The 144179-nt window shown below is 38.2% G+C and overlaps 8 protein-coding genes, 1 non-coding gene and 4 pseudogenes across 17 annotated transcripts; 9 read left to right on the top strand and 4 right to left on the bottom strand.

Annotated features, from left to right (window-relative positions):
* Window positions 1-242: 242 nt before the first annotated feature.
* Window positions 243-3903, top strand: LOC121796402 (nudix hydrolase 14, chloroplastic-like). 3 transcript variants are annotated; one of them, XM_042195266.1, is made up of 7 exons: window positions 243-554; window positions 1475-1580; window positions 2259-2336; window positions 2690-2782; window positions 2881-2973; window positions 3197-3280; window positions 3400-3903. In XM_042195266.1, exons 1-7 carry the CDS (start codon window positions 295-297, stop codon window positions 3631-3633), a joined length of 948 nt encoding a protein of 315 aa, XP_042051200.1. In that variant the 5' UTR covers window positions 243-294; the 3' UTR covers window positions 3634-3903. The 3 variants fall into 3 exon arrangements, with proteins under 3 accessions (XP_042051200.1, XP_042051199.1, XP_042051201.1); XM_042195265.1 differs by having other exon boundaries at window positions 244-554; window positions 3197-3295; XM_042195267.1 differs by having other exon boundaries at window positions 414-567; window positions 3197-3295.
* Window positions 3871-19093, bottom strand: LOC121796403 (copper chaperone for superoxide dismutase, chloroplastic/cytosolic-like). Of its 2 annotated transcripts, XM_042195269.1 has the most exons (7): window positions 18861-19093; window positions 18745-18771; window positions 17927-17999; window positions 17696-17830; window positions 17282-17499; window positions 16898-17170; window positions 3871-3912 (listed from the first exon to the last, which is right to left on the bottom strand). In XM_042195269.1, exons 1-6 carry the CDS (start codon window positions 19074-19076, stop codon window positions 16907-16909), a joined length of 933 nt encoding a protein of 310 aa, XP_042051203.1. In that variant the 5' UTR covers window positions 19077-19093; the 3' UTR covers window positions 3871-3912; window positions 16898-16906. The 2 variants fall into 2 exon arrangements, with proteins under 2 accessions (XP_042051203.1, XP_042051202.1); XM_042195268.1 differs by lacking the exon at window positions 3871-3912 and having other exon boundaries at window positions 16790-17170.
* Window positions 14275-14394, bottom strand: LOC121797525. Its single transcript, XR_006049889.1, has one exon. It is a non-coding gene; the product is annotated as a U5 spliceosomal RNA (small nuclear RNA).
* A 3556-nt stretch (window positions 19094-22649) lies between the features above and the next one.
* LOC121797091 lies at window positions 22650-25324 on the top strand (annotated as a pseudogene).
* Window positions 25325-34418: 9094 nt separating this feature from the next.
* Window positions 34419-36908, top strand: LOC121793429 (subtilisin-like protease). The gene has a single exon (XM_042191435.1). It carries the CDS (start codon window positions 34443-34445, stop codon window positions 36621-36623), a length of 2181 nt encoding a protein of 726 aa, XP_042047369.1. The 5' UTR covers window positions 34419-34442; the 3' UTR covers window positions 36624-36908.
* A 3973-nt stretch (window positions 36909-40881) lies between these two features.
* Window positions 40882-41376, top strand: LOC121797092 (subtilisin-like protease 1). The gene has a single exon (XM_042195822.1). It carries the CDS (start codon window positions 40915-40917, stop codon window positions 41374-41376), a length of 462 nt encoding a protein of 153 aa, XP_042051756.1. The 5' UTR covers window positions 40882-40914.
* A 1518-nt stretch (window positions 41377-42894) lies between these two features.
* On the top strand, window positions 42895-44967 carry LOC121793736 (annotated as a pseudogene).
* Window positions 44968-45559: 592 nt separating this feature from the next.
* Window positions 45560-48726, top strand: LOC121797093 (annotated as a pseudogene).
* A 154-nt stretch (window positions 48727-48880) lies between these two features.
* Window positions 48881-54933, bottom strand: LOC121796405 (YTH domain-containing protein 1-like). Of its 5 annotated transcripts, none has more exons than XM_042195271.1 (9): window positions 54824-54933; window positions 52898-53013; window positions 51464-51693; window positions 51021-51272; window positions 50863-50939; window positions 50393-50747; window positions 49711-49767; window positions 49252-49313; window positions 48881-49174 (listed from the first exon to the last, which is right to left on the bottom strand). In XM_042195271.1, the coding sequence occupies exons 2-9, from the start codon at window positions 52986-52988 to the stop codon at window positions 49123-49125; spliced, it is 1176 nt and encodes a 391-aa protein (XP_042051205.1). In that variant the 5' UTR covers window positions 52989-53013; window positions 54824-54933; the 3' UTR covers window positions 48881-49122. The 5 variants fall into 5 exon arrangements, 3 of the variants coding, with proteins under 3 accessions (XP_042051205.1, XP_042051204.1, XP_042051206.1); XM_042195270.1 differs by having other exon boundaries at window positions 50393-50762; XR_006049744.1 differs by having other exon boundaries at window positions 49145-49174; window positions 49711-49810; window positions 50393-50762.
* A 1053-nt stretch (window positions 54934-55986) lies between these two features.
* Window positions 55987-57940, top strand: LOC121793421 (glyoxylate/hydroxypyruvate reductase HPR3-like). Its single transcript, XM_042191427.1, has 2 exons — window positions 55987-56635; window positions 57271-57940. The coding sequence occupies exons 1-2, from the start codon at window positions 56192-56194 to the stop codon at window positions 57802-57804; spliced, it is 978 nt and encodes a 325-aa protein (XP_042047361.1). The 5' UTR covers window positions 55987-56191; the 3' UTR covers window positions 57805-57940.
* Window positions 57941-58824: 884 nt separating this feature from the next.
* Window positions 58825-62724, top strand: LOC121796406 (PGR5-like protein 1A, chloroplastic). Of its 2 annotated transcripts, none has more exons than XM_042195275.1 (11): window positions 58825-59137; window positions 59891-60006; window positions 60176-60272; window positions 60372-60472; window positions 60702-60758; window positions 61132-61208; window positions 61350-61401; window positions 61856-61966; window positions 62048-62145; window positions 62222-62302; window positions 62382-62724. In XM_042195275.1, the coding sequence occupies exons 1-10, from the start codon at window positions 58945-58947 to the stop codon at window positions 62289-62291; spliced, it is 972 nt and encodes a 323-aa protein (XP_042051209.1). In that variant the 5' UTR covers window positions 58825-58944; the 3' UTR covers window positions 62292-62302; window positions 62382-62724. The 2 variants fall into 2 exon arrangements, with proteins under 2 accessions (XP_042051209.1, XP_042051208.1); XM_042195274.1 differs by having other exon boundaries at window positions 62222-62297.
* A 58451-nt stretch (window positions 62725-121175) lies between these two features.
* LOC121797094 lies at window positions 121176-121730 on the bottom strand. The gene has a single exon (XM_042195823.1). The coding sequence runs from the start codon at window positions 121728-121730 to the stop codon at window positions 121176-121178; it is 555 nt and encodes a 184-aa protein (XP_042051757.1).
* A 22352-nt stretch (window positions 121731-144082) lies between these two features.
* LOC121794024 overlaps window positions 144083-144179 on the top strand; it is a 1984-nt pseudogene continuing 1887 nt past the window's right edge.

The following is a 144179-nucleotide window of genomic DNA, read 5'->3' on the forward strand; positions in this document are numbered from 1 at the left end:
TTGATTATGAGTATTTAAGTTACCAGTATTTTACTTGTTAGGTGATGGAGAATGATTTAGACTGTTTTGTTACTTGCTAGTACTCCTAATTAGAGATTATTTTGTGCAGGTGTTTTATGTAAAAAATTGAGGATTAGGAGTTTGTTCCTTACCTTTATCTTTGTTTACTCCTTATTAGTTTGGATTAATATTAAGATAGAAGACATTACATGCGTGTGAGACTATTTTTGAGGGACATTAATTTTTATGTAAAGTAATCAAAGATGACTATTTTCCCCAAAAATTGGTACGAAAATGCGAGCACTTTTGCTTCTTCCCCAACCGCTTCTATTGGCAGTTTCCCGGCGCATCCACTCAGCTGCCATCGAACCCTTACGCACTGAGTCAGCTCATTTTCCAACTCGCCCTCTTCATAAAGCTACTCGAATTCTCGCTTCGAATATGACCACCGACTCGACCGCCTCCGAACTCACTCATGCGATCACCCTCACGCCTCAACTCGACCACACTGTCACCGTCGTAGCTGCCGCCGGTGTCTCCGACTCAGATTTCAGGCATATTTTCACTGTAATTCTAGTATCTCCAGCTCAATTTGTTGTGAACCTGTGATTTTGATTTATATCGGCAGATCTTAATTTACGTCTCAGCGTTGAGCTGTTACTGATTCGAATTATGCCATATCATGAATTCGTTATGAAGCCATTGTCAAATGATGAATATGCTATGTTGAAATAATAGGGAGAGTTTTCAAGTTCCAACCTTGATTATCTCTATGCATACTTGCACTTCGTATTGTAATCTTGTTAATAGATGGTGAAAATTCATAATAGCATTTGTAATTTGACATTGTTTAAATTTGTACTCTACCATCTCTTTATGATGTTCTTACTTTTCCCAGCAGAAAAGCAACGTCTATCAGTGTATGTTAATGAAAGGTTAGGATATGTCGAAGGGGGGAAATATGGCTGGGAATGTACCAGTAATATTTGTCTGAAAATTTTGCTTTTCTTTTTCAATGTTTCTAGCTAAATGTATGAAGTTGCAAAAAAGAATATGAGAACAGATACACACCTTTTTTTAGTTTCTTTGTAGGCCATAATCACATGCTCATTTCAATTCTGATTTCTAATAAAACATCCCCTTATGTAGGATAGTAAAAGGAAAGGTTGGAGGATCGAGTTGTCATTTGAAGTTAAAGGAACTCATATAGCTGATGATGTGTTTTATGGTTTATGTTTAGATGCTGAACTTTTGTTAGTTTATAGTACTCCATAAGCTAGCATCACTTGCACTTAGCAGCATTCTTTGCTGTCAGAATTGTTGAAGTACCACTTGATTTTGAAATTGCATTTTATTAATATCTTAGTATTTTTCCTCTTGTTCATGTTCTATAAAATGAGAATGAGGTGTGTAGAAATGCTGCATCAGTGCGTTACCTGGTTGTCTGATTTTAGTGAGTCTATATTTGTTGCAGGAATGCCATAGAATGTTCTTTATTCAAACAATGGTTGAAAAACATTCAAACAGAAAATGGACTGCTTTCTAATGGAGACATGTATTTAAGACAGGTCATCATTCAGGTTTGTAAAAGATCTAAATCCATCAGATTGAGGCTATTACTTTTCTTGGTGTATTAAGAATTTCCTAATTAATTATATCTAATACGTTTTGGAGCAATATGAAAAGATTCCAGTAGAACAACCTAACCTATATTCTAATTTAGGGTGGTGCTATCTGTAGAATAACCTTCACTTTCATCAGATGCAAACTGTGACAATTTTAGAGATATGCCAAAGTTCAGACTACAAGTCATGTACTCAAATCTTACTGCTGCAATTTATCAGAAAAGGTTCCACACATAAGTTTCTATACCGGCAAAGGAGGCATGTTTCAATTATACAATGTTTACAGTTTTCCTCTGTGATAACTGAAGTGTTAGATTCATATTGCTATATTAGACTGTCTCAAATACTTATAAATAAAAAATTCAGTTACTTGTCATCTATATTTTCTGATGTTTGCCGGGCTATATAAGCATATCACTGTTTATGTTGTATAATCTCATCGTGAAACCATAATTAATGTATTTGTGCTTGCACTGAACTGACAAGAGTTCAGAACCACATTCTTTTGTATTTTATGAGTAATCACACAAGGGCAATGATTAAATTATAACCATAGCTGGTATCACAAACTTTGTCATGTGAATGATATTTACATCCTTAAGTTATCCGAGTTCTTTTAATTGTTGATGACAGGGAATTGACATGTTTGGGAAGCGCGTTGGATTTTTGAAGTTCAAAGCCGATATAGTTCATAAACAATCAGGGAATAAGGTACCCCATGTCCCTGTAACAAGTTTTTCTTGACTAATGCTCCTTAGTGTTCAAATACTATATTGTTTTACCTTTACACTTCTTTCTTTACTTTTCACTTTTTTCCGTATGCGTTGAGTGAAGTTGGTAAATGGATTATTTGACGGAGAACAATTGATTGAACGATATCTTACTCATACCTCCTAGAAAAATGCTTCTCAGTAATCTAATCCCAGGATGGTGGGAAGTAGGAAGTTTGGGCAGAACGGGTGAAGCTGGAGATAATTTCTTCTAAAACTAAATATTTTTGTGTAGTGTAGAGTGATTCTCTATTTGTTAAGCTAATAGATAATCTATTGTACATAAATGGATAGGTTCCAGGAATAGTTTTTGCACGAGGACCAGCTGTTGCAGTGCTCATCCTTTTAGATTCAGATGGAGAGACATATGCAGTGCTGACTGAGCAGGTAGTTTAATTATTTTTGTTGTTCTAACTTCTAAGCAGTTAAACGTTACCATGAACTTATATCTCCTGTTCCTTGATCAACTTCTTCGAACATGTAAGGTTAGGGTTCCTGTTGGAAAGCTTATGTTGGAATTACCAGCTGGGATGTTGGATGATGACAAGGGTGATATAGTTGGAACAGCTGTTCGCGAGGTCTCTTTCTCTGCATCTTTTATGCTACTACTATTTATCTCATATAACCTAGCTTTTTCTGTTGCAACTGATTTTCACTTCACTTGCATATATAACTGAGGACTTGTCACAATATGTTAGTTCCAATTGTTTTCAAGAATAAGATTCTGCACTAGTTCATTGTCTTGTTTTCAAGAACAATAGGTGCGAATACCTGTCATACACTCATTTATCTTTCTGACAGGTTGAGGAGGAGACAGGGTTGCACTTAAACATCGATGATCTAGTTGATCTTACTGCCTTTTTAGATACTTCAACTGGAAACCAAGTATTCCCATCTCCAGTGAGGATATTTTATTTATTTTACTTCAGAAATACTCCCTTGTTACATTGTGATATTTTTATATTTCTCTCTTTTCTTTGTTAAACTGATGTTTCAAATACCAGGGCGGATGTGATGAAGGCATTGGTCTGTTTCTATACAGAGGAAGTGTGGACAAAGAGATTATAAGACAACTACAGGGGAAAGAAACAGGTCTTCGAGATCACGGAGAGCTGATCCAGGTGCGTGTAGTTCCCTATCGAGATCTGTGGCGTAAAACTGCTGATGCAAAAGTCCTGACAGCCATTGCCCTTTACGAAATGGCCAAGAGAGATGGTTTGATCCGCCACAGAGATTGAGCGAGCAGATGTTTCACATGGTTCGTAGATTTATATCTAGGCTAATGCCCAAGGTCGAAAAAAGCACACCATTTTCAATGATTGTGGCTCGAAGAACATAGGGAGATTACAAGATGTGAGTACTCAGCTCAGGATGAAATGTACCAAGAGTAAGAGGGAAGTTGATTGTGGTCCAGGAAAACATTTACGAATAATTGGTTGTTTCTGTTGCTAGTATTATAATGTATTACCAACATCATATATTTAAGACCAAGTTGATGCCTTGAGACATACTACAATATATGAACCTTAGCTGCAAACAAAATCTGCATTGGTTGCTTCCCAAATGGTTGTGCCATCACAAGTGCAAAGCTTTTTGTAGTTCTCACCAACTCCCGTACTTCTAGCAACCACTGCAGCTGCAATACCCTCATCTGATTTATCTTCACTTCCATACACCGCTATGGCTCGTCCAATAATGTCGGCCACTCTCAGTATCGTTGCTTGTGATAATCATGCCATCTACATATATGATGAGGCACGTTATTTTCCCTTCATGTCTTTTGATGAATAAGGTATGATCTAAATGACTCTGGTGGAACCCATTCTTAATACAAAAATGCAGAACCAAGCATACAAAGGTCATTTTTAAGTCATCATAAGCTTATTTTTACGTCATTATAGTAATGATGACATAAAATGGTCTTAACATGACCTCAAACCCGAATTTTATAATATGACCTAAAACTACTTTATAATGACCCTCCGTGTTTTTATTTAATTATTGACCATTAGATTACCAAATCTCATTGTCAGGATTTGGTCTGGATTTTGTATTGAAATCAATTTTTGTATTGATCATTTTTTCTTCCATATATACCATTTTCTTCAATTCTCCGTGTAAGAAGGCATTCGTGACATTGAACTGGTAAAGTGGCCAATTCCAATTAGAGGCTACTGACAGAAGAACTCGTATTGTGTTCATCTTCACGACTGGTGAAAAAGTCTCTGCATAATCCACACCATACGTCTGAGTATACCCCTTCGCCACCAGTCGTGCTTTATACCTTTCAATGGATCCATTTGGCCTCCTCTTGATTGTGAACACCTATCTACACCCCACTGGTCTTACACCTTCTGGTAACTTGCTCTTGTCCGACGTCTGATTCCGAGCTAGAGCATCCATTTCTTTCTGCATGGCTGCCCTCCACTGTTTGTGTTTTATAGCCTCCTCAGCTGAATATGGTATCTCTTCCTCTTCACAAAGTGCAGCTTCAAATGCACGCGTCATCTCAGACAAATGACTGACGGCACTGCTTGCTATCACATAGCGGGTGTTTTTGCCAATTTTTTCTGGGGAATACCTTTTCGAAGGAACTCCTCTTTTTGACCGAGGCGGTAACACGTACCGTCCAGTATCCCCATCAACGGACGTATCCTCATTTATGGGTTGTTCACACTCAACTCTGGTGGCTCATCTCCCCCTGTCTCGGTACTAGCAGTTACAGGCGAATCATCAATATCAGAGGCGGGGAGAATACTTACATTGGATATCAGGGGAGGATCTTGAGTCGGGACACTGAGATGGCCGGGCTGTTCCACTGAGACCTGCTCGGTGGTTCTGACAACCTTCTCGGATAGGTCTGCGGTGAGGTAGCTTGGTAATGGAAACGAACTTAGTCGGTCACGATTTCTACTCTCCCCTTCTCTCCTTTCATTGTCACTATCACTCTCCCCTTGACCACTAAGGTGGTGGGAAAAATATTCCGACTCCAAGAAGTTACAATTCAAAGTGACATGGATTCGTTTGGTTTTGGGGTCATAGCACCGGTACCCCTTTTGATTCACCCCATACCCTACAAAGATACATTTCATGGCACATGGGGAGAGTTTTGTTCGTTCATGTTTCGAGATATGGACAAAAACTGAGCTCCCGAAGATCCTAGGTCGGAGGGTCAAAGCTTGCGGAATTTGAGTTTGAGTTGAAAGAACTTCAAACGGGCTTTTAAATCCTAAGGTTCGTGTGGGCAAACGGTTCACTAGGTAGGCTGCAGTGGCTAGTGCTTCAGGCAGAAATGTTTTGGTGCATGGGACTCAAAAAGCATTGCTCTAGTCATTTCAAAGAGGATACGGTTTTTTCTTCTGGCCACACCGTTTTGTTCAGGGGTGTGAGGACATGTTGTTTGATGAACTACCCCATTATCACTACAGAAGGCTTTCATACTCGAATTGACGAATTCCCCCATTGTCAGATCGAAGAGTTTGGATATTTTTTTGGTACTGATTTTGCACAATTTTATAAATGTGTATAAAATGGGATACGACTTCAGATTTATGCTTCATAAAATAAACCCATACCATACGAGTGCAATCATCTACAAGAAGCAAAAATATCGAAACACTTGACCCCTAGTACTGGTGCAGGCCCCCATATATCAGAATGTACCACAGAAAACAAAGTCTCAACTCGTGTATTACTCAACTGGCAAGATTGTCTATGGCTTTTGGCCAAAGTACAGGTTTCATAATGCAAATTCTGGGAAAAATTGGGAAATAACAAATTTAAATAACTTGCAGAAGGGTGACCTAGGCGACGGGGCCTCGACTAAGCTTCTCGATTTCCAGACCCGTGAGTCAGCAATGCGGTTCCTTTTTGAGCTATCTCGTCGACATAGTACAACCCGTCCCTCTCAGTGCCATGTCCAATAATCTCCTTCGTCCTGTAATAAGCAAAAATTAGGCTGCATTAGCAAGGAGCAATTCAATTCCCGGGTGACATGGCTAATTGACAATAATTTATGCGACAAAGACGGAACATAAAGGCAGTTCGATAATTTTAACGTTGATGATATGTTTACTGTCCCAGCCCCTTCAACAGTTGACACATCTCCACTGGTTGTCTGAATGTATGCCTTTCTTGGTTTTGTATGATTGGTGATGTCCGAGGCATCGTAGGTCATTGTATCCGTTGCCCCACAATAAAAAATCCACATGTCATTTTTTTCCTCACAATTTGTGGATATTGCACATGCAGTCGATAAGTTACCTAGAATTTCAAAATGATTTTTACTAGAAATAGGGCTAACATTGCCCATTTCTTGACAAAATGGCGTCTGATTGGAATTTTCTGAACTATTGGGGTCAGTTTGCAATGCTTGCACAACTTTAGGGCCTGGTGGTAAAAAATGGGGTACAATATATGGTTTATAAAAATTGGAAGGACTTGAGTGCAAAATTGCCTCAAGCCCTAATTTACCTCCAATACAAGCCGCCGCCGGGGTAAATACATAACTCATACAAAATGTATCACCTTTATTTCATATTATACAAAAAGTTAAAAGTTGACATAAATCATACAAAAAGTTTCATTCGTGTTTGAGGTTAATACATTCCGTTATATATGTTTAAACGGTGATAACTTTTTACTTATATGATGTACAAACTATAAAACAATGATAAAATTTTTTGTACCAATATGAAACAGTCATAAAACTTTTTGTGCCAACATGAAACAATGACGAAACATTTTGTATTCCGCATAGACAAAGAGTTAATGCCGTTTAAACACATATAACGGAATGTACTAAACTGAAACACGAATGAAACTTTTTTGTATGATTTATGTCAACTATAAACTTTTTGTACTAATATGAAACAAATGTGATACATTTTGTATGAGTTATTCCTCTACTTGCCATATTTGCACTGGTTGTTCCTCCGTTCACCTCCTTAGTCGGGCGCCGGTCTCCGTTACTACCCCGGGTTGATGCGGCCTCAGTGTTGCCCCCACTGGTAGCGGGCGCTCCGTCTCCGGACACTGTAACGGCTGCGCGCCCACCGCCTCTCCCCGGTGCCGGTTGTCGTCCTCGATTCGAGCTCGGTGGCGGTGGCCGGTCGTACTTGGCTTCCCACCACTCCGAGAAACCCACCATCTCGGAGCAAGTCTCCTTGGTATGTTTTTTCCGGTCACACACCGAACACACCATCTTCGATCGGTCTTCATCCATTCGCTGATTCCAGCCATTGCCGCCGCCGCAGCTCCTTTGTGATTGAGGCGGTTGGGGTCGCACTGCCAGGGCGGCACCTACTCCATGCAGCGAGTTCTTTTCTTCGTTGTAGGCAGGTTGTAAGACGCTCATCCTTGCATCCTCCCTCCTTATTGTGGCATACGCTTCATCCAATGATGGAAACAGATCCATCTTGAGAATTTCCCTTTTTGTGTTTTCGTATTTGTCATCTAGGGCAGTGAGTAATTGATACACCCTATCTTCTTGTGTTCTTTCATCGTAGATCTCGACTTCTTCCTGATACTACATCGGATTTGGGGATTTTTGGTCGATGGCGAGCCATAGTTCCTGTAATTGAGTCCAGATCTATTCTAAAGTTTCTCCTTTCTGTTTCAGGTTACCCGCGCGGCGGCGGAGGTCGTAGACTTGTATCCTATCGCCGCCACTAGAGTAGGTCACCGCCAGACTTTTTCCACACATCCCTAGTTCTTGCGTGTTTGGATATTCGGCTTATGAGTTTTGGTTCAATGTTTTGAACCAACCACGTGAAGACACAGTGGTCCGCCTGTTGCCACCGTGCAAAGGTCGGATCTGTCTTCGATGGGGGGAAGGATGCCCGGTGATGTGGGAGATCATTCCCCTGCCGCTGATGGTTCTCTCTATGAATACAACCCACAACGAGTAATTCTCGTTGTTCAACTTGAGCCTGATATCCAACGGCCTAGTATCCACCACGATTTCTAGCGGTGGTAGTGGATTCTGGTTGGTGGTCACTATGGTGTTTGTCTTGGCAAAACTATTGCGCATGAAGTTTGCAAACATCCTTGCAAACTCATCTGTTTCAGCTTTGTTGGTGATTTGTTTGGCTTCATCAGATCCTGACATTCTTTTCTTTGCTGGTTTTCACAGGTTTTGGTTACAATTGGTCGAGAAAAGATATAGACGATGATGAGATTTCTCTGAGTCACAGAAATCCTGCTCTTGATTCCATGTCAAACAGTACAAGGATAAAAAACATGGAGAATATTACTCTACTATGTTGATTTTATTCATTGTACAAAACTCCTCTTTTATAGAGGCTCAATACATTTGTACAGAAGGAAGGTTCCCAATCTAGAGTAAATGGGATTAATCTATTCTATGACAATTATACTGCAAATCCTCTTAATTGATTCCTACAAATCCTCCCGGTTGATTTGATAGAATCTTCCATTCTAACAAATATTACTATTATGTTGTTATTATTATTAGCGAGCTTAGTTATTGATGTATAATACTATTTATTTATGCAATAGTATGATAGTTATTTAATAGTAGTAGTCGTTATTTTTGTAAATAATTTACATAATACACAGTGGGAAAATGTTATAGTATCTGAAATATACAATTATTTAAAATATTAATAGTGATATACGTAAATGAAATTAAATACACAGTCAGCTTCTCATTTCCCTCCAAAAAGGATAAAATTATCTTTTTACCATACTGACACTTTAGATTAGTAAGCTAAGATTAGCAAGCTAAGATAAGATATCACTAAAAGTCAAATATGTTTATTAAAATAAAATAATAAATATGAACAATCATATATATCAATTATAAATATAAATATGACTATTGGTAATAATAAATATGACTTTAATTGCTTAAAATCAAGTACGCTTTTTTTCTAAACAAAATAAGACATTTTAACACAACAACATACGAGTAATACCTTTTAATTAGCGAAAATTATTATACATGTGCTATTAAAAGTATAATTTTTGTAAATAAATATCTTATTTAATTTTAAAAAGAATATATACATATAATCGAAGTCTGTAAATTAAGTCATATTGTCTTATTTTATCGTTAGAAAATTTTAATTAATTTTTAAAATATAAAGTTTTATATGAATTGTGAAAGTCTTACTTATTCTAAATCATGAATTCAAATGATGGAGGCGTTTCATCGAACACTTTGCTGCAGACGGAAGATTTACATATCTATACATATATAAAAGTTGAGTTTTAGGACGTTTTGAATAATAATTTTGTGCAAGGGAGATAAATGCAAATAAGAAAAGCTGAGGCGTTACTTATGCCTATAGGAAGAAGTAGAGGGGCAAGCTTCATTTGTATCACTAAGCAATTTTTTTACGGCCGGCTAATCACACAAATAATGATATTATTAGGAGAGCCAATTAATTAAGAGCATTAAGTTGTGCGTTTTATAATCATTATGCCATTGATAATTGCCATTGATTATTTAAAAACGGCCGTCATATTAAATTGTGCTTATTATAATGATTATTGCCATTGATTATTTATAAGCCTAACAGACAATGAACAGACTCATAAGAATTTACATAGAAATAAGAATGATTAATTGAAATGAAGACTCTTATGCAAATCCCTATAAATACCAGCAATCAAATATTTCATTTCATTGCCTATTAGCAACATCAAAGCTTTGCATTGATTTATGTATTTCATCTCGAATTTTATTTTTGCAGTGTAATTACAAGTGAAATTTGATGTGCTTTTCCTTCGACCTTCGTAGCTTTTGTGTGCATAATGATTCTCTGGATTGTAAAAACTTCTTCTCTCTCTCTTAAATTTCGGTTTGCGTTATTAGAGATCGCATGCCAAATGTGAATGGGTTCGTGCAATTTTTTCTTGTTCTTCCTAAATTTGTTGTTGAAAAAATTTATGAGATTTTACTATATTCAGGTAGAAATTTAGATAATGGATAGAAAGCCAGAAAGAGAGTGACATACCTGATTTGAGTGGACGAGGAACAGAGGAGGACTCTGATGAGGACAACGAGCATCTTATATTAGATTAACTTTGTATTTAAATTGGCTTTATTTCTATAATGAACATTCAAAATTTTATTTTATTAAATTCTCAAATATGTGCAATGGTATTAACTTTTGCAATCGAGAATAGTTAGTGATATAAACTTTTCTACAACTAATTGTGAATTAATTTGTGACACAAACTCCTACAATAATTAAAAATCGGACATGCGAAAGTGGATCAGTCGTAGGATATAACTTTTTTTTTCTTTTTAGGGATAATATCAGTTTGATATAGAATTTTTTTATCGTTGAAAGCATATTAAAACTGGAATTCCGATAAATAAGACATAATCAAGAAAACTTTTGTTATAACTCTAAAATAGTTACTCACTTTTAGCCATTTATTCTATCTACCCTAAAGTTATAAAATCAAATAAAATTGGAGGTGAAATAGCTTCCTAAGGTTTTAAGAATCATTAAATCTGACTTTGTATTAAAATGATATCGATTTTTTATGTATTTAAATAAATTTTCCCTTTACATTATGTATTCCAGAATTTATATAAACTATTATACATGTTTATTAATACTAAATATAATTATAATTTTAAACCCATATAGTAATTACCCTAAAACTCGCCTTTTATATGAATAAGTTAGTTAAATTAGATTATTCGGCCATTTTATAAAAAAAACGCTTGGAATATTGATATCTAACCATATCATTTAATTAGGAGTATTTGAATTGTAGTTAATTTATTTCGAAATAATAACTATGGCTCTTATATGTGCAAATCATCCCAAAAGTCAAATAAAAAATTTGTGGTTGCCACATTAATTCTCGCAATTATATATTATGTGTTTAAATGGACAATACTCATCCATATAAATCTTTTCTCTTGAATTCTCAACACTCACAATGTCTGATGTTTATTTTTTAATAAATATACACTATAATCAAGATATGAAAAAAAGAAAAAGAACAAAACAATGCAGTTTTATAACTTTTGTCCATAATTGCATCGAGAGAAGACTTCTTTCCACAAGACAAATTATGTTGTTGTAAGCACCGACAAAGTTGATGAAGCTCCGAGAATCAAGCAATATAGTGGTCCTAAAATACACAAAAAAATGTCAAGAGTTTGATAGATGAGGGAGAATGCTTTTATTTAGGGCTGACAATTTTCGACACGACACGATAATCCGACACGAATCCGCACGAAATTATTGGGTTGGGGTCAAGTCTTATTGGATCCGTGTCCTTATCGGGTTGACCCATTAAGAACCCGATAATTTCGGGTTGGGTTCGGGTCGGATGCGGGTCGGATACGGGTAACCCATTAAGAAATATTATTTTTTTTATTATTATTTTTATTATTATTTTAGAAAATATATATTACTTTAATGTTTTAATTTCTTATAAATTAGGTTTAAATAGTATAAAACGAATTTTAATTGTGTAAATTAGGTTAAAAATTAAGGTTTAATCGTGTAATATTAGGTTTTAATCGTGTAATATCAGGTTCGGGTTGTTATCGTGTCGTGTCAACCCATATTATATCGTGTCGATAACGGGTTCGTGTCGGGTGCGGGTCGTGTTCGGATTTGAAGGTAGCAGGTCGGGTTCGTGTTCGGATTTACAGTTTCCTTAACAGGTCGGGTTTAGGTTAGGCCTTATTGGGTTGGGTCATTATCAGGTTGACCCGATAACGACCCAATCCGCACGACTTGCCAGCCCTACTTTTATTGGTGTGTAATCCATATACAACTTGATACTTTTTATAGGCACAAATAAGAATATAAAAAGGCATGAAATTAAATCTCTATAAATAATAAAAGAGGGAACATCATTTTTGGTTCACGAACTTTGCCAAAGTATCATTTTAGGTCTGTGAACTTTGAAAATATCATTTTAGGTCCGTGAACTTTGAGTTAGTATCATTTGAGGTGCTTTTTACTATTTCCAAGTTTTTTTTGATGAAAATACCCTTAATACCTTAAAGTGTATACATTTTTAATAAATTTATCATATACCCATAATTTTTTATAAATATCTTTACGATAAATTTTCTAAATATAATTTGACCTTCAATATTATCACTTAATTTTGTCTTCTTCAATTTTTTATATTAATTTGTTTTTAAATTGAATAAAGAAATTTTCTTTAATAATAAAAAATTGAATAAAGATCTTTTCTTGCATGTCACAAAATTAAATGATAATATTGAAGGTCTAATTATATTTAGAAAATTTGTCAAAAATATATTGTAAAGATATTTATAAAAAGATCTTTATTCAAATTTTTATTATTAAAGAAAGTTCTTTATTCAATTTTTAAAAAAAATAATATAAAAAATTGAAGAAGCAATTTTACTTGCATGTCACAAAATTAATTAATAATATTTAAGGTCAAATTATATTTAGAAAATTTGTCAAAAATATATTGTAAAGATATTTATAAAAAATATGAATATATGATAAATTTATTAAAAATATATACACTTTAAGGTATTGAGGGTATTTTCGTCCAAAAAAACTTGGAAATAGTAAAAAGTACCTCATATGATACTAACTCAAAGTTCACGGACCTAAAATGATATTTTCAAAGTTCACGGACCTAAAATGATACTTTGGCAAAGTTCGTGGACCAAAAATGATGTTCCCTCATAATAAAATTAAGGTAATGAATGTTATAAGAAGTGAAAAGCCAAAGCGCTCCCCATGATCACATTCCATTACTCACGCCATTTTGATGGAATGTGATGACAATAAGAGTAAAACTAAAATTGAGGAATATGGATTGTTAATGAGCTTACTATTTAGGGTATTAGTTACTGGTATTTTAGTTTTAAACATTTATGTAAATGAGTTATAATTATTTGACCTTTCCAATAATAAAAATAATTTTATTTATATATAAATTTTTAATTAAAATGACATTATTTTAAATTTGTTTAAAACTCTCCTTTTATATATGGAGTTATAATTATTTGACCTTTCAAATAATAAAAATAATAAAAATAATTTCAATTGATAGATAATTTTTAATTAAAACAACATTATTTTAAATTTTTCCAAAACTACCATTTTATATATGTATATATAGATATATTTTAAATATCCAACAATAATAATTATTTTATAAAATTATTTGAAAAATAAGAACATTTTTTTTAAAATTATTAAAATATACCAAAAGACTGAAAATCCCCAACTTTGTAGCATATGAAATGTAACATTAATTTAAGATATTGTTTATCAAAAGCTATAATTTAAGATTGCACTGGTGAGACACTTCCTATTAGAGCTTCATTTCATTGCAATATAGTGACCCTAAAACCTAAACCCTTAAGCCTAAAACCTAAACCCTCGACGTGACAGGCTGTGGTGGGGGAGTGGTTCGTGGTTCAGATGGCTCTCTCTTAAGGGCCTTTTGCACGCCCCTTGTAGCTGCGTCGACCTTCGAGGCGGAGCTTTTAGCTCTTCTTCATGGGTTGACGATGGCTATGGAGTTCTCATCACAGGTTTGGACCATGAATTTTACACAGGTTTTAAGTATGCTAATTAGGTCAGAAAACTGAATATTAAATTTAAAAATTGATTAGCATTCAAAGCTATAATGACAGATTTTTTTTCCTTATAATGTATGTAGGGTAATATTAATTGTGGAATTTAAATGTTGAATCACAAAAGATATTTAAATATTTTTATGATAATAGAAAATAATAAATTATTATGTATATTTCAATAAAATTAGAAGTTGGAAATATTTTTTTGTTTTTATGATAATTAGGCGAAAGAGTTAGTGAGAAAGTTTATGAAAATTAATACTAATACATATCTCCATATAATTGAGATAAAGGTAACGGTTTAGATCTTCTATAGTGAAAATACCCTCCAAAAAATGGTGTATACTACTTGGATTGCGACGAACACACGGTATTCTTTAGTAAAAGGCGAAAGAATAGCTCGCTATGTGTTCAACGCGCAGCTGCATAAGGTAACGGTTTAGATCCAGGGTTCAGTGTTTAGCTTTTAGGGTTTATGATTAATGGTTTAGGGTTCAAGTGTATCGAGTCATTCTAATTGATCTCAAATCTAGAAGCTAATAAGGTTTAGGGTTTAGTATTTATGGTTTAGAGTTCAGAGTTTAGTGTTTATGGTTTATGATTCAAATGTATCGATTGAGCGACTCTTATTGATCCAAAACTCTCTTTTATATGTGTATAGATTTTCACAAATAAAAAAAACAGAATGTCATCATGTTTTTTTAATTAAAATTGCACTTTCTTGATATGAGCATATAATCGGATTTATAGCCAAGATTCAGGTAAAAAAAACATTTACTATCAGTAAGGATTATCAAGTAGGCCAACCCAGTGTAAGATATCGAATACAAATCTAAAACCCCCAAAATAGAATAAGTGATCAACAAAGTAAAATTGAACTGGGGCGGAGGGAGAATTTTATTGATATTTGACTCATTTGTTGGTCATGATGAGTATATCTTAAAGTTAAGGGTTTAGAATTTAGGTTTCAAGGTTTGGGTTTTTAGTGTATAGGGTCACTATATTGCAATGAAATGAAGCTCGACTAGGAAGTGTCTCACCAGTGCAATCTTAAATTATTGCAACGTAAACTTACTCCTACAGTTATAATTCAACGGTTAATTCATATTTTCACAGGATTAAAATGATTTTTAATTTTAAGTCTGATATTTAAATGTCAAGATAGTTTATTAAAATGTCAACACAAATATGTGTTGAAATTTTAATATGATCGTATTGACATTTAAAAAAAATTAGCATTTAAACGCACTCTTGTGGCCATGTGGGGTTAATGTGATTGAAAAAATATAATCCAAAGTAAAAGGATGTCGAATATTCTTTTGTTTATCATTTCACAAATGTTATTTCGTATAATGAAATAAATATGAAGAAATTAAAATGTCTCGTGCATCGCACGGGCGTGATACTAGTTGCCCTAAAATTATAATCAAATCTCAGAAATCAAATCTTTTCTTTACAAAAATAAGGATATACATAAATTTGAAAAAAAAATCAAATGCCTAGGCTTTAGCAAGTTTTGAACCCACATCTATCCTTTGATATATGTAGAGATACATCATCTTATTGGAACTTGATCTGCATATATTATGACATAATTTTTAGTAGTATTAATCGGTTGGAGGTAGATCTACATATATTATGACGTTATTTTTGGACACAACTGTTATACTACTTGTTCAAATTGAGGGATGGTGCTATCTGAAGAAAAAACATGACTTCATCAGATGCTAACTGTAACAATTTTAGAGCTAGGCCGAAGTTTAGACTACAAGTCATGTGCTCAAATCTTACTGCTGCAATTTATCAGAAAAGGTTCCACACACAAGTTTCTAGAAGGAGGCATGTTAGAATTATACAATATTTACAGTTTTCCTCTGTAATAACGGAAGTGTTAGATTAATATTGCTTTTCAAAGGGAGCTTTATTAGACTTTCTCAAGTACTGTTAAATAAACAATTCAGTTTCTCATCGTGTTCATATTTTCTGATGTTTGCATATCACTGTTTATGATTGTATTGTATAATCTCATTGTGAAACCATAATTAATGCGTTTGTGCTTGCACTAAACTGACAGGAGTTCAGAACCACATTCTTTTGTATTTTTATGTGTAATCACACAAGGGCAATGATTAAATTATAACTATAGTTATGAGAATGATATTTACATCCTTCAGTTATCTGACAGGGAATAGACATGTTTGGGAAGCGCGTTGGATTTTTGTTTTTCTAACTTGTAGCTGTTAAAAGTTACCACGAACTTATATTCCTGTTCCTTGATCTGAACATGGAAGGTCAGGGTTCCGGTTGGAATTACCGGCTGGGATGTTGGATGATGACAAGGGTGATATAGTTGGAACAGCTGTTCGCGAGGTCTCTTTCTCTGCATCTTTTTATCTAATTATCCCATATAACCTAGCTTCTCCTGTTGCAATTGATATTCATTTCACTTGCATTTGATAAATGAGGACTTTTCACAATATGTTAGTTCCAGTTGTTTTCAAGAATCAGATTCTACACTAGTTCAACATCCTGTTGTCGGAAACAATAGGTGCCCATACCTGTCATACACTTATTTGATCTTTTCTGACAGGTTGAGGAGGAGACAGGGTTACACTTAAAACATCGATGATCTAGTTGATCTTACTGCCTTTTTAGATCCTTCAACTGGAAACCAAGTTTTCCCATCTACGGTGAGGGTATTTTACTTCAAAATACTCTATTGTTGTTACATTGTAATATATCTTGTGCATCTTTTATTATCTAATTTTATATATCTCTCTCTTTTCTTTGTTAAACTGATAATTCAAATGTACCAATACTAAGAGGGATAATTGGTTGTTTCTGTTGATATTATTGTAAGAGGGTGCACTCAGTAATGTACTTACAACGTCATCTATTTAAATACAAAAGTTGAGGCATAGTACAATATATGAAGCTTAAACTTTGCTGCTAACAAAATCTGCATTGGTTGCTTCCCAAATGGTTGTGCCATCACAAGTGCAAAGCTTTTTGTAGTTCTCACCAACTCCTGCACTTCTAGCAACCACTGCAGCTGCAATACCCTCATCTGATTTATCTTCACTTCCATACACTGCTATGGCTCGCCCAATAATGTCCGCCACTCTCAGCTTCTCCTTCACCCCAGAATAGAACGCCTCGCCTTTTTCATCGACTTCCAGTGTTCCCAGGTCACCCAGTGGCTGAAAGAGCATACTTTCAGGTTAAATTAAGGCCATGAAACCCAAAGTATTTGCAGAATGAGCAGACCTATGGTTAATCAACCTAATATTGACAAGGGAAATGATACCTACCTCTTTTTCATCCTTCGAGGGATTAAAGATTTTACCAGTGCTTGCAGCACTCTTTGTGAGATCACCAAATTGATTGATCGACCAACCGTGCTTTCCAGGGGGCAAACCGCTGAAGTTGGCTTCTATCCTAGCCAGTTCCATATTAACTTGGGTTATGCGAACAACACCATATATAGATGGTCCTTTAAATTCAGCAACAGCAGCCGATGCTAGAAAATCTGCACCATGAATCAAGTTTACAAGGTTCACTGATATTTCTATAATCCTTCCAACTCAGAAAAGTATTATCCCCCAGAATAGAGAACATCCAGATGAACCAGCACTCCAAAGAGCTGAAGCATGAACGTTATTGGAGACAGACTTCCACACCCATGTATCGAGAGAGAGGCAAAAAAAAAGCAGAACTTAGCTTACCATCAGGTAGACCTTGTCCAATTAATCTGGCCTTCCGTCCAGTCTGCTCCAATGCTTCAGCTAAAATCTTGACAGGTGAATTTCCAAGAACCCTTACAACCTGATTGGTTAAGTCCACATCTACTTTTTTAACACCTACAAGTCGAGCAATGAGCAAAAAATCATCCATAAACTGTAGAATGAAACTACGGTAACTGGCTATACCAGCAGCATTACTTATTAGGTCCTCACCGTCAACAGTCTCCAACTTATTCTTGACAGAATTTACACAGCCCTCACATGTCATATCCACCATAAATTCAGTCTGTCCAAACATGCTAGCAGTATGAGATATTGCAATACATGGTCAAAAATACCAATAGTAGCCAAATGGTTGATCAAACATACTTTCCATTCTTAAACTAATCAACCAAAATTATAATTGAGGCAAACTGAAAGGACAGAACCCTAATAGAAGAAAACAGTACGAAAGTAACAAATGATAAGTAAATGCAAAATGACCACTTTTTCACAATCTGAACGAGTTGAGGATGAGTCTAACACAAGGTGTGAAGATTCATGGGTGTATCTTCGACCCAGTTCTCGGTTATTTCTAATTTCGTGAGAATTTTTCTCTGTTTTCTTCATTAAGATTTATCGGCCGCAAAAACCATGGGAATGGACTATTTCCATAGTAGAATTGCAGTCTATAAAAGGCACTTGGAAGATTATATTTAGACCTACAAACAACTAAGAGGTAGGAACTGATCAAGAAGTCTGTGTCTTTTCAATTGGAGCTGGTTTGTTCAAATTAGAACTATCATATGTGTACAAGTTTCTTCCTATAACATTTTCAGCCCTCAAATTAGAACACTTTTTACTTAAGTCTGTATATTGTTGTTCACAAAATCCAAAATTGTTAACATCTCAATAAAAAGTTCATGGCTCTAAACTGAATTGCCAAAAAATACAACTTGAGCATATACAAATACATGGTTCAATCAAGCCACCATGGCAACAGCAACAGATTAATCATCACTTAGAAAATAAGATGATAAAGAAAAACTCACCAGCAACTCTGGCAATACGGCGCCGTTCTGCTCCAAGAAAACATCCAAAACAAAAAATCAAAATTTCCGAATCACAATTCAATCTCAAATCAGAAAAAGTAAAACGGAATCATCACCTGCGTCGATTGTTCCGAATCCATCTCGACAGAAACAGAAGATGGGTTCGCTACAGCTTTCAAAAGACCCGATTTGCGAGCTGCAGAGAGACTGAAAGATGGGATTTTGGAGAGCCTTGTGAAAGAGGTGGAAGATAAAGGAGACGATGCAACTGTAGAAATGGCTGGATTTGCAGTTCTTGTAGTTGTGGCGACTACTGAACTCAAAGATGCCATTTTTCCCTTTATGATAGCTGATGCTGCCTAAGAGCATCAGCAGTAGCGACGAGCTCCCCGCGGAATTCCCAAAAACAACTTCTGTCACGTTATACGGACTTCTCACTGCACTGCCAAGTCATACGGACTTCTAAATGCACAGTGACGGAATTTCCGCAGAATTCACGACGGACTTCCCACAATAAAAAAAAATTCACAAATTCACAAATTAAACAATTTTCGGAATTAAACAATTAACGGGATGTATTTATAGAATTAAAAAAACATTTAATTCAATAAACGTGAATTCCGCGCGAACGTCCGTGGGAGTCAACGCAATGGCGGACGTCCTCACGGAATTCCGCGGAATGCCACGGAACTGCGAATTCCTCAACAGGATTCCGTATCCGTGCATGCCACGCACAATAGCGGACGTCCGCCATGAAATTCATGCACGCCAGTGAGAATTCCGCCACTGCTGATGCTCTAATTCTTTATTGTCTAGCAGGTTCTACTTTATAACATTCTAGTGTTTCAACTTATAACATAACATGTGTCTAGAAGTATATAAACTTGCAATATTAGAGTTATTTTTTTTATTTTAGATATTTTATAATAGTATAATTTTGAATAAAGATTAGTACTCAGTCCATTTTAAGATAGCAGTCCATTTTATGATAGTAAGTTTGTATTTTTTTTTGTTTGTCTAAACTAGTTAGAGTCAGTTTTCTTTTATTTTTTAGTTACATCTCTTATTTTATTATTTTATTTACTTTAATCTTTAATAAATTAATTTCTTAAATTTCATATCTAAAAGAAAGGCCCAACTACCTTTGGACTTTGGACATAGAAAATTTTCTCACTCTTATTTTTCTCTCTCTTACTTTATTCTCTCTACTTTTTTCTATCTTTTTATTTAATACACAATTAGTAAAATAAGATAAAAATAAAAAAAATGATTGGAATATTATTAGTGAAGAAGGAGACAAAACTCATTAAAAAATATTTCTTTAAATAAAATTGATCGATGGGACATCTATAAATGTCAAATATGATTTATTTTTAAGTATACCATTTTGTATAGGTGATTGAAAACTATATTCAAATTTCATTCTTACTGTTTTTTAAAGTGCGAGCCACCAGATTTTATCAATTTTATTAGTTTTTCAAAAATTTACCCTTTTATATTTGCTTATTGTTATTTTAAGTTTATTTCTACTGCAATTGGTTGGTTCTACGTAAATAAATAAAAAGGCTAAAAATTAAAATCTACAATAACAACGGAGTATTGACGGATGCTATTAGTTAATATTAGTTTAATGGTACTGTTGATAGACACATCATTACTAGAAAATTCAGTAGTATTAACATCATCGTCTTTCAACTTATTTTTTTTAATTTTCCATGAGATCCTTTACTTATTGCAGTTTTCCTTTAAGTTCAAATTCAATTTACATTTAAAATTATTAATTAAACTTGATTTTAAACATCTTAATTCAAGTTTTTAATAATGTATAAATATATAATTAACGTTAAGTAACGACACATCAAATAGGGGTGCGTTAAAATGCTAACTTTTCTTAAATTGCTAACTTGCTAAGTCTGGTGTATTAAAAATGTCAACACGATCACATTAAAATGTCAATACATATTTGTGTTCACATTTAAATATCAATGTCTAACATAACGTATTAAAATATCAAATTAAGTTTATGTTGACATTTCGGTATCATTGTGTTGACGTTTTTAATACATTATATTGATAAGTTAACAAGTTAGTAACTTAAAAAATGTTAGCGGATTACATTCTTGGAGTTGATAAATTCAAAATTAGATAACCTGACTTCTTTCTCCCTTTTAAATTTGACGCTAGCAAGTTTACAACGTCGACCAAGTCACCAACTACTCACTAGACTATTTAATGTTAAATTAAATAAAATTTCCCATTGTGACACTGCTGATTAATCCATTGAATATGCTTTGTACTTTTTCATCACTCGACGAAATTTGGCCATTTCAAACAATAAGATTAGTAGTAATGTTAGGGGGCTCATGAAAATAACACGTTTCTACTTGATAGTTACAAAGAAGACTTTTCCCCCTAAATTACAAGGTTGTGACTAGATCTTATAATACGTGTGTATATATACCACCAGCACATAAATTTTCTCAGCAACACTTGAAAATGGCCTCATTCTCCAAAATCACTCAAATTTTCTCTTGATTTTACTCATTTTTCATTCAACAATTACACATGCAATGCAACTAACGAGATTGATGATTTAGAGACATACATCGTCCGTCCACGTAGATCCGTCCGACACAAGTCTCGAAGAACTAGAGAGCTGGTACCTTTCATTTCTCGGCAACTCTAACCCCTCAAGAAACGTACAAACACGTGATCAAAGGCTTCGCGGCGAGGCTAACCCCCGATGAAGTGGCAATCATCCAAAAATACGACGGATTCTTACACGCTAGGCCTCAAAGGCAGCTCCCCCTACACAAGACTGTTAAGGGTGTTGATCCTCAACGTGTATATTTCAGTCTCGATCAAGAAACGAAGCCGACGTTGTCGAGCGCCCAATGCGTTTGGGTCGGCGACTAGTCCGGCGAAGTGCCGGCTGAGCGCGAGAATCCCTCGTCGGCGGCCTAGGGGTTGTTTCTTGAAGAACAATTAATTGAGCCAAATATCGTTAATTTCATAGATTCATTGACTGAATATTATGGAAGACTCCACACATATTTATATGTGTGGATACAAAAAAGATATGCTAAGTCACAAAAAGGATATGCTAAATCCCTATAATATTTAAACAAAATAATAATAATAATAATAATAGAAGACTCGTATCAACTCCCACACGGTTAAAATCCACCTTGTCCTTAAGGTAGGAACCATGGAACCACGGGCAAAGTCGACGATAACAAAAGCATTGAAACGTCACCTCCTGGATCGAATGCGATTTGGAACAAGATCACCATCATTTCACTTATGACTCCCACCAACATTTCTACGCCGACCCTCTCCTCTTGCCTTCGTCTTCACAAAATCATCCTTAATGGCTGGGACTTGGAGGAGGCTCCGAATCATGCACCGGCTCCTGACGTCGGCATTATTCCTACGCCCCCAAACTGCTTGTCCTCCATGAACCGCTGCACAAGGACTTTTAACAGCTGGAACTCCGCAGCAGTGAGGTTGTAGGAACGCCTCTCGTCACCATCTCCTCTATCATCTTCATAATCATCATCAGAGTCCAAACACTTCTGCTGTGAACTATCCCCTTGCAAATCCGAATCGTCACTCATCTCCACAAAATGACATTCCATCTCTGTGAACTCATCATCATCAAAAGTGGCCTTATCATGATTATCATCTAATAGGGATGATTTTGATTCATCAACCTCATCAAGAAAACTACACATCCAGTTCAAGGAATTATTTTTTTTCCATTTTGTGATGAGCATCCAGTTCTTGATCAAGACTTGAAGAATGGTGGATAGGAATCAATTCGGTTTCATAACATAATTCTTCACCCCCCCTCCCTCTCTTCCCTTTGCCCCGAAAATCCTTATCCTCATCAATGGTTCCACTCAATGGATGCTGGCACGAGGGCGGGCGTTGGAACAGAGGCTGCTGCTCGGCAGCGGGCTGTTCAAGGCGGGCAACAGCCTGGTAGAGCTGAGTCGTCGGATGGCAGCAAGATGTTGATCGTGGCAGCAATGGACGTTCCTTATGCCAAGGTTGTCCATGTGAGTGTGTGGTACGCCGGTGACTATAAGGGTTCGAACTTTCCGTCTGACCGTAAGAATCCCGGGTAAAATAGGGCGGTCGTTGTGGCATCATCGAATGCAGCTGGTGGTAGGGTTGTCTCAAATAGCCAACATCGAAGTCCTCATCATATCCATCAGAGTCGGAGGCGCTCTCTTCATAGTCATCACAGTCCCAATCATTATTAGAGTAATAAGTGGATTCACTCGCTTCATAGATTAGGTTACTCATCGGCGCCCGAGTGTGCGGCTTGTCCCAACAGGACGGATGGTGAGCAGGTCTATCCAGCTGGTATGGAGGTTGTGACAGGTACCTGTTCGGCTTTTGGTGTTGTGGCTGCCGATACGTCGGCTGGGTATAACGCTGATACTGACGGTTCCAATTAGTGCCGCCGCCATTACGAAAACCGTAAAGTGGTTCTAGATCAGGCCGTTGTGGAGGCCGAAGCCCCTCAAGTCTTCGGTCAATTGCATCCATACGCGACTCCAATTTGTCCATCTTCGCCATAATGAATTCCTGTGGCGTCGAGCCTCTTAGCGGAGGCATCACTATATCCCGAATGTAATCGGTACTCGGTGGCATGCACGGCAGTAGTTGCGTGACATGATGACGTTGAATGGAGGCAGTGAAGCACGGCAGTAATCGGTGGTACTTTGTTTTTTGGTGAAGAAGGTATCTTCTTTTTTATATTGACAGAATATGGAGGAGATGCGGCGGTGATGGTGGTGCTACGGAGGGTGTGCGGAGTGATTCCGTCGGGCAGTGGTGTGGCTAGTTGCTGTGCGAGGGTGGATTCCCGTCGGGAAGCGACGTAGCTATGGTTCGATCGGTATTGTGGAGGGTGAGCTCGGGATGAAAGCACCAGTTGTTAAGGGTAGCCTTCCTTAACGTCAGAATTCCACACACACAAGAAACAGAGACCGTAGTCGTCGAGCGCCCAAGAGGTTTGGGTCGGCGAAGACTTCCGGTAGAGGGGGTGCTGGGCGCGAGAGAGGTTCTCGTCGGCAGCGATAGAGAATTAGGGTGCCGAGTTGGGCGGAATACTGATTTCATTAATTGGTTAAATGAATAAAATGATAACAACCTATCCCTATTTATAATACTAAAATACTAGCTTATGGAATAAGAAAACAATATATGAAAAGATAATATGAATCAAAAGATAATTAAATAAAAGATATGGAAGATATGGCATTAATGTCTCGTATCAACGGCGAAGCAATTATTCAGACCAACAATTTCTCACAGACGCCGTTGCCTCTGATTCACACCGGATTTTGCATTTCTGGGGCCTTAAAAGGAATCAACGCTCGAGGAAAAATCATTGCTTGTGATCGAACTGAGGGACCATTTTTAACCGTAATCAGAGAAGCTCGGGAGTTGAAGCTGTCATTATCATGAATGACGAAACCGAGGGAGACACCAAAAGGCTCGGAGCTATCGGTTTTCCGATGATACACCCAAGGATTGCGGATCAAAGCCTACATAAACACCAGCTCAGATCCCACAGCAACCTTGTCCTTTAAAAGGACGGTGATCGGAGACGCTCGCGCTCCGATCATCGCTTCTTTCTCCTCTCGCGGGCCGGGCGTGAACATCCTCGCTGCCTGGCCTGTTTCCATCGAAGGAAACACGAACAGATTCGTCTTCAGTTCAGGCACTTCAATGGCGTGCCCTTATCTCAGCGGGGTCGCGGCGCTGCTCAAAAGCGTGCACCCTGACTGGTCGCCAGCCGCGATCAAGTCGGCGATCATGACTACTGCGCGGGGGGTCCGATCGAGGACCAGACGTTGAAGCCGGCTGACGTGTATGCCACCGGTGCAGGGCATGTGATTCCTGTAAGAATAGGCCCGGGATTACATCCTTTATTTGTGTGGACTATCATACATAAATAGGGAAATTGGGATCATCACGCAAGAAATGGTGAACTGCTCTCAGATATATCCAGTATACCTGAGACGCAGCTTAATTATCATTCGTTTTCGGTTTTGTTCGGATCAGATGTACAGACGTACACGAGAACGGTGACGAACGTTGGTGAGGCGAATTCATCGTACGTTGTGAAGGTGTTTGCACCTTCTGGTATTGGTGTGGTTGTTGAACCGGGGAGACTTGTCTTCAATGAGCTGAGACAAAAGCTGACATATCAAGTAACCTTCACCAGAGATCTGAATGGAGACAAGTTTAATTTTACCCAAGGATTTCTTACGTGGAGTTCGACTAGTGAAAGAGCAAGTTTGTGTCAGGTGTCGCGTCAAGCAAAGGATGTATCCTACTGATCAGGATGGAAGTCCCAGCTAAGCCTGAACCTGGTATCAATAATTCCTCAACCCACTTCTACTGACTAGTATAGTGGACGTAAGGGTCGAATCCCACAGAAATGAAAGCGCTTAGGTAATTGTGGTGATATTCTGGAAGGTTTGGTTAGCTACCACGCTTTGGGTTGAGATTCTAACTAGACTAGAAATTAATGTGTTGCTCTACTGACTAGGAGGTGTGAGAGATGATTGATAAGCAGCTGTGTACGTGAGAGTAGGGGACATTATGTTTCAAAAATTATGTGGGAGATACGGGGTTACTATAAAAGGCTAAACGGAATATCAGAGAATAAGAGGTAGTTAGGTGACTAGGCTGACAGATCTGTAAGGTACCAGCTGAAAAGTAAAGAAAAGTAAAGGACCAAAGCAAAAAGTAACTAAAAAGTAAAAGTGGTCCCAAACTTGGATATGGACATTGTCTTCTCCAACAAGTATGAACAGAAATCAAACAACTCAGATTCCATGAACGAGAAATGCAGATTAACAACTTCACAAGAACAGATCTACGATTAAAACTCCAAATCTAAAGATTGACTATCGGAACTGAAATTAAGCTAACTGGGTGACATGCAAGGTGGCAGAAATCACGTAAACTAGGCTTTCACACTTAACTATTTCAGATCTAAAATCTAACAGCTATCTAAACTCATGAACTCAGATCTATCAATTCGGAAATGAAAACATGCTCGCAACACTTGAAAATACTGAAGCAGTTAGATCTAAGCTATCTAGGCAGAAAGAAACAGAATCAAACAGGAATCGATGCACATAAACGACTTTATATCATAAAAACGTTTGGATCACAACTAAGACTTCAAAGTAAGCAAGTATCGAAAATGCAACCGATCCAACGTAAGAAAACAAAGTGCGATTAACTAAGAAAGTAAGTAAAGATTGTTTTGCCACTCCGGGCGATGAAACTGTTAACACTACGAAACACGCTGACTGGAATGAGAGGATGGGGAACTCCGGTGAACTGATGAACTTCAGGTGACCATGGTTGTGGTGAGGAACGAGAATATGAAGGATAATGCTGAAGGATTGATCTACCGAAGAGAGATTTCTAACTAAGCGTAGGAGTTGATGAACTCGTTGATGATTGTTTCTCTCTCCAAGTGGCTTCCTTTTATAGGGAGGCCTCCCTTAATTTTTAGGGTAGACTCTCTTCATGAAATGACTCTTTTGCCCCTTGCTTGCGGCTGATTTTCCCAGCTATCCTTCTTCTCCATCTCGAGCCTTTTTGGCATGCATCCTGGTCAGTATGCACCCTACTGACGCCTTTTTCACCTGAATTATCCAAACATTCCCATACTGGGTAGAACACTTTCCCTGCACATTTTAGCAACTGTTTTGCAGATATATTCCAATTATGCACATTATACTGACCAGTAACCAAGGCCTAGAATACGACTTATCAACTAGCTACGAGGTAAGACGCCCGATTGTTGCAACGATGCTCGACTGGGAATATTGAGTTTATTCATGAATTCAGAGTTGTTGTGTTTGATGGTTGTGTGTCTAAGAGCATCTGCAACGGTGAGCACAAGCTCACCGTCCGTCTTTGCCGCTGGCCAGGACACGTTTATCCTCCGCTGCGCCTTGCCACTGGCACGGACGTGCTCTATGCATAGAGCACGTCCGTCCCAGCGAGCAGGGTAACGTAGCGTGTTTCTATTGGCCGTTGGCATTTTCTTTTTTTCCTTTTTTAAAAAAAATTGAAAATAATACCAAAAATTTAAAAAATATATTTTCGGATTCCCAAAAATATAGCCGTTTTATTACCGTTTTTTTGTAATTTTTTTGAATTTTTTTTAAAAAAAATTTAATCCCAAAACCATCTATAAATACACACATTCATCATCCATTTGGACGAAATTCGGTCACTTATGAATTTAATTATGTAATTTTTAATTTTTAGGATTTTAATTATTTAATTTTTATTTTTTAAGATTTTAATTATGTAATTTTTATTTTTTAGGATTTTAATTATATAATTTTTATTTTATTTGTAACTTGTAATATTATTTCAGTTTTTTTAATGAATTTTAATATTATGGAAATGTTTTTATTTAAATTGAATAATAGAATGGTGGGACCCTTGTGCTCGTCCTTGCGGAAGAGCACGGCTGTGGGTGTTGTGCTATTGCCTAAGAGCAGATAGAAAAAGTGGGGTCGGGCCCACAACCGTGCTCGTTGGCAAGAGCACGGTTGTGGGTGCTCTAAGCATCTGCAACGGTGAACACAAGCTCATCGTCCGTCCTTGCCGCTGGCAAGGACACGCTTGTCCGCCGCTGGGCTCTTGCCGCTGGCAAGCACGTCCGTGCCAGCGAGCAGGGCGACGTAGCGTGTTTGTATTAGCCGTTGGCATTTTCTTTGTTTCTTTTTTTAAAAAAAAATCAAAAATAATACCAAAAATAAATAAAAAAATATTTTCGGATTCCCAAAAATATAGCCGTTTTATTACCATTTTTTTAAATTTTTTTTGAAAATTTTTAAAAAAAATTAATCCCAAAACCATCTATAAATACACACATTCATCATTCATTTGGACGAAATTCGGTCACTTATGAATTTAATTATGTAATTTTTAATTTTTAAGATTTTAATTATGTGATTTTTATTTTATTTGTAATTTATAATATTATTTCGGTTTTTTATTGAATTTAATATTATGGAAATGTTTTTATTTAAATTGAATAATAGAATGGTGGGACCCTTGTGCTCGTCCTTGCAGAAGAGCACGGCTGTGGGTGTTGTGCTCTTGTCTAAGAGCATGCATGAAAAGTGGGGTCGGGCCCACAACCGTGCTCGTTGGCAAGAGCACGATTGTGGATGCTAATCCCATATGATATCAGTAAATAATATTCTAAGTTTTAAAGCTTTAAGAAAGTTTCAGACATCAAATATTTAGTTAGAATTATCGAATTCGGAGTATCATATCAAATTATAGTCATCAAAGAGAGAGCATTAAATTTACATATTTCACACAAAAAATTTACTTAGTATTCCAAAATAATACATTCCGTTAAGTCCCTACTAACACCGTTACTTCCAATTATATCATACATACAAAAAGTTTCATCAATGTTTCAAATTTGTACAAAAAAATTTAAATTAAAATTTTCCATTAATTATTTCGAACACAGTTATTTTTATTACTCACAAAAATGAAAAAAAACATAGAAAACAATTCACCACTCTTCACCATCAAATTAATGAATTGCATTTTATTGTCGAAGCTTTCTCATGTAATAATGGAGAATACAACTAAAAAGATATTGAATCTTTTTGTAAAAATTAAATATTGAATTATTGACTGTTTGAAGCTCAAATTAGTCCTTTTGTAAAGATGAAATATGGACTTATTTTATACCGTGTTCTATAAATAATACAAAAAAAATTAGAGTATATTGAGACAGAATTTTTTTAAACCACGATCAATTGCTCGAAGAATTGATATTAAATGTTATTTTTTTAGAGTGATTAATTGTATTAAATCTCTAATTATTCTTTTATTATGATGATAAGTTGGATAAATTATAAACTAACTAACGGTGTTTAACGGAATGTATTAATTTAAAACACTAATGTAACTTTTTGTATGAAATATGTAAACTTACTAAATTGAAACAAATGTAAAACATTTTGTATGAAATATGTAATTACCCCAAAACTAAGGTGCTTAGTAACAGGGGTAGGTCTGGGGACTTTACAAGTTTGATTTACTAATTCTGATAGACTCAGAAAGTATATTTTCCTCTAACTAAAAAAACTCAAAAAGTCGTAGTGATTAGAAAATTATAACCAATGTTGATGCTGCTGAACAATCCAAGGAATATGCTATGTAATTCCACCCTACTTCACAACGACATCAACGAAATTTCACCCTTTAAAACAACATGCATGATTAGTACTAAAATTATTATAATATGCGTGAAGGAAAGTCACATGCACCACGGCACGTATCTGATATCTATACTTGTGAGTGTGAGTTACAAAGTAGACTTTTCCCCTAATGATCCAAAAATTACAAGAAAATTCAAAATACAAGTACGTCACTCTAATCACATGTGTATATAAACAACCACAGACGTATATTTTTTTTTGTCATTGCAACACTTCAAGTGACATGCTTGAGAGTTGCAAAGAAGAAGTCCCCCCTAATGATCCAAACAATAACTACAAGAAAATAAAAATACAAGGATGTGATTAAAAGATAACTGAACTTCAAATTTGATCCCTGGAAAATTCGATTCCTGAATTGGAAAAAATATCGACAAAATATCATTTGAGATCGTTAATTTCAACTTTTACACCTAAACCTTAAAATGGGCATAAAAGACTTTCTTTTTCCTTTCCCTACTCTTATCATAACCTCCCTTTTCACTCGCACCTCTCTGCTCTTTTTTCATGTGATATTCCCTCCGTCAAATAATAAATATCAAACTTAGGTAATGATACGAGATATTAGGAGATGTTGTTAAGTAGAAAGAAAAAAATAGTATATTTATTTTAATGTGAGAGAAAACTTTTCCTAGAAAATGAAATGTGACATCTTTTGTGGGACAAATTAAAAAGGAAAGTGTGGAATTTATTACGAGACGGAGAGAGTACTATTTATATGATAGTTAAATTTTCATAATTTAGAAATATAAAAAATTGTATAATTCCTCCTTAGATAAATATCTTTTTACTAAAATATTGTGCAAGAGTGATTTGATACATATATAATACCATTATTTTATTCATTTGATAAAATATTGTATAATACATTCGATAAAATATTGATTTTTTGAAGAAAAATAAAATAATTTTGAGTTAATTAACATAATTTAAGGTTTATTGTTGTATTATTCAACCCAAAATAATATTATAAAAAATTAGTTATCATATTTAATTACTGTATCATCACATGAAAAAAAAGGAGAGAAGAGAGAAGATAAGTTGCGTGAGAAAGAAAATAAAGAAAAAATGAAAGAGAAAAACAAAAAAAAAGTCTTTTATCATCAAGGGTAAAAATGGAAATTTAGGATTTTAAATACTCTCTCCGTTCCATAATAGTGGAATCATTTTTCCATTTTAGTATGTTTCATAGTAATATGGTCATTTCTCTTTTTAGTAAAAGTCAACACATTTCTTCTCACTTACTTTACTCTCTTTTACTTTAGAGCATCCGCAATGGAGGATGTCCCGCCGGACGTCGGATCGGCGTACCGGACGTCCGCCATTAGGCGAGGGAGGGGCGGATGCGGACGTCGGATGCGGACGTCGCACATTCGCGGCTTTCCGGCGACGTCCGTCGTGACGTCCGCCATTGCGGTGCCACGGCGGATGTCCCGGCAGACGTCCCGATTTTTTATATTTTTTAAAACTCTATATATACGGCACGTTGCAAACTCTATATATACGATTTTTTAAAAAACTCTACCGTATGTATTATCGTCGTAAATGAAGGTCTAAAATAAAAACATATCATAATATGTACTTTGTTTGAATTGTTTTTTGGTTTGGGATGGTTTGTTTTAATTTATATATGTACGCTTTTTTTAAATAAAATCGTTACATTTTCCCCGTATTCGTGTCTAACTTTTAATTCCGTAAATTGCATATTTGTGAATTTATGAATTTTTATTATTGTGGATGTCCGTCGGGATGTCCTTGGGGATATCCGACATTGTGCAGTGGGATGTCCTTATGACGTGGCAGTGCAGTGGAGGTCCTTATGACGTGGCACTGCCACGGTGGTAGGATGTGTTTTTGGAAAGTCAGCCGGGTCATCCGCACCACTGTGGATGCTCTTATTCTTTCTTCCTCTCTGTACTTTTTTACTTTATTCTTTCTTCTTCTCTCTACTTTTTTACTTTATTCTTTCTTCTTCTCTCTACCTTTCTTATTTCCTACTAATTTATTATTCATTTACTTAATTCACTTAACACTTTTAGTTTTTTCTTAAATCGCATGTCGAAAAGAAACACATCTATTGCTGAGAGAGTAATATTTTTTTCAATTCAAGAACTTTAAAATATACAAAATGCATTTTCTAGAGATTAAATTTGAAGTTCACACTAACATATAATGTTATGATTTGGTCTAAGAATGCCACTCGTCTCTCCTTATTTCCCTGATAGTTAAAAAGAAAAGACTACCCCCTAGAGATCCAAAAATTCAGCATACAAGGATGTGATTAAAACATATCTAAAAAGTCACACGTCTTGCAATGAAGTCTTTTCCCCAAAAGATCCAAAATCTATAAGAAAAATCAAAATGAAGACTAGCTACCCCCTAGAGATCCAAAAATTACAAAAATTCAGTATACAAGGATGTGATTAACACATATCTAAACAATCACACGACTTGCAATGAAGTCTTTTCCCCAAAAGATCCAAAATTTATAAGAAAAATCAAAATACAAGGTCGTGCTTTGATCGCATTCTATGTATATATTCCAGCACATATACTATTTTTTCCATGCAACACATCAATCAAACATTAGTTGGAAAATGGCCTCATTAAATTTTCTTGATTTGACTCCTTTGATATAGCTAGTTTCAGAAATCAGATATGTGTCTATATACCCATATCAGTAATCAATATTCTAAGATCAGAGCCTTCATATAGTTTTAAACATAATATATTTATCAAGTTCGAATTATCAAATTCGGAGTATCAGATCATATTATAGTCATCAATGAAATAACATAACGTGCTTAGTGACCGGGATTTTCGTCAGGGGACTTTACAAGTTAGATTTACTAATTCTAAAAATCTCATAAAGTTTTTTTCGTTTTAACTCAAAAGTTCCTAGTCATGATTAGAAAATTACAAGTTTGTAACCAAAGTTGATGCTGCTGAACAATCCAACGAATATTCTTAATTAATTCCACCCTACTTCACAACCACATCCACACAGTTTCACCCAGGGTCGGACGCAGAAAATTGTTATAGTAGGGGTTATATATTCTAATTTTATATGAGATACTCCATCCGTCCCGCTTAAGATGACACGTTTTCCTTTTTAGTTTGTCACAACTAAGATGACACATTTCCTTTTTTGGAAACTTTCTTTCTCCAATTAATACATTCAACTACATTTTCTCACTCTTATTAAAATATTCATCTTTCTTTCTCTCTCTATTTCAATACATACACTTCTTTTCTCTCTGTAATTAAACACTTTAACCAATAACTCTTAAAATCCCGTACCGGCCAAAAAATGTGTCATCTTAACCGGGACGGAGGGAGTAATAATTTTCTTATATTTTTTGTTTTGATATGAGCTTTTGCACTCTATTTTACTTATATAACTAAAATAATAAAAAAAAATAGTTGGGGAAGGACTTAAGCCCCTCCTTAGTTACATTAGATGTGTGTCCACCCATGGTTTCACCCTATAGTTAAACAACTAGATTAGTAAAATACCCCCAACTAACATTACACCCCATGGGATGCACTATCCGTCTTATTTTTGCACTATTCATTTTATTATCTTCGCACTAATTTAAAACTATTAAGTAATTAAATAAAAATTAAATATATTTTGAAGTAAAGCAACTCATGTTGATTAAAACACTTGGATTTCTAATACAAAAAATAATCATACATAAACAACATATATACATATTATTTTCAAAATCATAATCAAATTATTTACGTAAAATTAATACCTTGAACATAATTTATTTCGATTTTGTAGTAGTATTATATTTGAATTTCGAGAAAAGAAATTTGAGTTAGACATATAATTTGTTTAAAAAATGAACCAATTATTTGATATTTGATTAAATCAAGCCACTTGATCCAAAAAATCGATCTCTCTTTCCACCCCCACCCCTCCTCTTCATCGTCAACAATGACTTCTAGCCTGCCGGTTGTGGAGGCGCCATGGCAGAAGAGTAGCGAAGCCAGAGTATGGCAACAAGTGGCTAAATATTTTTCATCTAAAGCTTTTACATGAACAAAATTCTTCTTATTTTTCTTTTCTCGATTTACAGAAATGTTATAATATACAGAGGTTTGATTAGCAACATTTTCGAGTATGCTATCTTTGTCCATATTAAATATATTTATACTTTAACTTCAAATTTTTAGATGGGTATTCAGATTATCTTAAAATACTTTTTTGTTTCTACTTTTTGCAATTATTATAAGAGTAAAAAAACCCTTTTCCTTTCCCAATTTTATAAAATACCTATAATGATATTTTTGTTGTTTTGCCTAAAATTCTTCATATAATATGGCTCAAGAAAAGTCTTGAGAATTACCAATTATAATTTTCTCCTAATGACTCAAAAATTTAAAAGAAAATTCAAAATACAAGCACGTGACTTTAATTACATAATACTCCCCTCCGTCCATAAAAATAGTCTCATTTGTGGATGACACAAGATTTAATGAGAAATTAGTAAAGTAAGAGAGAACGAGAAAAAAATTAGTAAGTAAGAGATACTACAATTAAAAAAACCCGTTAAGGACATTTTTTTACTGCAATTAAGGGCGCTAATATGCGTTTTTAAATATACCACCACGCTTCAAAAAACGTCCTTATTGTTGGTGTCCCAACTAAAATTAGATTACGCAATTAGAAGCGTTCTAAAAAAGCAACAGATTAAGTTAAGTTGTCCTTAATTTTGAAACGCTTTTTTTGCGTCCTAAATTGTTGCTATTTTCTCCATTTTTGTGTCCTTAAAATAGTACTCCTAGTAAGTTTAGTGCCGAGAAAAAGTGGGTAATTTATGAGAGATGAAAGAAACAGTAGGTAATGTGTGGAGAGGAACTTTTCATTTTCAGAAATGAGATTAATTTTTGTGGACATCTCAAAATGGCAAAATGAAAATAATTTTCGTAGATGGAGGGGGATGTGTATATACACATTTTTCCATGCAACACTTGGATATAGTATTAGACTGAAAATGGTCTCGTTCACCAAAATCGATCAAATTTTTCTTGATTTCACATGCACGTCTCTGATTGAAAGTTACTAAGAATAATTTTCCCATAATCATCCAAATACTAGAAAATGAAAATACAAGGATGTGATATATACTCCGTGTTATTATTTGGTCCAAAAATGCCAAACGTCTCTACATGAGTAGTTAGAAAGAGCTTTCCATCTAAAAATCAAAATACAAGGATGTGAATGTGATTAAAATATAATCTACATACACACGCGCGTCGTCTTTGCTCCTAAAGATCCAAAAATTATAAGAAAATTCAAAATACAAGGACGTGACTTCAACCACATAATATGTGTATATATACCAGGCAGCACATGTTTTTTCGTCTTGAAACATTAGATTGAAAATGGCCTCCTCATTCACCAAAATCAATCAAATTTTGTTGATTTCACTCCTTTTTCACTCAACAATTATCCATGCAACTGAAGAGATGGATAATTTAGAGACATACATCGTCCACGTAGATCCGTCTGACACTAGTCTGGAGGAACTAGAGAGTTGGTACCGTTCATTTCTTGGCAACTCGAACTCCTCAAGAATAGTACATGCGTACAAACACGTGATCAAAGGCTTTGCGGCGAGGCTATCGCCTGATGAAGTGGCAATCATCCAAAAATACGATGGATTCTTGCACGCTAGGCCTGAAAGGCAGCTCTCCCTGCACACCACCCACACTCCCAACTTCCTCGGACTGCACCGCGAGTCCGGCCTCTGGAAGGACTCCAACTACGGCGAAGGCGTCATCATCGGTGTCCTTGACAGCGGGATTTCCCCTGACCACCCGTCGTTCAGCGACGAGGGCATGCCGCCCCCACCAGCTAAATGGAAGGGCAAGTGCGAGTTTAACACCAGCGCCTGCAACAACAAGCTCATCGGCGCCAGGTACTTCGTGGTTGGACAGGGGACTCCGCTCGACATGAACGGACACGGAACTCATGTCGCAAGCACCGCCGCTGGGAGTTTCGTCGCCGGCGCCAACTCCTATGGGCAGGCTAATGGCACTGCTGTGGGAATAGCCCCGCGGGCTCACATAGCTGTCTACAAAGTGTGCACCCCTGGGGGTGATTGCTCTGAGAGCGACACCCTAGCGGCTATGGACGTCGCTATTGAAGATGGCGTCGATGTGCTTTCTCTCTCTATAGGATTTTTCTCGGTTAGGTTCACTTTTGATCCCGTTGCTCTCGGCGCTTACAGCGCTGTGAAGAAGGGCATCTTCGTGAGCGCTGCTGCCAATAACAAAGGACCTTCATACGGCACGGTGACAAACGAGGCGCCTTGGATTCTAACAGTCGGAGCAAGTACCACTGACAGAAAATTACGAGTTGTTGCATTTCTTGGGAATAAAGAGGAGATAGACGGCGAGGCCATTATTCAGCCAAACAATTTTTCGCAGACGCCGTTACCATTGATCTATACCGGATCTTGCATTTCTGAGACATTAAAAGAAATCAATGCTCGAGGAAAAATCGTTGCGTGTGATTTTAGAATTAGCGAGGCATCAGCTTTTTCATTGGAAGAAGTTCAGGCAGCCGGACTAATTATCATGAATGACGAAACCGAGGGAGACACCAAAAGGCTCAGCGCTATCGCTTTTCCGACGGCACTTGTAGGTTATAGCGAAGGTTTGCGGATCAAAGCCTACATAAACTCCACATCGGACCCCACCGCTGCGATGTCGTTCAAAGGAACCGTGATCGGAGACGATCGCGCTCCCATCGTCGCTTCTTTCTCCTCCAGAGGGCCGAGCCTGCAAAGCTGGGGAACCCTAAAACCGGACATTCTCGGCCCAGGAGTGAACATCCTCGCAGCCTCGCACGTTCCCATCGAAGGAAACACAAACAGCTTCGCCTTCATGCCAGGAACTTCGATGGCGTGCCCTCATCTCAGCGGGGTCGCTGCGCTGCTCAAAAGCGTGCACCCTGACTGGTCGCCGGCTGCAATCAAGTCCGCGATCATGACTACCGCTGACATCGTGAACCTCGCGGGGGGTCCGATAGAGGACCAGACGTTGAAGCCAGCCGACGTGTATGCCACCGGTGCGGGGCATGTGAATCCCTCCAGGGCTACTGATCCAGGGCTCGTCTATGACCTTGAGGCCTCAGATTACATCCCTTATCTGTGTGGACTAATGTACACAGATAAGGAAATCGGGATCATCACGCAAGAAAGGGTGAACTGCTCTCAGGTATCAAGTATACTTGAGACACAACTTAACTATCCTTCCTTTTCAGTTGTATTTGGGTTGGATGTCCAAACGTACACGAGAACAGTGACAAACATCGGTGAGGTGAATTCGTCATACGTTGTGAAGGTGTCTGCGCCTCGTGGTGTTGGTATTTCTGTTGAACCGGAGAGACTTGACTTCAGTGAGCTGGGACAGAAGCTGACCTACCAAGTAACCTTCACCAGAGATCTGAATGGAGACAAGTTTAATTTTACCCAAGGGTTTCTTGTGTGGAGTTCGACTATGTACCAGGTCAGAAGTCCGATTGTGGCAGTGATGCAGGACTGGAATTTTCGAGTTTGAGTTTATTCATGAATTAGGGTTTGTGTTATTTTAGGGTTTGTGTTGTGTGTGCATTCCTATGATAAATAAAGAATTAAGAGTTTTTGTATGCTAGCCTCTGTGTGTGTATTCCTATAATAAACAAAGAATTAAGAGTTGTTGTATTTGGGTGTTTGTGTGTCTATTTCTATCATAAGTAAAGTATTAAGAGCTGTTGTATTTTAGGGCTGCGTCACTGTGGTTTGTGGTCTGTGTGTATTCCTATGAATCTATGATGAATAAAAGAGCTCATATGCATTAGTACAACTTAATAGTTTAACATGTCTGAAATAAAGAATAGCCCTGGGAAATGCATGATAGGAAAGGGAATTAAAAAATAAAATCTGAATATTAAATAAAAAATATAATACAGTACTAATTATTTTGATTAACATAAAAAGTTAAATAAAAAGGAATAAATATCGCAAAATATACTTTTAATCACTTATCTAGTTTATCATTAACACACTAAAAGGCTAAACACTATTCCTTCTTATAAATCAGATAGCCAAAAAAACAACACAAGATACACACGACGAAGAAAGTAATAAGATTTATTATCAATTTTCACTTAAAACACCTAACACACTATCTAAAAGAAACGATCCAAATAGATGTGACAAGAGAGTAGTACTAGTTTCTAAATGGTCAACTCATTTCCCAGATAATTCCAAACCTCTAACCTTGAAATATCAAATTTCAACCAAGGTAATGCCAGCACACATACAATTGTCAACTTAAAAATAATCGACCTTTAGGTAATCCGGCGGAAAATGCAATCTCATTGTAAGATCAGCCTGCAACTCATCACTCATCTACAGCTATATGTTTATATCATTATACTATATATATTGTAGGGATCAGACTTATTCCGGATTCACTAATTACCGAGACCTCTTTGGTCTTTACAAGATAGCTCAGTCAAACTATTAACCACGCGACTGATTTTATACAAGTAAACTAGCTATTACAGAAGTTTACAACTAGCTAGTTCAGAGAAGTAATCTTGGACTTGAAAGCTCCAAGATCTCGTTGAAAGACCTGCACACTTAACACCTAAGTCAGAGACACAAGGTAAGATCCACACAGATCTAGTGCAAAAATATCAAAGAAATACAGAATAGAACTGGAAACACCAATAGATCAACAAGTATGGCTCAGACACCCGCCAATAGAGTAGATCTATTCAACTAGAACGAAGATCCAAGGGAGCACAAGAGGTTTCCCCAGTGAATCACCTCACACACCAGAAACCAGCCTCTAACCTCTCATCTACACCGGATCTACACTTCTCACCGAACAAAACTCACAAGAACACCCTCAAACAGAAACCCTAGTTTTCCAGAACTCATGCAAACAAAGCAGTTGCCTTCTCAAACACTCATACAAGATCTAACACTCTAAAACCATGAAAGATCACAGTGTGCAAGCTAAAGAAGTCCATTTATGGACTTAAGCAAGCTTCGAGGAGTTGGAATATTTGTTTTGACAGAACAATCAAATCGTTTGGTTTTGTCAGAAGCAAAGAGGACCCATGTGTTTATAGTAAACGCGAAAATGGTAACGTTGTCTTCCTTGTCATATATGTTGATGACATCTTGATTATGGGAAGTGATTGTTCCATGATGCAATCCGTGAAAGAGTGGTTGTCTAGTTCCTTTATAATGAAGGATCTAGGTGATGCTTCCTATATCCTTGGAATTAAGATCTATCGAGATAGACCAAATAGGATGTTAGGATTATCACAATCCACTTACATAGACAAGTTTCTAAGGCACTTCTCAATGGAGAATTCTAAGAAATGTTTTCTTCCTATGGGACATGGCATTGTATTGTCAAAGAAGGATTGTCCTTCTAATGACAAAGAAAGATACAATATGAAAAGGATCTCGTATGCTTCAGCTATAAGATCTATTATGTATTCCATGATCTCTACTAGGCCAGATGTGGCCTATGCGCTTAGCATGACAGACAGATTTCAGCAAAATCCCGATGAGGAACATTGGAAAATTGTTAAGACTATTCTTAAGTACCTTAGAAGGACTAAAAAATATTTCTTAGTCTATGGTGGACAACCAGAGTTATCAGTTACTGGGTACACTGATGCTAGTTTCTAAACAGACCATGACGACTATAAGTCTCAGTCTGGATGTGTATTTGTCCTCGATGGTGGAGCAGTGAGTTGGAATAGTTCCAAACAAGGTACAACTGCCGATTCCACCACCGAAGCCGAGTATATTGCTGCATCTGAAGCAGCCAAAGAAGTTGTTGCTTTGTTAGAGTTCGCTAAAGAACTGGGTGTCAGTCCGAGTGCCAATAGTGCAATACCTTTGTATTGTGACAACACTGGTGTTGTTGCGCAAGCAAAAGAACCCAGAGCTACGAACTGGAACAAACATATTCCCAGAAGATATCATCTGATCAGAGAAATAATTGAAAGAGGCGACATAAAATTAGAAAGAGTACCCACTGATGATAATTTGGCTGATCCTTTCACCAAACCGTTATGTATAGCAAAACACAACAAGCACTTTGAGAGCTTAGGTGTTAAGCATGTTGGTAGATGGCTTTGAATCAGTGGGAGTTACAGTTTTATAAGTCTTAGAAACATTTTGTGTTGAGACAATATTACTTGATCACATTATATGAAAATTTTATTTCCTATGAGTTTTGTGCACTTATTGGAATAATTATTTGAAATGTTTGTATTTATTCTAAATATTTGTTCCCTTGAATTATGACTGTCGTTAATGGTGTGAGACATTAATGATATAGTATAATTCTAAAATAGCCATAACCAATGATCATCAAGAATGAGATATTGATGATATGTTATATGTTAGCATGGAGTTTGCATCACATTCTTCGAGAATGTAGTTGTTCTCACAACTATGAGATATTAGATACTCGTGATGGACACATGGTATACTTTGGAGAGTATTGGTATACCATACTATTAAACTGTTTTGTTAAGTGTCTACAGTGTATTAGTACATGAAGTATGTAATAGTCCTTGGATCTGAGGTCATTACACATTTTGTTTGTTGAGTGGTGTGCTTTGATCTTGTCCAACGCTTTGCCTCCCAAAGGAGGATTGAGACACGGACTTGTTGGGTATATCATAAGATAAATAGAAATGGTAGTTGAGCCAAGAATGAGATTAATTCCTCGATTGGAATTTCAAGAGAACACTCAAATTCTCTATATTACTTGACCATTAAGTCATTGGCCAATGCAAGGATATATTCAATTAAAGTAATTGAATATGATCGAATGGGTCATTTAATAAAGATGAGATAAAGTGATTGAGCTATTTGGATGACACATGACAAATCTTAAGCTCAATCGGGTGGTTCGTGAATGAAAGGATATTACTATAAACTTTGTGTAAAGGCTTGTTTACCGAATTCACATAAACGTCCTTAATATATCGAGCTACGCTGCCAACGCAGTCTAGGAGTTTTGTGCAGACTTCGATTAGATCATCGTCGATAATGAGGGTCTAAAGGGTCACACTATATGTGTATTTTGATCCGCCCAAGGGTACAATGTTAGAGCTGTGTATTTTATCTAATGCTAGTCCAAGTGGGAGATTGAAAGATTAATGGGCTAGATTAGATTAATAGGAAATAATTATATTGGGCTTGGTCCAATGTTACAATTATTCTATTATATATATGCTCTATTGTAGAGAACAGAAAATACAGAAAACCTAATTCTGTAAGAGAGAAAAGTGGCGCTACGTTCACAAGAGATTTCCTAGCTTTCTCTATAGAACGATTGTACCGAGGAATTGTTCCTGCATCTGATCAGAATACACGTGGACCTCGATAGTAGTGGATTCAACTTGCATGATACAATCGTAGAAGAAAACAACGCAACAAGTAAGATTTAGTTCAGTCGTGTATTACGTGCTCAACTTGCAATATGATTATGAATCTAGATCTGTTATTCTTGTCTGCAATTTCCGCTGCGCTCATTAGATGAATACAAGAATTCCTTACATTCACCACTTCAGCCGACGCGCATCTCCTCCCCGCCGGATTGAAAACAAAAGCCTACATAAACTCGACAACCAGACCCACAGCGACGATCCTGTTTAAAGGGACAATAATTGGAGATTCATTAGCCCCCATGGCTGCATCCTTCTCCTCAAGAGGCCCCAGCACTATTACCCCGGGTATCCCGAAGCCAGACATTATCAGCCCGGGCCTTAACATCCGACACGAACACAAACACAAAGCTGACATTCAGCATCGACTCGGGCACGTCAATGGCGTGTCCTCATCCCAGCGGGATCGCGGTGCTACTAAAAAGCGCCCACCCTGATTGGTCCCCTGCCGCGATCAAATCCGCCATCATGACCACAGCCAGTCTTGTAAATCTCAGAGGCTCTGCTATCGTGGATGAAACTCTAACACCAGCGGACCTTTTTGCAACAGGAGTCGGGCATGCCAACCCGGCCAGGGCAAACGACATCTCATCCAATGACTACATCCCATATCTGTGCGGACTAGGCTACTCCGACCAACAGGTTAGCACCATTGCGCGCAAGTCCGAGCGCTGCATGTCGGGAATTGCTGAGGGGAACCTTAACTACCCGACCTTCGCAGTTGAGCTTGGATCGTCGTCCCAGAGTTTTACAAGGACTGCAACGAACGTTGGCGAGGCAGCGTCTTACTATACTGTGAAGATCGTAGCGCCCCAAGGCATGAGCGTCGTTTCACAAAATTGAACGAGAAGGCATCGTATGTTGTGACGTTTAGCCGCAGTGGCAACGTTACGAGATCGTTTTCACAAGGGTATTTGCAATGGGTTTCGGCCAAGAATGTTGTTAGGAGCGTCGTATCGGTGAAATTCACATAAGAGAGCCAAATGGATATACTCCACAACACTAAAAAAACGAGTCATCATGTCTTGTTAAATGCTTTCTTTTGCATTTCCAAACCTTTGAGATTCAAATTCTACTTTTTGTTAACTCTTAGACGTCTAATGCTATCAATGTGAATCTGTGAACCATGCCTTAATTTGTTGTCATCTTACTTCACTTCCCAAACATGTATTCTATTTAACGAACATGCACGTGCATACTTAAAGTTAGGCAGGGACATTTGTTAAACATGATGAATATTCTGAATTCATACCAGATTTACCACACATATGTACACATAAATTCAGTCACTTCATTACTCATACCACTTCACATACAATTCACCAAAAACAACAATAAATGGATACAAAGTCACCAATATCCGACAACAACTATATACTAACAAAAATAAACAATAACGATATCCAACAAAATTGTATCAAATTTATCTATAACGTTTTTTTTATAATTGTATCATTATTAATTCTATTCATATTTTTCCAGCCTATGAACCCACCAATTATGTATCAATCCTTTTCACTTGTATCAACTTGTATTGACAAAACATCGCTCCAATGGTGGAGTCGTGGGACTTGGATCCCCTGCTGTGGCAAAATGCACAGCAGGGGCTACTGTGCAGATCAAAGCCACTCATTTATGAATAAAAGAAAATAATCTAGCTTAATAAAAATTAATGGAGGGATATGATCTGCACAGCAGCCCCTGCTGTGCATTTTGCCACAGCACGGGATCCAATCTCGGAGTCGTGACACATCGTGTCAGAAGCATGATTTGTAAGTTGAAAAAACATGAGATATAATTGATTTTGTTTAGAAATAATTACCTAAAAATAATTAATTATATCGATCAAATAAAAAAATTGGAATATGATTTGTAAGTTGAAAAAACATGAGATATAATTGATTTTATTATTAAAGGTTGGAGGTAAAATCGATAAATTTCAAATTTAGGATGTGGAGTAAATGATAAAATCATTAATATATTATTAACTCTATGCAATTGAACGTGAATCCTCTCACAAGGGACAATGGTCCACGAAAACGCTAATTGAAAGAAAAGTCGAAAAGCAATACATGTGGAAATATTGTAACGACATTGACTTAGAAAAAATATAAGTCGTTGATTGATGCTATCAATTGATTGGTAGTAGTATTAATTTTGGTCCTATAGACATGTTGAAGTTGTACAACATCGCCTTCTATAAGAAGTAACGACGAATCCTAAATAAACACAACAAATTCTGAATTCCTGATTTATGCTTTTGTTTGACATGTCATTCCTATCTTCTACATTCATCTTTATTTGCATATTCTTCATCACTAGCCTGCCCAAATCTGCATCTCAGACGCCTAACAAAAGTAGTTTACAAACCTACATTGTTCATGTCGAGCCATCCAGGTGAAAGAAATGGAGAAGAGAGGGTTCGTGTCAGCACGGCCACAGAAATTGATGTCGCTGCACGCAACACATTCTCCCAACTTCCTGGGGCTCAACCCGAATACAGGCTTGTGGAAGGAGAGTAACTACGGTGAAGGTGTGATCATCGGAGTGCTGGACACGGGAGTGCTGCCCGAGCATCCTTCCTTCAGGGACGAAGGAATGCCGCCTCCCCGGGCTAAATGGAAAGGGAAGTGCCAATTCAACCACACAACGTGCAACAACAAAATCATCGGAGCCAGATACTTCAACGCGGATGACCAGAGCCCCCTCGACGATGAAGGCCACGGGACTCACACGGCCAGCACTGCTGCTGGCAGATTCACGCATTGCCAACGGCACTGCTGCTGGCGTGGCGCCACTTGCGCACCTGGCCATATATAAAGTATGTTGTGGTGAAGTGGACACCCTTGCTGGTATGAATGCCGAGATTGAAGATGGAGTGGACGTGCTCTCCATCTCTCTAGTCATACCAGCGGAGAATTTGTACGATGATTCTATAGCAATCGGAGCGTTCAGCGCGATGGAGAAGGGCGTCTTCGTTAGCTGCTCTGCAGGAAACTATGGTCCCTTATTCTCGTTTGTGGGAAACAGGGCACCTTGGATTCTGACGGTGGGAGCAACCACCATAGACAGAAGATTGAGTGTTGGGAAACAGCCAGCAATTTGACGGCGAATCAGCTTTCCAACCGGCTAACTTTCCACAGAAGCTCTTCCGCCTTGTGTATGCAGGGATGCTCAATGCTTCTGACGAATTTGCAGCTTACTTCTTCAATGAATCACTCAGCGGAAGCGACATCCGAGGTAAGATTGTGGTGTGTGAGCTAGGTGGCGGATTGACGAGGGTCGAAAATGTTGCAGCTGTGAAGAGTGGCGGCGGCGCGGCCATGATTCTCTTAAACAACGAGGAATATGGAAACACCATCATCACAACTGAAGCCCATGTCCTCCCAACTACACACGTCACCTATGCCGCTATTTCTTTCCAAGGTCTGATTTTTGATGGTTTAGTTAAAGTTTTGATGATAGTAGTTCATGATTAAATATTTTTAACTTTAAAAATAAACAAGTTGGTGTAAAGTGGAGTTGTTGTCATTACTCCTCATTAGATATTACAGTGATTTCAAATCTGAGTTTATATTTGCCAACAGGGACCGTGATTGGTGATGAGCGTGCACCAGTCGTGGCTTCATTTTCCTCTAACTTTCCAAGCCCTGGAATCTTGAAACCCGAGTCAATATTCTTGCAGCGTGGCCTACTTCCGTGGAAGGCAACCCCAACACAACGTCCCATTTCAACGTACTTTCCGGCACCTCAGCGGTGTCGCGGCTCTGCTGAAGAGCGCGCATCCCGCCGCAATCAAGTCCGCCATCATGACCACCGCAGACGTCGTGAACCTTGCCGGTAACCCCATCGAGGACGAGAAATACCTCCCGGCCGATATCTTCGCCACGTGAATCCATCTAGAGCTAATGACCCGGGGCTCGTGTACGACATCCAGCCCCAAGACTACCTTTCGTACCGCCAAGTGGGGACGTTTCTACAGCGGAGGGTGAATTGCTCGGTGGAGTCACGCATACCGGAAACACACCTGAACTATCCTTCATTCTATATCATCTTCAACAACAGATCAACTTCCCAGGTTTACTCCACGACCGTCACAAACGTAGGCCACCCGGTTTCATCTTACCAAGTGGAGATCTCGCCACCACAGGGAGTCCATGTCCGTGTCGAGCCGACCACGCTCAAGTTCACGGAGATGAACCACAAACTGCGGTACGAGGTTACATTCAACTGGCTGACGTCGGCTCCGAATAAGCCGTTCGTACAAGGATTCTTGAAATGGACATCTCCTAGTCGCTCTGTTAGGAGCCCTATTGCAGTTATACTGGCTGGAATGGATCATGTCTGAAACTAGGATGATAATAGTTTCAGATTTATGTGAGATGCCAATATCTATGAAGAATAATTGATTTGTGCTTAAATATATGATTCAAATCATTTCTGAGACATGCTCTGTTTCGGGAAGAAAGACCAACAGAGTGCTACGAATCCCTTATTTATTCTAGATAATCAACTGCATAAATATGGCAATCAATCTAAAAAGTCGAATCTTGTAATTTCATACTATTCATAATGGCAATTAAAAAGTTAATGAAATCACATATTCTGATTCATCATTCATACTATAATCACACACAAACTAGTTTAGTATCCTCATCAAATTTCGCCTACATAAAATGAGTTTAAACAGAGAAAGTTGGATTCGAGCTTATATTATTGGAATATAGTTTTGATTTGCACCTTCAAAAGCTTTTCCCTGTAACAAATACACAGTCAAATTATGTTGTAAAAATATTGAAGTCAGAATTTTTTCCCACATCGGTTTCAAAGCAAAGAAATATGGTCTATATACTAACAACAGAAACAAACTGTATCGCCGAGCCTTGTAACGTGGGCTTGTGACCCAGGTGGGGGCAATAAGGTGATTGGACGTTGGGTCATTTCTGGTCCAACTGGGCTTTGGCCAGTGTTTCAGGCTTGCCCGTTCCAAGCGGCGGAGTTGGGCTGCGTGGGCTCGTTCGAAGGAATGGGCCTCGTGGTTCCTAAAGAGGAGGACACCGCGTCAGGCTGGCTTAACAGAGCAGCGTAACTTCCCGCTCTCTGCAGTGGAAGGATTACGAGCCTCTGCTGTCCGAGTCCATTAAAGTTGAATTGGTTGGCCCAATTGAACAATCATCTTTTTGCCCAAATTTAATTATAATTTTTAATACTATTTAAATTTTTCACCTTTTCTGCCCTTTTCCAAAAAAAAAAAAAAATTCAATCTCTTTATGTTTAAATTGATTTATTTTTGTGGGATTATATTTTCCACCTCCCATTATGATAGTACTACGCGTTTGTATGGTTTATGGAGTCATTTTTCCCAACTGCTTTATTTGAATATTATAATGATTAATTGGGGTTCACTATTACTCCTCTCAATAAAATTTAAAACTATCTTGGTGTTGACTTATAATTTTTTACGAATATTTAATCAGTAGGATTGATTATCCAAAACTAGGGTATATATTTTTCAAAAATAATTTTTAGAAATAAATGTCAATTGTGGCTCATCAAAAAAGAATGAGTCATCAAATACTAATATACGAACTAGTTGTTAATAACACCACATAAGGAAACGCGTATATATATGTTGGAGAAAGCAAGATCACAAACATCAATAGACGGGTTACAAATCCTTGATAACCCTCATGCTCAATTTCCATATTATAATACGAACGCTCAATGCTACATCCGATGAAATATCTTTAGAGACGTACATCATACACGTTGATTACGAAGCCAAGCCATAAGATTTGGACAACTTGTACAAATCACTCCTATCAACAACAACAAACGATCATCATCGCCGACTGTTGAGCTACTCATATCGGAACGTCTTCCGAGGCTTCACCGCCAGGCTGTCACCAGAGGAAGTGAAAGCGATGGAGACGACGCCAGGGTTCGTCTCCGCGCGCCTACAAAGAAAAATATCCCTCCACACAACCCAGACGAAGCCAGGCTGAACCGAAACACCGGATTCTGACAAAGCTCCGGCTACGGCCGGGGCATCATCATCGGAGTCCTGGACTCCGGGATCCTTCCCGAGCACCCTTCGTTCAACGACGAAGGGATGCCTCCCCCGCCGGCTAAATGGAAGGGGAGGTGCGAGTTCAACCACACCTCGTGCAACAATAAGATCATCGGCGCAAGAGTGTTCACGAGTACTTCTGGCGACACCCTGATACGATCCTCTATATCTTAGGAAATCACAATTATTTAGTTATCTTTTATTCCTCAAATCTTTTTCATATCTTCGTTTTCTTATTCTATAAGTTAGGTTAGTAGTATTCTAGTATTATAAATAGGAGAGCTTGTTATCATTTTATGCAATCAAGGAATGAAAAATATTGTCTTGCCCACAAATCAACGTGAATTACTCTAATCCTAGTTTCACCGCTGCCCGACGGAGGAGTTCCGCGCACAGCACGAAACTAGAATCGCCGTCGATCCTATCGCAGGACTCCGGAAGTTTGTCTGGATTGTCGAGCAACCCGCCGTCGATCAACGTTAAGGAATTAAGTCCTTAACACACCCCTTTAGACGAAGACGGCCACGGCACACGCACAGCCAGCACCGCCACCGGGAGATTCGTGGGAGGGGCTAATGTGTTCGGCAACGCTAATGGGACGGTGGTGGTGATTGCGCCGATGGCTCACCTTGCTATATACAAAGTGTGTGGGGAATTCTGCTTTGAGAGTGATGTACTTGCTGCCATGGATGCTGCTGTTGATGATGGTGTCGACATTATTTCCCTTTCACTTGGTACACTCTCTTTAAGTCTCCATGATGATCCCATCTCTCTTGGAGCTTACTCTGCCACCGAGAAGGGGATTTTTGTCAGCTGCTCCGCCGGCAACAGCGGACCTTCCAACTTCTCCTTATCAAATGAAGCGCCGTGGATTCTCACCGTCGGCTCCAGCACCATCGACCGGAAGATACGAGCAACCGTTGCGTTGGGAAACAACGCCACATCGACGGCGAGTCGGCTTTCCAGCCTGCGGATTTCCCGGCGAAACAGCTGCCACTGGTGTACGCCGCCGCCCTCAACGCCACCAACTCCCGAATCCAGTTCTGCGGCGAGAGCTCTCTAAACAAAACCGACATACGGGGAAAAGTCGTTGTCTGCGAGGTCGGAGGTTCCATAACAAGAACCAACAAAGGGATAGCCGTCAAGAACGGAGGTGGCGCCGCCATGATCCTCGTAAACCCCGCCGCGTACGACAATCTCACCCTCGCGGACGCCTACGTGCTCCCCGCGGCGCACATGAGCTACGCGGATGGGCTGAGGATCAAAACCTACATCAACGCAACCGCCGCCCCCACGACCACGGTCGCATTCGGAGGGACCGTCATCCCCGACAGCCGAGCCCCGGACGTCGCCACGTTCTCATCTCGGGGCCCGAACTACGCGAGCCGCGGGATACTGAAGCCCGACATCCTAGGTCCTGGAGTCAACATCCTAGAGGCGTGGATAACACCGTCCATGCCGTTCAACATGATCTCTGGGACCTCGATGTCGTGCCCGCACCTCAGCGGTGTGGCAGCGCTGCTGAGGAGCACGCACCCAGACGGGTCCCCGGCAGCAGTCAAGTCTGCAATCATGACCACGGCCGATGTGGGCAACCTTGCCAAGAATCCGATCGAGGACGAGAGGTTCCTTCCTGCCTCGGTGTTCGCTACCGGGTCGGGCCATGTGAACCCGTCCCGGGTAGCGGATCCAGGGCTCGTTTACGACATCCAACCAGAGGACTACATTACTTATCTGTGCGGTCTGAACTACACAAACAGACAAGTTGGGGTGATTCTATAGAGAAAGGTGAACTGCTCTGTGGAGGGAAGTATACGAGAAGGGGACTTAAACTACCCTTCATTCGCCGTTACTTTTAGCAGTTTGGCGTCGGCGGCAGCTTCTCAGACGTATACGAGGACGGTGACGAACGTCGGAGAGGAGAACTCATCTTACGCTGTCGAGATTGCGGCACCAGCTTGGAGCCGACGAAGCTCGATTTCTCCAAGGTTAATCAGAAGCTTCAATACAAAGTGACATTCAGCAGATTGAACACGACTGTGTTTGGATATGTCCAGGGCTACTTGAAATGGGATTCTTCCAAGCACTCTGTGAGGAGTCCTATTGCCGGAATACTGCGGTGAAAGGAGATTCCAGCAACTTTCTATGTATAATGTGTTGCTATTCTTTGCAATTTCAGAAACAAATCGATATGATTCACTAAGTTTGTAGTAATAAAATCATAAAAACAAAGTAAGAATCGACTGACCTAAAAGTAATCCAAACACAAAATGAGGATGATAGGCAAATGCAGAAAATATGCTCATATATGAGAGTTGGAGCAATTAAACAGTTTTCTATATACAAATTCATTGATCATTCCCTAAAAATACAACAAGAATTACGCACCAATTCAAGTACCACGGCTCAAAATTATAGCCAGTTTAAAGTAGGATCCGCTTCGCAGAGAGACAAAAACGACGACAGCTCATGTACAGTAGAGCATGTTTAACAAAAGAATTGAAGCCATGAAGAAGCACTCATTCGAGGGATTGGCGGTAACTCCTTTTCTTTGAGCTGCTTGCCGATTGCCTGTTTTATATAAATGCTCAAAATTACGACATTATGCTTACAAAAAATTGAATGGAGATATGATATGAGCGACTTACGAATCATCAGATCGTTCTTTACTGGATGATGACTTCTGCAAGCTCGTGGACCGTCCAGCAGCCTGTGAAATATGCATCAAGTCTCATTTAGCCTCTCACAGCCAACCCAAGTATCCTCCTTCAATAAGTAGTTGAAAACCGCAACAAAATATATATGGCACTGCGAAACATACATCTGCCTTTTCTAAATGGGAAAAATCCTTATTGAATTATTAATGCCGTTTGGGTCTATATCACTATGCCCCTATAAAAATTCATCAAACTAGAACAGTTTTGAATAACTGCCACAACTATAGTTTCTGGCACAAATGTCAGTACTGTCCCAAAAAATGGCCAAAAGAGTACATATAGTTGTCTAGTAACGTAGACACTATGGCATGTTTTGTGTCCCCCACACAATGACACACATAATACAAAGAATTCATATGAAATTATGAACAATAAGTATCAAATACTAACAGTGATGTGTAATCTTCTGGTGGCTTGAGTATGAGCTTCAAGGTATTCTTCATATGTCTACAAACAGTTATGAACATTGTAACCATCAGCAACACAGCCTCTGCTGTAAAGGTTAAAGTTGAGAATTAAATATATTGGAAGTTCGCATTAATCAAATAGGTCAACCAAACCAAAGAGTAATAAACATCATATAATTGCTTGACCAACAGTTGATAGATTCAATGCATTCATACAATATCAGATATAGCTTTAACAGTAATCAGATGATAAAAGTACAATTCCCAACCAATATTTACAAATTAGAAACTGAAAAAATGAGTTCCTACTTGTTTTATTATATGAGATAACAGCATTGCTAGTTACATGTACGTGATTCCATAAAATCACTTAAGCAAACCACCTTGATTTGAGTGTCAACTAAATTCAATAGCAAACTACATTCTGATTAAATGTACCTGATTCTTTAACTTTCTGTGTAGAAGAACTAAGCACCAACTTTAATAAAAGAGATGTTTCAACAAATAGATTTAGAAAAAGAAGAAAAAAGACAAAGCTACACTAACAAGTTTTCTCGCACCCCTTCTGTCTCTGATCACTTACATCACCATGGGAAGACTACACTAAGTAGTAAATGCATGATCTGGTAATTCAGTAAAGCAGCATGTGATGAAACAATCCTTACCATTTCCAGTATGTCATCTTCAGTGAAATTTCCAACATTGGTGCTCCCTTCTGCTGACACGCCCCAACTATCAATTCTAGAAGAACTATTGATCTTATTAGTTGAACTTCCACTTATCTGACTATGCCTTGACAGTTTTACTTTTGATGACCCAGGACCTTCACAGATATTATTCAGTATTACATCAGCTCTCTGGTGAGGCAACTGAAACCTACTTGCTTCTACTTGATGGTGGTAAAGTAAGGATGGATAAAGTAGAGGAGACATGTGCATTGGATTTGGAGGCACGTTAAAATCCTCATCATATACTGGATGGAATGGGTCTATGTAAGGTCTTCTTGTAGAAAAATCATCCCTACAGATTTCATCCCTTCAATAACAAAAACTATACAAGAAAATTGTCGAAAGATAAAGGAAGATATATAGTAATGCTTTATAGATTAATAACTGGATGTAAAATTAAAATATACCTAAGCAAGTTAGTATTCATATCAGCTCCCTCATCAAGAAGCTCACACAGAGCTGCCCCTATATCCCCAGGCAACTCCTGACAAGTATATACCCGATCATAGGTTCATATAGCAACAACAATACATCAGAAGGCTCTTAAAAAGCTCAGACAAGATACCTGACAGTCTCTACTAATTTTGACAGGTTTGAACTCATTCCAGGGATTTTTCAGATGGAGTGTCTTCTGAAAAGGTAAGTCCTGTAAGCGCAGCCATTTGACTTTAAAACTACGGCCCCAGGGATTATTTTTCCCACTTCCTTGACTCCATATGTTATCCGTTCTCCAACCAACGGAAGACATCATTTGAGCATATCCTTGGAAGAACCCACTCATGTTGACACTAAATATAAGAATAACCTTGCCAGAATTCTGCATAATCACTTACACTGTATTATTTGTATAATACTTTCTTCCTAATTTTTAGGAGGAAATCACTCTAGCACTCTAAAGGGATGAGTCATCTAAACTCACACCTTCGTCCTTCCTAATGCCTACTATACATTAACATCAAAGTAATTACTAAAATCATATTACATGAACAAAAAAACAAGAAATGTTACTTGAAAGGCTTCTTCAAGAATGGGCTCATTCATTACTTGAGTGGCCCAAATTCCCTTCTTTATTGACATGTGAATATTTTGATGATTCAAGCTCTTGATAACAAAATATCTTGTATTATTCAAGTTATTCTTCTTAATTTCATTTGACGTTCCCACCAGCTCACATGAATGCACTTGCTCCTCAGCGGCTGAGTGGCATGTTTCCTCATTAGACCTGCCTCTTGGATGCACTACAAAATAATTCCAGATATGTCATTCAGAAAGGCATCTAGGAACTCAAGGATTAAGATTAAGTCTGATGTTAACATATTGACTACAAGAAACACCATGTACTATCAGTATCACCACCATATTCAGATTGTTACATGTCATCATAGTGGATATCCTTAAAGACTAATGAGGTAGTAGGTCCAGTTCCCACTAAATAAATGGGAATGGAAAAAGACAAGAGACAGCAAAGAATCATCATTGCATTCAATTATAAACTATGCAAAGGAAAATTCAGTTTTGCAATGCACATATGCATTCAAACACATTTGGAAACAATGAAACTAGGAAGCAACTCAACTGTATGACATTTTTTATATCATTGGTTAAAGGGGGAGTAACATTGCTCCTGAGAGAAGCAGAGAGGTTATATATGCAGGATAGTCATTTATTTTTAGCATATAGAAAACCTAACACTAAGACAATTTCAAACAGATATTCTAGTCAATTACACTGCCTACGATTTGTGTAGGAATTCAACAGTCAATGATAGAGCCATCAAAGATGAATATTTACATAGTGAAGTTTTAATTATCTTGTACAGATCATCTAAAACTATAGTGCCCTGGCACAGTTAACACTACTTCCATATGCAAGACATAATCATAAAAATCTTATAAGCCTAATACTAGTTTGACAGAGTGTGCTTCTGTTCAGCCACTCATAACAAAGTGTAATTTATAAATCAAACTTAAGTTTATTTAAATTCAACAAACTTCGTCCTTCACTATTAAAAATAAATGACAATATTCTCATTTTCTGATTTTCTTTTCAATAGCTAACTTCTATACTTTGTTAAATGGCCAGATGATAGTCTCTCTCATAACAAAATAATATTAATACTATAAGCCCAATTTCATACGCAACTGTGCAGCACAATGAAGATGGCTAATGCATTTAGCTTCAGCTGGCTTCCTTTCTTTGGAAGTCTCCATTAATAGTCCAAACTAATGATAATTCTTGAACAGGAACTGGATATATAATGACTTTGACCAGGAAAAGCATCAAGAATATACAGAAAACCATGTCCTGGGGCTAGTACTGACTACTGAAACTCCACAGATATAATCCTAATATCAGAACTACACAGTTTAAATTTCATTTCTACAAATGCAGTAATTGAAAGAAAAACTAGGATGAGTCGGGAGAAAGGAAAAGAAAGACCACCTGAGTCATGCAAGTTCCTCGTGTCTCTTTTGGATTCAGTACCTAGAGAATCAATCACAGGGATAATTTCTCTTGCAGTTTCAAACGGCATGCTTTGGTGGCCTGGCCCCCTAGCTCTACAGGAGCGGAAGAGAGGAAAACCATAGTTAGAACTATAAAATCCTCGCTCACAACAAACTCACACTAATAACTGAAAACTAAAATCGAGAAACAAAATAAGTTAAGCATACATACACATGCTTTAAGACCAATTTCTTGCACAATTATGTAACCAAAGAAAACACTAGGTAGCTTTATGGTAATAGGAATTAGGAAATACTAGAAGCAGGGTTCATCACAGTAACACTACAATGCATCATCTTAACCCAAAGATTGTAATTTTAGAGCCAGAGATCCAGTTGGAATCATTTGAATTTCCATACAATTAGAATCTCCAAGGAACAAAAACAAGTGTAAGAGCCATGATAAAGCTACAAAACTTTGGTTAAACACCCACCACCATATAGTAGCTAAATGAACATGAATATCACATTACCAGTGCAGCAATCCATCAAACTCAAATAGAGAAATAAGGTTGGAGAAGGACACAACTATATTGCAACCTCGGGAAGTATCAAGATTGTTTTATGGTTTCACTATATTTGAGGACACACATTTCTTCTTCATCCAAGGAAAAAAAACATAGTGTCAGAACAGATACAGTTCCAGATTTATTATAATATAAACCACATTGAACTGTACCTATGGAGGATCAGTAATGGAAACCATTAATTATGAAAAAACAGCAAACATGAAAATAGACACCAAAAATAAATATGTTAATATACATACGAATATAAATCTTAAAAGTTACAGCACCAAGGTTCCAAGCTAAATGTGATATATCCTTGTTATTCCTCCCGTATTATGTTCTGTTAAATCAAGACCCGAGAGAAAGACTAAAGATATCACAATCAGAGAATTAGGATATAAATGTAACAAAAGAAGACAGTAAGAATCATAGCAAATAAATGGCTGGTCTCTATCTCTCTCACCAAAGCTTATAACAAATTGGGCCGCAATTCCACATTTTCAACTCTAAGTACTACTAATAAGGTTAGAGCAGTTTATGGGCGTAAAACCATTTGCGTTAACCTTTGAGGAATGCAAGCATAACCTAATCATGATACACTAATCCAAACATGTAAAAAATAAAAGTATTTAAAACAGTGTGACATTACTGCCATTCTCTCTGGCAATTTACCAATCTGGATAAAATCAAATGTAAACCTATGTACTATTATCCTCTAAACCCAACTTAGCCGTTCCACACAGTCCCATAGCTACATTCACAAGCCCTTACTGTATAATATCATATCTATTGTCTGAGCCCCCTTCGAGGACCTTCTCTGAGTGTGTGGGAGACGTCTAAGTACTTAAAACTAAATCTTTTCATGCTTTCTTCCTGACCTTTTCTAGTTCCATAAATTAACTAATGCCACATCACTCATGTTATAGAGAGTTTTCCGCAACTTCCTCATCCACTGAGACAACTGTTTTAGTAATGAAACATGGCCTAAATGGCATCTTTTGATAGCTCAAATTGAAGAATTCAATCACAATTATCTTCCCTTTTGCATTCCTTTAACCAAATGCCACTAGAAAAAATCAGTGGAGTATAAGATTGGGAAGAAAAATTGATGGTGCTCCCACCCACCACACAGCCACCGTAAGATGAAATTGATTACAGAAGTAAATTAACTTAAAGAAGTGCCAACAGCAACCACGCAACCCAAAACAAAAAAGAAAAACATGGAAAGTTTTACATTGTCAGCTCAGTATACAAATTTAAACACGAACATTTTATGCGGGAGAGTGAGTAAGCAAGCAACAATGAATATATGCAAACCAAAGCAAAATAATTAAGGAAAGCAAGCTGCAACGTACCGTCGAACGAGAGAGAATGGTTCAGGGTGTCTGTGAGAGAGAGAGAGAGGAGAGAGAAACGAACGAATGTAGCAATTGAAAAATTGATGGATTTTGCCCTAATTTCTTTTACCTAACCGGTTGATGTGCAGAAGCCAAAAGCCGAGTTAATTACATATTTCATACAAAATATTTTATCGTTAATTACATGTTTTATATAAAATATTTTACTATTTTTTTTAATTTAGTATAAAAATATTAAGTTTATTTATTTTATACAAAAAGTTTATTTAGTGTTCTAAAATAATACATTCCGTTAATTCCCTACTAACACCGTTACTTCCAATTACATCATACATACAAAAAGTTTCATCTATGTTTCAAATTTGTACAAAAAATTTTAAATTAAAACTTTCCATTAATTATTTCAAACACAATTATCTTTATTATTCACAAAAATGAAAAACACATAGAAAAAAATCACAACTCTTCGCCATCAAATTAGCGAATTGGATTTTATTGTCGAAGCTTTCTCATGTAACAATGAAGAATACAACTAAAAAGATATTGAATCTTTTTTGTAAAAATTAAATATTGATTTATTGACCGTTTGAAGCTCAAATTAGTCATTTTGTAAACATAAAATATGGAATTATTTGATACTATGTTCTATAAATAAAATTTAACTCTATAATAGTAACTTGTATACTATTTGCATGTATAAACTTCAATGTGTTACAAGTAGCAAACTAACGATAAATGGATAAAACTTATTAGGCATGATGATATAGTTATAACTTACTAACACTACGATTATGAAATCGTTATAATTTCCCAAATGTAATATCGTGGGACAAATTACGTCTTAAATTTCACACCTTCGATTATTTTAGCTAACTTATCATACAATCTGACCATTATTAATAGTAGTAGTAATACAATTTCTATGAATCTATCCATCCAAATTTTATTTATCGATACTTCCCCATCCGTAAAATATTGTCCAGTTTTATCATTTCCACTTTATTTTTTTTCATTTTTCATAAATGGAAGTCACTTTTCACTAGTTCATTACCCTCACATTTTGCTATAAAACTAATATTTAAATTTAGAACTCGCGTTCCATTAATTTTTTTCATTCACTTTTCTTTACATTTTTTAAAACTCACCCGAATCAAACATGAACAATATTTGGCGGACGAAGGGAGTATGTTTTTTCTTGTATACCAACACAAATATCGAGTATTGAAGGAATTCATAATAAAAAATTGAAGATTCCGATTAAAGAAAGACAAGAGCAAGTAGTTAGTACTACTCCATTTCATCACCCAATTTGTGACTCATCCCCAAATTAGGAGTAAAACTTTTTGGTGACAGACTGAGACTGACATGGCCGGCGACGAAGAAACCCCGCCGCTGCTCATCCTCCACCACCTCCCCAACTTCAACCTATCGATCTTCCCTCTCCTCCGCTCCAAATACACCGTCCTCGACCCGCTCGACGACCCGCCCCATCCCTCATTCCAGGTACTCTCCAAGGCCGCCCGCCTCATGCTCTGCACGGGGCCCACGCCCGTCACCGCCGCCGTCCTCGACACCTACCCCTCCCTCCAGTGCGTCGTCGGATCCAGCGCCGGCGTCAACCACTTCGACCTCGCCGCCTGCCGCCGCCGCCGCCTCCGCATTACCTGCGCCGGAGATTCCTTCTCCGACGACGTCGCCGATTACGCCGTTGGCCTCGCTATCGATGTGCTGCGCCGGGTCTCCGCCGCCGATCGGTTTGTGCGGGCCGGATCTTGGCCCGTTACGAAAGAGTATGGGCTTGCCTCAAAGGTACTCCACTACTACTATCTTTATTTGTTTTTTCATTTGAATTTTGTCGTTTTTTTTGTTATCACAAAACCATATTTTAACATAGGTGGATTAGGTTTATGTCTTTTTTGTGCAATCAAAGTTTCCGAGTTGGACGTCATTATATAAATATCAAGAAGTAGGAGTAATATTTAATTGATTAGAAAAATGTAGTACTCCTCCTAAGTTTAGTCCACTTGTTGCTTGCTATTAGAAACAAATTTTGATGATTCAAATAGAATATAAATGAAAAAAAGCATGGAACATATATTGTGTCTACAACAAGTCAAAGAAAGAATACAAATAATATATAAAGACACAATGTTTCATGCTTTCTTCCTTTCATTTGAACATGTTATCCAAGCTTAAATCATTTCTTTACTCAATGGTGTACACAAGTAGAATCCACAAGGGACTCTAAACTAAAGATTCTCTATTATTCGTATAATAATATCGAATATTTGTATTTTATGGAAATTATTATGCAAGGCCGGCAAATGTCATCATAATAAAAATTTCCTTACTAAAAAAAGTGATCACTTAAACAACTCTTTCTTGCTATGGCTAAAATCTCACAACTCTTGATTGAATCATCTATCTTGAATCAAAATGTTCAGGTGAGTGGAAAAAGAGTTGGAATAGTCGGATTAGGGAGCATAGGTTCAAGAGTAGCCAAGAGGTTCGAGTCATTCGGGTGCACCATCGCCTACACCTCCACAAAAAAGAAACCAAACAGTCCCTACACTTTCCACGCCAACGCCGCCGTCCTCGCATCCAACGCGGACATACTGGTCGTCTGCTGCGCCCTCACGGACGAGACGCGCCACCTCATCAACACCGAGGTCATGGCAGCGCTGGGGAAGTCGGGCATAATCGTGAACGTGGGGCGCGGGGCGCTTGTGGATGAGAAGGCCTTGGTAGAGATGGTGGTGAAGGGTGAGATTGGGGGTGCTGGTTTGGATGTGTTCGAGCGGGAGCCTCACGTCCCGCGAGAGCTCTTTGCGCTGGATAACGTCGTCTTGTCCCCGCATCATGCTGTTCTAACACCGGAGTCGTTGGGAGCCATTGAGGATCTTCTACTTGCTAACATTGAAGCTTTCTTCTCCAACCAGCCTTTAAGGGCTGAGGTGCAGCTTCAGTCTGATTCATGAGACACGATGGATGGATGTGTGTTGATGCTACTGGAATAAAGGATGCATGAACTGAAAAAAATGTATCCCTTCATCAACAAAACAGTCGCTTATTTTGTCATTTGGTACATCGCTATTCACCTCTTCTTTTTTTTAAGTGAATGGAGTTTCACTAACTTCTTCTGCCTTCAAAAAATCAAACGATTTTCTAGTCAAAATGAATTTCAATCGCAAACAAGAATTTTGTTTTGGATTATGTATTTATAAATACACAAAATTTGACCGTTTTCTTTTTTTCTTCATAAACTTGGAGTTTTGAATCATAATACTTGAATTTTGAATTTGTTGTTTCTTCCCGTGAATAAAATTATCTCTAAACATAATTACACATGACAACTAAAACGAGGTTGTTTTATACATTAATACCACTATTTAATTTGTTGATGAATGATATTTTTTTATAATAAGTCAAACATATGGAGATTAATTAAAAGATAGTATCATTTCATAATAATTGTATAAAATGAAATTTTGTGATTTAGATATTGGTTAAAAATTGACATATATCGTAATTATTCAATTTACATAAAATTTGGATTTATTTGCATTTATACCTAACGAAATTTTTATATGAAATTGTATTTGTTATGACAATCATATAAGAGTATCACTATTATTAAGTTAAACAATATCATCTATTAATAAAAAAAACAATTCATTTAATTAAAAAAATCAATACATTACATGTAAACAACCAGTTATAAAAGAAATCGATGTCGTCCTTTAACGGGCTAATGTGCACCCTGATTGAACCCCTCACATGATATCGGACCGAAGTGTGGTGGCTGCCAGCGCCTTTTTTTGTTGCAATTAAAATGAAAAACGTGGAAACCGTTATCCACGTGTCAGAACGAAGTCCGGCTGAGATGATTTCGAAATCAAACAACGATCCGACGCGGCAGATCCACAACAGTAGTATGAAGAAAACAACCAAATCACCAGATTTTCATTACCAACAACAACAAACTCACTCAAATTCCCCACCACACATTCCCATTCGCCTTATCTCCAACCCCTTCCCTCTCTCCCACTAATTTCCCACATCTTTCAAATGCACCCATTTCCCCAAAACCGCCTCCAACTCTCCTCGCCCCGCCACAGATGGCGTCAAGACTCGGCTTCAACCTATCAAAACCCAATATTTTTACTGCCCGAATCAGAAAACCATTCTTCTCCGCCTCTTCTCTGCCGTCCCCAGCTCCCGTAATTCACACGCTTCAATTCGCTTCCAAGAAACTGACTTTCCAGCGCAGACTGCTCTGTATATCTCCTCAAGCCACCAGTGAGCAACCAGGTTTAGCTGCGAAGCACCTAAAATCTATGATCATCAGATATAACTAGTTTATGATTGCTTGTTTCTGTAACTATTTTAGATGCCTTTTGTTCTTATTCTAGCCATTTGTCACTTCAAACAGAGTAGACTTTAGTAAAATTTTACCTACTTATGACCTATTTATTTTGTTAGGAAATCGACCCAAGTAACCACGAATATGAAATAGATATGTTTATCTAAAGCCTAATTTCACTATATAAACTTTGGATACAATTTTTGAATAGAAGTCCCCATTTGACTCTGTAAAATGAGTTAGTAGAATGTGGGTGGAAGGAGATTTTTATTGTGGGACAAACCAAAATGATAAAAATGGACTCTTATTGTGGAATGGAGGGAGGAAGTACAATGGAAGAGGGGATATATAGGCAAAAACGACGAGCTTAATGCTAACACAATAGGTTACGAGTTAGGCCTAAATATAAATTGTACGGAAGCCCAAACGTCGTTGTGGTCTAATGAAATCAGTTGGATCGCGGTGATTGTGGATTCATTTACTTCCTGTCAACCTCCATATTTAAAGCTTTTCTGGATAGTTTAATAGTTTGGATTTGAGGAAGCATTTGTTGCTCTTGAAGAACCACCCCCTTGTGTATTGTTGCGTTAAAGAGCTAACAATGTGATGTAAACCTTTTCAAATATTGAAGCATCTACACAAGAATATAACTTTGCAGTCATTTCTTGTGCTACTCATGTTGACATTTATATTTGTTACAGGTCAGGTCCAAGAAGACGAGGTTGTTGACAGCAATGTCTTGCCTTATTGCACCTTAGATAAGAAGGAGAAAAAGACGATCGGCGAGATGGAGCAAGAGTTTCTGCAAGCACTTCAAGTAAATAATCACATTCCTTCGTTTTTTTGTATCAACTTGTTATTATCTCTTTATAGACCTAATTTCCAGAAATTATGAAGATTTATCTTCATTCTTAGCCTTGATCAAAAGCTGGATGTACCTTATTTTTTTATACTCTTTGATGTTCTGTGATATTACGCAATTGCAGGCCTTCTACTATGAAGGAAAATCTATTATGTCCAATGAGGAATTTGATAACCTCAAGGAAGAACTCATGTGGGAGGGAAGCAGTGTTGTAATGCTAAGTAATAACTGTTTTTCTTACATTTTCCAATTTTTGTAGGGCTTTGGATTTTTTGCAATGAATTTTCTTATCACTCTGACTTCCTGTGTGTTCGATTCAGGCGCTGATGAACAGAGGTTTTTGGAAGCTTCAATGGCTTATGTATCTGGGAATCCGATTCTGTCGGATGAGGAATATGATAAGCTGAAAAAACAACTAAAGGTATATTAGCACAGGGCTAGAAAAACAATGTAATAGGAGTATCAGTGAGAACTGTCCACGACATATCTTTAGATCTTTGGGGTGAAAAAGCTTTTCAGATTTTCTTTTAGATTTTCTCTGTGTTTGATGATGAACCAGTTTTGTTATTTGCCTTAGTTGATATCATGGCCTTATTCTTTGACTTGTTTTGATGTACCATCCCTTCCTTCTGTTGATCTATTTGTTGTAGATTGATGGGAGTGAAATCGTGGTCGAGGGGCCTCGATGCAGTCTACGTAGCAAAAAGGTTTGCTGCTCTCCTCCTTCCTTGCATATACGAGGACCAAACCTTTCATGTTATATATAAATTCATTGGACTCTTCTCAACAACGTCAATCGCATAATATGTCGATCCCCTCAGCTATCCAGCTTGATGAAAGAAAAAGATTCACTAAGAACTCTCTTTCTCTTAAGATTATTGCAACAACTATATAACATGATGTCATTTATTGCTGAAGAAGATCCTCTCTGTATTTAATAAATTAATATGATGAAAATTTTCGATTGGGTAGGTTTTGTATTTCTGCTGAAAACATGAAAATGCGTCCTTGTATCAACCTTTTTGTTTAATTTATCATACTTAAGTGGCCTTCTGTATCTCATTTAGTTCCGACGCGCAGGTTTATAGTGACCTTTCTGTCGACTACCTCAAGATGTTTCTTCTGAATGTGCCAGCAGCAGTGGTGGCATTAGTATTGTAAGTGACATTCTACCGCCGAACTATAGTTAGATGTTACTTGATTTCATTTGCATCTAAATTGTTTGCATTTGCGCGCCTATATCTTCTTTTAGAAGAATGTACAGATACATCACCTTAGCGAATATCCTCTATTTGTAGGTTTTTCTTTCTTGATGATTTGACCGGATTCGAGATCACTTATCTCTTGGAGGTAATCCAATACTGGTTTCTGTAAATCGTCTCATCTGCATCCAACATCCTAATATTTTGCATTGATCATAAGATTCACATGAAACTATTGGAAATTGAAAGTTGAATATCAGCACAATGCTCATCATCTACAGTACTCTGATTTCTGTTAGGAATTTAACACATATAATCATGAACATAATCAAAATAAACACATGAATTGTTTAGTGTGTATCTACATATGCTGGTAATGTCAAGCCATAGATTTCACTACATGATTTTCGGATGCAATTTACAATGAGAAAGGGATATATATAGGCAGAAAAACGAAGCCTAATACTCCTTTACACAATAGGAATTGGGCGGGGCATAAATATATAATTTGTGCTACGAATGCCCAAACCAGTTAACTTTCTTTAAGGCTTCATACTCAACAATTTTTTTTCTATGTTAACTCGAGAAAATTATCTTCGCAGCTTCCAGAGCCATTCAGTTTCATTTTCACGTGGTTCGCAGCTTTGCCACTCATACTATGGTTGTCTTTCACCTTCACAAACTTCATTGTAAAAAACTTTCTGATCTTAGTGGTGAGTAAGGCTCTCCTAAACTCTTGAATCCCGGTCTTCTTATCGAAGTTCTCAAGTTGTTCAATAAATATAACGTACCAGGGACCATGCCCGAACTGTGGCACGGAAAACACTTCATTCTTTGGTACCATACTGTCCATATCGAGCGGGGGAGCCACTAACAAGGTCAAATGTTCGAAGTAAGTCAACATTCCTGATAATCATCGCATTTATTTCTGGCATTTTGCTAACTGTGTGTTACAACATGATTCTCAGCTGTGGCACGGACATGGTGTACGATTCTAAGTCACGGTTGATTACGCTGCCTGAAGGAAGTGAGGCTTGAACTCAGGTAAGGTAATCCTCTTCACTGTTTGCTTCTCTTCAGTTTTATGAGTTAGAATAAATTGTAAATCCAAGTTATGTTGTTCATCAGGAAATATTTTTGGTTAAATATGCAAATCTTCAAGAGCTGGTGTGATTCAAGGGGAAAGAATGCATAAGCAATGTAAATGTGAGTAGTTTGGTATGTGAAGGATGCATATATTAAAGATGTATCTTATGTATATTATTATTCTACACATAATATATCAGACAGGTTGAGGGACTTAAAGAAACGAGATCGCCAAAACTCATAAACCAAGACTAATTTTATGCGGTACTGTCCCGAGATCAAGTATCGGGCTTTATCTACCGAATTGAACAACATTCATAAAACCCGCTCTTGTATAATCTATCAAATCGAACTCTTCTAATTTATACGATGTTCTTTAATCTCATGCTGGTTTCATACATCTTTTTTATGTATGTTTTTTTAGCATACAAGATAAGGCCATTTTTATGCTTAGAGTACATAGTTTAATGCTTGCTACATTTACTATTATCATTGACTTTATACTTCCAATTTTCTAACTCTTCTCTTCTTAAAAACAAGAAAGAAAGAAAACAAAAACAATAAAATAGTGGATATAAAGGAGAGAGGATATTAAGTATAGCCGTACTAGTTTACATTGAACTTCTAATATTCAAACCAACCAAAATCCATATATAGCTCCATACAAGAAGACATGCCCACACGTCTTCATAGATACGAGTACATCAATAATTCCTCCAAACCAACCTCTAAATATTAAAATTTTATAACATTTGAGTTAGAACTGCACGTTTGTGAAGGTCACGTAGTAGACTACTCAATATGTACAATGCTAAAACTATATAAACATCTCATTTTCATCTCAATTTAATTAGCATCACACACAAATCTAGTAAGTACCTTGTAAGTAGAAAATTAAACTAAGCTAAGGAAACAATGGCTTCTTTGCTTCATTCATGGCGCCTAATCTTCTTCTTATCGGCGGCGGTGGCGGCCTTGATCATCAAGGCGGCAGCCGGATACTGGCTGTACGGCTGGCTTTCCAGGGGAACGGATACTGGCTGTTGGTGTACGTGATGAATATGGTGGGGACATCGCCAACATGCGGGTGTAAGGCAGCAAGACCGGGTGGATCAGCATGAGCCACAACTGGTACCAGGCCTTCGCAACCCTCGGAGGCCAATCGCTTTCCTTCAAATTCACCTCCTACGTACACTTCTCACGAAACCATCATTGCTTACAACGTTGCGCCTTCCAACTGCCGTGCCGGAATGACTTACACTTCCAATCTCAACTTCCACTATTTCTGTTTTGTTAGGGAAATGGCTCCCACTCCATTTTTAATGTCGTCAAAATTATGAGCAACGACATTTCAAGTATGAATACCAATATATGTATACCTAATAATATTGAGAAAATCTGTGATTCATTCTCTACATATATAATCTTGTAGTTCATGCATCAAAGTTTTCTTCTTCTAACTAAAATTTTCCCTCGTCTATACACCATTAATAAAAACACTAACTAATAAAGGTGTTCGTCAAAATTTGGGCACCAATAATAGATTTGAATAAAGAGCCAAAATGATTTGACCAATATATTTTGGGATCAGTCAATACCAGATACATTCAGGGGCATGTTGGTCAACTAGAATGAAAATTTGGACTATGAAGCCTTGAAGATAAGTAGATAAGAACAATCTTTGATCAAGAATATGAAAACTTCTAGATACAAGCAAAACTTATCTAGATTGACTTCTATAACTTAGCTCATTTATACGAGTTACAAATGTCAACAAAAAATTGAAGAGCTTCTTACACATTTATTGTGGAATAAAACAACTTTTTGAAATTGGAGGAAATTAAGTAATCTCTTTGATAGGAACATAAACTATCAAACAAATCCAATTAAGATCGTTATATGTTAAGTATTGCGTTGTCTGATACTTCATTTGAGGAGGAGTGTTGGAATAATTCAATTAAACTCGAGAGAGGGTATCATGGTGATGATCGAGGAGATAATCGAGGGAAGATCAAATCAATGACAAAGAATATTGAGAATTAATAAGATTGATTATGCATTGTTGTATTAGCTTGATTAAAATATAGTAATACTCCTACAGTCCTACACACATAAATTCATTTCCCACAATGACTTTCTTTTTAGGATAAATAACCATTTAAATCACCAAATTTGATCAAAATATGGTCTTTCCCACAGAGTGCGATACGTTGTAACTCCATATTTTCATAAACTCTCAATTATAAGCATTACAAATAAAGTCAAGACTGAGAATTGTAATATGAATATAGGCTGCTTCAACATAAAAAATATTAAAGTATACGCAACAAAGTTAGTCAATCATGCACACTTAGTAAATACAGAATACTGATAGTATAATTTCATTTATTTATGTATAGTTACATGGTGATTTTAATTAAGTGTGATGCCATATAGTTGGAGGTTGGTGCATGTTATTTTCGGTTTAGTTCGGTTTTTGAAGTTCGGTTTTCGGTTTTTCGAGTTCGGTTCGATTTTGGTTTTGAACTAAACTCGATTTTTCAGTTTTGGTTCGGTTTGGGCAAAAAACCGAACCGAAACCCGAACGCTCACCCCTAGTGGTAAGTTGGCTCTTTCTCCAAGCCAGAGGCCCGAGTTCGATACTTCCTGATCACATTTTCTTCTCTTAACTTTTTATTTTAACTTTCTCTTTTCCAATTAATTTTGTTTTAATCAATATCACCTCTAATTCAATTTTTTTTTCTAAATTCATATTTAAGTTTTATTAATTATTTTGTTTTTAACAAATACATTTATTAGTTTAACCATTAACTTGCTGTTTTTTAATTTAATTATGTATTCTTTCATATTTAATTTTCATTAATTATTTTTTAATAGATACTTATATGACTAATATAAAGTATATATTTTTGTAGTTTTAAAAAAACTCAATATAAATTACTAAATTGAAATAAGTATTATAAAATACTCCATATTTATAAAACTAACCTCCTCATTATATTCATATCTATATTATATATTGCTAATTAACAAAACATACATACTTGTATTTCAAATATATAATTTACATGATACTATAAAATAATTTATTTTTATTTAAAATGAAGTTTTTTGATAAAAAAAATAAAGACAAAGATTTTATTTAAAAAAATAAAATATTGAAAAAGCATAACAAAGAAAACAAAAAAGATTAGTCGCATTTTGAAATTTTAAGTCGTTGTAATTATTTTTGCACCCCAAAATTGAAAATCCTGGATACCCCACTGGTGACTAATATACCGTTTTAAATAAATTAATTAACCTCGGAATTCCATTTAATACTATTTTAAACTATTAGATCTTTATGGTTGGTAATTATTATTATCAGAGACCTAATTATTTTTTTTGTTATATTGATTCAAATTCTAATTAGAACAACTTAGTCATGCATGTTTCAAATTTGGCTTTGGTTCAATTATTGAGCAAGAGTAGTAGTACTAAAATAAATCGTGTCTGGCTCTGACCTATTTGAATGGAGAACAATGCATACAAGGACACTCGTCTACATCGTGGCTGCAAGTATATATTGGTCTTTTATAATTATCGATCGTGTCTGTGAGAGTGTGGAAATTAAAAGTAGTATTCGTACTATTTGTTTTTCAGGTATTTATGGAAAATAGGCCTTGTGTGGATATAAAAACGCCACCACCACCACCACTGATATTTTCAAAGAACCGGCTATAAAGTTCATATTTAAATTACGTATGAATTTTAAATTTAATCCATGAAAAATAGTGTTTTTCACTTTTTTTAGATTTCTGAAAATAAAAAATATTAGTACCTCAGTAAACATAGACATGTTTAATATTTCATTTTCCAATATGATGATATTTTTCATTTTCTATAGAAAGGTGGAAACCATATTTTACTGGGACTAAATTCGAAATTCACTTTTAAATAATCATGCAATTCTTTTGCAATATAACACAAAGGAAAACATATTATCTAGATTGGCTCCTAAATACTAACATATCTTACTATCTTAGCTCATTAATTTACACGGAGTTACAACTATCTAAAAAAAAACCAAAGAGCTTCATCAAATGAACTTAGATATTTAATGAGGAATGAAACAACTTTTTAAAATGGGCTTAAACTTTCAATGAAGGAAATTAAGTATCTCCTTGATATGAACATAAACTATCAAACAAATTCAAATAGAAGATCGTTACAAGTTAAGTATGGCATTGCTCGATACTCAATTTGAGGAGAAATGTTGGAATAATACAATTAATCGAGAGAGAGTATCTTGGTGATGATCGAGAAAATAATATATGGAATATAAAATCAATGACGACAAAGAATATTGAGAATTAAATAAGATTGATTATGCATCGTGTATTAGGTTGAGAAAATTAAAGTAATAGTCCTACAAACAGAAATTCATCTCCCACAGTGGCTTTCAATTATATTGTTTTCATGGGGTTATATATTTTAACAGGAGGGATTGGGACTTTTATGTTGTGCAAACTGTTAGAAAGAGACGATGATTTTAATATATTATTCGTGGGTTATTCACCAATAAGATTTGAATTTCATGAAAATATATTACACATATTTTAACTTGATAAAACTAGTGTTTAAATGAGCATGTATGGTAACCCCATTTGACGTATATTCTTATAATAAATAAACCCAAAAATTTAAAACTATTACCTCACATGCCAAATAAAACACTGATATCAGATATATTCAAAAATCAACATTTATCGATATCACTAATATCTTACTCTCAAAAATAAAGAGTGAACTGCACCAAATGGCCCTAACTTTTCGCTGTGTAACGGCAGAGGCCCCTAACTTTTAAAAATCCCACCAGAGGGATCTAACAAAATATGTAATCACAAAACGTGTATATTTTGCCATTTTTCGGAAGAAAATGCCCAAATGGGCTGAAGGGCAGTTTAGACCTTTTACGTACTACACCTGCTCCCTATGCCTGCACATAGTCTGCATGTGCAGGGGCTGTCTTGTCAAACAGTATAGTCGTCATAATTGCATTCTACTATTTTCTTTCTCCTTTCCCTCCCTATCCGTTTCATTTTCGTCTTTCATATTTCCCTCTCTAACATAATATGCGATTATATTTTGTTCGGCATCTGAAAATTATGGGTTTTCATCTGGATTTCGCTGAATTTAAGGTATCCTCAAGGGTTTAAGCGATTTCAGCTGGAATTTTATTTTGCAATTGGTGGTTGATTTTTTTGTTGTAGGGTTAGCATCTGAAAAACTAATTTGTAATTCTTGGTCGAATTTAATGGTTGTAGGGTTACAGTCGGGGCATGTGGAAAATTTTGCTGTTCTTGGTTGAAGTTTACAGTTAGGCGGAAATTTTAGTTTTTGTGCTATGTGATATGTGCTATCTTTTCGACGAAATTGAATTCAGGCCGTGTTGAATTCTTGCATTGCTGATTTGAATTTTATATTGTCAAATTGAATTCAGGTCGTGTTGCAATGTCTTCTTCTTCTTCTCAATCTTTCGGCTCAAGCTTCAATTGGAATTGGCCTCGTCCCAAAATTGTGAAATGTAATCACGATCTTGAGGCTGAGCTTGTGACATCTAGGACAGCTGCTAACCCGGGTAGACGTTACTATCGCTGCCCAATATGGAAGGTTAAAACTATGTATTTTGGTCCTTTTTCCATTAATTTTCTTGGCATAAAGATTAATGAGGAAGTATTATGCAGGAAGATGATTGCAAGTTTTTTCGATGGGTTGATGCGAGTCTATTCCCAAGTCAAGACAGTTACTTTCAGAGAGTGAAACTTGAGCGAGACCAATTCGAATCTGAAGTTCGAGCCAAATCGGTACTTGAAGGTGTTATGCAGGAGAAATTGTGCATGAAAACTGAGGAGGTTGAAACCTTGAAGTTACAACTGGGCATAAAAACTGAAGAGTGTGACGATTTGGCGCTAACAATTGGTAAAACGGCAAAAACTCTCCGACGGTTAAAAATCACTATCTTGTTCTTATGTATTGTAATTTTTCTACTGTTATAACATAGCTATGTCGTGTTCACTCCGTCGTTATCTTCTGCTGTGGATTGATTACGCTTTGCAAAGCTTTGTTTTAATCTATGCCCGAAATTACGAATGAGGTTACTCAACTATGAATGAAATCACGACTGAGGTTAGTAAAATATGACCGAAATCACAAATGTCTGATGATGATTGTTTTCTTTATGCCTGAAATCACGAATGAAGTTACCCAACTATGATTGAAATCACAATCACATACTATGTAAAAAATGGATACAAACCGACGAAGTACTCTTATCAAATACCACCAAAATATGTCATGATATCATTTCTACCAAAATACTAGAGTAATTTGTTACAAACTAGTCTGTAACATACATAACATACATATCATATCATGACTGCCACCAAAATATACAAACTCGTAGTTACCATACACATCATATCAACACTGCCACTGTAAATTGTTCACCCATCCCAAACAAACACAAAGTTTTAAGATTAAGTAAAGCCCGTCAATCTTGATCACCGCGGCGGCCGCATCTCTAAGGCTGAGTCCTGGTCCGAGTGCTTAGTCCCGGATTCGAAACATTAGGCTGCAACACTTAACAACATGTCCTCCTATTATGACCTTCTTGGCCGCATCGACAACATTTCATCACGAAGGTGCGACGCAATGACTCACCTCCGTCCACATGAAGACGAATCTGGGGCTCCTCACGTCTCCGTTTCTTCGGCCTACCACGCTGTCGCTTTGTCCACGGGGGCGCCAGTTCCAACGCACCAGCACAAGTAGACTTGGGCCAATTGTCCACCCCATTGATGGGGTAAAGGACATTCTCGTACAACATGATCATTGTGGACTTCAAATAATATCGGGAGACGAATTGCGTCACATCGTCGCCATTCTTGTAGATTGTTGCGATAGCATGCGTGCATGGGATTCCGGTTAGCTGCCACAATCTGCAGGAGCATGTGAAATCACGCATGTTGACTACATATTGGCCAGACGACCCAGTTACTTGGTACGAAGACTGTCCGTTCCATGTAGCCCTCCACGATGACGCCCTCGCGTACCACTTGTCAACAATCTCCTTGATAACATGAGGGACTGCGTGATCGTAACTTTTGATCCACTGGCCTCTGATCTGAATTCTTTCCGTTTGACTTGTTCGAATCTCCTCCAACATGCTGATAATTGCTTTCTCTTGAGCCAATGTAATCTTCGAATTGAGTGTCTCACAAATGTTATTCAGGAGCACATCACAACAAGTGTGTGGAGAGAAAAATGCCTTAACCCAGTTTTCTTTGGGAGCAACTCCAGAAAGCCACTGATGTGCTTGGGGATACTCGGTCTGCAAAGCATCCATCTTGTCCACATAATGTTCGAGGGTGGTACTCGAGGCAATCTCCCACAAACATTCTTTGAAATTTTCTCCAACAAATCTCTTCTTGAAATTGTTGTATATGTGCTGCACAAAAAAACGATGCTCGCTTTGTGGGAATTCCTCAACAATCAATTTTGCAAGCCCCTGATGCAACACAATAAAACATTATCACAAAATCACAGTTCAAGTACATCATGTATTGATCAAATCACAGATAAAATAAAATCACATACCACGTACATTATGTAATATTGAAATCACAGCGACCATACCTTTTGTTGGTCAGACATAAACACATCGTGGCCCATTTGCATGCAAGTTTAGGTCATCAGACAAGTACTCCACGAACCACTTCCACTGGATATAACTCTCGGCTTTAGTCACAGCCCAAGCAATCGGCCACCAGCCATTGTTGGGATCAATCCCCATTGCTGTCATGAGCTGTCCTCTGTACATCCATCGCAAGAAACAAGCGTCGAAGAAGATAATTGGCCGACATAATTGCATCCATCCCTTTTTCAATGGTCCTAGGCAGCAGTAGAACCTCAGGAATCTCGGGCCCACGGCGCCAGAATCCCTCGTATTCTCATAATGTATATGAATGCTGGAATCAGGGTGTGTCCGCTCCAATTCGGCTTTGTAGTAGAACAAGTTTCTGTATTGGGTTGCCGCAGAGCCGAATATGCCGTCCAGTGAGTGCTCTCTAGCCCGATATGCCTTCATCCTACCTATCTTCAGGCCAAAATCTTCATCGACACACTGCCGTATAGCTGCAAGTGGAATGTGAGGGTTGGCTTTGATCTTCTCCATATAACGCTCACCTAGCCACTTTGCCGTCAGCCACTTCGAATCCAACACCTGAGAGCATGTGTGCGCGTGATCCCGTTGCATATTCATCACAACGTAATCATGACCGTTGTGTATTTCGTGCTTCCTCAAGTATACATACCACTCACACCCTTGCTCTTTACAAATGGCTCGAAGCTTGTCGCCGTCATTTCTTTTCACGTGCACCCGCCTTCTGGTCATTATTGCGTACTGTCTCAACACGTCATAGAAGAAATCCCTATGCTTAAAAACATCACTCGGCTTCCACACCGGAAGCTCATTACTCTCGAGCTTGAATGGGGTAAACTTTATGCCAACCCTCCAAACCCTCCAAATGTCATCAACATCTTGTAACTCGTCCACAGCTTCTTCCTCGAAAAGTGGGTTGTCTGTCATGTTCCTCTTGTCCACATAAGGCGAATACTTCCTCCGCCGTTTATCCCCTGACCCCGGCTGGTCTTCGCCTTCACCCGGCGGGTCTTCGCGTCCACCTGGCTGGGCTTCGCCTTGACCCGGCTGGTTTTCGCCTTCAACTGGCTGGGCTTCGCCTTGACCCGGCTGGTCTGCATTCTCTGGCTCCTGTCTCGCTTGTTGTTGGAAAATGGATTCGTAATATGAGGTGAAAAGCTGCTCATCTCGGCACATGTGTGCCAACGAGATAAAATGGTCCATCTCATCATCTTCATCATCAGTCGGCGGTCCCTCGTTATGTAGATGGCAGCCGTCCGGAACGTACTCAAATGATGGAATGTATACTTCCTCTTGAGGTTCTACTCCCGGAACATCATGTACTTCCGGAATACCTTGTACCTCGGGTCCAGCTTGCACTTCCGGTCCAACATGCACTTCAGGCCCATCATGCACTTCCTGTCCAGCTTGTTCCACATCATATTCAAGTTCGGGCATTAACAATTCATCCGAAATCTCCTCTATAATGGGAACTTCCGCCTGCAGTTGACATTGCGGTTCGGCTGAAAAATCCAGGGTTGGGTTGTACACACTATCGTCAACATGCTGAACATCTTCACTATGAATAGATTGCCCCATCTGATTTAACATAAAATCACAAATGAACACCATACATACAAGCATAAATCACAACTATATTACAAAAGGTGTGCACTAACCTCTGCCACGCTATCAGGGTCTACAATTGCTTCATCTTCATGCAGGAGAATCTGACCAAAAGATGAATCACATATGAATACCAAACATAAACAATAAATCACAAACATATTCCACAGTGGTGTACTAACCTCTGCATGGTCTATAAGTGCTTCAACCTCAACCTCATGTTGTTTAACGTGTTCACCTTTGCTACCTTCATCTCCATCTTCTACCTCAATCTCATCTCCATCTTCGCATTCATGGACATCTCCTTGTCCAATAACTCCATCGACTGCATCATTCTCTTCAACCTCCATCACAACAGCTTCTGCTTGGTCTGCACTACATGATGCAAATGCATCCATCAAATTCTTACTTGTTGCATCATCTTCCCTCTTCCATTCGCGACGTTTGTCTTCTAAGCTTTTGGTCAAATACTATTTACTCTTACTCTTCGGCACAATTGGGTCCGGTTCGTCAAGCTCTTCAATGACCACAGTGGTTTTTTTACAAGCGTTCACAAATTTTAGAAGCTCCTCCGCTTCTTCCCTTCGCTTCTTGAGCAAGGCGGCCGCCTCTGTCAGCTCCACGAGATAAATGTGAACAAGCTTTGTGCTAGTAGCCGCGACTTCGAGAAAAGGGGCCAGATGTGGATCGTCCGTAATGGGCAGCAATGGACCTCCTATGTCCACGCCCATACAACCATAACTGTACATTGGATGAACGTAATAGAACTCACAGATGGTTTTCCTATTGTACCCCAACCGCAACACCATTGCGGAAAGATCTAAGAGCTCGAATTGGCGAATCCAGCAATAGTCGAAGAATGTCAATTGCCCCCCAACATACTTCTTCTGTCCATTGATTTCGAAGATTGACCCTCTGTGAAGAAAAGCGACGGAAAACATCCCGACATGGTCCCCTGTTAGGGGGTTTGTATAGAATTAGAAAACTTCCAAATTTAAACCAAACAATTTCACATATAAAGTCCTAATTTCCCAAACGCGACGACATCAAAACAATTTCATAAAACAACCAATTTTCGGAGCCCTAAATCACAGTCAAAATCACTTGCTTGGAATTTTAAATTTGAACTTACTATATTCGTCTTCCGGAACAAAGAAATCCAGCCGAGGATCGCGAATGCTCCATGTTTCTGGGTCTACGTCGATTATCTCCGGTCGACCCCTTCTACCAAATCCAGGTGATGCCGGAGGTGATGGTGACGCAGAAGATGGCGTTGGCGGCTTCTTTTTGCCCCTTGAAGAACTACGGCCGGAACTTCGTCTCCGTTTTGGAGGCATTGATGAAAATGGCGTGAAAGGCAGCGGTGTTTTCCGAGAATTAGTAGAAAATTGTGGTGAGATACGGTTATGCAGACGAAAATGATGCAGTTAAAGTGGATTGGAGGGAAAAATGAAAGAGAAACTACCGCCTAATTGTTTTGGCGAAATGACTACAAAATTGGAAATTACAATGCAGGTCCGAGGGTTTGAAAATAATAGGGGACAAGAACCATGATTTGCAGTCACATCAAATCTTTTCGTAGGTCCCATCAACAGTCCATGCAGCAGTGGCGGCCATACAAAAGGCCGGTTTTGCCCTTCCAAGCCCTGAGGGTATTATGGTCCGAAAATACACGATTTGTGATTACATATTTTGTTAGATCCCTCTGGTGGGATTTTTAAAAGTTAGGGGCCTCTGTCGTTACACAACGAAAAGTTAGAGCCATTTGGTGCAGTTCACTCAAAAATAAAATACTAGTGATTTATATGAGCCACAACTCAGTGTATATATAAATTTCACCTTACAATTATCAAACATATTCTCTAACCAATACATATAACCATAAGCATCAAATTAAATATAATAAATAAATTCACATCCATATGCATATGCCTCTCCGTCCAGTTTATTATTCTGTGACATATCAAGCCTGGTATCTGCCCAGGATTTCCAATATGCCTATATGATTTGACCCGAAGGTCTCAATATGATTTGACCCATAGGTCCCACTGTGATTTGACTCGTAGGTCCCAATATGATTTGACCCGAATGTCCCATTGTGATTTGACCCGAAGGTCCCATTGTGATTGACCCGAAGGTCCCAATATGTCCACTGTGATTTCAGATCCAGAGCAAGACCGTCACAGATTCTCTTTAATCCAATGATTCAAGTAATTCTAATGACATATAAAAATATATCAATTGCATCACTAACATATCTATTGCATCAAGCACATATTCATATCATATTCCAAAAATTAATTCCAAATAACACATAACTATATTAGGCTTATAACATATAATCCAATATTCACTCCAATCTAACATAACAATTAATTATATAACATATATAAAATTAAAAGTATAATTTATACACATGAATAAAAAACATATTATCTATCTGAACGTCCAATTGCACCCTACAATCTATAATCATCGCTCCTGTTTAAACGACAAGTTCGATCACTCATCCTTTGAATTTGTTTATTCCTCTTCCGTGTATAGTAGTATATGATATCCATATAAGGAAATCCTTGTTATATATTTACTAGCATCATGTAAGCCGATTTACCCATGTGACACTTCACAAATTGACACGTTGCCTACATGTGTCTTTATCTGAATGAAAGTACGTAATTTAGTATATATATTTGGATAAATAATAGCTTAGGGAAATATCGACTATTCCCATTCTAATACCACTTACATTATTTCATAATTATTTTTATATTTAATACTTACTGAATCTATACATATTATATCTACTTGAATCACTACGTATACATATATATCAATCAATTTTAATCTAAATAATCTATTCAACCAACTGCATATCTACATATATACTATCTACATATTATATGATTATAACTAAGATCAAACTAAGTAGTATATAAATTCCTCAAAATTAATCCAAATGCTATCTTCTACGATAATCATTTGATAAATTAAGAGTGTCAATTACAAATATAATGTGCAAAGCCTATAATATATAGATATATTTAAGTAAAATAATGCATATTTGTATTAGGGATGTGACATGTATCTCCTGAATCATATGTTGGAATCAACTGTCAAGATTTAGAATTGGAATATGAATATCAACGGAACAATATAAGCAACAAATTAAGTTAGTCAATAATCACGCACACTTAGTATAATTTCATTTATTTATAGTATATAGTTACATGGTAATTTTATTGAAGTATGATGATATATAGTTGGAGGTTGGTGCATGTTATTACCATATATACTACTACTATATAACACGTCCATTACACGGGAAAACGAATAAAAAACGGAACCGTCCCAGTCGAAGCTCCGGTGGGTACAATGGGGCCAATAAGACGGCCACCTCCGGTATTGGACAAGGCGGGACAGGTGGCGATTGGAAGCTGTACGGTGATGAGGCAGGGAACAATATTAACGGCGGCTATAATGAAGTTGGTGGTTATGGTAGCGGAAACGGTGTAGGTACCATCACCACTACTTGTGGTGGTGTTGGTAATCACACCCGGGGTGATGATAGTACCCGAACACGTCAGCGTCACCGCCGCCCCCACAACCGGTGTCCCAGGGCAGTTGCCGCTTGGGGTGCAGCAGATCTGCCCCGTTATAGTCACAACTCGCGTTACCGCAATGGAGGTGGCCTTGGCTCCTCCCATCGCCAACAGGACAACCCACACTAACACCATCGGAGAAACACCCATTCTCTACTGCTAACTGCTTTTCTTTATATCTTTTGTTTTGTTTTGTTTTTTTGATTTGGTGACTTCTTGTCTATGGAAATCACCTCTATTTATAGCTTTTTTTTTAAATGTTATGTATTATTTTTCGTGGAATACAACATGTTATGTAGGTGACAAATCTGATAAGGTTGTAGGGTTAGGCTGCTCTATGTATAAACTCAGTCAAATAACCCTACAAATCTACACTTAATTATTTGCCTTTTTTTGTTAGTTCAAAACTACAGTTTACCCTACAAATTAATTGAAATGTACTGTTTATTTAATGCATTGCATATGTTATATCCGATGAAAACCAAGTGGGTTCTTAGAGGTTTTGAAAATCTTGCCTTTTTGCAGTTCAGCCACACTAATTAATGATCGATAATTCTATTTTGTTAATGACTCCCACTGTTCGTGTAAACAAGTGGCCGTTTTAAATGTCGTGAAAATTATGGGCAACGACATTTCAAATATGAATAAGAGATCTCTTTATATATATATATATATATATATATATATATATATATAGGGGAGCGTTATTCTCCTATTCATCCCTTAGATCTTTTATTCTTCTTAATATGGGCCGTTAGATCCCATTCATCAACGGCCCAGATGATCTGCATTATTACACTATAATGGTGCATTATTAGTCGGTGTGCATTATTCAACTGAAAATCTGCATTATTACACTATAATGGTGCATTATTAGTCGGTGTGCATTATTCAACTGAAAATCTGCATTATTAAATGACACGTGGCACCAATCTAACCGTCGGATAACAAAATCGTGGGGCGGAGATTAAAAAGAACAAAGAACGAAAGATACAAAAAGGAAATGAATACATCCCTATATTATTATCTACCTAACCTAATAATATTGAGAAAATCTGTGATTGATACATTCTCTACATAATAAGTATATTCATGCATCCACTACAATAAATATATAAAATTAGGGACACAATTACTTGCGTTAGAGTATTTTTGAAAATATCCAAAATCTAAGACGCAAAAATAAGTGTCTCTAAATTAGAGACACATTAAATACATGTGTCCTTAAATGTTAAATTTAAGGACACTATAAATAGATGTTGTCTCTAAATTTAAGACACTATAAATAAATGCGTCTCTAAATTAGAGATTGGATTATTTAGAGACACAGTAAATAAATGTGTCTCAATATGATTGGATTATTTGTGTTCTTATTTTTGTTTGGCACGCCACCGATAAGGATGCTTTTTGAAGCGTAGGTGATTATTTAGGGACATAAAAAAGCGTCTTTAATGGAATAAAAAAAAGCGTCTTTAGGCTTTCTTTTTTCTTGTAGTGATCAAAGCTATATTCTATTCTTCTTATAACTAAAATTTTCCTTAGTCTATACACCATTATTAAAAATACTAATTACTGAAGGTCTGCGTGAACTTATATAACTGAAATAATTAACATTAATTAAAGTGAAAGTAAACGGGTCGTCTTAGAAGAAGAATTAATGGGCCTTGTCCGGTTTTGGGCATCAATAACTAGATTTAAACAAAGAGCCTAAATGACTGGGACCAATATATTTTGGGCTCAATCAAATACTACCAGATTCAGGGGCAATGTTTGACCCACTGGAATGAAAATTTGGACTATAAAGTAATGAAGCCTTGAAGGAAAGAACCAATCTTTGATCAAGAATGTGCAAAACTAGAGTCCTAGATACCAGCAAAAAATTTTCTAGAATAGCACCTAAATATGAACATATATTACTAACTTAGCTCTTTCACATGTGTACCATGTTGGAATAATTGAGTGAACAATTACATAAAGCTCTCTATGATGATTAACCAAGAACGACAGAGAAGGAGCATAAACTGTAGAGCGGAAGCGTACCTTGATCCATAACGAATTAAACGGTGGAATTGCTTTGCAGCGGCTACGGATCTTCCAATCGATCAGAGACGTCCTTCACAATAGTCTGCCGAAAGAATAAAGAGATATTGAACTTTCTTCTGACGTCTGGGGACCATAACCCTAGCTTATATTTATAATAAATATAAACCCCTTTATTTTCTATTCGGTCCCTCATCAAATAGAAAATCTCATATGGTATCTACACTTATTTCCGTAACAAATAAATACACTTTAGCCCAAACTTTAATCTTTAATAGATCACTTTAATTGGGCAACTAAAAGATAGCCATACACATTAAATTAGTCATGTGGAATCCCAAAAATTCTAACAATCTCCCACTTGGGCAACACATGACACCAAATAAATGTGTACAAACCGAATGAGCGCTCAAATATGCTATCACATAGTGTATTCCCGAACAATCTTATTATCAACCATACCGGCATAGGACTAAAGAGGCAGTCACCATATTTTTTCATGATTAAACCCATCAGTAATCACATATGCAAATGTAATCAACAACAGATCAATTATGGAGTGTAGCATGAAAATTTCATGCAAGGTGATCATACATGCCTATTTCCAACTGGTCCTCCCAAATTCTTAATGAGATCAAACCAAAACCAAATAACACAAATAATGGACAAAACATAATACTTTATTTCTGCAGAGAATAACATGAGTTTTATAACTGCATGTTCAAAACACAATATAGAGCAATAACCAAAATTACTCCCACTGAACGGAAGTATCCTTAAACAACATAACACCCATTTGGGCTACATGCCCATGAAAGACCTTGAGTGTTAGTCCTTTAGTGAACGAATTTGCTATCAAATGCGTTCCCTTATGCTCTATAGGTATGTGTCCATTCTGAACTTTAATTTACAACCAAGAAACTATGACATAGCAGAGCTCTTGTTGTTTGGAATACAATACTGCATGGTTATTGTCACAACATAACTTTAGTGGTCTTTCAATACCTTTAACAATATGCAGCTTAGTGACAAAATTTCACAGTCATATTCAATAACTAGATGCCCAAAAACAAGTTACGAATTCTGTTGTCATGGCAGAAGTAGCTACAAGTGTTTGCTCAGCACTTCTCCACGAAATGGCTCCACGGCCAACAGACACACGTAACCTAAAATGGATCATTTACTGTATTGACATCTAACAAAATCAGAATCAAAATGCCTTAAGATCTCTCCAAATGATCTGATTTTCTGTATGCGAGCATGTAATGCTTAGTTCTCTATAAATATCTCATAACCCGTTTTGTTGCTTCCTAATGATCCATGTCGGGTTATTGAGATATCTGCCTAACATATAAACAATTAAAACCAAATTGGGTCTAATACACACTTGAGCACACATTAGGATCCCAATCGCCGAAGCATATGGAACCTTCTGCATTTTCTAAATCTCAAGATTTATCTTAGGGCATTGAATGAGACTAGGTTTGTCTCCCTTAGTCATAGGGGCATTTCTTTACTTGCAATTATGCATCTCAAATACTTTAGGCACTTTTCCAATATATCCCTTTCGTGACAACCGAAGAATATCTCGAGAGCTATCTCGATTTATTTCGATTCCAAATACAAAAGAGGTTCTCCCAAGATCTTTCACTTCAAATTTCTTCGAGAGTGATTCTTGGTGTTGTGCAATATTCCCCAAGAAGATGCATTTGCTCCCACTGAACTTGTGATACACACAACCATCAATAGCATTCTTTCTGAATCCAAATGAAAGAACTACTTTATAGAATTTGTGGTACCATTTATGAGAATCTTAATTGAGGTTGTTGAGATTGACTTTAAATGACATCATCCACATGAGATTGAATGTTTACAACATTATCATCTTGAGGTTCTTAATCTGCTTCTTCTTCAATGATAGTAATTGATACCTGATCATTGTCAGAAGCAATACTAGGTGTCTATACAGACTCCTCCTCAAAAGTAATGTTCTTTAATACATTCTTCCCCCAAACTCAACATCCTCAAAGAATACTATATATCTCGTCCAAAATTAGTTCCTTTTGTGGGATCAAATTTAAAAAATCCCTAAATTCTTCTGGATGACCAAATGAGAATATATATGCTATAGTCTTTAATGCCTCTCCCCAAAACGAATGTGACAAAGAAGAATGATAAATCATACTCCTTCACATATCTTTAAAAGTTCTATTTCGTCTTTCAGCTACACCACTCATTTTGTGTGATCCCGACATGGTGTACTAAGGGACGATCACTCTTCCGAATAGAGGACAAAAGGTCTTTGACATTGTTCACATGAGCAGTCATTTCTATAGTATTATTCGCCACCACGGGCCAGATTTGACTCTCTTAATGCCTCTGTCGAGTTGGAGCTCAACATCAGCCCTGAATATTTTGAACTTGTCTAGAACTCAAACTTTTCATTGGTTAAATATAGGTACCCATAATAAGAACAGTCGTCTATACTTGATATAAAATATTGTTGACCATTCCATGAAACCAAAGGGAATGAACCACAAATGTCCGTATATATCAATTCTTGGACGTCTGTACCTCTGTCGGCACCTAATTTCTTATGTTTGTTCTGCTTTTGATTCAACATGTAAAGCTTCTGAATATGAAGTAACATAAGTGAGCATACAAAGATTGTTATATGCACTTCAGGAAACAGTGCCCATAATATTAAAATTATTTGAAGGAAGAACTTTACTATTTCTGAATGAACAAGAGAAACCAAATTTGTCCAAAGCAGAAATAGAAACCAAATTCTGTCTAAAGACAGTACAATAGAGTATCCTTCAAAAAACTAGAAAAAAAATTTCAGTCTTTAATAACAATCTACAATGCCCAATAGTCTATACTTCCACCGATTTGTCATATCACACATAGATGTATCTTTCACCATCAATTGACTTTCGGTAGCTCAGACAACCTTACATTGATAACCTTATGTGAGCAGTAGCACCAGAATCTACCCACTAAATATCATTAGGGATTAAATCCAAATTAACTTCAAAACAGACCAAAACAAGAATTGTAACTTCCTTTGCATGCCATGCGTGATATTTACAATTCTTCTTTATATATCCTTGTTTACCACAAACGAAACAACTATCATTATCCTTATTTTATTTCTTTTGTGATGAACCTTTATCCATAGCAGCATTCTCAATAAACTTTTCTTAATGCCCTTTACTTTATTTCTTGAGATACTAACCAGATGTGCAATACCAAATGCTCTTTAGAATTCAAGCTTAAGTGAAGCAACGTGAGACATTTGCATAATGTGCTCCCTTATGTTGCCCTTGCCTTTATACTTTATTGAGATCATACACGCTTGTCTCAGCCTTAATATTTTTTTTCGCAAAACGTTCCTTAATTTTGACAAGGTATTCATTGGCCTGACCTCAGTAATATTCTAAAATGTAGTGCCTCGAAAGGCTTCTAGGATGCTGTACTTAATTATCATTAGACTTACGCGATTTATGCATTTTCACTTCTCATAGTTTCTCCTTTGATCAAGAGTACTATTATCCATACGAGAAATAAATTGCCCGGTCCTTAGCACGTAATCCAGATCCATGCAACCCAGAGTAATTAGAATATAATCTTTGCAATCCTTAAAATTTGACCCATTCAACACTAACATATTGTTCATGTTGGAAGAAACTGCAAAAGCAGACATCATAATTGAACAGAGAACAAAACCAAAATAGTTGTCATGCTCACATTCTAAAATCCAAATAAGAAGGTAACATCTCGAGGTACCGGCACAACATTTAAATCAAGTCTTTGGACAGTAATATAAACTTGTAAGTGGCAACCTCTTTGTAGTGATCAAAACTGACAATAAAATCATGTCAAGCAATGTCCACCTTTGGGCATCACACTACTCACACGATAAACTGGATAATTGTCACGTACTTACCACCACAGGTATGTGTGTATCTCGTGCCAAATAATAATCTTCCTTTGGGCCGACTAATATCCGCATTAAAATACACACACACTTCACCGTCCTAATACTCGCAATAAAGAAGTCTAGACAAGAGAGGTTACTTTGGCAACGTCATGTTTTGACTAATCTATTTTGAATATTAGTAAAACATTACGAGGTTCCGAGCACAACATCCACATCAAGTCTTTTGACAGTAATATGAACTTGTAAATGGCGACCTCCTTACAGTGGTTAAATACTGACAATAAGATCTTGTTAAGTAGCGTCCACCCTTTGGCATCACACCACTCACAAGAAACTGAATAATTGTCACGTATTTATTACCACAAGTATATGTATATTTCGTGCCAAATATTAATCTTCCTTTTGGCCGACTAATATCCGCATTAAAATACACACTCATTAGTAGAAAATAAGGAACATGAGATGTACCCAAAAAATTTGAATTTATTATTTTAAAACTGAATACAAACGCTTGCAAGCAAGTCGTTGATAACTTTCTGGAATACAGTGGCTAGCCAACGAGTCACTGGGTTCGCATACCTTGCAAACACATCAAGTCGTTAAATCCTTACGGCCAGCCCAATAGCTCCCCAGCAATTTGAAAATTGCTGACTCCTAATGGGATTCCATATAATTTTGCCAAATCCGATTTTCACTAAAATCGACAAAATCCAAATTTTGATGTTCCCCAAGATCATAACCAACGAACATAACAACCAAAAATAACATCAAAATCAACCAAATAAATCCATTAATCATAACACCAGATTCTCAATCACAAGATTTCACGTATATATCACACATACGAATTGAATAATCAATTCCAAAACCAAAGAAATCCATACTCAATTCTATTTCGCATTAGTTGAAATCCAAATTGTAAACCAAAACAAAAGCGATTCATAAACTGCAGTACTTAAGTTAAAAGCAGGCTCTGCTCTAACAATTTGGTTTTTGATCGGTACATAACTGCTACAAAATTGATTCTCAATTGAAGTGGCAGATTTATATTTCACAATATTTCATTAACCCAAGAAAAGAGTGTTATGCGTGTAAAACATACTATATGAATTGAATTATCAATTCATTCATCCAAAAGTATAGAGACGTGCAGAAGCATGAATTCGCAAGACTTAACAAGAACTCAATTCACAATATTCATAAACCCAATAAACGCAAATCTAGGTATGCCTGAATATATTGTTCACAAATTCATATTCAATACATAAAAACTAACTTGCGGCGGCTAGAATACATACACTTTAATTTGAAAAATTAAACCTAATATCAAGAAATTTGATTCCTTGAATTCCAAAGTTCAGACAAGAATATAAGCCTTAATTCTCCTTTTCCCAATTCTTAGAGAATCATCAATAGAGTGGCTCTGATACCACTTGTTGGAATAATTGAGTGAACAATTACATAAAGCTCTCTATGATGATTAACCAAGAACGACGGAGAATGAGCATAAACTGTAGACCGGAAGCGTAATCCATAACGAATTAAACGGTGGAATTGCTTTGCAGTGGCTATGGATCTTCCAAACGATGACGTGTGGGCACCATAACCCTACCTTATATTTATAATAAATATAAACCCCTTTATTTTCTATTCGGTCCCTCATCAAATAGAAAATCCCATATGATATCTACACTTATTTCCATAACAAATAAATACACTTTAGCCCAAACTTTAATCTTTAATAGATCACTTTAATTGGGTAACTAAAAGATAACCATACACATTAAATTAGTCATGTGGAAGCTCAAAAATTCTAACATACCATAATTGTCAATGAAAAACTGAAAAGCTCCTTACTGTGAATAGAAAATTGAAGAGTTCCTTCTAACGAACCTAGACATTTAATGGAGAATGAAACAACTTTTTGAAATGAGCTTAAACTTTTCAGTGAAGGAAATTAAATATACTCTAAATCTCCACTATAAATAGATTCAGAAAAATACAAACAGAAATTCATCCCCCACGATGACTTTCTTTTCATACTCATGGGGTTATATTTTCTAACAAGAAGACTGAATTTTTATGTCATGTGTGAATTGTTAGAAAGAGACGATCATTGAATGTTTAATTCGTTTCTTTTCATACTCATGGAGTATACATATTATAACTTCATAACACTTGTGTTTATGATGGAGTACGTACTAAACAAATACTAAACAAGCCCAACAGCAGTAAAGCCCAAGAAAGAGTATCAGTTCGGCATGGCTAAAGAGTATCAGTCCGGCATGACTCAAGAGTTCAGTTCGGCACAACCACAGAGTTCGGCCCCAGCCTACAGCTCGGTAAAAGCCAACCAATCAAACTCTGCTCTCAGGTCGGCATCAAGCTCTACTCTCAGATCGGCAAAAGCTGCTCGGCAATAATTCAGCAGTTCGGTCTCAGTATTCGACCGAACTAGGAGATAGTGGACTCATGCAGGATTTCCACCTCCACTACACCCACGATCTATTTAGTGGTGTCAAGCAGTTATTAACTCATGCAGGATAGTGGACCCATGCAAGATCGCCACGATCTCCACGACATCCACTACCTAGTAAATAGCTGCATGCCACGATCTTGGTCCTTTGTATAAATAGAACCTAGATCAGATAGATAGGGTTAGCTTCTGTTAACTTCTGTTAAGCTCTCTAGAGAGAAAATAGCAAATAGCAAGTCTGTATTGTTAGCTGTAGCAAACAGATCAAGCAATACAACTCTGCCTTCTTTTCTTCCCGTGGACGTAGATTTACCTCAGTAAATCGAACCACGTAAATCTCTGTGTGTTGATTTTCCTTTATTTTTACGAGCATTCATCACCATCAAAAATTCGCCGATTCATCACTGGCGCCGTCTGTGGGAAACAGAGAACCAAATTTGTGATAAAGCGAATTTTTAACCCTTTTTCCACCCCAAAAAAAATGCATACCAGATCACATACCACCCGTAATACCGTTCGTGATCACCGTGAGGAAGCTAGTCCAGCTCGCAGGTCTGAAAAACGGCCTCGGGAGACATCTACCTCCGGTTCTCACGAAGGAGGAACAAGCCACTCCAGGAGTCATCGCACCGAGTCTTCCCAGCAGCCCGATTTAAATGAAGCTGTCAAGCTGTTCTTGGCCGAGAAGCAGGAGGAGTTTTTAACCTTCCTGCAGAAGAGCCAACAGCCGGAGAAGACAACGGCGGATTCTCCCTCCTCATCCAGACATGAAAGTCACTACCGCAGTAGTGACGTGTCTTCCAGGAGAAAGAATCCTCAACCCCGACATGTTCCAGTTCCTCCTCGGTACCGGAACCACAGGAGAACTCCATCTCCTCCGTACCGAAGAGATGTCGGGTTCGCCATGTACGGAGCATTAAAGACTCCGTTCTCGGACGACATCACCCGAACTCCTTTGCCGCGGAACTACCGGACACCGTCAATGACTTATGACGGGCTAGAGGATCCTCATGACTTCTTGGGACGCTATCAATATAATATGGCGAACCAGGGTCTCAATGAGGTCCATATGTGCAAACTGTTCCCCGAGCTGCTCATCGGGAACGCCAGAAGGTGGTTCGACAGCCTTCCTCAAGGCAGCATTAGATCCTACCGAGATCTAATGGATGCTTTCCACAGGAGGTTCTTTCAGAAAGCAGAAGCCCGGATCACTTCGGCTCAGCTGCTTTCTATACGTCAAGGTCGCGACGAAAAGATCAGCGACTTCCTGACGAGATTCCATAAAGAATGCCTACAAGTAGATAATCTCAATGATCTACTTGTCATTTCGGCATTCCAAAATGGAATCCTGCCCGGAGCTCTCTACAGAAAGCTCGTGGAGTGCGGTCCGCAAACAGCTCAAGAAATGTGGGACATTGCGGACCAGTTTTCCCGTGCGGATGAGGCAGACCGTCGAAAACGGTCTTTAGACAGCTCATCCCGAGGAGACGAAAAGAAGCCCGATCATAGCGATCAGAGGCTTCCTCGCCGAACTCCTTTTGAAAGAATTCAAAGGGCACCGGTACAAGGCAGATTGGGACCACGTCTCAACCCCGAGAAGCCGCCCGCTCAGTTCGTACCGCTGAACAAGTCAAGAGCGGAAATTTTCGAACTACATTCCGATATGTTCGAAAGACCAAAGCGGATGACGAAATCAGCCGTGCGGCGACCTCAGGATCAATATTGCTCCTTCCATCAGGCCCACGGACACGATACCGAGGAGTGCCGAGATTTGGCTGCAGGTATTGATGTTCTTGTGAAAACAGGAACGTTAAAAAAATACCAAAGCAAGCAGCCGAAAAAGTACAAAAGGCAGAGAGGTGCGAACTGCAATCCTCAGGATCCGAAAAGGCATGAGGATCCCGAAGACGACGACGAGCCGCAATACGATGGAGTAATCCTGACTATTGATGCTCTCCCTGCCGGGAAGACTAAGTCGTCCCTAAAAGCAGAACGCAGAGTTTCCAATCAAGAGGAGCCAACACATAAAAGGCTGAAGAAAGACGAAGTGATTACATTTTCAGATGCCGATCCCGTCCCAGCCATCTCTCCTCACCAAGACGCTATTGTCATTCAAGCCGGAGTGGCAAACAAATTGATCCACAGAGTATTTGTGGATACAGGAGCGTCAGTCAGCATTCTTTTTAAAGAATGTTTCGATAAAATGGAAGTGGATCCAGCTCGGCTCAGTCCGGCTCCACTTCCTCTGAAAAGTTTCGCCCAGGAGGACACCCACCCTGAAGGTATTATCAGCCTTCCGATCACGGTGGGAAAAGCGCCTACAAGCTCCAATACGATGATCGAGTTCTTTGTGGTGAAAGCTCGGTCCCCGTACAACATCATCCTGGGGAGAGACTGGCTCAACACAGTTCGGGCCGTTTGCTCTACTTATCACCTCACCATCAAGATCCCTACTAAAGGAGGGATAGCGGTCATCCGAGGTGACCAAAAGAGAGCAAAGGAATGTCTACAAATTGCGCTTAGAAGTGCCGAGCAGTCAGATCGGCACCACCAAGCATAGCAATCACAGCAGCCGGAGTCAGAGGCGATGACCGAAGCCATACCGGAGCCGAACTCGATGACAGTTCAGCTGTACGAAGACGATCAATCCAGAACGGTTAAGATCGGCTTCGCGGGAACGCCCCTACTTCGGGAAAAAACCATCCAGCTCCTCAAGGAGTATAAAGACGTCTTTGCATGGTCTCCGTTGGACATGACCGGAGTGCCCCCCGAGGTAATCACTCATCGGTTAAATATTGATCCTTCGGTCCGGCCGATAAAACAGAAGCAAAGACTCTTTGCGGCAGAACGAAGTCAAGTCATCCATGACGAAGTCCGTCAATTATTAAAGGCGGATGTGTTATTCGAAGTGAAGTATCCTTCGTGGGTGGCCAATCCTGTCATGATCAAGAAAAAGGAAGGAGGATGGCGGATGTGCATAGATTTCACCGATCTAAACAAGCACTGTCCTAAAGATTGCTATCCCCTTCCGAGTATAGATAAAAAAGTAGAAGCTTTGATCGGCTTCGAAATTTTCTGTTTTCTTGATTTATACAAAGGATATCATCAAGTATTGATGGATGAGAGTGACGCTCCGAAAACAGCTTTCATTACCGATTTCGGCATTTTCGCTTATAAAAAGATGCCATTCGGTTTAAAGAATGCCGGAGCAACTTATCAAAGGATGGTAGACAAGCTTTTTCGGCACCTAATCGGAAAACAGGTTGAAGTGTATGTCGACGACATAGTTGTCAAAAGCAAAAGTACTTCGGAGTACGAAGACAACCTCAAATCCACTCTCAACGTGCTCCGAAAAGCCAACCTCAAACTCAACCCCCAAAAATGTACCTTTTTGGTAGATTCGGGAAAGTTTCTAGGTTGTTTGGTTTCAAAGGACGGACTCAAGGCAAACCCCTCAAAAGTTCAAGTCGTTCAGAACATGGCAATGCCGAAGTCCATACATGACGTGCAAAGGCTAACCGGATGTCTAGCCGCACTGAATCGATTCCTTTCCCAAGCAGCCGAAAAGCAACTGCCGTTCTTCAAGGTGTTGAAAAAGGCACCAAAGTTCGAGTGGGGAGCCGAGCAGAAAAAGGCCTTTGACGAGCTCAAAAGTTATCTAGCCGAGCTTCCTATTCTCTCTGCTCCAACAGATGCCGAAGTGATTTTCTTATACTTAGCGGCATCCGATCAAACCATTAGCGCGGTGCTTGTACGAGAAGAAGGCCTAAAGCAGTTTCCCATCTACTTTACAAGCCGAGCATTAAGAGGTCCAGAAACAAGGTATCAACCTCTGGAAAAAATTGCTCTGGCGTTAGTAAATGCAGCAAGGAGACTGCGGCCGTACTTCTATGCTCACAAGGTATGCGTCTTAACCGATCTGCCTCTTCGGCAAGTGTTGACCAAGCCAGAAGCATCAGGCAGAATCGCCAAATGGGCCATAGAGCTGGGAGAACACTCAATCGAGTACCTACCTCGGAAAGCCATCAAGGGACAAGCCTTGGCAGAGTTTCTTACAGAAGCCAAGTTCGATCAAGCAATCCCTGCCATTGCCGAACAGAAAAAGTCTGCCAGTGCCGAACTAGCACAGCCCTTGGAATCCGAAGTAGAGCCGCCAGACTGCTGGAGCGGATTCGTAGATGGAGCTTCAAACAAGATGGGAAGTGGAGCTGGTATTTTACTCGTCGCTCCCGACGGACACGAGGTAACCTACTCACTTCGGTTCCTATTCCCCACTACTAATAATGAAGCCGAGTACGAAGCCCTCCTGGCCGGACTCCAGTTAGCGCAAAGTCTGCTCGTCAAATCTCTCAAAGTCCATTGTGATTCACAAGTCATAGTAAATCACATGTTGGGTACAAGTGAAGCCCGTGACGAGAGAATGAAGAAGTATTTGGACAAAGCGCAAAGCATCAGCCGAAGTTTCTCCTATTTTCGGATAATCCGCGTTCCCAGAGCGGAAAATAGCCGAGCAGATACCTTAAGTAAGTTGGCCTCAGATCCGAGCTCAAAGGCGGAAGAATTAATGCATCGAAGCATTGATGAAGCCGAGGTACATTCAGTGTCCAGCTCGCCGAACTGGATGACGCCAATCTTGCAGTATCTGGATCAAGGACAATTGCCCGAGGATAAGAGAGAAGCTCGGAAGATCACGTGCCGAGCACTCCGGTACGAACTTCATGAAGGAGTCCTCTTTAAAAAGTCTTACCTCCAGCCGTTATTGCGGTGCGTAGGACCAGAAGAGACGGACTACATCCTCAGAGAAGTTCATGAAGGATCGTGTGGCAGCCACATCGGAGCTAGAGCTTTAGCTAAAAAAGTTCTAAGATGGGGATATTACTGGCCAACCTTGGTACAAGAAGCAGTGCAGCTCGTCAAGACATGCCCGAAGTGCCAAATCCATGCAAATATCCCAAGGATGCCGCAGACAGATCTATCCACTATGCAAAGCCCTTGGCCTTTCATGCAATGGGGCATAGACATAGTGGGACCACTTCCTCAAGCTCCTCGGCAAATGAAATTCCTAATCGTTGCCGTGGACTACTTCACGAAGTGGGTGGAAGCTGAACCATTAGCTGCGATAACGAGCTCAAAGGCATTGGACTTCGTCTGGAAGAACATAGTGTGCCGATTTGGCATACCCCACATCCTCATCTCGGATAACGGGACTCAGTTCACCAACAAGACGTTCAAGAATTGGTGCCAAGAGCTGAATATTCAACAGCGGTTCACTTCAGTCTATCATCCACAAGCAAACGGACAAACGGAGGTAACAAATCGTATCCTGGTGAAAGGGTTAAAAGCTCGGTTAGAACAAGCCAAAGGACAATGGGTAGAAAATCTCCCTCAAGTCCTATGGTCCTACCGAACTACACCCACAACCTCCAACGGTGAAACTCCGTACAGCCTTGTGTACGGCACTGAAGCCGTAATTCCGGTGGAGATCGGCGTACCCAGTCCCCGAACTCTAAATTTCTCCTCAGAAATGAATGACGACGGACTGAGAGCTGAGCTAGATCTTGCCGAAGAAAGAAGAGAATTGGCATGCATAAAAGCAGCCAAGTACAAGGAGCAAGTAGCCCGGTATTACAGCCAAAGGGTGAAGAAGCTGCAATTTCAAGTGGGAGATCTCGTCCTGAGAAACAACGAAGTAAGCCGAGCAGAAAAGCTGGGCAAGCTCGAACCCACATGGGAAGGTCCGTATCGGGTGTCAGAAGTCCTCGGCAAAGGGTCTTACAAATTGGCTCACATGTCAGGAGAACAGGTACCCCGAACATGGCACATTTCCAACCTCAAGAAGTTTCATTTGTAAGAGACAGTCCGGTCAGTCAGTCTTGAGTCCTGTCCGGTCAATATGCTTTATTTGGTTTGCTTGATCTTTGTTTCTCTATGTGCTTTTTATTTGTCTCTGTGCGTTTTGTCTGTGTGTTTTGTCTGTCTCTGTGTGTGTCGTCTCTTACAAATGTTACTGAGGTATCTTGTTCTTCGAAGGCTGATCCCCTTCTTAGAACATATACAAGCACACGATTATGAGTCAAAGCTTCTACAGAAGATACAAGACCACAATTCAGCTTAAACAAGCAGTTCGTCTGAAACGAGCTGCAACAAGCCAACGATTGTGAAGTCCAAGCTTCTAAAGAGGATACAAGACCACAATTCAGCTTAAGAATCAAGCACTTCGTCTGAAACGAACTGCAATAAAAGTCTGATTCTCGCGATAAAACTTGCCTGAATTAGGACTAGGGAAAGTCCGATCCACGCGATAAAACTCGCCGAATTAGGACAAGGGAAAGTCCGATCCCCAAATTAGGACAACGGAAAGTTCGATCCGAGCGATAAAACTCGCCAAATTAGGACACAAACCAAGTCCGGTCAAAGAAGAGTTCACTTCATCAGACCGAGGACAAACATCAACTTACCCCGTACCTTTATCCAGAATGCCGAAGTGATTTACTTCACTTTTCGGGGGGGGTAGTGATGGAGTACGTACTAAACAAATACTAAACAAGCCCAACAGCAGTAAAGCCCAAGAAAGAGTATCAGTTCGGCATGGCTAAAGAGTATCAGTCCGGCATGACTCAAGAGTTCAGTTCGGCACAACCACAGAGTTCGGCCCCAGCCTACAGCTCGGTAAAAGCCAACCAATCAAACTCTGCTCTCAGGTCGGCATCAAGCTCTACTCTCAGATCGGCAAAAGCTGCTCGGCAATAATTCAGCAGTTCGGTCTCAGTATTCGACCGAACTAGGAGATAGTGGACTCATGCAGGATTTCCACCTCCACTACACCCACGATCTATTTAGTGGTGTCAAGCAGTTATTAACTCATGCAGGATAGTGGACCCATGCAAGATCGCCACGATCTCCACGACATCCACTACCTAGTAAATAGCTGCATGCCACGATCTTGGTCCTTTGTATAAATAGAACCTAGATCAGATAGATAGGGTTAGCTTCTGTTAACTTCTGTTAAGCTCTCTAGAGAGAAAATAGCAAATAGCAAGTCTGTATTGTTAGCTGTAGCAAACAGATCAAGCAATACAACTCTGCCTTCTTTTCTTCCCGTGGACGTAGATTTACCTCAGTAAATCGAACCACGTAAATCTCTGTGTGTTGATTTTCCTTTATTTTTACGAGCATTCATCACCATCAAAAATTCGCCGATTCATCAGTTTAAATGAGCATGCATGTCCTCAAATAATTTTTCATATGTTGGAACTCCATATATATTTTCATCAACTCTCAATTATTAATTAGCATTGCAAAGAAGTCAAGACTTAGAATTGGAATATGAATATACGCTGCTTCAACATAACTAATAGAGAAGTGTATATAAGCAACAAAGTTAGTCAAGCATGGACACTTAGTAAATAATTGGGAATGGCAACGATTTTTAAATCATAATTGGTAAAGTAAGAGAGAAGAGGAAAAAATAATTGACATAATATAGTGGATGTTGAGGCCCATAAACGATAAAATGAAGGAGATGGAGAAAAGGTTTCCATAATAGATATGGACTAGCACGAAAAAGGAAATTCAGAAGTACAATTTGATTTTATTTAATTTGATAGTTGCAGCTTAATGGTCACCACAGCACCAACATTATTATAGTGACGACCGAAGAAAAGCCTGAACCGTCCCAGTCCGAAGTCCGGCAACCTGGCCAGTAGGTATAATGGAGCCGATAAGACGGCCGCTTGTTGTGGACAATGCGGGACAGATGGAGAGGAAGCTGCACGGTGACAAGGCAGGGAATGACATTAGAGAAGATGAAGAGGAAGCTGAACGGTACGGTAGCGGTAATGCTGAAGGAGCCAGTAGCAGTTGTGGTGGTGGTGGTGACAACACCCGAACAGCTCAGTATCACCGTCAGGGCTCCCTGTCCCGGGGCAATTGCCGTTCTGGGTGCAGCAGATCTGCCACAGGTCGCTGGATGCTAAAGAAGGTGGCCTGAGCTCCTCCGATGGCCAACAGAAGAAACACGACTAGTGCAACACCAGTTCCGGCCATCGCACTGCTAATTGCTTAATTTATTATGTTTGCTTTTGTTTTCTGATTGGGTGAGTTCATGTCTATGGAAATCACCTCTATTTATTAATTAAGTGTGTGCATGGGGTATTAATTACTATTCTATATGTTCTAGGGTTGGGCTGCTCTATGCATACATACACTTAGTCAATCACCCTACTAATCTACTCATTTATTTACCTTTTTGAGTTCAAAACTACAGTTTACCCTACAAATCTACTAGTTGAAATTCGAAATGTAAACTGCTTTTTTATTTAATGCACTGCATATGTTATATCCGATGAAAACCAAGTGTTTCTTAGAGTTTTGAAAATCAGGCCTTTTGCAGTTCCAGCCAGTGGCGGATCCAGGAACTAAATATCGTGGGGTCGAACGAAATAATAATAGCAATGTTTAAAATAATTATTTAAATTATTATTTTTATAAATATATATTTTAATTTATATAATTATTCTGAGTACCGATAGTATGCAAACAACATGTATAATTTTTTTGGGATATTGGCTCCTAATATTACAAAAAATTTCAAAAATTTATTTTTCCCACGAACTTTGAACTTGATATATTATAATATCACAAATTTAAATAGTTGTTGAATTTTTCTCACCAGCGACAAAATCTAATTACTCCTACATTAAAATGAGATGAATAACCAATCTGGCATCTAGAGATTTTGTAATCACACACCACTATTATTTTTAAGTGGTAATCATATCTTATGTGATGTAATAACAAATGAAATGTAGCCGGGTTTTTTAGTTGGTGGAAAAAATTCAACAACTATTTAAATTTGTGATATTATATGCCAAGTTTAATATTTGTAGAAAAAACAAATTTTTGGGAAATTTCAAAATACTTAGGTACCAATATCCCAATTTTTTTTTGTAACATCCTAAGTTTTACAAATGTAAAAATAATTTGAATATGAATATGAATATGAATATTAATATTGAAAATTTTAATTATAAAATCAAAATTAGAAGAAATTAAGAAGTATTTATTTTATATTTATTGAAGTATGTGTTTAAGTTAAATAAAATGATATATTGATATATAAAAAATAAATTTAACCTTAAATGAAATTATTAGATGAGACATATTTTCTAAAGAACTAATACAAATAAAGAAAGAAAAATTCAAAGCCTATTTTACAATCAAATACACACAATTCAAGATATTTAATCTACTAGTAGGAGTATTAATTTTAATCAAATACACGTAATTCTATATGCTATAGTATTCAATTATAGCTTTGCTAGGAGTAAATAATAATACAGGGAATAAAAATCAATAATTAGCAGAAAGACTTTTTGTATTCACCATCTTCAACTTGTCTCCTCAACCACTGCGCAAAACCCATTTCCGTTTCACTTTCTCAAACCTCTTCATCTCTTCATTCTCGACAACCGCCTCCCACTGCCTCACTTATTTTCTCTATGCTAGTCTCCTCATAATCTCACTGCGTTGGGTCGGAGGCTGATGAAAGGAGCTCTCCAGCGGAACTCCGAGGCTGATGGTGGGGTCGGCCGACCCCGCCCGACCCCACCTGGATCCGCCGATGCATATACTATATATATACTACTACTACTACTATTGTTTATACAAATCTCAAATTCATGTATGAGTTTATGTATATATTTTAAAATTATTATAATTAGACGTTTTACGTCCTATAATTATGTCTAATTTTTATAATTATATATTAGATTGATCAAATGCTAATTTTATCAATAGCCTTAAATCCGAACCTGTAGGGTTTTGATTAAATATTTTTAGCCCGATAAAAATCATAATTCAATTAATCCGCACCCGATTAACTTGCAACCTGTAGGGTTGACAGAAACCCATTGGGCCAACACGATTGACATTCCTAGTCCCACCACATGACCAAAGTTCAGGCACTATACCAAACTCTTCCAATTCTCTTATTGAAGTAGGAAAAAGTTCTTTATCCTTCTCTTTACTTCACTCACACCATTTCCAATAAATGGATACCCCTCCCAAAATCATGTTATTGATCTGTCGCTGCAATTGCCAGCTTGATTTTCACCTAATATAACTCCAGTTATGCTTATATATTATGATGGTGTCATTTTATACACGCGATTTAACCTGCAGGGTGACATGCGTGCGCAAGGGTGGTGTACGACTGGCGTTCCAGGGGAACAGGTACTAGCTGCTGGTGTACGTGATGAATGTAATGTTTAAATGAGCATGCATGTCCTCAAATAATTTTTCATATGTTGGAACTCCATATATGTTTTCATCAACGCTCTATTATTAAGGACAATATATTTTGGGGTCAATCAAATACTACCAGATTCAGGGGCAATGTTTGACCCACTGGAATGAAAATTAGGACTATGAAGTTATGAAGCCTTGAAGGAAAGAACCAATCTTTGATCAAGAATGTGCAAAACTAGAGTCCTAGATACGAGCAAAAAAATTAAGTTTAGAAAAACGGGCGTTACATGACCAAAGTTCAGGCACTATACCAAACTCTTCCAATTCTCTTATTGAAGTAGGAAAAAGTTCTTTATCCTTCTCTTTACTTCACTCACACCATTTCCAATAAATGGATACCCCTCCCAAAATCATGTTATTGATCTGTCGCTGCAATTGCCAGCTTGATTTTCACGTAGTATAACACCAGTTATGCTTATATATTATGATAGTGTCATTTTATACACGCGATTTAACCTGCAAGGTGACATGCGTGCGCAAGGGTGGTGTACGACTGGCGTTCCAGGGGAACAGGCACTAGCTGCTGGTGTACGTGATGAATGTAATGTTTAAATGAGCATGCATGTCCTCAAATAATTTTTCATATGTTGGAACTCCATATATGTTTTCATCAACGCTCAATTATTAATTAAAATTACAATGAAGTAAATACTTAGAATTGGAATATGAATATACGGTAATACTGCTTCAACACATAAGTATAAGCAACAAATTAAAGTTAGTCAATCGGGAACACTTAGTAGATGGAGTACTATAATTTCATATAATTTTATTTAGTTATATGGTAATTTTATTTAAATATGATAGTTGGAGATTGGTGCATGGTGACCAACACCAACATTAATTATTATACATACCACATAACACGCCAATAGACATATCATACCTATGTCTTTGGACGTCCATTACATGTTCAATTGTTCACCCCAGCCGAACAAATGGAAAAGGTACCCCATTCTGAACTCCGCCAACCTCGCCAGTACGTCTAATGAGGGAAATAAGAGTGCCGCCTGTATTGGACAAGACGGGACAGGCAGCAGTGGCGGGGACCGGAAGCTGCACGGTGATGGTGCATCCAACGAAAATAATACTGTAGCCGAGAAGGGGGTAGCTCGGTATGGTAGTGGAAATGCTGAAGGCACCAGTAGCAGTTGTGGTGGTGGAGATGGACACACCCGGGTTGAAAAATAAATCCGGACAGGTAAGCGTCACCGTGGCCCCGGCAACGGGTGTCCCAGGGCAGTTGCCGTTCTGGGTGCAGCACAGCTGCCCCGTCACGGTCACAGGGGCAGAAGCGTGGGCTCCTCCGATCGCCAAGAGGAGAAGCGACAGAAGCACGATGGGAGAAACACCGATTCCGGCCATCCTACTCATAATTGCTTTTCTTTATATGTTTGGTAGTTTTTTTTTGTGAATATTAATTAAGTTTGATTAGGTAGTAGGGTCGGGCTGCTCTATGAATACAGTTAGTCAATCACCCTACAAATCTACTCAATTATTTGCCTTTTTGTGTTCAAAACTACAGTTTATTTCATGTAAACACTTAACTGCTACTGTTTTTTTATGCATTGCATATGGTAGTATATCTGATGAAAACCAAGTGTGATTCTTATACTTATACTCATGTTAAAAATAAGGAAAGTTGTTATTAAAGTCATATATTTTTGGTTAATCTTATAAATTTCAAGAGAAATGTTTTAGAGACATAATGGCAATGTTTAAATAGGAATTTTATATTATATTCTATTTATAATTTAATTTGAATTTTGTAAATATACCTTAATACCCTTACATGTTAAAACGGCTAATTTAGGGTATAAAACGGCTAATTTATTACAAGGGGAGTATTGATTTTGGAAAGTTAACTATACATATTTACTTTACAAATTGTTATAAGGTCACACGTATCTTTACTTTCCAATATATAATTTTTAATAAGGTATAGTATATCTTTATTTTTCAAACTTTCTTTGAAAAAAAAAAAATTATTTATGTAATTATATGTATACTGAAGTTCGAAGTAAAGTTCTAATAATTTAAGAATCTAAATAAATTAAAATTTGATGCATTATAAATTATTACGAATTGAGTTTACAATTTTTTATTTTAATAATTTCATAATTTTGATTTTAATTTCATATCATACTGATTCAGTTTGAGCTTTTGATTTTAATTTGCAAAAAAATTATTTCTTTAAATTCTTAATTTGTGGAATGTCTCTCTATCGAGCATCGATCGACAAAATAATTAAATGATATGTTTCAGTATTTTATAGCTATATAGATAACATTTTCTCTTTCTTTAATAACATATTAGAGTTCTTAGCTCAATTCACCATATTATGCAACATATTAAAATTTGATCCATGAAGTAATAATACTAATTGAGTATGCAGTTTTGATGTTAAAAATTTCATAATTTTGGTATTAATTCTTTATGTTTGAAAATTTTAATTAATTTTTCAACGTTACAACTTGATAAAAAATAATCATATATTCTTAACTCATATATTTAACATTTTAAAGCTATATATTTAGTATTTTCTCACATTCTTTGCAAAAATAAGAATTCGTTCCTAACTCTATAAAAAATAATACTCCAATTATTTGATATACTAGTATTAATAGAACTTACGATTTTGTCATAATCTTAATTCTTATCGTTAGTTTATTAGTTGATGTATGATACATTAAAATAGTCTAAAATAGAAAAGTGAATTATCTTACTATTATTTTTGTACTGAATAATAATTTCTTGTTTTTTAATTTTTGAAATGTTATAGTTGAATCTTAATCAATTTTTTAATAGGTGAGCATTAAGGTCCTATTGCCTCTATAGTGTTAAGTTTCAACATAATAATAACCATTAGATCAAGATTGTGGACAGATTAGATGATGAGGATATTTTATGGTCCGCGTTACATTATACCGTGTTCGTGGTACATTATAGGGGTATAATTGTAAACACTGGAATTATATCAGCAGTTTCAAGACTGTAAGTGCGATAATTACGAGATTATTTGGAGAGACGCTTGACATATCCCTCATACCATTCTCTTTCCTTAGCCACGACTTCCTCACTTCTCCCCTCTTCCCTTACCCTAACCGCGCCGTTTTTTATCCACAGATCAAGAAAAAATGATGATTCGTGCTGCAAGGACGATGGGAAATCGGACCAAAGCAAACTTTGATCTTGTTCTCATCATTCGACGGTCGATTTTGCTATTTTGTCACAACCAGACGTCTCCATTTGTATGCCTAGCCCGAAAGCAGGTAAATTTTTTGATCGAAATCCGATGATTAAGCAATAATTTCACTTTGTGTATACTGAAAACTACATTTTTTGTAAATCTGAGGTCATTTTCTTTCATTACCGAAATTCAATTTTAGGTCCCTCTACTGTATGCCGTTCGTTAATTGAATTTTGGGTATTCGTTTTAGTGCTTCTACAATTATTCGGTCAATTTACAATTTATGATTTGGTAATGGATATCGATTTTGTTTTGCTACATTATTTAAATAATGCTCGTACATTATCTGCTCTATATACTCTTCTATATCTTCTTTTATAAAATATTTGTGCATTATTTAACCCAATATTTACATTACGTACTGATGTGGTACATTATTATGGATTATGGTATGAACTACTACATTATTTGAGTTACATTATTTGCTCAACATGCTCCTCTATATCTGCTTTTAAAAAGCATCTGTACATTACTTTAGGTCTTTCTACTGTATGTCATTCGTTAATTGAATTTTTCATATTCGTTTTAGTACTTCTACAATTATTCGGTCAATTTACAATTTCTGATTTGGTGATGGATATCGATTTTGGTTTGTTACATTATTTAAACAATGCTCGTACATTATCTGCTCTATATACTCCGATATATCTTCTTTTATAAAGCATTTGTGCATGATCATGTGCTACATTATAAGTTTCTATTTTTACATGATTTAAGGCCCTGTGTTTATGTTACATCATGTATGCAGTTTAGTACATGAATTATGTGTATTTTTTCATGCTACATTATGGTAGCTTATTTGTACATCATTGGTTAATACATTATTCTTTGATAAATGTACATTATTGTAAACCAAATCTATTAATTTATTCCAACTACCACTGTACATTGTTTCTATGCAGTAGTTTGATTAAAAAGCTACATTTAGGGGTTGTATTTGTACATTATTTCAGTAGGAAACAATGCTACATTATATATGCATACTTGTACATGACTTTAAAACATTATTTACTGTTACATCATTTAGATAGATTAGTACATCATTTGATGCTAATTTTATGCATCATGTTCTGTTACATCATGTAGCTAGATCTGTATATCATGTTCTGTTACATTATTTAGCCATAAATGTACATTAACTGATACTGCATTGTATGTGTTTCTGAATAGGTTCAACGAGTGCAAGAATCGATTCGAGGATGACTTTGACGATGATATGCTCATTGCATTAACGCAACGACAAGCTTTAAAGATGTTCAAAGATGTGCTACGTTATTATTGTGTTGTAAATTATAATGTGAAAAAATTGTATTTTAATGTAGACTATAATTTATATGATGAGGGGCATAAGTTATATCCATTCCCCAAGGGTTTAATAGTCCATGGGGCTAGGGTGTAATACCAACCCAGTAGCACAACGTTCACTAAGGTCAAGAAGTTAGAGCCGTTCTTGTAGGATTCAATTATTTATTATTTTGTGTAGTAGTCTATTTGGTATACTTACACTTATTAGGTTACATTATTCAGGTTAATTGTTACATTATTTGCTACTAATGTACTGTACATTAAAACCATAAATATGTACATTACCAAAATGACTGAAACCAAATTGACGGAAAAAATATGCATTAAACTACTACTTTCGTACATTATTCACTGTAAGGCATATACATTATAAGACTATATTTGTACATTATTTCCTGTATAAAATCCAAAACACACATTACAAAGCCAAATTTTATGCATGTGATGGTACTATACCCTAGCCCCATGGATTGATAAACCCTAGGGGAATGATTCAAACTCCCTACCCTCGGTGATGGTTTCATTTTGTGAGTCGGTACTACAACCTAGCCCCATGGATTGTTAAACCCAAAGGGTATGGACTCAAATCCCACCATGTATTTAGTCCTTACACAGGTACATCATTTAGTATGATGCATGTACATTAAAGCCAATTTTCATACATTATTTACTGTATGAAATCCTAAATACACATAAAAAAACGAAATTCAATGCATGTGGTTGTACTATTGTCACGACCGCCCTTTAGGGTTAGTAAAAGCGGGCGATCGTGATTAAGGGACTTAATGAACAAACATAGAAAACTAGGGTTTCAATAAAGGTTTGACCAAGAATTTAAGTTAAATAAATAAACGACAAAGGGCATTTATGTTTAATAAAGGAAAAGACTTAAAGGTTTGACATTATTCAAAAGATAACGAGTTTTCAACATCCAATTAAACAGTTTTAAAGTTTAACGCAAGTAAGTAAAGAAAACATCACAGCGGAAGCATCCAAGAGAAGAGTGAAGTCATGTGTGAGGACACAAAGACACTCGAAGTTTCAAAACAACCATAGTATATTATTAATTTTGCTCAACACCACCAACCGCTCGTCGCCGCTCAACCTGCACATAGGGAAAACACATGCAGGGCTGAGTACTATGAAAATACTCAGTGGTTCATGCCGAAAACATTTTTAAATAAGAGTATATGTTATCATGCCATATGTAAGTAACCATCGGGGTTTTAACTTTAGAAAGGCCCGAGGCACCAAAATATTTTCCATTGTTCAAAATCTCGACTGCGCAGTCATTTTCCCATAGACGTCAACTATATCTGCTCATACATGACAAGGAAAGCGGCCGCAAACCAGGTCACTAGATCGGCCAGCCCGTACGCTAGCACACGGTCTACCATAGGTGTACACTAATCTAAGTAGAGTTTGCGGTTCTACAAGGATCCGAATTCGATTTTTATAAAAATGGCAAAAGCCATTTCAGATAGGCACGTAAAAATCAAAGCACGCATGATAAACATAATTTCATTTCCATTGATAAAATATTTAGGACGATGTCCTTATTTAAAAGAGAGCCCACCTCGACCGTTTAGATTTCAAGTACTGATTTTCCTTTGTTATCACGCTTCGCGCACGAGTTATCACCTTTAGATAGTATGTATTACCAATCAGTCACAAACATTGACTCATAATTATGCATGTCCCCACGTTTTCCCTTTCCCCCATCGACAAAAGGAAACACACCATAGCATACATCCTTGAATAACACATCACTTCATCATAGAGTGGCTCTTTAACACATATGTAAATCATGTATATCATTTCACATAACAACATAGTTGTTTTTTTGTAAAGACAGAAATCTGGCAGCACTGCGATATCATTTTGTAAAAATCATTAAAAATTCACCCGACTTCCGTTGGGCTAAAATTTTACCACAAAGCAGTAGACTCATTAAATATCATTCAGTTAAAAATTCACGTCAAAATAACCTTTTTAGGTTGGTCCAATCGAAAACGTAACCTACTGGTCGAGAAAACATTTTCGGGCAGAACTGCGCAGTTAATTTCAAAAATTTACCAAAATTTCATCCTTTGTCCAAATGGGTTGAAATTCACACACAACACAGAAGACACCATGAGGTTTACTCAGAAAAAGGAATCGAAAAAAGAAGTTCATTTAGTCGGTCAAATACGCGTCAGAGTCTACCGTCCGAATTTACCGTTTTTTCATGTTTCAAAATTCGAATTAGGGTTTCATCCACATTCATTCAAACACAACCTTTTCATGCTTCTAACACACAAACATGCTTAAAAGAGTCCTCACACTCATGTTTCCATATAATCACACATCATTCACCAATGATTTATTTAGACTTCACGCAATTGTATTCAAAACGCATACACACATACAAACACAAATTCCCCACTGATTTAAATCCTTAGATTTGAAATCCCTACACTCACTATATGCATGAGGGAGTCAAAAGAAAGTTTGAATGGAGAGGATGAAGAATAGAGGTTTGATTGTACTTTTCTTGATCGAAACAATCGGTAGAACAAATAGAAATCTTGATTCTTCAACAAACTCTTGGCAAGGGTGAAAAGGATCTTGAGTGGAGTAGAAGAACAAATGGAGAGGATTGGAGAGGGGAGGGGCGTGTGTGAGGGAGAGAGAGGCGTGAGATTTGGGGTTAGGGTTCTCCTTCCCCTCTTATTTATAGGATTAGAATAGGCTCTCAATTAATTAGGAAGATTTGGAGAACTAATTGCATGAATATTTGAAGGAGATTTGGGGAGATTTGAGGGAGGGAAATCAACGTGAATTTGGGGAGAAATAAGGAGAGATTTTCGAAAATCATAGCTAATCAATTAGCCTATCATTTTATTTGGTACTTCATGGAGTAGAATAAAATACAGAGCAGAAAAATAATAAAATCCTCCCAAATTAATAGGAAGTAGGCGTGTGATTTTTTGGTTCCTCCCACAAGGAAAATTTCCAAATCTTTAATAGAATAAAGTAAGGCAAGACTTGCTAGGATATTCCAATTCATTCATGGAAAGAAATAAGTAAGGAATCAATTATAGAATAATTAATTTCTCCTCTCCCAAAATTAGGAGATTTCGAAAATCTCCATGAACAAGTCATAGGGGTCGAAATTTCCATGGAGGAAATACAGAATAATTGGCTTTGAATTTAATTTGGATAATTATCCCAAGCAAATAATTAAATCCAAGAAAATAGAATTCATCTCCATCAATTAACAGTGGTCGAAAATTTCTCAACAAAAGGGCAAGGTAATTATTGATGATCCTATTTAAATCTCACTCACCCTTAGGAAGAAATAATTCACCGCAAAATATTTCATCCCGCATCAATTATTTAAAAGCCACGTCATAAAATCAACGAATTTGGCTCGGTCAAAACAAAATTAGGTCACCAAGGAAGTCACATAACTATTTGTCATTTAATTCGCGACCATCAACGAAATAAAATCACTCGACTTAGGGTTCGAAAATTAGGGTTCAAAAAGTGGGGCGTTACAGCCTACCACTCTTAAAAGAAATTTCGTCCCGAAATTTGGTGCCTTCATGGGAAGAGTTCTGGGTACGATTCCATCATCTTTTCCTCAAGCACCCACGTGGTTTCTTCGTCCCCGTGGTTTCTCCACTGTACTTTCACGTAAGCAACTGGTTTATTTCTCACGTTCTGGATCTTTCGGTCTAAAATCATCTGGGGTCTCTCCTCGTAGCTCCAGTCCGGGTTCAACGCGCTTCTTAGTAGTGAATCATGTGCTTTCGGTCAAACACGTATTTCCGCAATTGCGACACATGAAAAACGTTGTGCACGTTTCCGTGGCTTGGGGGTAGCGCCAAACGGTAGGCAACAGGACCCACTCCTTCAAGGATTTCATAAGGCCCAATAAATCGCGGTTTCAATTTTCCCTACACACCAAAGCGCGTTATCCCTTTCGACGGGGATACCTTGAGAAAGACCTTATCGCCCGCTTGAAATTGTAAGTCGGTTCGTCGTGCATCCGCGTATGACTTCTGTCTGTGTTGAGCTTCTTTTAACCTCGCACGAATTTGTCGAACGATTTCAACCATTTCTTCGACTGCATCGGGCCCGAGTACCCTTCTCTCACCACCTTCATCCCAATAGAGCGGGGATCTACACTTTCTCCCGTACAAGGCTTCGTACGGCGCCATGTTTATCGTTGCCTGGAAACTGTTGTTGTAGGCGAACTCAATTAGCGGTAGCGCCGATTCCCAACTTCCTCCTCGGTCTAACACCACGGCTCTTAACATATTCTCGAGGGTTTGGATCGTTCTTTCAAATTGCCCGTCCGTCTGCGGGTGAAATGTTGTGCTGAAGTTCAGTCGAGTGCCTAGCTCACGTTGTAGGCTGATCAAAAATCTTGATGTGAATTTCGGGTCACTGGGTGTCACGATCGCACTTCCTAATGATAGAAATCACGGTGGGTCGCGACTAATGGGGGAATTAAGAAGCGGAGAAGAAGGGGGAAAACAATCAAAGGAGTACAACATGTAGATCAACAGTCGAAACTTCATTATCAAGTCATAGTCCAACGGATTAAAGAAAAAAACATAGGAGTTCGTAAAACTTAGAGTAGCGGAAGCAATTGAGAGTTAGCTACTACTATGTATGAAGACACAATAGCAACCGGAACATTTATTGAATATGGTCTCGATCCAATTCTCAACATCATCCGCCTCCCGTCCACGCTCAACCTGCACATAGGGAAAACATATGCAGGGGCTGAGTACTTGATGCACTCAGTGAACTCATGCCCGAAATACATTTATCGTTAAAGTTATGTCAAGCCATCATTGAGTGAAACTCGGGTTTTACTTTAAAAGGCCGAGAAACACTAAAAATCATTCCTTAAGTAAAATAGTGTCCGCGCGGACAATCGTCATCCTCCATCATGTACCATATCTGAACCAACATATGAAACGAGAATGTGGCCACAAACTCGATCACTGGACCGGCCGACCTAGAGGACGGCTCACGATCCCCATCAGTGCACTAGCCTAAGTAGGGCTTAGCCCCTAGTTAGACCCGAATTCGTTAACCATCAAAGTCTAGTAGAACTTTATTCTAGTAGACAAATCAGATAGGCAATTCAAAAACATAAAATACGGCATGACATAATATTTAAAACCACCCTTATTTCACCATAAACATATCATTTCAAATAAAAGAGATTAAGTAATAAAGCCCACCTCAAAAGCTTAGAATTTCCTTAAAAACTTCTCGTTCCGTCTTTAGCGGCCGTGCGAACCACCTTTTCGGAAAATACAAAAGTTCACATCAAACTCGGTAACGAAGACATTTTAGAATGCATGCACTCTAATTAAAATCTTTTAATTCGTTTTCTCGGTTTTTCGTGCATTTTCGATTATTCGGCGGCCGCCCAAGGCATCGCGTGCGACACCGGTCGGCCGCTTACACTCGTTCTTTCCTCTGTTGGCTCCTCGTATTATTCCACGACGTCGAGAATGAATTTTTTTTAAAAGTTATTTAAACGCATACTTAATTTTCGCAACTATTTCTCTTCGAAAATATATTATTTCGTACCTTAAATTATTCCGAGAATTAAATAAATAATTCCCCACGATTATATTATCGGCCCAAGGATTTAATTAGAAGGCCCAAGACTTATTCCCCCACCTTATATTTCCAATTTAATTTAAAAGCCCCAACAAAAAAAAAGAGCCCAACTTTAGGTAAATCATCTCATAATTATAAGACCCAATCTTTAAAAAAACAAAGGCCCATCTAACAAAAAAAATACAAAAGCCCAATGTTCACTCTCCTACCCCACGTCTCTCTCTCCCACTCTATCTTCTTCTTCTCCTTCTCTCCTCTTCTTACAAATTTCGTCGCTTACTCAGCCGCTGCACAGCGCAGTGGTGGTCAGCCTTCGAACCTCACTCCGGAGCTTGCCACCGGCGTCACTGTAGGAGCGGGATGACTCTGCCATCGCGGTCCAGGCCTGAGGTCGTTGCTGCTGTCCCATGTTGCTCGCTGGGTCACCGGGTTACTGCTGCAGTCGCCGCGCCGCCGCCGGAGTCGCTGCTGGTCGCCGACGGCTGCCGCTGGAGTCGTCGGGGAGCGTTGGAGTCGTCGCTGCCGCTGGAGCCGTCGGGAACCGCCGCTGTCCGCCACTGTCCCCGCTGCCGGCAGTTTTCCCCTCCACGAAACCACTCCGAACAACCCCGATTCAACCCGCATGATACGTTTTTATCGCAAGGTTAAGTTCTTTCGCGTGTTCGATTAAGTACGGCGTTGTTCGATTAGTTCTTTGTTGTTAAATTGTTTGAATTGGCTGTGAGAGTGGATGTATGAACAACATGTAAGAATTAGCTACTACAAATTCATGCTTTGGGATTGGAAAGGGATTATACCTCAAAATGGTTGGACTTGGTGGTGAATGGGTAAGAATGGTGGCAATTCCTCTTCCTTCTCTCTCTCGGCTCTCTCTACCTTCGGCTCTCCCTCTCTCTTTTTTTTTGTGAAGTGTAATGTGAGGAAAGGATTGAAAGGCTAATGTAATAACTTGTGTGACTCTTGGGTGGGAGAATTGAAGGTGGAAGAGGGAAGGTGAAGGAGTTGGGAATTGGAGGGTCTCCATTCAACACCAAAACCGCCGGTCATGAGGGAGAGGAAGAAAGGTTCTTGGGCTTGCTCCCATTTGTTTGGAAAGGAATTTGGGCTCCTAAATTAATTAAATGGTCTTGGCCTCAACATATTTTATTTAAATTAGTTTGGGTTCATTTAGTTGAAAGCCCAAGTTGATAATATTATTAATTGGTTGGACTTGTTGATTATTATGGCCCAAAGTCATTTTAAATAAACATTTGGACTCTAATTTATCATTTGAGAATTCCAAGTGTATTATTATTATATTGCATTCTTGTTCACAAATTAAAGTTCGTAAACCTTAATTAAATTTTTTTGTACGTTTCCTTTCGTTTAGACTAATTTTTATTTGTCTCGTAGTAACTTGGTGTTGTTCCAAGTACCATAAATACTATACTTTATAAAAACAAAACGAGAAGCAAAGAATGACGACAATTTTTTTTTATTAAAACAAGACATATTAATTTAGTACTTAAAAATTACGGGCGTTACATTCTATCCACCTTAATAAAAATTTCGTCCCGAAATTTGCTCATTTCTAACAAACAAAACCAGGTACTTCTCTTTCCTTTTATCTTCGAGTTCTCAGGTAGCCTCCTCATAACCAGCATGGTTGTTGCTCGGGTACTCTTTGGCAAAATGTCTATCTCCACCACATTTGTAGCATATATTAGTCCCAATTCTGCATTCACCCCAGTGATTCTTCTGGCACTTGGCGCAGGGAGGCGCTCTCTGACGGTACTCTCCACCTTGGTAGGGAGCAGCTTGTTTTCCTTTGCCCCGTGCAGAGTTTGGGGTACCTTGGAACCTTTTGTTGTCAAAGATTCTCGGTTCCCATCCCACTTTCTCTTCTCGCGGAAATTTTGTTGTGGTGTAGGTGGTGTTGGGGTAGTAGGCGTTGTTGTCCTTTCTCGTGGCATTGCTTCCTCCACATCCAAAGCACGAGACAGTGATTCGGCATACGAGAGCCTTCCACGGCATGCCAAAGCCATTCTTATTTCGTGCCTCAGACCAGCACAAAATTTCTCTGCCATTTTCTCATCAGTATTCACTTGCTCTGGTGCATATCGGGACATATCGCATAGGGCATGGTCATATTCAGTCATTGTCATCCGCCCTTGCTTCAGATTGTAGAATTCGACCTCCTTAGCCTTACGGTAACTCCTCGGAATGTACTTATCATATAATTGCTCCTTGAAGTCTTCCCAAGTTAGGGCGTCCAGTTGTTCCCGCGACATCGTTCGCTGCTTGGTGTCCCACCAATATTCTGCGGACCCAGTGAGCTGGTTGATCACGCAAGATAGACGTTCCTGATCGGTGCACCTTAGGAATTTAAATATGCGCTCTATGGGACGTATCCATGTTTCAGCCTTGGCCAGATCTCCCATTCCATCAAACACCGGAGGGCATTCTTTTCGAAATTCCTTTTCGATGTTTCGTTCTAGTTGCGGTGGCGGCGGTGGTGGTTGTCCCTCAGGTCCCACACTGCTCTGGGTTTCATTGCTGGCCTCATTTTGGTTATGAACTGGTGCGTGTCTTGGAGGCATTCTGAGTATCATACACGTTAGTACAATTATCCCAAATTTTCACCACTTGGAATTCGCTCTTTTCTAAGCCTCATTCGTTCCATCGATACATATATTGCCTTAAAAAAAGTATAGTCTGCGCGTATACAATTAGCCTACATCTAAGGCCTTTGAAGTCTACATCTCAATCATATCCCATTCATCATCACATCCAACATGCCTCGTTTCAAAACATTTTACCTCATTTCTTGTTGAGCGCGGCGAGACGGAATGTTGAGCCTTCAATGTATACTCTTTTAGTCTAGCGAAACGAGTCTAGACTAGATTGCATAAAAGACTCTCGGTCCAGAGCGGAAGGAAAAATTGCTCTGATACCATTCTGTCACGACCGCACTTCCTAAGGATAGAAAGCACGGTGGGTCGCGACTAATGGGGGAATTAAGAAGCGGGGAAGAAGGGGGAAAACAATCAAAGGAGTACAACATGTAGATCAACAGTCGAAACTTCATTATCAAGTCATAGTTTTAGATCACGAAGCAACATAGTTCGAATGAAAAAAAAATAGCCCAACGGATTAAAGAAAAAAACATAGGAGTTCGTAAAACTTAGAGTATCGGAAGCAATTGAGAGTTAGCTACTACTATGTATGAAGACACAATAGCAACCAGAACATTTATTGAATATGGTCTCGATCCAATGCTCAACATCCTCCGCCTCCCGTCCACGCTCAACCTGCACATAGGGAAAACATATGCATGGGCTGAGTACTTGATGCACTCAGTGAACTCATGCCCGAAATACATTTATCGAATTGCCTATCTAGTAGACAAATCAGATAGGCAATTCAAAAATATAAAATACGGCATGGCATAATATTTAAAACCACCCTTATTTCACCATAAACATATCATTTCAAATAAAATAGATTAAGTAATAAAGCCCACCTCAAAAGAGTAGAATTTCCTTAAAAACTTCTCGTTCCGTCTTTAGCGGCCGTGCGAACCACCTTTTCGGAAAATACAAAAAGTTCACATCAAACTCGGTAACGAAGACATTTTAGAATGCAAACACTCTAATTAAAATCGTTTAATTCGTTTCCTCGGTTTTTCGTGCATTTTCGATTACTCGGCGTCCGCCCAAGGCATCGCGTGCGACGCCGGTCGGCCGCTTACGCTCGTTCTTTCCTCTGTTGGCTCCTCTTATTTTTCCACGACGTCGAGAATGAATTTTTTTTAAAAGTTATTTAAACGCATACTTAATTTTCTCAACTATTTCTCTTCGAAAATATATTATTTCGTACCTTAAATTATTCCGAGAATTAAATAAATAATTCCCCACGATTATATTATCGGCCCAAGGATTTAATTAGAAGGCCCAAGACTTATTCCCCCACCTTATATTTCCAATTTAATTTAAAAGCCCCAACTAAAATAAAAAGAGCCCAACTTTAGGTAAATCCTCTCATAATTATAAGACCCAATCTTTAAAAAAACAAAGGCCCATCTAACAAAAAAAACAGAAAAGCCCAATGTTCACTCTCCTACCCCACGTCTCTCTCTCCCCCTCTATCTTCTTCTTCTCCTTCTCTTCTCTTCTTAAAAATTTCGTCGCTTACTCAGCCGCTGCACAGCGCAGTGATGGTCAGCCTTCGAACCTCACTCCGGAGCTTGCCACCGGCATCACTGTAGGAGCGGGATGACTCCGCCATCGCGGTCCGGGCCCGAGGTCGTCGCTGCTATCCCGTGTTGCTCGCTGGGTCACCGGGTTACTGCTGCAGTCGCCGTGCCGCCGCCGGAGTCGCTGCTGGTCGCCGACGGCTGCCGCTGGAGTCGTCGGGGAGCGCTGGAGTCGTCGCTGCCGCTGGAGCCGTCGGGAACCGCCGCTGTCCGCCACTGTCCCCGCTGCCGGTAGTTTCCCCCTCCCCGAAACCACTCCGAACAACACCCGCAGGATACATTTTTATCGCAAAGTTAAGTTCTTTCGCGTGTTCGATTAAGTACGGCATTGTTCGATTAGTTCTTTGTTGTTAAATTGTTTGAATTGGCTGTGAGAGTGGATGTATGAACAACATGTAAGAATTAGCTACTACAAATTCATGCTTTGGGATTGAAAAGGGATTATACCTCAAAATGGTTGGGCTTGGTGATGAATGGGTAAGAATGGTGGCAATTCCTCTTCCTTCTATCTCTCGGCTCTCTTTACCTTCGGCTCTCCCTTTTTTTTTGTGAAGTGTAATGTGAGGAAAGGATTGAAGGGCTAAAGTAATAACTTGTGTGACTCTTGGGTGGGTGGAAGAGGGAAGGTGAAGGAGTTGGGAATTGGAGGGTCTCCATTCAACACGAAAACCGCTGGTCATGAGGGAGAGGAAGAAAGGTTCTTGGGCTTGCTCCCATTTGTTTGGAAAGGAATTTGGGCTCCTAAATTAATTAAATGGTCTTGGCCTCAACATATTTTATTTAAATTAGTTTGGGTTCATTTAGTTGAAAGCCCAAGTTGATAATATTATTAATTGGTTGGACTTGTTGATTATTATGGCCCAAAGCCATTTTAAATAAACATTTGGACTCTAATTCATCATTTGAGAATTCCAAGTGTATTATTATTATATTGCATTCTTGTTCACTAATTAAAGTTCGTAAACCTTAATTAAATTTTTTTGTTCGTTTTCTTTCGTTTAGACAAATTTTTATTTGTCTCGTAGTAACTTGGTGTTGTTCCAAGTACCATAAATACTATACTTTATAAAAACAAAACGAGAAGCAAAGAATGACGACAAAATTTTTTTATTAAAACAAGACATATTAATTTAGTACTTAAAAAGTACGGGTGTTACTAGGACTCCATGTAGTCGCACTATTTCCTTTATATACACTTGAGCTAGCTTGTTTGATCCATAGGTTAGGGGAATCGGTATGAAGTGTGCACTCTTGGTGAGTCGGTCTATAATCACCCATATGGCAGTATTCCATCTTTGCGTCTTTGGCAATGCTGTCACAAAGTCCATGGCAATGTGCTCCCATTTCCACTCGGGGATTTCTAGTGGTTGCAACTTCCCGTACGGTCGTTGATGTAGAGCCTTCACCTGTTGGCAGGCTAATCAGCGCTCCACAAATGCCGCTATATCCCTCTTCATACCGTTCTACCAAAAGGACTTCTTCAAGTCTTGGTACATTTTCGTACTTCCTTGGTGGGCGGTGTAAGGAGTCTCATGTGCCTCGCTCATCACTTCATTTTTGAGCTCCTCGTTGTCCGGCATGCATAGTCTTCCTTTGAAGATAAGAGCGTTTTCACCTTCTTCACTAAAGTTTCCAGATTCGCCGGTTCGCACCTCTACACGTATTTCCTCTAGTTTCGCATCCATCCGTTGTGCTTCAACAATTCTCGACCTTAGATCAGGTTCAACAACTAAAGTGGCGATTCACGCTTCCACCGTTTCAGGTGCTCTCACTACCTCCAAATGCATCCTACTAAACTCGTGGACCAGGTTTTCTTCATTGGTGAGAAATGTGGCCAGTTGGGAATGATGTCACGCCCGCATTTTCTAAGGATAGAAAACACGGTTGATCGCGACTAGGGGAGGGTTAAAGAAGCGGGGAAGAAAGGGGAAATCAACACAACTCAACCATAGCCCGAAACAAATGGGAATAGCTCGAATAAAATTAGAGTATCTCAACAATCAACATTCAACAACTCAAAAATGAATATTACCTCAACGATACAAGAACTCAAAAGAAAGACAACTACTTAGCGGAAGCATTTGAGAGAAGGAATATGCCACGTGTGAAGACATGATACATTCTACACACTTAAATTTCTTCAACGGTCTTGCTCAACACCCACCGCACCCGTCACGCTCAACCTGCAATTTTTAAAAGAAAAGCAGGGCTGAGTACTTGATGCACTCAGTGGACTCATGCCGAAAACTTTTTATAAAAAGATATTTATCATGCCACCATTGAGTGACCTTGGGGTTTTAACTTTAGAAATCGCCCAAGACACTAAAACCATTTCCATCGTAAAACTCGTGACTGCAGTCATTTTCCCATATATGTCTACCATATCTGATCCATTGATGACAAGGAATGTGGCCACATTCCAAGTCACTAGACCGGCCGACCAAAAAGACGGCTCACGATCCCCATTGGTGTACACTAGCCTGAATAGGGACTCACTCCCTAGACAGACCCGAATTTGATTATCCATTGATGGCAAAAGCCACATCAGATAGGTTCCATAGAATAAAACAAAACACGGCATGACAAATATTCGTATCATTTTCACATAAAAATATACTTGGGGCATTGCCCATATTTAAAAAGAAAGCCCACCTCGCTTGCTTATACCACACAATCACGACTTTACGTAACCTTTTACTCTTGGTACCCTCGTACGTGCAACAACCCTTGTCAATATCACTACACAATCAGGTTTTCCATTATTACAATTATCATGCATGTCCTATCGTTCCTTTCATCGTTTTCTTAGATTGCCCATTCCCGAACGTTCATCAACATAAGGAAAAACATGCCATAATACTTCTCAACGTGTTACACATAATCATGCCATAGGATACCTTCTTAAATCATACATGCATCATATAATTCATTAAAACTTAGCAACAAGTGATATTTTCACCTAACAACAAAACTGGCAGAATTGCGCGATTGGTTTGTAAAAATCATTTAAAATTCATCCGGTCTCCGTTGGGGCTGAAACTTTTCCACAATACAATAGACACATAAAATATCATTCAATTAAAATTTCACATCAAAATAATCTTTTTAGGTCGGTCAAATCGAAAACGTAACTCCCTGGTCGAGAAAAACAATTTCTGGCAGAACTGCGCAGTCTACTTCAAAAATTCACCAAAAATACATCTTTCGTTCAAATAGGTTGAAATTCACACACCACACAGAAGACACCTTAAGGTTTACTCAGAAAAAAGAATCGTATAAAAAGGAGTTCGTTTGGTCGGTCAAACATGCGTCGGAACCTACTGTCCGAATACTACAGATTTCATGCTCCAAAATTCGAGTTATCCTAAATGAATGCAAGGAAATCAAGGCTTGGAATTGATCGGTGATTACCTTCTTAGGCGGCAGAAAACTCTCTTCTCCAACTCGGTTCTTTCTCTAAATTTTAGTTCCTGGTTTTTCTTGGTATTGAATTTATGTGTAGAAAGATCGTGGGATTCATTGGATATATATAGGCAAAACTGATAGATATTGATGGATTTGGTGGTTGGAGAGATTTTAGGGAGTATAGATATGGGGAAATCGTTTGGTGATATGGTTTAGAGAAATATATTTGACCAAGTCAACTAGGAAAAGATTTAATTAGATTTATTTGATTTTTTTTTCTTTTTTTTACGGGTGTTACAATCTACCCACCTTAACAAAAATTTCGTCCCGAAATTTGCCTACGTCCTTCGAATATAGAATTTCTCCATCATCTTGTCTTCCAAGCAGTTTCCTCATGTCGTTTTATTAACATTGTGGTTGAAAGTCACATCGCTGCCACTTTTAATAAATTACGCGAGATTAGACTATATTAAATTAAATCGCGCACTCCGCATCATCCCTCCTTGTCTTGCACCCTCCTTTGCGTTTGAACTTCATTTCATCTTCGCTATCTTCCACTTCTTGAAATCTTTCTCGTATTCTTTTTGTTCTTGTTGTTTAAGGAAACGTAGGAAATAGTAAAATAGTTCACACATCAAGCTTGCTCCAATGTTTCACGCAATTCCAAGAAAAAGTTTCATGGTCCACCGGCCTCCATTCGCACTCTCGATCTCCTTGCCTCATCGTGCCTTGACAACTTAGAGGTTCACCCCAAACTTTCAGATTCTCGTTCGTTTTCGTCACTCGGGAAAGTGATAGATTATCTCAGCGGCTCAACCTAAAACTACGGTTCGTGTGTATTCAATCTAGCCTACAACATAAACACTCTATGTTCGCCACATACTTCATCATCTCTCATCTCAACATCTACCACAATTAACGTCATTCATACCACAAGATAAACACACAATATTTTCACATCACATAGCAAAACACTTTCGAACTTCACATTTATATTCAAAACTTTTGAAACAAAATTTTCTTTACACTTTCACACTTTCCTAAAAAATTTCCACATCTCACTTTTAAGGTAAAAGTTTTGACTCAAAACTAAAGCGTACTTTCGCATCAACTTTCATCCTTCGTATAAAACACTCCATAGAATAACGCATCATACTTTGCACCTCATAACATAAATATCATCACACTTACATAGCTCAATTTTCCAAACGAAAAAGTTAAAGCTATTTTTCTCGAAACTCAAAAATTTTCGAATAATTCATAAACACAGTATTTCCATTGATCAATTTTTTTTTATAAAAGATAAATCACCCCATTGCATAACATACATCTTTCTATCACCATAGATTTTCATCTTCTCGCAAAACACACACCCACATATATATACCATAGCTCCTCTATCCCATTGTAAAACATACTTTGTTTTCATAACCATAGCTCTTCTAATCTCATTTCCAGAAAACTTTCTTATAAAAAATTTTCATAAAATAAATTACCTCTTTCTTGATTGAGCGTGGCGAAGCGGGATGTTGAGCCTTCAATGCATAATTATTATTATTATCATTATTATTATTATTATTATTATTATTATTATTATTATTATTATTATTATTATTATTATTATTATTATTATTATCACTATTATTTTAGTCTAGCGAAACAAGTCTAGACTAAGACTGAAAAAGACTCTCGGGTCCAGAGCAGAAAGAAAAATTGCTCTGATACCACTTTGTCACGCCCGCATTTTCTAAGGATAGAAAACACGGTTGATCGCGACTAGGGGAGGGTTAAAGAAGCGGGGAAGAAAGGGGAAATCAACACAACTCAACCATAGCCCGAAACAAATGGGAATAGCTCGAATAAAATTAGAGTATCTCAACAATCAACATTCAACAACTCAAAAATGAATATTACCTCAACGATACAAGAACTCAAAAGAAAGACAACTACTTAGCGGAAGCATTTGAGAGAAGGAATATGCCACGTGTGAAGACATGACACATTCTACACACTTAAATTTCTTCAACGGTCTTGCTCAACACCCACCGCACCCGTCACGCTCAACCTGCAATTTTTAAAAGAAAAGCAGGGCTGAGTACTTGATGCACTCAGTGGACTCATGCCGAAAACATTTTATAAAAAGATATTTATCATGCCACCATTGAGTGACCTTGGGGTTTTAACTTTAGAAATCGCCCAAGACACTAAAACCATTTCCATCGTAAAACTCGTGACTGCAGTCATTTTCCCATAGATGTCTACCATATCTGATCCATTGATGACAAGAAATGTGGCCACATTCCAAGTCACTAGACCGGCCGACCCAAAAGACGGCTCACGATCCCCATTGGTGTACACTAGCCTGAATAGAGACTCACTCCCTAGACAGACCCGAATTCGATTATCCATTGATGGCAAAAGCCACATCAGATAGGTTCCATAGAATAAAACAAAACACGGCATGACAAATATTCGTATCATTTTCACATAAAAATATACTTGGGGCATTACCCATATTTAAAAAGAAAGCCCACCTCGCTTGCTTATACCACACAATCACGACTTTACGCAACCTTTTACTCTTGGTACCCTCGTACGTGCAACAACCCTTGTCAATATCACTACACAATCAGGTTTTCCATTATTACAATTATCATGCATGTCCTATCGTTCCTTTCATCGTTTTCTTAGATTGCCCATTCCCGAACGTTCATCAACATAAGGAAAAACATGCCATAATACTTCTCAACGTGTTACACATAATCATGCCATAGGATACCTTCTTAAATCATACATGCATCATATAATTCATTAAAACTTAGCAACAAGTGATATTTTCACCTAACAACAAAACTGGCAGAATTGCGCGATTGGTTTGTAAAAATCATTTAAAATTCATCCGGTCTCCGTTGGGGCTGAAACTTTTCCACAATACAATAGACACATAAAATATCATTCAATTAAAATTTCACATCAAAATAATCTTTTTAGGTCGGTCAAATCGAAAACGTAACTCCCTGGTCGAGAAAAACAATTTCTGGCAGAACTGCGCAGTCTACTTCAAAAATTCACCAAAAATACATCTTTCGTTCAAATAGGTTGAAATTCACACACCACACAGAAGACACCTTAAGGTTTACTCAGAAAAAAGAATCGTATAAAAAGGAGTTCGTTTGGTCGGTCAAACATGCGTCGGAACCTACTGTCCGAATACTACAGATTTCATGCTCCAAAATTCGAGTTATCCTAAATGAATGCAAGGAAATCAAGGCTTGGAATTGATCGGTGATTACCTTCTTAGGCGGCAGAAAACTCTCTTCTCCAACTCGGTTCTTTCTCTAAATTTTAGTTCCTGGTTTTTCTTGGTATTGAATTTATGTGTAGAAAGATCGTGGGATTCATTGGATATATATAGGCAAAACTGATAGATATTGATGGATTTGGTGGTTGGAGAGATTTTAGGGAGTATAGATATGGGGAAATCGTTTGGTGATATGGTTTAGAGAAATATATTTGACCAAGTCAACTAGGAAAAGATTTAATTAGATTTATTTGATTTTTTTTTCTTTTTTTTACGGGTGTTACAATCTACCCACCTTAACAAAAATTTCGTCCCGAAATTTGCCTACGTCCTTCGAATATAGAATTTCTCCATCATCTTGTCTTCCAAGCAGTTTCCTCATGTCGTTTTATTAACATTGTGGTTGAAAGTCACATCGCTGCCACTTTTAATAAATTACGCGAGATTAGACTATATTAAATTAAATCGCGCACTCCGCATCATCCCTCCTTGTCTTGCACCCTCCTTTGCGTTTGAACTTCATTTCATCTTCGCTATCTTCCACTTCTTGAAATCTTTCTCGTATTCTTTTTGTTCTTGTTGTTTAAGGAAACGTAGGAAATAGTAAAATAGTTCACACATCAAGCTTGCTCCAATGTTTCACGCAATTCCAAGAAAAAGTTTCATGGTCCACCGGCCTCCATTCGCACTCTCGATCTCCTTGCCTCATCGTGCCTTGACAACTTAGAGGTTCACCCCAAACTTTCAGATTCTCGTTCGTTTTCGTCACTCGGGAAAGTGATAGATTATCTCAGCGGCTCAACCTAAAACTACGGTTCGTGTGTATTCAATCTAGCCTACAACATAAACACTCTATGTTCGCCACATACTTCATCATCTCTCATCTCAACATCTACCACAATTAACGTCATTCATACCACAAGATAAACACACAATATTTTCACATCACATAGCAAAACACTTTCGAACTTCACATTTATATTCAAAACTTTTGAAACAAAATTTTCTTTACACTTTCACACTTTCCTAAAAAATTTCCACATCTCACTTTTAAGGTAAAAGTTTTGACTCAAAACTAAAACGTACTTTCGCATCAACTTTCATCCTTCGTATAAAACACTCCATAGAATAACGCATCATACTTTGCACCTCATAACATAAATATCATCACACTTACATAGCTCAATTTTCCAAACGAAAAAGTTAAAGCTATTTTTCTCGAAACTCAAAAATTTTCGAATAATTCATAAACACAGTATTTCCATTGATCAATTTTTTTTTATAAAAGATAAATCACCCCATTGCATAACATACATCTTTCTATCACCATAGATTTTCATCTTCTCGCAAAACACACACCCACATATATATACCATAGCTCCTCTATCCCATTGTAAAACATACTTTGTTTTCATAACCATAGCTCTTCTAATCTCATTTCCAGAAAACTTTCTTATAAAAAATTTTCATAAAATAAATTACCTCTTTCTTGATTGAGCGTGGCGAAGCGGGATGTTGAGCCTTCAATGCATAATTATTATTATCATTATTATTATTATTATTATTATTATTATTATTATTATTATTATTATTATTATTATTATTATTATTATTATTATTATTATTATTATTATTATTATTATTATTATTATTATTATTATTATTATCACTATTATTTTAGTCTAGCGAAACAAGTCTAGACTAAGACTGAAAAAGACTCTCGGGTCCAGAGCAGAAAGAAAAATTGCTCTGATACCACTTTGTCACGCCCGCATTTTCTAAGGATAGAAAACACGGTTGATCGCGACTAGGGGAGGGTTAAAGAAGCGGGGAAGAAAGGGGAAATCAACACAACTCAACCATAGCCCGAAACAAATGGGAATAGCTCGAATAAAATTAGAGTATCTCAACAATCAACATTCAACAACTCAAAAATGAATATTACCTCAACGATACAAGAACTCAAAAGAAAGACAACTACTTAGCGGAAGCATTTGAGAGAAGGAATATGCCACGTGTGAAGACATGACACATTCTACACACTTAAATTTCTTCAACGGTCTTGCTCAACACCCACCGCACCCGTCACGCTCAACCTGCAATTTTTAAAAGAAAAGCAGGGCTGAGTACTTGATGCACTCAGTGGACTCATGCCGAAAACATTTTATAAAAAGATATTTATCATGCCACCATTGAGTGACCTTGGGGTTTTAACTTTAGAAATCGCCCAAGACACTAAAACCATTTCCATCGTAAAACTCGTGACTGCAGTCATTTTCCCATAGATGTCTACCATATCTGATCCATTGATGACAAGAAATGTGGCCACATTCCAAGTCACTAGACCGGCCGACCCAAAAGACGGCTCACGATCCCCATTGGTGTACACTAGCCTGAATAGAGACTCACTCCCTAGACAGACCCGAATTCGATTATCCATTGATGGCAAAAGCCACATCAGATAGGTTCCATAGAATAAAACAAAACACGGCATGACAAATATTCGTATCATTTTCACATAAAAATATACTTGGGGCATTGCCCATATTTAAAAAGAAAGCCCACCTCGCTTGCTTATACCACACAATCACGACTTTACGCAACCTTTTACTCTTGGTACCCTCGTACGTGCAACAACCCTTGTCAATATCACTACACAATCAGGTTTTCCATTATTACAATTATCATGCATGTCCTATCGTTCCTTTCATCGTTTTCTTAGATTGCCCATTCTCGAACGTTCATCAACATAAGGAAAAACATGCCATAATACTTCTCAACGTGTTACACATAATCATGCCATAGGATACCTTCTTAAATCATACATGCATCATATAATTCATTAAAACTTAGCAACAAGTGATATTTTCACCTAACAACAAAACTGGCAGAATTGCGCGATTGGTTTGTAAAAATCATTTAAACTTCATCCGGTCTCCGTTGGGGCTGAAACTTTTCCACAATACAATAGACACATAAAATATCATTCAATTAAAATTTCACATCAAAATAATCTTTTTAGGTCGGTCAAATCGAAAACGTAACTCCCTGGTCGAGAAAAACAATTTCTGGCAGAACTGCGCAGTCTACTTCAAAAATTCACCAAAAATACATCTTTCGTCCAAATAGGTTGAAATTCACACACCACACAGAAGACACCTTAAGGTTTACTCAGAAAAAAGAATCGTATAAAAAGGAGTTCGTTTGGTCGGTCAAACATGCGTCGGAACCTACTGTCCGAATACTACAGATTTCAAGCTCCAAAATTCGAGTTATCCTAAATGAATGCAAGGAAATCAAGGCTGGGAATTGATCGGTGATTACCTTCTTAGGCGGCAGAAAACTCTCTTCTCCAACTCGGTTCTTTCTCTAAATTTTAGTTCCTGGTTTTTCTTGGTATTGAATTTATGTGTAGAAAGATCGTGGGATTGATTGGATATATATAGGCAAAACTGATAGATATTGATGGATTTGGTGGTTGGAGAGATTTTAGGGAATATAGATATGGGGAAATCGTTTGGTGATATGGTTTAGAGAAATATATTTGACCAAGTCAACTAGGAAAAGATTTAATTAGATTTATTTGATTTTTTTTTCTTTTTTTTTACGGGTGTTACAAATGACCCTTCCGGCTCAAGGCATCTGCCACTACATTTACCTGGCCGGGGTGGTAATTGATGCCACAATCATAGTTCTTCACCAATTCGAGCCACCTTCGTTGTCGCATGTTTAAATCCTTTTGCTCGAAGAAATATTTTAGGCTTTTGTGGTCCGTAAAGATCTCACATCGAACTCCGTAGAGATGATGTCTCCAAATCTTTAAGGCGTGTACCACTGCTGCTAACTCCAAGTCGTAGGTTGGATAGTTCAACTTGTGTGGCCTCAATTGTCGGGATGCGTAACAAATCACCTTGTTGTTTTGCATCAGCACACATCCAAGTCCCACCTTCAAAGCGTCCGTGTATACCACGTAGTTCACTCCAGGTTTGGGCACAACTAAGATCGGTGCACTAGTTAGCTTTTCCTTCAAGATTGAAAACTTGTCTCGCACTCGGGAGTCCAATTGACTATCACCCCCTTCTTGAGTTATTGTGTCATGGGTCTCGCTATCTTGAAGAACCCTTCTATAAACCTTCGATAGTATCCCTCCAAACTAAGGAAACTCCGAATCTCGTTTGGTGTTGAAGGTGCTTTCCACTGTTGCACCGCCTCAACCTTAGCGGGATCTACTCAGATTCCTTCTGCCGACACGATGTGACCAAGGAAATTTACTTTCTTAAGCCAAAACTCGCACTTGCTGAATTTGGCGTACAACTTTTCGCTCCTCAAAGTCTCCAAGGTGATTCACAGATGTTCCTCGTGCTCTTTCTCATTCTTCGAGTAAACAAGTACGTCATCTATGAACACCAAAATGAACTTATCCAAGTACGGATGAAACACTCGATTCATCAAGTCCATGAATACCGTAGGTGCATTCGTCAATCCAAATGGCATCACGACGAACTCATAGTGGCCATACCTCGTACGAAAAGCCGTCTTTGGTATATCCTCTCTTCGGACTCTCAACTGATGGTATCCGGACCTTAAGTCCATCTTAGAGAACACACCGGCTCCTCGAAGTTGATCGAATAGGTCATCTATCCTTGGCAGTGGATATTTGTTCTTGAGAGTCATCTTGTTCAGCTCCCTATAATCGATATACATTCTCATCGATCCGTCCTTCTTTTTCACAAAAAGCACAGGCGCGCCCCACGGTGAAACACTGGGTCTAATAAAACCCAGGTCCATAAGCTCTTGGAGCTGTATCTTGAGTTCCTCCAACTCTTTAGGCGCCATTCGGTATGGTGCCTTGGACACAGGCGCCGACCCTTGCGCTAGGTCGATTGTGAACTCCAATTGTCGATCCGGCGGTGGTCCAGGCAAAGCTTCAGGAAAAACGTCTGGAAACACCCGTACGACGGCTACGTCTTCCATTTTCCTTTCTCCTTTCTCCTCTTCTTGTAGATAGACGAGATAAGCAGGACGTCCTTTCCTCACCATCGTACTAGCTTGAAGCACAGAGATGATAGAGGTTCGTCGGTTCATCGAGATTCCATAGTATATGGTGGGTTCCTTGCCTGGGGCTTGTAGAGATATTTTTCTCTCCTTACAACGAATCGTTGCAAAATTCGAGGTCAACCAATCCATTCCTATAATTACGTCAAAGTCTCTGATCGCCATAACTTGCAGATCATGAGCGACTATCTTATGCCCCCATAACAATTTCTACGTTCGGGCATGTTCGTGAGATTTCTATTGTCCCACCACTAGTAAAGACACTACCATCTTATGTTCAGATTTGTTAACAGGCAAGCTCAAAGTATCCACACACAAGTCAGATATGAATGAATGCGATGCGCCCGTATCAAACAACACAACGATATGAGTGTCGAGGGTTTTGCCCATACCTGCCAGGTTTCCGTTTTCTTGATTCCCAGGTTCGATCTTGGGTTGTTTACGACTTAAGGCATATGCTCTAGCCTGGGAAGGAAGTCTCGGGCGATAAGGTTGCTGTTGTCGCTGAGGTTGATCGCGATTTCCCCTTGATTCTATTTGTGGTGCCCTTGGCTGCATGCGGGGTCCTTGAGTGTTCTGCCTCGTCCCTAGGGCCACATTCTTGCTCGGACACTCTTTGGAGAAGTGGTCGTTTCCCCCACAGTTAAAGCACTTAGTGGTGTGCTGAATTTACACTCTCCAAAGTGGTACTTGGAGCACATGTTGCATTGGGGTGGCTTGGGTCGGAAGTCGCCTCTCTGGTTAGATGAGTTTTGCCCTCCCCCATTTTGCGGTTGGTTCTGGATGTGCTGATACCTCTTGTTGTCATATGGATTCTGTTTCCCTCCCACTTCCTCTTCTCTCGGGAGTGGTGTGGTGGAGGTGGTGCCAAAGCGGTGTTATCCTTCACCCTCTCCTGTAGCATAGCTGCCTCAATGTCTAGTGCAAGGGACAAAGCTTCCGCGTAGGGTAGTTTCCCACGACTAGCCAACAACATCCTTATCTAAGGGCTTAGTCCTCCTCGGAACTTTTCGGCCAGCTTTTTGTCGGTATCGGCCTGATCAGATGCGTATCGAGTCATGCTGCTGAGCGCACGATCGTACTCGGTCACAGTCATGCGTCCTTGGGTCAGATTGTAGAATTCGGACGCCTTCGCCTTCCGATAGCTTTTGGGTACATACTTATTGTATATCTCTGTCTTGAAACCCTCCCAAGTCATCCCCGCTGCTTGCTCTCGGGGCATTGTCTTCATCCGGGTATCCCACCAAAAGTCGGCAGCCTCGGTTAGTTGATAGGTCACACAAGTCACCCGTTCTCGATCGTTGTACCCCAAGATTGCAAAAATGCGTTCCACTAAGCGTATCCATGATTCGGCCTTGGCCGGCTCTCTCATTCCATCAAAGACGGGAGGTTTCTGACCTAAGAACAACTTCACGATCTCACGGTCGACCGGAGGTGGAGGAGGTGGTGGCGGAGGGATGGGTTGTGTCACACTTCCTTCTACCGTCTGAGGGGTAGGTTCCGGGTTCTCACGCCTTATGTTACGTCTTGGTGGCATTCTGATTTATTATCACAAGAATTATTATTGCATTTAATCGAAATCCCAAGAATAGTTTTTTTTTGTTGTGGTATGGTTGAAAAGTGGGGATCAAGGGACAATTGCATCATAGAATAATAAGGAGCTTTTGCAAAATAGGGCATCAAAATACAACAGTACAAAGTGATAGCAAGAGAGTAATTGCAGAGTAGCATAGCAAGAGGCAATTGTGTCACAAGATGGCAAAAGAGGGATTGCTCAACAGAATAATAGAGGGTAATCGTTCAATAGTGCAATAGGAGACAATTTGTACAGTAGAATGGCAAATCACAAGTATTCAATAGAACGTAAAAGACAACGATAGTATGGCAGGATACGATTGTGCAATAGGATCGCAAAAGACAGTTTGCATAATGGAATAGTTAGGATGATTTCAACTTATGGCAGAAAGCAATGGTACAATCGAGTAACAAAGGTAGTATGTCAAAGGTTAATTGTGCAATTGGGAAAATGACAATTACAATATAGTATAGCAAAAGGGAATTGCGCCATAAGTTAGCAAAAAGGAAATCGCACGATTAGATAATAAGGAATGGTACCAAAACATTGCACAATAGGATAGCAAAGACAAAATTTCCATAGAATTATCAATTGTTGCCTCTAAGAGGTTTTAGTTCCATCATAAAGAAAACAAAAGGGTAAAACAACGTAGAAAAAGAAATGCCAAAGTCAAGCAAAACGGTAACGTATCCAAAACATGGGACATCGTAATACGATATTCTAGAACCATTATGTCTAATCCTTTCCACCCTCCTCCTCGTCTGGATCCTCCTCCTCACTTTCCTCCTCAGCACCTACGGGTGGAGGGGTCATCCCGAGCATCCCATCGACCTCTCTGTCTATTCTTAGAGGGGCTGAGATACGCATCCCGAGTCTCATTCTCTTAGGAACACGGGAGACATGTGGCTCCTCGTCGCAGCGATACTTCCGCATGCGGGCTGGACCCGGCGGATAGATATGTGGAGGTGGGTCACGTGGCGGTCCGTCAAATGCAGTTGTCATGGCCGGAAGTAGCACCTTTATAAGACCCACCAAATCCCCCCGCGCGGTGTATTCGGGCGGGTTATACCATATGAAAGACTCAGACGCTTGGGCGGTCCATCCGCTCCAAGGAGATGGTAGAGTGTGGATGAGCTTTTGGATCCCCTCGTGATGGGTGGCTTCCCCATACGCGTAGGCATTCATCCATCTATCGTAAAACCCGGTGACGTAGGACATAAGGAAGAGCTTCCCATCCCACTCGTAGTCTTGGTAGCGCTCAACTGGGTGGTCCCTATTGCTGGAGTAACGATTACGCATCGGGGCATAATACTGATGGGCCATCTAAAAAAAAAAAAAAAGAAAACTCAGCATTATTCCAAGGATAGAAGGAAACAATGGGGTTTAAGTTTCAAAGTGAGATGCTGAGAACATGATACGTATGAAGATGGCTATATATCAAGAGATTTAGGTATGTAAGTAGCATCATGTCAAGAATTTATATCCCAAGGTTATTTGCTCGCACGTTTTCGCGTTTCGTCGAGTCGTATTATGCCGACTTCCCCATAGGCCGCTCGCCTTGCACTAAGCATTTCGCATCTCTACGTTCATTATTATCGTATGGTTTATATTCATTGCACAGTTTACAACTAGGTACAGTAGCATGCTCAAATTTACTAACATAGATATTGCTTCATGCTGCAATCGCATAATCATCATCATATAATTTCATCCAACTCATATATATTTAACACATATTCGAGTAAAATATACAAGTTCATTTTCATAACATCATTCATCATCTTTGGCATAGACGCAATTGACAATTTCATATCCATGCATATTCATCATTTCATATTCCAAGCCAAAACTTCCAAAATGTTATATTAACTTCGATGTTCATAGAAGTACTTTCATTCACACAAGAGTAATATTCCCATCGAAATTTCCAACAATTCGCAGTTCATATCAAAATCCATCAGAATACTTGTTACCTCATTCTTCGTGGTTAGGCAGGGACGAGTTGGGGTGTTGAGCTTTCGACCTTTTTTTTTCATTTAGCAAATTAATACAAGGATAGATTTTGACTCAAAAAGACTCTTGGGTCCAGAGCGGAAAGAAACTGAGGCTCTGATACCAAACTGTCACGACCGCCCTTTAGGGTTAGTAAAAGCGGGCGATCGTGATTAAGGGACTTAATGAACAAACATAGAAAACTAGGGTTTCAATAAAGGTTTGACCAAGAATTTAAGTTAAATAAATAAACGACCAAGGGCATTTATGTTTAATAAAGGAAAAGACTTAAAGGTTTGACATTATTCAAAAGATAACGAGTTTTCAACATCCAATTAAACAGTTTTAAAGTTTAACGCAAGTAAGTAAAGAAAACATCACAGCGGAAGCATCCAAGAGAAGAGTGAAGTCATGTGTGAGGACACAACGACACTCAAAGTTTCAAAACAACCATAGAATATTATTAATTCTGCTCAACACCACCAACCGCTCGTCGCCGCTCAACCTGCACATAGGGAAAACACATGCAGGGCTGAGTACTATGAAAATACTCAGTGGCTCATGCCAAAAACATTTTTAAATAAGAGTATATGTTATCATTCCATATGTAAGTAACCATCGGGGTTTTAACTTTAGAAAGGCCCGAGGCACCAAAATATTCTCCATTGTTCAAAATCTCGACTGCGCAGTCATTTTCCCATAGACGTCAACCATATCTGCTCATACATGACAAGGCATGCGGCCGCAAACCAGGTCACTAGACCGGCCAGCCCATACGCTAGCACACGGTCTACCATAGGTGTACACTAATCCAAGTAGAGTTTGCGGATCTACAAGGATCCGAATTCGATTTATATAAAAATGGCAAAAGTCATTTCAGATAGGCACGTAAAAATCAAAGCAGGCATGATAAACATAATTTCATTTCCATTGATAAAATATTTAGGACAATGTCCTTATTTAAAAGAGAGCCCACCTCGACCGTTTAGATTTCAAGTGCTGCTTTCCCTTTGTTATCACGCTTCGCGCACGAGTTATCACCTTTAGATAGTATGTATTACCAATCAGTCACAAACATTGACTCATAATTATGCATGTCCCCACGTTTTCCCTTTTCCCCATCGACAAAAGGAAACACATACTCCCTCCGTCCCGGACTACTCGCACATTTCCTTTTCGGCACAGAGATTACGGAATGAGTGTATAGCAAAGTCAACAATTGCGGCTGTAGGTGATAATTTTTACTTAAAATGGAAAGAGTGCAAATAACTTGGGATGCCCAGAAAGGAAATAAGTGCAAGTAGTCCGGGACGGAGGGAGTATATAAATCATGTATATCATTTCACATAACAACATAGTTGTTTTTTTGTAAAGACAGAAATCTGGCAGCACTGCGATATCATTTTGTAAAAATCATTAAAAATTCACCCGACTTCCATTAGGCTATAATTTTACCACAAAGCAGTAGACTCATCAAATTTTATTCAGTTAAAAATTCACGTCAAAATAACCATTTTAGGTTGGTCCAATCGAAAACATAACCTACTGGTCGAGAAAACATTTTCGGGCAGAACTGCACAGTTAACTTCAAAAATTTACCAAAAAATCATCCTTTGTCCAAATGGGTTGAAATTCACACACAACACAGAAGACACCATGAGGTTTACTCAGAAAAAGGAATCAAAAAAAGGAGTTCATTTGGTCGGTCAAATACGCGTCGGAGTCTCCTGTCCGAACTTACCGTTTTTTCATGTTTCAAAATTCGAATTAGGGTTTCATCCCCATTCATTCAAACACAACCTTTTCATGCTTCTAACACACAAACATGCTTAAAAGAGTCCTCACACTCATGTTTCCATATAATCACACATCATTCACCAATGATTTATTTAGACTTCACGCAATTGTATTCAAAACGCAAACACACATACAAACACAAATTCCCCACCGATTTAAATCCTTAGATTTGAAATCCCTACACTCACTATATGCATGAGAGAGTCAAAAGAAAGTTTGAATGGAGAAGGTAAAGAATAGAGGTTTGATTGTACCTTTCTTGATCGAAATAATCGGTAGAACAAATAGAAATCTTGATTCTTCAACAAACTCTTGGCAAGGGTGCAAAGGATCTTGAGTGGAGTAGAAGAACAAGTGGAGAGAATTGGAGAGGGGAGGGGCGTGTGTGAGAGAGAGAGAGAGGCGTGAGATTTGGGGTTAGGGTTCTCCTTCCCCTCTTATTTATAGGATTAGAATTGGCTCTCAATTAATTAGGGGAGATTTGAGGGAGGGAATTTTGGGGAGATTTGAGGGAGGGAAATCAACGTGAATTTGGGGAGAAATAAGGAGAGATTTTTGAAAATCATAGCTAATTAATTAGCCTATCATTTTATTTGGTACTTCATGGAGTAGAATAAAATAATACGAAGCAGAAAAATAATAAAATCCTCCCAAATTAATAGGAAGTAGGCGTGTTATTTTTTGGTTCCTCCCACAAGGAAAATTTTCAAATCTTTAATAGAATAAAGTAAGGCAAGACTTGCTAGGATATTCCAATTCATTCATGGAAAGAAATAAGTAAGGAATCAATTATAGAATAATTAATTTCTCCTCTCCCAAAATTAGGAGATTTCGAAAATCTCCATGAACAAGTCATAGGGGTCGAAATTTCCATGGAGAAAATAAAGAATAATTGGCTTTGGATTTAATTTGGATAATTATCCCAAGCAAATAATTAAATCCAAGAAAATAGAATTCCTTTCCATCAATTAATAGTGGTCGAAAATTTCTCAACATAAGGGTAAGGTAATTATTGATGATCCTATTTAAATCTCACTCACCCTTAGGAAGAAATAATTCACCGCAAAATATTTCATCCCGCATCAATTATTTAAAAGCCACGTCATAAAATCAACGAATTTGACTCGGTCAAAACAAAATTAGGTCACCAAGGAAGTCACATAACTATTTGTCATTTAATTCACGACCATCAACGAAATAAAAGCACTCGACTTAGGGTTCAAAAATTAGGGTTCAAAAAGTGGGGCGTTACAACTATACCCTAGCCCTGTAGATTGCTAAACCCCTAGGAATGATTCAAACTCCCTACCCTTGGTGATGATTTCATTTTGTGAATGAGTACTACAACCTAGCCCCATGGATCGCTAAACCCAAATGGTGTGGATTCAACGTGTTGCAAGACATTAAACTACTTCTTACGTACATTATTATACTGTTTTCCTACATTATTATACCGTTTACGTACATCAGAAACAAACAATAAAAACAAAAAGTATAGACAATCATTGGTAATATGTCCTACCCCGATGGATTACTAAACCCTTGGGGAAAGGATTTATCTCCCTACCCTTGGTGACGGTTTCGTTAGTGAGTCGGTACTACAACCTAGCCCAATGGATTGCTAAACCCAAATAGTATGGATTCAACGTGCTGCAAGACATTAAACTACTTCTTACGTACATTTTTATACCGTTTACATACAATATTAGACCGTTTACGTACATTATTATTTTATTGATGACCAAATACTGAAACTAACGAAGTAGATGAAAACCTAGAGCTCTTGGAATTGTTGGAAAAAATATAACTTGAATTATACTATTTAGAATCGATGATTGTTGGAAGAACATTATTATTCAATCTGATTGTTACATACTTTAAGTCCGGTCCTTAGCAAACCTTAAGTTTTATACACACATAACTATTAGTAATCTACATCATGCTAGAGGCAACTCTACATTAAATAACTAAAATTGTACATTACTTTCTGCAAAATTACAAGTGGCGGGTTCGGCCGGTTCTAGCTCGGGCTGCTTGTTGGATCGATCTCTTCTTGAAACCAAGAGGGTTTCGTGGGGTGGCGATTGGTGGAGTGGAGGGCGTCGACTTTGGCACCGACCTCGGCGGCTTTATTCCTTATGGAGGTTGCGGGGAGGTCGTTGAGGGCGGCGCCGCCTGCGGCAATTTGGTCGGGGAAGTTGAGCTTGGCAGTAGGGCCGCGGAGGTAGACGACGGCGGTGTCGTAGGCGCGGGCGGCGGCGACGTCAGTGGATTAGGAGCTGAGCCAGATTCGAGATCTCTTGTTACAAAGAATTTGACTTACAAAGTAGAACAACAGACGTCTACAATGGAGAGAGAGAGATGAGAGAGAAAATCTATTTTAATTTAGAAAAAAAAATAGAATCTATCTTCATTATTTATGTGCTGATATTAGAGGGAGAAATTTATGGAATGAAATAACCGATGCCTAATGGCTTCCCAAAATGACATTTTGAATTTTTTAAATAATTTAATTAAATACATGTGGCACTATTTTCGGTCATTACATCTTCAAATTGTGGGGCTGAGATTTAGTTGGAAGAATGAACAATAATTAGAAAAAGAATATGAATACATCCCTTTTTTAATATTCTTAAGACGAGGATTGTTCAGCTAGGCGCCCCTACGTGGGCGCTTGGTGAGCGACAAATGATGTGGCAATCGTCATCTGCAATTTCCTCTCTTTTTCTCTAATTTCATCTCTCCTCTCCTCTCCCCTTCTTCATCGTTTCTGCTCATTCTCTATCCTCTCTCTCACTACGATTCAGCAAAAACAAGATTCTTCTCTAAATCTATTTTTCGAATTTCATGTATACTCAATTATAGCAATCTCTATTTTTTTTTATTTAACCGGTTTCTAAATCATCCCATTCCTATCTATAATTTTTAAAGAGTAAATTTTTTGAACTATGGCTTCATTCTCTCTCGTTTGTAATTTTTCTTTCTCACCAACTTCTCCTAACTCTATCAAGGAGCTTTTCACCATAGAATCAATACTTCTAACTATTTAATGTATACAAATCGTTCCTACAATTCCCATGGACTTATTTTTGCATCTGTCAAAGAATTTATGCGCTTAATGTTTTCATCAAAATGGGTTTCTTCCAATTTTTCCTTAGATTTTGTGAAATCAAGTATACAAGCTTTTACATATGTCTTCATTTAATAGATCTATGTAGATCTCTGTAAGGAAAAAAAATTCTTGCACTGCATTTAAACTCGTATTGATATATTTTCTTTCACTAAAACATGAAGATTAAATTTTGCAATTACATCCACTACAATAGTAATCCCTTCTCAGTCTAAGCTAAAGACTGAGAAATTGTTTTCAAGATCCAAAAAAAAGGTTGCAGATAGAAAAAGTAAGTTACAAGAAGGAATAAGGGAATATGGAAGATGACAGCGAGATTTTGCTGGGACGATAAATCATATCAAATAAAGGAATTTTCATATGACTCTAAAATTGCACAACAAAATTGATGGCAGATCACAGGTCAGAAAATGAAGATGGACATATGAGGAGAAAATGGGTGAGGAGGAGAGAGAGGAAGAGATACAGGAGAGAGGAGAGAGGGAATTAAAAATGAAGAGAGAAAATTGATAATGACGTTGCCACGTCACTGGTCGCTCACGAAGCACGTATATTTGTCGCCCAACGGATCAATCCTCTTCTTAAGACATCTATTTAATATTTTAAAGCTATATAGTTAATATTTCAAGCATAATTCTATTGCGTCGAGAGACAAAGTCTTTGTAGTAGTAGTCAATTAAAATAAAAATTTTTTATTACAAGCATATTTCAAAAATTCTATCGAAAAGGAACAAGCTAAAACACTAAAAATCAAACTATAAACTGATTAATAGAATTTATTTGAAAAAAAAACATATAGACTATATTAAGTATCAAATTATTTATAATTAGATATAATGATTTAGTTATTTAATGTGGTAATTAATGCTACAATAATAATTAATTTATAATCGAAATTAGTGATTTTTTTCTAAAATAATATTAGTGTTAAATTAACATGACACAAATGGTATATAACCTATGATTTTTTTAAATACGTTTATTACTTTGATATATGCATGATTTTAGTTTATCTCTAATTAATGAATATGATTTTTATAATGATATTTAATTTGATTTAGTTTTCCTTAAGTAGATATCTATCCATTTAATATGATATTAGGGTAAATTAGTCACAATGTACGGAAAAAAAACATAAGGGTATTAGGGCATGGTGACATTATGTCTCTAAATCACTACCCAAATTTCAAATTCTGCAAATTAAACCGGCCAATGCTCAGGCTGTATACCAAACTTTTCCAAAGCTAGCATTGTCGTTCGTTTCGCCTTTTATATTCATGATAGATGAGACAACTCTCCTGGGTTTGCTATGCTTTCCATTGCATGGATTGGGCAAAGGAAACAATTCCACATCAAAGAAATCGCAAGCAAGAAAAAGGAAGGAAGAGAAAATGGGAATGAGGGAAAAATGGGAAAGAAGAAATTGACTTGTATAAGAGTTCCATAAATTGTGCTCAAATATAACGCGCACAACTATTTTACTCGCAGACCGTTGGGGGAAAAATAATTAATTTTGATTCCGTGCATACACAACTGCTTGCAAAAAGAAGAAAACGCGACCAATAGTATTTCTTCGAGCACCATATATATATGTGCTCGCAAATGCTTTTTTCTTGTGAGCAAACATTGTGCTTGCAAAAATCATCGACGGGCACCCTTAGGCCATCCGCAATGCTGTCTCTTATCCGTTTCTTAACCGTCTCATCTCTTAACTATTCATGGGCACCGCTGTACTTTTCACTCCATCTCTTAACTAAGAGACAGCATCTACAACCCTCCATCTTTTATCCGTATCTTAATCATCTCATCCCTTAACTATTCATTCAATTTCATTTTTTATTTTTATTTCCAACAAATTTAATTAATAAAAACACACTTCATTAAATAAAATAAAATTACAACTTAAAATCCTAAAAAAAATACATAATTAAATTCGTCGCAAAATAAATTAAAAAAGACATAATTTAAAATACAAATTTATAGAATTTATAAAAACTACTCCGCCGGCGAATCATCCCCGAAGGCGGTGGCAGTGCACCGAATGGAGGCGGAATACCAAGTTGTCCCGCCAGATACACTATGCCGGCATGATGGGCTTGATATTGGGCGGGCGTCATCCGGGAAGTGTCCGCCATCGTGGCGGTGAAGTACATGGACATTAGGGAGGAGGGCGACCCTTGGGAACCCGCCTGGCTTGATTCGTCTCAGCCCCTCCTCCCTCTAGCCGCCTTCGTCGCCTTGGTCCCTTGCGGCTGACGGCGCACACGAGAGGACCCCCTGCATCGTCTGCCGTGCCCTCAACCTCCTGCGAGGCAACCTCTTGTGCGGCGCTGCCTGAACCGGCCCCACTAGACGAGTATTGGCCACCTGCCGTGTGCTTCGTGCGTTTCGAGGTCGAGCCCGTGCTGGACTGGACACCGCCAGCCCACCTTTCGACGACTTTGACGGCCTCCCAAACATCGACATGTTTGAATTCTTTGCCGTTGTCGTCGAAATAGACTCGCAAAGCCGATCTCAGAATGCCGGCTCCAGTGGCTCCGCTTTGGTAATGAGCCGCTTCATTCTTGTAGATGCCGCAGAATTTTTCGACCTCTCTGTCGACTCGGTCAAAATGACTTCGGAGCATCTTCAATGTGCGGCGTCGGGACCCATTCGGCTTAATCTCGTTGTAGGCCTCGGTGACTTTTCCCAAAAGCACTTCCGAGAATGTTGATTCCCGATGATGGGATCGTACGAGACGCTGATCCAGGCGTTGTACAGAGTCATCATGTCCTTGCGGCTGTACGGATGACGGCCTACATCCTCCTCCTCCCCGGCCACCTCCTCATCTTCCTCTACGGCGTCGAATGCCCTGGAGCTTCCACAGCCTCGTCCTCCTTCCAGATTGGGTTCATCCGGATAATCCTCCCTAATTTGGGATATTCCCTGCGAGTACCTCGGGGCGGAGGACGAGCGTATGCATCCACATCAAAATGGGGTGGTTGGTACCCCACCGGCGTCGACAAGCCTTGGGTGCCCGGCGTCGACGAACCGGAACCGGAACCACCCAAGACATTGAACATGCCCCCTGTCGCCAAACGCGTTGATGTCAAACCCGCCGGAGCCGCCAGAGTTTCCGTCGCCGGACATTTTGTGATGAAAATTGGAGAGGTTAGGTAAAAATTGGAGAGGAAATGGAGATGGTTTGGGAAGAATGGATGTGTATTTGTGTATAATGAGGATGAAATAGGAGTATTTATAGAGTAAAAAAAGAAAAAAGAAAAAAACGGTCGAAAACGGTAACATTACCGTTTGAATTTTTTTTTAATTCAAATTTAAAAAAAATGATTTATTGCTTCAACGTGACGAAGCTCACTCGCGGGCCGGCGAGTGGGCGTCATGCCTAGCGCCAGCGCGCGGGGGCTTGTGGCGAGCTGGCGTGCCAGCCGTCTCGGTGGGACGGGCGTCTCGGCGAGACCGGGACGAGACGGGACGCTGCAACGCGTCTCGTTGCCGTCTCGTCTCGGAGGGACGAGATACGAGACACCCGCGCGACGCGTTGCGGGTGCTCTTATGCTCGGAAATATCCTCGTAAAAACTTTCTTTTCCAGTTCATTTTCCTTTTTTTATAAATTCATGCCGAACTCTATCGGGACTTTATTCGTTGACGGAGGATTTTTTTTTATTATATCCTTAAAAAACGTGCTTAGTTATGTTACGAATGTAGTAAGTATTTTTTATTATAACCTTAAAAGATATATTGATTGTTGTTTTATTAACACAACATATTTTATAATCTCTCTGTCCATCATTTAAAGAATTATTTTGTTATTTTGTGCTGTCCATGATCTATAGAACCATTTACTCTATTCCACTTTTAATATGCAGATCCACATCCTACCAACTTTATACTCTCACAATCCAATATAAAACTAACATTTTAAATGGGTCTCACATTCCACCCACTTTCTCTCTTTACATTTCTTCACAAAGTTAAACAATTTCTTAAAACTCGTGCCTAGTCAAAAGAGCTTGTTAAATGGTGGTCGGATGGAGTATGGTTTTTTTTATTATTGAAACTTAGAGTGTCCACAGTGGTGTGGAACAACCACGCTACAGCCACAAAAATTGTCCACAGCCACAAAAACTTGTCTAGCCTAATAACAGCCTCGCCACAGCCACAACCACAAATCACATTATTTTATCAATTATTGGTATATTTTAATTTGACTATAATAAAAATTATCGGAAGAAAATAATTAGAAAAAAACATCATTAATTTTTTTAAAAAATATTACACTAAATATTCGTTGTATTATAAATAGGGGAAAATTATACAACGAAAATTAAATAAAAACACTTAACACAACACTTAAATATTCGTTTTATGAGAGAGGATTTGAGTAAAATTTTAGATTGGAGATTGGAATGGAATGAAAAAAATGAATAAGAAATAGGTTGTATCTATAGAGAATAATAAAGAAAAAAATAAATAAAAATTTTCCGACCGACGGTCGCCAGATCTCCGCCGGGACCGCCCCTTCCACGCCGCAAATGAGGCTGAGCCCCCCCGCTATACCCATCTAGCAGTGGTCCGTCGCGGCGGCGACACCAATGTGGACACTCTTAGTTCACCCATTAGATTCTTTAACTATAATATCCACTTGAATTCCATTTGAACTCGGATTGAACATTGGATAGTAAATATTTTCCCGCCAATATTTTCACCTGAAGAACACCGAAGCCGAAACCAACCCCTTCTGACAAACACAGATTTTGTATGTTTTTAAGGACTAGATTTGACTTGTTTTAAATGTCAATCATGCAGATTATGTTCTTAAATTGCATATGTTATACATTTGGTATTTTTGACATGTTTGTTGATAAATGATAGAAAAAGATAGAAAAAGGTGAAAAAAAAGGCCAAAGTGCAGCAGCCTCTGTTCGAGCCCATTCTGGAAGCGATTTTGAAGTCCAATCAGTGCCTACTAGATACCAGTCTCTTCGTCTTCGAAAGACCTTTGCGTGGATACCTTAAACATCTAAATCGGAGTTCTGTGGAGAAAGTTATGGTCATTTTACAAACATCGCGCAGTGCAGTCAAAATCTGGCGGAAATTAGGTGGAAATTCACGGAAGAAAAGAAATCATTATATTGTGAAGCCAAATCTCTCTTATTTCTTGTAGGGAATGAAATTTATCAAAAATAAACCTTTTTCCAGCCTATAAATACCTCTGAACCTAATTCATAATCTTTATCTCAGAGCCTCAATCCTTTTCCATCTCTACACCTCTTTCCATTCCATAATACACACATAATTCATCCATCTTCCATTTGAGCGGAGCTCTGCAGATCCAGGCAAGAGAAGATTGAAGATTCAACCTTGGGTTTTATCAATTTCTTTCATGTCTCGTACTTTAATTGTAGTTTTTACTTGTCTATGAGTAGAACATCTTTTGTGGAATTTTTGGTATAGATATTCGATTGATTTTCCTTGTTAGCTCTTGCAGTTATTTTATTTATCTGGTTCTTTCTATGTTCAATTGATTAGTTACCTCTTGAATACATGTTAGAGTTGATTAGAGTACTCGGGAGACGAAATAATTGACTTGGAAAAAGGGATAATTCACACCTTAATTCAATAGAACTCGGGAGAGTTGAGGTTATGAGTGAGGTCTTTGATCTTATATGCTTTTAGGAGTTAGGGGTTTAAGGGTTAGAAGGGGACTTCAATCCTATCACCTAATCTACAGGTTTCTCACCTCGGGAGGGGGTTTAATCTATAATTGTGATCGACTTAATAGCTCTGGAGACCGTAATTCAAGGAAGTCGATTGTGTTTTTGGATCCTAAAATTCTACATTCTTAAGCCTGCTTTGTATTATTTCTTTTTATATTTTCCATTTTTTTGTATATTTCTTTCAGTCTAGTTTAATTAATCAACCCAAAAATCACGTGCCTCTAGATAATATATGACGCTTAGTATATGGTAGTCAGTTGCAATCTTATTCCCTGTGTTTGATATCCGGTACTGACCTTTAGCTATACTAGATCTACCATGTATGCTTGCAGGTATTTTTAGTGCTAATAAATAGTGCATCACATTCTAATTATGACGAGTCTTGGTACAAGTTAATTCCAAGTCTGGGTCCGGTGACTTCCCTCTTGAACCATGCGAAGGCTGACTCAGCCAAATTTGCAAAATGGTGAAAAAGTTATGATTTAATTTGCTGAATTTGAAATTTACGTGATTGATGAAGCCAATAAAAAATTATGGTTTAATGAAATAGCAATTTTCTTTTTTACAAACATTAGTGTAAGATATAGTAACAAGAAGCAAGAACACACCAAATAACAAGAGGTAAAGTGATGTAACAATGAAGCGTTTTGATGATTAGAAACAACGAAAACTCTTATAGAATGATTGAGAAACTGATACAATATTCTGTTGAATATATACAACTATAATCCAAGAAGAAGTAGTATCGTGGACTCCTAACTACAATAACCAAAAAGCGGTTATGACCCGAGTCATATTCAGTTCAACATTATATGTGGCTCGACCCGCGAAAAGGCCCGATTTCAAAAAAATCTAATAAAATGCTTGCTTTTTATCAGATACTACTATGCAATAAAGTCAATAACATATTAAATCAACACGTAACATGAAAAACAACTGTAGTTTTGAACTCAAAAAGGCAAGTAATTAATTACTACTATTTGTAGGGAATTGACCAACTGTATAGATAGATCAGCCAAACCCTAAAACATAACTAAAATTTCCACCTACATAACTTATATTCCACGAAAAATAATTATAATCAGAACTATTCACACAAAAAAAAAACTATAAATAGAGCTCATTTCTATAGACCAAATCAAAAAACAAAAAGCAATTAGCATTAAGATGGGCGGAATTGGTCTTTGTCTCCCTTCTCCTCAAGTTGTGATTGTGACTAGACGTCACCAAACCGAACCGGCCCGGCTGAACCGGCCCGGAATCGTCACCGGCGGTTCCGAACCGGAACCGGAACCGTCGGCGGCGGTTCGAACCGTGACCGGAACCGGCGGTTCCGACGGGCCGGTTCAGGTTCAAGAAATTTGCGAACCGTAACCGGCGGTTCGCCGGTTCCGACACCTTTTCAGGCTACCACCGGCCTATACGTAGCCTTTTCAGAAACCGCCGGTTTTCGTCAGAAAACCGTTGACGAAACCGGCGGTTTTTAACCAAAAACCGGCAGTTCAAGGAGTAAACCGGCGGTTCCGCCGGATTTCAAAATTTTGAAATTTGAAATTTGAAATTTTTTTTTCTTTTTTTTAATCACATTTTCCCCCTATAAATACCCCCTTCTCTTCATTTTCTACTTATCCCATTCTTGTGTTGATAAGAATTTCTCTCTCAATCTCAATTTCTCTAATCTCCATCCTCATTCTCTCAAGTTGTTTACGTTATTTGCGCTCATAATTTACTCACGTTGTTCTTGTTCACCTTATCATATTCACATAAACACTACTCTCTATTCTCTACTTCCAATTTCCATAATATCATGTCTTCATCTCGTCGTGGTGGTGATCGGGGCAACGGTAAAATTGCAAATTACAACGGTAAAATTACAAATTACAACTTTAAAATTACAAATTACAACTTAAAATTTACAAATTACAACTTAAAATTACAAATTACAACTTCAAAATTGCAAATTACAACTTATTACTTAACATTACAAATTACAACTTTAAAATTATAAATTACAACAATTACAAATCGAAAAATTTAAATACAAGTTACTTACAACAATTACAAGTTACTTACAACAATTACAAGTTACAACAATTATAAATCAAAAATTTTTAATATAAGTTACAACAATTACAAGTTACAACAATTACAAATTTACAACTTATGACAAAAAAGACTTAGAAGATCATTAAAAGATATTCCTCATTTGATAAGTATCTTATTGGTGAAAAAGTGGGTAATGGGTATCTTTGGGGCAGATGGTACTGGAACACAAATTTATATATGGAATATGGATGAATGAGGATCAGATTATAGTTTAAAATGGGAAGCTGGGTTCACTTGCGGGAGTTCGTTTCATCAGGCCATCAGGGTGGTATATTCATCCGAGTCTGACGATGAAACGAACTCCCGCCAATGAACCCAGCTTCCCATTTTAAACTATAATCTGATCCTCATTCATCCAGATTCCATATATAAATTTGTGTTCCAGTACCATCTGCCCCAAAGATACCCATTACCCACTTTTTCACCAATAAGATACTTATCAAATGAGGAATATCTTTTAATGATCTTCTAAGTCTTTTTTGTCAACACTTGTAAGTTGTAAATTTGTAATTATTGTAACTTGTAATTGTTGTAACTTATATTTAAATTTTTCGATTTGTAATTGTTGTAAGTAACTTGTAATTGTTGTAAGTAACTTGTATTTAAATTTTTCGATTTGTAATTGTTGTAATTTGTAATTTTAAAGTTGTAATTTGTAATGTTAAGTAATAAGTTGTAATTTGCAATTTTGAAGTTGTAATTTGTAATTTTAAGTAGTAATTTGTAAATTTTAAGTTGTAATTTGTAATTTGTAATTTTAAAGTTGTAATTTGCAATTTTACTGTTGTAATTTGTAATTTTGAAGTTGTAATTTGTATCAATAAAATTGTATTTGTAATTTGTATCTCTAAAATTGCTTTATTCTAATTTTATTTATGCAAATATATTTACATTTTTTACTTGAATTACATATTTATAATGAAAAAAAAATCAAAACGAACCGCCGAACCGGCCCGGAACCGGCCAATCACAGGCGGTTCCACGGTTCACTTGAACCGGCGGTTCCACGGTTCACGAACCGGAACCGCCGCACCTTGGCCGGGCCGGTTCAGGTTCATCAATTTATTGAACCGTGAACCGGCGGTTCCGAACCGTGGTGACGTCTAATTGTGACGGGGCTGCACCCAGAATATCATGACGATGATCGAGGGGAAGATCATATCAATTCAATGACGAAGAATATTGAGAAGTAAACAAGATTGCTTATACATCGTATCATGCACAACTATTAATAATATTGTGTATTAGCTTGAGAAAAATAAAGTAAATAGTACAAACAGAAATTCATCTCCGACAATTGCTTTCTTTTTAACAGGAGAGATTGGGATTTTTATGCTGTGTAAATTATTAGAAAGAGACCATCATTTTACTATTTAATTTGTGGGTTATTTACCAATAAAATTTGAAATTTCATAATAATTGTTAAAGAGATCGATTTCTATGGAGAAGAGATTATATTTCATTATTCAACATCATACATAAGGTATCGTTATATAGGCCTAGGATAAGCTATACAAGGAATGCTAATTAATTTACATTGATTGGTATCTTCTATCTTTGGTAGTGTATAATTTGTGTGATCTTCGGTAATTTGGAGCTGATTCATCGTGATCCTCCGAGATCTTCTCCAACACTCCCCCTCAAGTTAAGTAACGGGATTCCCGATACTCAACTTGCACAATACTTCCCGAAATGACTTCGAGTTTACTGTCTTGGTCAATATGCCTGCCAACTGGTCCTTGGATTTAACATACGGCATCTCGACTATCTTTGCTTCAATATTATCCTTGATAAAGTGCCTATCAACTTCCACATGTTTGGTACAATCATGTTGGAACGGATTCTCTGAAATACTTATGGCCGCCTTATTATCGCAGAACAACTTGCATGTTTGAGACGAAAACATCTCTAATTCCTTCATCAACTTCCGCAGCCATAGTAGTTCGGTCAGTCCACTCTTAATACCTTGAAACTCAGCTTCTGCGCTGGACAGTGCAACTACTTTCTGTTTCTTGCTCCTCTATGTTACCAGGTTTCCTCCTACAAATGTGAAGTACCCCGCGGTGGACTTCCTATCATTTGGGTTTCCGGCCCAATCAGCATCAGTAAATCCATGTATCTGCAAGTGTCCATGTTTTTCAAATAGAAGCCCGTGTTCGACAGTCCCTTTCAAGTAACGAACGATTCAGAGGACCGCCTCCCAGTGCTCTTCTTGGGGTGCGTACATAAATTGACTCACCACCCCCACCGCATAGGCAATGTCTGGTCTTGTATGCGATAGGTAAATCAACCTTCCAACCAATCGTTGGTACATTCCTCGGTCAGTCTGCATGGCCCCTTCCTTCATCTGCAGTCCATGATTTTGGATCATCGGAGTGTCGGTTGGCTTGCAATGTATCATCCCCACTTCGGTTAGCAGATCCAACACATATTTCTTCTGATTAATAAAAATCCCCTTCTTCGACCTAAGAACTTCTATACCCAAGAAATACTTCAGTGGTCCCAAATCTTTCATCTCGAACTCGCTGAACAAATTCTTTCTGAGTTCAGCCATCTCGTCTGTGTCATCTCCAGTAAGGATCATGTCATCTGCATATATGATTAAGCATGTGATTTTGTCTTCTCTCTTCTTGATAAACAGTGTGTGGTCGGAGTTACTCTGCTTATATCCATACTTCTTCATCACTTTTGTGAACCTTCCAAACCAAGCCCTTGGGGACTGTTTTAGCCCATGTAACGTCCTCTGCAGCTTACACACTTCTCCTGCTTGAAATTTATCGGTGAACCCTGGTGGGGGTTCCATAAACACTGGCTTTGGCAGCTCTCCATGTAGAAAGGCATTCGTCACATCGAACTGGTGGAGTGGCCAATCCCTGTTGGCAGCAATCGAGAACAATACTCTCACCGTATTAATCTTCGCCACGGGTGAAAAAGTTTCAGCATAGTCGACGCCGTATGTCTGAGTGTACCCTTTTGCCACAAGTCTGGCTTTATACCTCTCTATTGTGCCATCTGGTCTTCTTTTGATTGTGAACACCCAACGGCACCCAACAGTTCTCCCTCCTTTTGGTAGCTTGTCCTTGGTCCAGGTATGGTTCCTCATTAGTGCCTTCATTTCAGTAAGCATAGCCTCCCTCCAGTGCTTATGATTCATTGCTTCCTCAGCTGACTGTGGAATGTCTTCTTCTTCGTATAAGGGGGCCTCAAATGCCCTGACCATTTTTGCCAAATTCCCTTGCACGAAATTCGCCACTCCGTACCGACTTTTTTTTCCAATCTTTTCGGGTGAATACCTCTTTGGTGGAACTCCTCTTGTGCTCCGGGGAGGAAGAATATACCTCCCAGTGTCACTGTCAATTGTGTTATCTTCCTCTGATGGTTCTACACTTATTGGATCAGTAGCAACCGCATTGAGATTCGGTTCAGTAGTTACCTCGGATATCGGTGAAGGAGGATCGAGGGGCAGATGGGATGAGTCACTGTCTGAAGGCAAGACATGCTCGGTGGTAGTGACAACTGGTTCTGGTGGATCCTCAATCGATGAATTTGGAAATGGCACCACCCAACTTAGGTAGTCCACTGAACTATCCGGATCATTCTCCCCCTGACTACTAAGGTGGGTGTGATAGAAGAACTCGGTTTCCAGGAAGTTACAATTCATGGTAGTGGTGATTTTCTTGGTATGAGGGTCAAAGCAGCGGTATCCCTTTTGGTTCACCCCGTACCCTACAAAAACACACTTGGTAGCACAGGGGGATAGTTTGGTTCTTTCGTGTTTGGCGATATGAATGTAAACAGTGCAGCCAAAGACTTTGGGTTGGGGAATTTTGGACATAGAGGATAGGACATCGAGAGGGGTTTTTTTGTTTAGGATTTTAGTGGGTAAGCGGTTCATCAGGTAGACAGAGGTGGCTATGGCTTCGGGCCAGAAATGCTGTGGAACTTTAGATTCAATCATTAGGGCTCGGGCAATTTCTAGGATGGTCCTATTTTTCCGTTCAGCTACCCCATTCTGTTCTGGTGTATAAGCACAAGAAGTTTGATGAATCATTCCATGGTTTTGAAAAAACTGGGTCATGGGGCTATTAATGAATTCCCTCCCGTTATCAGATCGAAGGGTTTTGATCGAAGCATGGAATTAGGTTTGAACCATTTTGACAAATAAAATAAACTTATCCATAACCTCAGACTTATGTTTCATAAAATAAATCCAAGTCATTCGTGTGCAGTCATCAACAAATACAACAAAGTATCGAAAACCATTCCCCCCGGCAAAAGGTGCGGGACCCCACATATCAGAGTGAACTAACGAAAAAATAGACTGCATATGAGTATTCGAAAGTTTAAATGACTGTCGGTGGCTTTTTGCCAAAACACAAGTCTCACAAAAGAAATCAGAAGGAATTGAAAGGTTCGGAAAAAGCAGTTTAAAGTAACCAGGGGAAGGATGTCCTAGTCTTCGGTGCCATAACCAAATTTCTTGTCTCGTGGATCCGTGAGCCAGCATCGCACTACCATGTTGAGCTATCTCGCCCACGTAGTAGAGTCCACGGTGCTCAGTGCCACGCCCAAGTATCCTCTTCGTCCGAATATCCTGTAAAATGCAGAAGGTGGGATGCATATGAGAGTGCAATTCAATTCCTTCGTTACATGACTAATCGACATCAAACGCTGAGATAAGGTCGGGACATATAAACAATTTTGGAGGCGGAATGTGGGAGAAATTTCTATTGTACCCGACCTTCAACTGTAATTAATTCCCCACTGGCGGTCTTAATGTAGGTTTTAGTGATTTTACTCATGCTAATAAAATCATCTATATTTGGGGTCATAGTATCAGTGGCCCCACAGTAAAAAATCCACCCCCTCGTCATATTTGTTCCCTTATGTACATGGAATGCAGTGGGTAAATATTCTAACGCAGCAAAAGGGTTTTTCGTCACATAATCACAAATTTTGGGGCTGTTTTCCAAAATTTTAGAAAGATAGGGGTCAAAATCTGATATTACGTGTTCTGGGGGTCTGCCATGCAAAAAACGGGGTCTTATTTCTGATTTTCGGAAGTTTGTGGGGGAATATCTAATTTTCGAAACTTCATAGGGGGCTTATCTAAATTAGTAAAATTTCTAGGGTTTGGTTTTAAACCAAACCCAATACCTCCTTTCCCGATCGGCGCCGTCTCCTCTCTTCCGGCGAAATTGCCGGCTCCCCTAATGTTGCCGCCGCCGGTTGAGGCCTCCGGATTCATCACCGGTCCATGGCTGGTCGTTCCCCCACGACCTCCGTTTTGATTTCTGGACTGTTCTTCTTCGGTGATTCCGACGGCTATCTTCGCCGCCCTTGTTCGCTGCCTCTCCTCCCACCATTCGGGGTATCCTAGCCGCTTGAAACACGTTTTGTACGTGTGTTTGGGTTTCTGGCAGTGAGTGCACCATAGCCCCGATTTATCCGGGCGGTTTCCCAGTCGGCCGGTAGCTCCAGCGGGACGCGGCGGTCCTCCACCCCGATGTGCTGGTCTGTGACTCTGTGCAGCTAGTCCACTCCCGATTCCATCCCCCGATGATGTATCTCCGGTATTTACGCCGACAGTTTCAGGGGTGGGGGAAGACGATGCCGGTGGCATGATGTGTCGTCGAGCCGCCTCCATCTTCACCCATCCATACGCCAATTCTACTGATGGGTAGGGATCCTCCTTGAGGATATCCCTCTTTATCGGATCATACTTCTGGTTCAGTCCAGCCAGGAACTTGAATAATCGTTTCTCATTCAAATGAGTTCGGTATTGATCGACTCCCTTGTCGCAGCATGTGATTGGTTGCTTTTGACAACGGTCAACATTGATCCATAGCCCATGGATTCTCCGGTAATACGTTTCCAAATCCATGTTTCCCTGTTTAATTGCGATGATTTTCTCTTCCAGATCAAAGATAAGATATTTATTCGCCTTGTTTTCGAACGTCACCGCAAGGCTATCCCATAGTGCCTTGGACGTTTGATGGTGGGCGAAATCAGCAATGATTTCGTCTTCGATGTTGTCGACGATCCACGAGAATACCACCAGATCGTCTTCTTCCCATTCATCGTACCACTTGCTCCCTGGTTCTGGGGGTTATTTCCGGATGTGTAAGTATGCGCCTCGGCCGCCTATCTTGACTTTCATAAGTCTCGACCATATCAGGTAGTTCTTTCCATTAAGCTTGAATGCCACAGTGACATTCTTGCTATTCTTCAATTACGTTGGTTCTGGATTCGGTTTTGTTTCCTCCGTTTTTGGCATTCTCTTGCAGGATTGGTTATTCTGGTTCTTGGTTTAAAAGGTTCGGGGTCAGTATTTTCTCAGCTATGATGAAATTGCTCTGAGCCGACATAGAACCTGCTCGGATGCCATGTTAAAGGGATCGATTTCTATGGAGAAGAGATTATATTTCATTATTCAACATCATACATAAGGTATCGTTATATAGGGCTAGGATAAGCTATACAAGGAATGCTAATTAATTTACATTGATAGGTATCTTCTATCTTTGGTAGTGTATAATTTGTGTGATCTTCGGTAATTTGGAGCTGATTCCTCGTGATCCTCCGAGATCTTCTCCAACAATAATTATACACAATTTCACCTCATAACACTTGTGTTTAAATGAGCATGCATGTCTTCAAATAATTTTTCATATGTTGGAACTCCATATATATTTTCATCAACTCTTAATTAGTATATTATTTAGCTTTGAATTGGAATATGAATATACAAAAATATAATGCCTCAACATAAGTACGTATAAGCTTACCAAAGTTAGTCAATCAAGAGCACTTAGTATAATTTCATTCATTTATATTTAGTTACATGGTAATTTTATTGAAATATGATAGTTCGAGGTTGGTGCATGGTGACCAACACCAACATAACATGTCAAAAGACATATCATCAGTGGCGGATCCAATTAAGAACAAGGGGTACAATTGTATCCCCAAAATTGTCAGTAGCCTAATGGTAAAATTTTCATTTTCCTAGCGCTAGACCCGAGTTCAAATCCCCTTGTGCGCTATTTTTTGACTATGCATACTTATATTTATGATTTGTGTGATTGGCTATAATCAGTTAAGTAGCTAGTGCTCCTATTATTTATGTTTCTAACTAATGTATCATTAAATATAATAATTTATTATTGTTTTTTATTTGTTTCAGTTTTTTTATCGTATGAATGTATTATAGGCTTTAAGCATTCAAGTATTATTTATGTGTCTAACAAATATATATATTAAATATAATACTAATATATTATTTGGCTTTTCATTAAACGGGGTTGGATATAATCTTTACTACTATTTACGTTTTTTAATTATGATCATATACGATGCATTCTGTTTTATTCAAAATTTTTAAAAACTTTTCCTGAACTTCTAAAATAAATTCTCCATTATATAATAATAATAATAATAATAATAATAATAATAATAATCTATTTTTAAATAGTGAAAAATTTTCAACTAATAAAACACAAAAAAATATGTTTTAAACTATATAATAATTTAACTCACTTGAAAATAAATAATTGAGGTAATAGAAATAAATAATAATTAAGATAATAAAAAAAAATCGTTTGAATATTAATTCTCTAAATTAATGTAATTATTTATCGCACCTCCAATCTAAAATTTCTGAATAA

The sequence above is a fragment of the Salvia splendens genome, chromosome 3 (genome assembly GCF_004379255.2).
Source record: "Salvia splendens isolate huo1 chromosome 3, SspV2, whole genome shotgun sequence".
Lineage (NCBI taxonomy): Eukaryota > Viridiplantae > Streptophyta > Magnoliopsida > Lamiales > Lamiaceae > Salvia > Salvia splendens.

Coding starts and splice junctions, on each gene's coding strand:
- LOC121796402 (XM_042195265.1), top strand. CDS start 295: ATGCGAGCACTTTTGCTTCTTCCCCAACCGCTTCTATTGGCAGTTTCC. Junction 1,581..2,258: donor TAAGACAGGTCATCATTCAG/GTTTGTAAAAGA, acceptor TGTTGATGACAG/GGAATTGACATGTTTGGGAA. Junction 2,783..2,880: donor ATGCAGTGCTGACTGAGCAG/GTAGTTTAATTA, acceptor CGAACATGTAAG/GTTAGGGTTCCTGTTGGAAA.
- LOC121796403 (XM_042195269.1), bottom strand. CDS start 19,076: ATGGCATCTTTGAGTTCAGTAGTCGCCACAACTACAAGAACTGCAAAT. Junction 18,772..18,860: donor ATTCGGAACAATCGACGCAG/GTGATGATTCCG, acceptor TTCTTGGAGCAG/AACGGCGCCGTATTGCCAGA. Junction 17,831..17,926: donor TAAGTTGGAGACTGTTGACG/GTGAGGACCTAA, acceptor CTCGACTTGTAG/GTGTTAAAAAAGTAGATGTG.
- LOC121793429 (XM_042191435.1), top strand. CDS start 34,443: ATGGCCTCCTCATTCACCAAAATCAATCAAATTTTGTTGATTTCACTC.
- LOC121797092 (XM_042195822.1), top strand. CDS start 40,915: ATGGCGTGTCCTCATCCCAGCGGGATCGCGGTGCTACTAAAAAGCGCC.
- LOC121796405 (XM_042195270.1), bottom strand. CDS start 52,988: ATGCCGTTTGAAACTGCAAGAGAAATTATCCCTGTGATTGATTCTCTA. Junction 51,273..51,463: donor TTCTTGAAGAAGCCTTTCAA/GTAACATTTCTT, acceptor GTGATTATGCAG/AATTCTGGCAAGGTTATTCT. Junction 50,940..51,020: donor AAATTAGTAGAGACTGTCAG/GTATCTTGTCTG, acceptor TATACTTGTCAG/GAGTTGCCTGGGGATATAGG.
- LOC121793421 (XM_042191427.1), top strand. CDS start 56,192: ATGGCCGGCGACGAAGAAACCCCGCCGCTGCTCATCCTCCACCACCTC. Junction 56,636..57,270: donor AGTATGGGCTTGCCTCAAAG/GTACTCCACTAC, acceptor CAAAATGTTCAG/GTGAGTGGAAAAAGAGTTGG.
- LOC121796406 (XM_042195275.1), top strand. CDS start 58,945: ATGGCGTCAAGACTCGGCTTCAACCTATCAAAACCCAATATTTTTACT. Junction 60,473..60,701: donor AGCTGAAAAAACAACTAAAG/GTATATTAGCAC, acceptor TATTTGTTGTAG/ATTGATGGGAGTGAAATCGT. Junction 61,402..61,855: donor AGATCACTTATCTCTTGGAG/GTAATCCAATAC, acceptor TTATCTTCGCAG/CTTCCAGAGCCATTCAGTTT.
- LOC121797094 (XM_042195823.1), bottom strand. CDS start 121,730: ATGCCACCAAGACGTAACATAAGGCGTGAGAACCCGGAACCTACCCCT.